This window comes from Salarias fasciatus, chromosome 12, assembly GCF_902148845.1.
Source record: "Salarias fasciatus chromosome 12, fSalaFa1.1, whole genome shotgun sequence".
In the NCBI taxonomy this organism is placed as follows: Eukaryota; Metazoa; Chordata; class Actinopteri; order Blenniiformes; family Blenniidae; genus Salarias; species Salarias fasciatus.
The window spans coordinates 5683086-5804981 of record NC_043756.1 but is presented as its reverse complement, the minus strand read 5'-3'; the positions used below and the strand labels follow the sequence as shown (position 1 = coordinate 5804981).

The 121896-nt window shown below is 42.3% G+C and overlaps 3 protein-coding genes across 5 annotated transcripts; 2 read left to right on the top strand and 1 right to left on the bottom strand.

The window, feature by feature from the left end:
* Positions 1-619: 619 nt before the first annotated feature.
* Positions 620-3165, bottom strand: LOC115398642 (leucine-rich repeat transmembrane neuronal protein 4-like). Its single transcript, XM_030105514.1, has 2 exons — positions 3051-3165; positions 620-2612 (listed from the first exon to the last, which is right to left on the bottom strand). The coding sequence occupies exons 1-2, from the start codon at positions 3052-3054 to the stop codon at positions 1000-1002; spliced, it is 1617 nt and encodes a 538-aa protein (XP_029961374.1). The 5' UTR covers positions 3055-3165; the 3' UTR covers positions 620-999.
* An 8926-nt stretch (positions 3166-12091) lies between these two features.
* On the top strand, positions 12092-66062 carry LOC115397970 (leucine-rich repeat transmembrane neuronal protein 4). Of its 2 annotated transcripts, none has more exons than XM_030104534.1 (4): positions 12092-12366; positions 12515-12702; positions 13224-14767; positions 65816-66062. In XM_030104534.1, exons 2-4 carry the CDS (start codon positions 12672-12674, stop codon positions 66038-66040), a joined length of 1800 nt encoding a protein of 599 aa, XP_029960394.1. In that variant the 5' UTR covers positions 12092-12366; positions 12515-12671; the 3' UTR covers positions 66041-66062. The 2 variants fall into 2 exon arrangements, with proteins under 2 accessions (XP_029960394.1, XP_029960395.1); XM_030104535.1 differs by having other exon boundaries at positions 13224-14816; positions 65816-65939.
* Positions 66063-106074: 40012 nt separating this feature from the next.
* Positions 106075-114219, top strand: anapc5 (anaphase promoting complex subunit 5). 2 transcript variants are annotated; one of them, XM_030105562.1, is made up of 18 exons: positions 106075-106197; positions 106328-106566; positions 106639-106718; positions 108453-108562; positions 108666-108909; positions 109000-109066; positions 109165-109266; positions 109365-109555; positions 109645-109726; positions 109827-109919; positions 110699-110880; positions 111070-111205; positions 111381-111455; positions 112168-112289; positions 112373-112480; positions 113327-113474; positions 113593-113755; positions 113845-114219. In XM_030105562.1, exons 2-18 carry the CDS (start codon positions 106369-106371, stop codon positions 114057-114059), a joined length of 2316 nt encoding a protein of 771 aa, XP_029961422.1. In that variant the 5' UTR covers positions 106075-106197; positions 106328-106368; the 3' UTR covers positions 114060-114219. The 2 variants fall into 2 exon arrangements, with proteins under 2 accessions (XP_029961422.1, XP_029961421.1); XM_030105561.1 differs by having other exon boundaries at positions 106088-106566.
* Positions 114220-121896: the final 7677 nt, after the last annotated feature.

Below are 121896 nucleotides of genomic sequence, written 5' to 3'. Positions count from 1 at the left end.
AATGCCAAGTACCCATATCATAATGCCTTTTACACAAACAATGCATAAATATATTGACAAGAATAATAAATACAAAATTTGTTATGAAACTCCACATTGTTACTTTTGACACGCACACGAGGCCTTCGCTGGACCCGGCAGATTTGTACACCTCGGAAGATATCAGTCCTGAGAATTGGCTCATGGGTCTTAATGATTCTTAGTCTGTCTTTCTTCTTCATTTACAAACCAAACGGCACGTTTCTTCTTTCTTTTGTGTGCTGGAACTGATCATTTTATGGGCGAGAGAAGCATCTCAAGTAAGGAGAACGTATTCATGCAAATGATCTCGGGACAAAAGATGCTCTCTCCGCAATTGTTCACCCACTTTTTGTGGTCGTGCTCCTGCCAGTAGCTGCACTTGAATGCCAAATGCGAAGTAATTGGAGTGGACAAGAATTATCTGTGAGAATAAGGTGCAACACTAACTCTTCCAACCAGATGTCAGTAAACCGGGGGATTATCAGCTCATCCCCATTACACACTCATTCACACGCACACACTCGGTCCAAGATGCACACGTACGCTTCACAAGCTACACTTAAGAAAAGAAAAGAAAAGGAAAAGGAAATACCATGTAAAAAGTGGCATTGTTGGCTCAAATGTTCAATGGCGAGATATTCTGACTAAGGAATAAGGTCAGGCTCTGAACGGAGCTGACTTCTATTGTAGCAGAGGTCCAGATGTTGCGTTTGATCATCCACAGCTAACCTGACTGACCCTGCGACTGTTCTCATGTCAGTCACGGTGATAATTACCTCTCTCCAAATATATCTTTCTATTCTAACCTCCTTTTCTCTCCACATAATTATATTGTACTATGCCCCCCAGTATTTTTTCCAGTGCTGCAGAATCTATCAACTCATATTAGAGATAAAAACCACTTAATCTCCAGGAAAAAAACCCCTTTACCTCTGCCTCGCAATTGCACTTGATGTCTCTTAAGGTGGAGTGGGCAGTTCAGACCTCACATTCTATGGATCCTGATATCGTGCATGTGCACGGCCGCGTCTCATTCACCAGGGAGTCCATCGCCTCAGAGTTTGAATGGTAGCTCAGATAGTACTCTTGCAACTGTGAGTTAAGATCCTGCTCCTGCTTGCGAGCCTTTTTCCGCCGCTTGTGGTTGACTGAGTGCTGCTGCAGTTGCCTCATGGTGTTGGGGTAGCGCCTCCACGAGACATAAATAACCAGCAGGATCAATGACACCGACAGGAACAGGGCCACGCTGCCTGCAATGATTTTATGGAAAGCCATATGTTCAAATTGTTGCTCTGGAATAAATGACGTGGGGGTTTCTGGGGGGATGTGGGACGCAGAGCTCACTGTTGGGGACTCTGTGTCTGTCTCACTGAGACCTACGGTGGAGGCGGTTATCGTCTGGTCGGGCCACTCAGTGGGAATCAGGTCTGTAAAATCAGTGGGGAACGGGTAAGATGCGGCGCTCACACTCTGCAGCGAAGTCATAATGATGAAAGCTGTCGTGGAGAAAGCGTTTGACACGTCGGCGCACGTGGAGTGGTTCCTGACTACGTCCACCACGCGCTCGCCCTGCACAGACTTGGGGCTGCTGCATATCATGCTGATGTCTTTGGGGTCCCTCATGGTTCGGAGCCACCCCATCAGAGGGCAGATGCTGGGGCTGCAGTCCCAGGCGTTCCCCGCCAGGCTGATGGTGGTCAGGGAGGTCCAGGCCGCCACAGCTTCCACAGGCACACTGCTCAGCTTGTTGGATTCCAGGTTCAGTATTTGTAAGTTTGGCATACACTGAAAAACAGCCGGGTCCAAGATTTGGATTTCATTCCCCGAAAGGTCCAACCTCTGAAGCTTCTGCCAGGTCCACGGCACGCCTTGATTGATGGACCGTATGCGGTTCCACTGCAAATAAAGAGCCTGAAGGTTCGTCAGGCGTGGGAAAATGAAAAAATTAATCCTGGAGAATTGATTGTGCTCTAAATGAAGCTCTTTCAGCTTGAACAGCCCTAAGAACGTTGTGCGGGTGAGGCTCCGCAGGCGATTATAACCCAAATCTAGAAACTCCAGACTGCGGCATTCCAGAAACGTGCGAATGAGGATCTGCTTCAGTCCATTAGAGCGCAGGTGGAGATTCTGCAACTTGCGCAGGCCGTAGAAATGACCCGGGTGCAGCGACTGCAGCTGATTGTAAGATAGGTCCAGGCTTCTCAGGTTTGGGATGGCGCTGAAAGTCTTATTGTGCAGAAAGGTTATTTTGTTGGAGCTGAGTATCAGCTCCTTCAGTCTGCGCACACCATGGAAAGCCAGAGCGTCTATTGAGTTGATGGCGTTGTGGTCCAAATAAAGCCAGATGAGCTGATTGAGATGAGCAAACTGGTACGGCAACAGAACCAGCAGGCTGTTGTAGCGCAGAGACAGACCCTGGCATCCCGTGGTGATATTTTCTGGAAGGTCTTGGAAGATACCGGATTCGCAATAAACAATCTTCCCTTCGCAGCGACAACTGGCAGGGCACATCCTCTCCCCCTTGCTGAGCAGCAGCAAAACAGCTGCCTGCAGAAGAAGACACGATAACCTCCAGTCGAACGCCACGGAACCTGTTGGGGGTAGAGTAGGGCACAAGTAATCAAAGGAATGACTGAGGCTGAGAAAATTTGTGCTCCAGCGCCGTTAATTAATGGTGAGAAAGTCATTCTTTAAGCTGAAGAGCATGCAGAGAGGAGCAGCTGGAGCTCTCCTGTCTGAGACTCCAGACCTGCCTCATGAAGAATAGATAACAGTCTGACATTACCTACTTTTAAGGTATGACTGAGGACACATTCAGAAAGAGTCAAAGGTAGGGTGTATATATATATTTAATGAGTACACACAGAAATAAAACGGTAAAAATGAACAGCTGTAGTTGGCTTTATCAGAAAAAAAAAAAGGAATTCTTTAGGAAATAAAAAAAACAGCTAATCTGGGATGATCTGATCTATCCTCTTGAGCACAAAGAGACTCAACTGTGTCACTAATGTGATAAGCATATTACTTACCCATCCTTACGAAGGGAGAGACTAATCCTCTGGAGGAGAGATGGATAAAGGACGCGGTGTAAACTGTTGTAGTTCACGGAGCTCCGGAGTCGGTCCGCATTTCTCTCTCTCTCTCTCTCCCCCCCTCTCTCTCTCTCTCTTTTTTTTTTTCTTTTTTTCTTTTTGAGCTTCACTTGTACATCAGGCGCAAGTTTTCCGCAGCGGTCCAAACCCCCTGATGTCTGACTGACGCTCGGAAATAGGACGCATCCACACTTGGGTCGTAGTTGGAGTCGCGGCTGTAGTTCAGCCTGCTGTGTGCGCAATTACCCATTTGAGCGCCAATAGACTGATGCTCAGTCCCTCTCTCTCTCTCTCTCTCTCTCTCTCTCTCTCTCTCTCTCTCTCTCTCTCTCTCTCTCTCTCTCTCTCTCTCTCTCATTCCCCAGAAGCGTAGGCGTCTGCATGCTCAGTAAATAAGCTTACATGTATGTAAACCATTCAGCCACTGGCTAATTAAATAATTCAATTTTCTGTTGCTGCTATTCTGATAAACTGTTGATGTCGATGCCTTGAATGGTCCTTTTAATGTCACAGATTTCAACTGGGTAGGACAGTTTAAATATAAATGCTGCTGCCTCTGATCATCATGGTGATGCTGATGGAGATGAGAGAGAGAGAGAGAGAGAGAGAGAGAGAGAGAGAGAGAGAGAGAGAGAGAGAGAGAGAGAGAGAGAGAGAGAGCATGACTCAATGACTCAAATCCCTTCATGAAATAACAGACGGTTGTTCCATCTGGGGGTGTAGTGGTTAGCACTATCACCTGAGAGCTGAGAGTTAATCCCCTGTTTGAGTCTGGATTATGGCCTGGCTGTGTGGAGTTTGCATGTTCTCCCTGTGCATTCACATGTTTTCTCTCCAACAAACCCCACAAAAAACAAAACAAAAAAAAAAAAAAAGCAAACAAACATGCAAGACTGGTGAGGGCACACTGATGTGAATGTGAGTGTGTGTGAGAGATTATCTCACTCCCTGTGTAAATGGACAGGCCACCTGGTCCAGTGTGTGTTTGCCCTGATAAAGTAGCATACAGATCAAAGTTGATCAGGTTTTGGCTTAATCACAGCAATCACACTATATAAAAAGCTCAAATGTGGCATTCACAAACAATTAAGACCCCCTGCTGATGTTGCTGAAGTAGCAGTGACAGCAGGATTATTGGTAATTGAAATATATGGCTTTTCTTAAAAGGGGCTCTCAACATCCGTCTGAGGAAAGGAAACAAAACAAATTCATAATTAGAGCTGCTTCTTTCATGGCCATTTTTCTTAGTTTCCTCATCCCGCTTTAAAACAGGTGTTCTCTGGGCAACCTCCTGGTGGAAATTTGGGCTGCACAGCACTGAAGTTTCACATGTGGTAACAGCAACCCCTTGTGCATGCAGAGAGGAATGGTTTGTTTGAAGAGGCTGGTGAGGCTGATCCACTAAATGCATGACTCCGGTGCAAAGACAGCAGAGGAACCAGCATCCACGCCGCTCAGGAAACAGGCTAATACATTCATGTCGATATTTGGCTGCGAGTGTGCTAATACTCTTGGTCAAACAAGATTTCCTCTGACACCCACGGATTGCATTAAAGTCGGGGGGAAAAAAATGTATTTATGAAGTCAGCTCTATGAGGAGCTCAGCAGGGAAGGATCTATCAGGTGTGAAAACGACCCTTTCTGTTAAGATAATTCATCTCAGACACATGACAGCACACTCTAAAATTGAATATCAAACAGAATCTGCTCTTCAAAGCAGACGCTGCCTCACACGTGTCTGAGGAGATCACATGCCACGTCATTCAAGTAATGTGCACCTGAAAATATGCTGCTTGACAATGACGCTCTATAAAAAGGATGCTTTGCTAAATATTTAGGCAGGAGAAGGCTGTTTGGGAAGGTTTCGCACAGAAAATAAAAGCTGTTTCCGAAGAAGGGGGGTGTGCAGCGCTATCTGCCATTGATCAGGTGTCATTTTCACATCGCAGCAGACGCATTTCACCTGTATATGAATTACTGAAGATGCCTGCTTGGGTAATAAGTTGAAATCAGTCAAGAAAGCCAAAAACCAGTGGTTTACATGTCCTAAAAAAGTATTTTGGGATAATTGAAAAGCCTCAGTTGAAAGGTAATCTCTTCATGATACTCAGTAGAGTTTACTTTTAGATAGATTGATAGCATTAATCCGGTAAAAATGATTTTTCATGTAATACCCTGTGGAACTTGCATCAGCTCAAATCTACACAACCTGTAATCTTAACGGGAAATAGACTGAGATGTCGATGCTGAAAACCAAAACTACAGAGGAGGGAAACAAATGCAAATCTGCAACTGATGCAATGAGACCCTGAGCCTCTGAGCTCTGCTCCGGCAGCTTGGCGTATTTGCATGTATTTTTTTTGGAATTTGACAACTTTTTACTTCCATAAGAGGAGACGAACTGAATTGATCCAGGGGCCTTAAGTATCCTCTCTGTGATTTGCAGGGTGAGGAGGGCTTTCAGTGCATCTCATTTCTCACGCAAACACATGACTCAGTCTGTTAAACTCTGGGGTTTCATTAAAATTTTATTTGCTCATAAAACACAAACAAGGTGGGAACAAAAGTACAGCACTTTGATTTCCATCAGCATTAAAATGAAAGGACATGCAGTAACTAACAGGAAAAACAAACACGACGTGCCTAATAGATCAAACCACAATTTGTTTTTTAGAATTATACATATTTCAATATGGCATTAGTGAGAATTGATTAAAACAATCACATTCAATTTACATACTGACCCTTTATCAGGTATATTTGATAACATATATAGAGCAGTGGTACTAAATACTAATTAATCAGTCATTTGTGAGGCAATTTCAGAAATACACAGGTGAAACATGCAAACTCCACATGGAAAGCTGACACCCCGGTCAATATAAAGGAATCTAGTGACCTTTTACGAAGCGTGATCCAGATTAGGGTTGGGGAAGCTGGAGATAATCCCAGTTAACTGTAAATAAAGCCAGGACACACTCCTCGATGCCATCAGACAGCAAACACAGCAAGACAGACATCACACACACTCACATTTACTCCTACAGGCGATACAGAGTCACCAGCTAACCTCAGTTAGATATTTTAACACTTCAGGTGTCAAGACTAAATTTAATGTTTCATTTAGCTCCTGATGGGACAGCTGGACTCGTTCAAAGTTGAAAAAAAGGTTTTCCTTCTCTTTGGAAAAACTTTGTTCTCATCAGGATTCATGACAAAACACTTAAACTGACCTCAGAACTTAAAGCCAGTCCAGTCGTGACCCCACGGATGACCTGAATGACAAGGAATGTACGCAGAGACATGCTACCACCTCCTCCACAACGTTTTTTTTCCTCTATTGTCATTTCTGTTTGTCATTTCTGCTCTCAGCCAGACTGATGTTTAGATGCCATGCAGGATTAATACTTCTCTGAGGCTGTAAATGCACTTAAGTACTAAAATCTGTGTGCATTATGGGACAGCGTCTGTCATCTCCCCCGATTACTAACCAGATGATTTACTGAACAGGGCGGCGCCTTGTGCCTCGGGTTTCCTCTCATTTACCGGCTTTGTTTTCATGAACACAAAGAATATGGGACCCAAATTACAACTGCTTTACATTTAATTTTTTATTTCTAATAGTTTTTTTGTTCGTTTGTTTTCAGTGCAACAAATGAAGGTCCCTTCTTGTCTCTTAATGATTCAGAGTGTCATTCTGCATTGTAAAACATTAAGTACTCTGTTGATGAAGAAATATTTTCACTCAGCCGTCTCGCATGTGTAGTGTATTACGGCTCGCAGATGCATTATGTATGAGAAAATATACAACTTAATATACGAAAAGTGTTCCAAAAGAAGCGCTTTATGTTTGCTCCTCATTCAGGGGGGAAAGCGTCAGATATTATTGTTGTTTGACTCAGGGTTTAAATGCAGAAGCCCATTATCGTCATCTCCATAATGCATTACCGACTGATCCTCAAAGGCTTCCCCGAAGAAACATGCTTTCTTATGCATGACAGCGGTACTTGAAAAGGTAGCAACACTACAAAGCCATGATACGGTCTTCTTGAGCCAAGTGTTTCGGAGATACAAGTTCGGAACAACTGGGGAAAAAAAAGAAAAAAAAGAAAAAGAAAAAACTGTAGCTTTCTGCACTTTCCTACAAGCTTTTAGTGGTTAGTGTCATCAGTGTTGAAGCACCTCGGCTGCTGCTGGCGCGTCAGTGTGCGGGCTGGGCTGAGGAGACGGGGCGTGTGTGTGTGTGTGTGTGTGTGTGTGTGTGTGTGCGTGTGTGTGTGTTGCACATCTTAAGAAAACAGGGAAATAAAAGGGAATATGAATCCAGGTCAATTCAACAACTTTTCACAGAGAAGCATCACTCATATAACTTCCACAGACACATCCCGACTCAGTCAATCAGCTCCCAGTTTTTAGAAATCCGCTTCATACAGTGATTAAAGCAGAGTCGATATGGAATTCTTCATTGAGTGAAAAAGTTGTTTAAGACAAAGCAACAGCAGGGGATGAAGTGCCAGATGTTAAGAGACCATCCCTCCCAGAAATGTTTACCTGCCGCCGGGATTCTGTTCACACGGTAATTAAAGCTACAGATTTAAAAGTGAAGGTCACTGTAAATTAAATCTTACTTAACACCAGAACGAATCTGCCTTTGTTGTAATTATTGCTGTATTTATATATTTCTGAACTCGCTTTCATTGGGATTCATTATCCCGCAGAAAAGCAGGTCCTTCCCTTGCTCCATTATTCAGGACTCAGTCAGTCACAGACAGTCATTAAAGTTTCATAGTGAGCAATTTGGTGGCTGGGTTATTTGCAAAGTGAGGTTAGTGCATATGGTGCGACTATACCTTTGTTGTTTATTTCCAAGCTTTTCACTTGAAGGGAAACCATTTCTGCTCTCCCTGGGGTTTGGTGCTGATGACACCGGAGGGGGGCATTAGGAAGCTGCACGGCCTCATGGAGCCACTGGGTCACAGAATCTGAAACACAAGTCATTTCATTTGTCTGGTTCTAACAGTAAGATGAACCGTCACTAAAATATTACGTGCTCAAACTGGCAGAGCTGAAAATTTCTCCCGAAGTTAAAAGTTGACGATGAATATTCTGCAATTTACTGTATTAAAACTATTCATTGCAAAAAACAAAAAACAAAAAAAACCCCGAATGAAATGTGTAATTAGGTCATGTCAGACTTTTTCAACAACATAAATAAGGCTTGATGCACAGACTGCAGGGAATTTAAAGGATGATTGCACTGTCGTGACATGCTGAGCTTTTTAAGTGTCGCAATACAGCAGATGATCAGCAGGTTTTTACCTCCGTGAGACATCCTGACAATTTGTTTTTCATGCATGCCTTTATTAAAATGAGCAGAATACACTGATCAAATTGGGTGGTAAATATGAAAAGAGAGTGGAATCATATTTACTCATTTCAAAAACATTAATCAATAACAACCTTATTACATTCCAACACGTTTATATTTTAAATTCAGTGGTAATGACTGTTGGGTATAATGCAGCAAAACATTGGTGAGACAAACTGTAGCATCCCCAGAGGACTGGCAGCAGCACCAGAGAAGGATCTGTAGGGATTACGTGACTCTGCTGGATTAAGAAAGAGTTACATGTGATGACATTATTCTTGCAATCGTATGTGAAATTGGTTTTTTAAAACTCTTTTGATTTCATTTTTGCAGTGGGTACTCAGTGGATGACAGGGATTCGTTGTGGTGATATAGTCTTTAATACTGTTTTTTTTTTCTTCATAGCAGAATTGATCTTCTTAGTTAATCTGAAAACACAGGTTTATTTTCACATCTGTGTTACACGCTGACCTCCAGGAAAAACGTCTGACTCGATCTCCGAAAATATTCTGACGCACCGACTGGATGCTTAAAACATGCAAGAGGAAGACTCTGCTCTCTATAAACAGGATGCATGTTCCCTTTACTGAGGTCAGGGGTCACAGGGGGCTGCTCTCAGCAGACTGGCGGCAAAAACGAAGCCACATCCTGGTCAGACGATCAGGTCGGCCATCACTCACAGCAGCAGACAATAAACCTGACAGGGTGTCTTCAGCTGGAGGAGGTGAGACGTGTGCACAGGGACACCGTGCAAACTTCACGCCAAGAAAAAAAGCTACAAGCACATAAAGCGCAATTGAACTGTGGTCTTCTGTCTGTGAGACGAGAGTGGCAACCCATACAAATGAATATGTTTACCATATTTATTGAAGAAGAAAAAAACCTCAACTTGCATTATTCAAAGGTTGCAGTAAAGCTGCTGATGCTTCAGGTTAGAAAGTTAGCAGACAGAAGTTTAATGAAACTGAACAAACAACAAAGAAAACTAAAAGCATTGTCAGAGGCTTCATGGAAATTCAAATTCAGTGACTGAAGTGCAATTTGTTTATTTATACCGCATGGAAATTACAGCAGAATTGGTTCATTAATAAAAGAAACACATTGACTTGCAGCATATTCTGCCACAAGTGACAAAAACCCAGTAAAATCATCTTTTGATGTATGGATATTAAGATTTTGGGGGTATTTTCTGTGTTTAGTTGTGTTTTTTTTGTCAATGTTTATCATTTTAGTTTAACATAATATGATATGCACAGCAGAATGTTTGAAAAGCAAGGTTCAACCTTTGGATGGCGTGCGTGTGTGTGTGTGTGTGTGTGTGTGTGTGTGTGTGTGTGTGTGTGTGTGTGTGTGTGTGTGTGTGTGTGAGGTTCACTGAAGGATAGGCTACATTCAGAGCTGTGGAATTGTCATTGCCTTTCTTGCAGTCACCTTGAAGTCTGTGTGTGTGTGTGTGTGTGTGTGTGTGTGTGTGTGTGCGTGTGCGTGTGTGTGTGTGTGTGTGCGTGTGTGTGCGTGTGTCCAGACTCTCATTCTGCCCTTCAGCTCCAGTTAGCTGATTGATCAAACAACGTAAATTAAATCAGCGAATGCTGCTGAAGTGCCGGATCCATCCGTTGTACCGTAATTCTGCTTCTTTGTCATAAACTACCTCTGATTTGAGCAGGAATGTTTATTAATGTGCATTAACCGTGATTATGCTCCTCATCAGCCACAGGGGCCGAGGGACCCTTTAGAAAGGGCAACATTGACCCTGAATCAAAGTTCCATGATGAAGCAGAGAGACTTCCTTCTGTTTTAGGTAACAATACACAACAAAGAGTGATGGGAAAAAAACACCAAATGAGCTTTTTTTTCATCCATTTTTGTATTATCTATAAGCAAACACGATACACACATTATGCACAATCACAGCTCATCCCAAGTCTCTTCAATACCATCAGATTACAGAGGGTGAATTTTATTCAATATCCTCATTTTACAAGGGATCAAGAAAAATAATTAAACCATATGTAGATGAAGAAATTTCTCTCTAATTGAAAAAGACTCAAACCCTTATCCTGTAGACATTCGTAGACGCCAGCACAGTGTTAGTTTTACTGCAACACAGCTGTTCGGTTTCCTTGGTCTTCAGATATCATTGCCGTGGTGTTCATGTTTATACTTCATAATCCCGCCTTACTGCACATTTCACTCTCAGCGTGAACAATTCACTGCTCTGTGATCTGCATTTCTGTTTAGTGTACTTTTATTTCTTCCTATATTTCGCATATTCCTCTATGTTTTTATGTTATTATATTTTAAGAAACTCGCATTGAGATCTGGATCCAGAGTATAAATTGTGACATAACTGCACCTAAACAACGAAGGAGATAATGAGTGTATTTATTTCAGCAATACAACCTCTTCTGTTCAATTGCATTTTGGATTAAAAAAAAAGTTCTTTCACTCATTAAAATGTAATGAAACAGATGTAGGCTCCATCAGATAAACATCTGGTGCACATCAACAAATTCAAATGTTGTAGTCTATGGATTGAGGAAGACAACGAAACATGTTCACGCCGCACCAGCCGCCTAAAAACAACATACATGCTGTGAGCGTCGTGTTTTCTGTCATTCCATCTTTGTTCTATACTACTTTAGTGGATTTAAAGTGGCAAAGTGTTAACTAAAGGTGGAGGCAGGACACATCCCGGACCGGTCAACCAAGCACAATCACTCACATTTACAGCTACAGGTCAGTTTAGAGCCGGGGTGTCAAACATGTGGCCCAGGGGCCAAAATCACACCGCCATTAAAGTGAAAATTTTTAAAAGAAATGCTATTTTTGGTACAGGGGAGTTGTGGCCACTGAGACCCGAGCTGAGAGATCTTTTGCAGCAGCTTTGAAATTCAGCTATATGACTGGTAGAAAGGTAGGACCAGCTTCAAAGACACACTGTGAGGCTGGAGGAATCACTGAAGATGGCATAATGCTGAAATTACACCTATTTCACTGAGTTAATCTCAATAAATCAAGATTTAGTAAAAATTATATGTTAAATGTAAACTTAAAAAAATAGATATAAATACGATCATATGGTTGTTGACCGATAATGTCTATTTAGAAATAAGCTGTTATTTCTGAGCACCATCAGTGATAAATTCGGGCTCCGAATGTTTTTTGAACCTGAGGACCTGAGCAGGGAGGAAGACCACCAAGCTGATTCTCCTCTCCATCATTCCACATGGATTCATGACACCCACCTCTTTGACACTTGTCATGTACCTCTGATCAAAATTTAGGGCAAACAAGTTACATAACACTCCTCAGCTCCCAGAAATGTCTAAATTTGTGGCGTTTGAATCTACAGAGAGCGAGCAGTTTAAGCTTCGCCGAAAGATGCTAAACTGGTGGCTGTGTAGAGGCGTTTGACTGGCAGAACATCTTCACAAATATGTAAATGCAGAGCAAACAGTGTTCCCATTCCTTGACTATAATTGATATGCAGGCTGTGTTCATGGGAACAATGAAGTCTACTTTGGTGTGGGCTGAGGAGTGTCACCGAGTGACCAGGAGAGGGCATCTCAAGTCCTGAAACCGAGCCCCAGTCAGCTCAGTGTAATCCTCCACCAACATCATTCCTGTTGCTATACAACTGATTTATTCTTGATGCCACGGTCAGCGGGTCTAATCCACGGCAGACTGCGCCTTTCCTCTCCGCGCTCCACGCCTGAGGCAGGATACAGCCAACTTGTCGGGGCTGGATGACAGTTTATTTCCTCTCCAATTTCTCCACTTGGTCGGCTCCCGGTGTCTTTTCAGCCACTTAACCCAGATTCAACAATTGGCGGATCTGTTGAGACGGTTTTTTTTCCCCCCCGTCTCCAAAAAGACGCGCCGGTCAGTGTCGTGCGTCCTCATGAGGCTGCGGGCTTGACCGTGTCCGTCCGGTGGCAGGAACAAACATGCATCACCGAGCTGCTGTGCGGTAAAAACTACAGACAGAGGTGGATGCACACCTTCTGAAGCCACTCTCATCCTCCGACAGGTGTGCGGCTGTGCGCACAGCGGATCGGGCTCCGGCGCAAAGCGCGTCCATTCCCCGCGCAGCCGGGCGTCCTGTCTGACTGTCCCAACTATTTGGGCAAAACGCCGAGTGCGTCTAACATGTGGACCTGGGACTCCTGCAGCCGAGAGACCTGAGCATGAGGAAGAGCCGACACCGCGCAAATATGGGTACGTACGGCTCTCTGCAAGGCACCGAGGGAGCATCAATTCCTGCGCAAAGTGTTGAGTCTTTTTGCTTAATTACAATTCCCTTAAAGCTGCTGCTGCTGCTGCTGCTGCTGCTGTATTTGCCCCCTGGGGTGTGTGAATGATGACTGCAGGCTGGGGGATCTGAAAGAGGCTTTTCTTTCAACAACTGTTTGACAAATGATGCCTGATGCATGAGGCTCTCAGTCGCCTTTCCTGTGTCTCAAGAGCACGACTTTGACTGTGTTAATGAGTAAGTGCGTGTGTGGATTTCCCATGAATGCAGGGGGGAGAATGAAGTAGACTGAAAATAACCTCCTCAGTCAACTAATGATTAAAACCACAGCACGTGTGATTTTTAAAAAAAATATTTTTATTAGATTTCTTTCAGTTGGAGAAAATTCATATTCTGATAATTTCATTTTAACAGGATCTGTGTATATTGGTTTTGTTTGGGGACATGTTTAGGCTTTTAAATCTGTCACTTTTCTGTGTGTCTACAGGACTTCCTGTGCTTTTCACATGGCTTGTATTCACAGTGGTGGTGCCTGCCTGGCTGCTTGCTGCTGCTCCCAGCAGCATCCGCGAGCGTCCCTGCCCCCAGAGCTGCAGATGTGATGGGAAAATAATATACTGCGAATCCAATGCCTTCCGTGACGTGCCAAACAATGTCTCTGTGGGCACACAAGGCCTGTCGCTGCGCTACAACAGCTTGGCGAACCTCCGAGCTCACCAGTTCGCAGGCCTGAGTCAACTGGTTTGGCTCTACCTTGACCACAACTACATCAGTGCTGTGGACGGACAGGCTTTCCACGGGATACGACGGCTGAAAGAACTGATTCTCAGCTCCAACAAGATCACACTGCTGAAAAACAACACTTTCCACGACGTCCCGAATTTACGCAATCTTGATCTTTCCTACAATAAGCTACAGGTTCTGCAGCCTAATCAGTTTGTGGGCCTGCGGAAACTGCTGAGTTTACACTTGAGGTCAAACTCCTTGAAAACAGTCCCAATGCGAGTTTTCCTGGACTGTCGCAACCTGGAGTTTCTTGACATTGGCTACAACAGGCTGAGGAGCCTCACACGTAACGCTTTCGCCGGACTCCTGAAGCTCATAGAGCTTCATCTGGAGCACAATCAGTTTTCAAAGATAAACTTTGCTCATTTCCCACGCTTGACGAACTTGAGGGCGCTCTATCTCCAGTGGAACCGTATCAAAGTGCTAACCCAGGGCCTGCCGTGGATGTGGACTTCTTTGCAAAAGCTGGACCTTTCGGGAAATGAGCTTCAGGTTTTGGATCCGGAAACATTTCAATGCCTGCCCAATCTGCAGACTCTCAACCTGGACTCCAACAAACTCAGCAACGTCTCGCAGCAGACGGTGGAGACCTGGATCTCACTCACCACCATCAGCCTGGCTGGGAACCTGTGGTACTGTAACCTCAATATATGTCCCCTGGTGGCCTGGCTCAAGGCCTTCAAGGGTAACAAGGAGTCTACGATGATTTGTGCCAGTCCGAAGGAGGCTCAAGGTGAGAAAGTAACTGATGTATTGGACACTTACAATATCTGTACAGCAACGCCGGCCCCCGTCCCCTCCACCACGTCACCACTCACATCCACCCTCCAGCCTGAGCGGGTCCCCCTGCCCACGCAGCCCACAGTGGATAAAACGCAGACCTGGAACAGGACAGCCTCCCCGACTCCGTCTGAGGCCTCCCCCACCATCCCCCTGCCCGACACTGAGTATGTGTCCTTCCACAAGATCATCGCTGGCAGTGTGGCCCTCTTCTTATCAGTGGCTATAATTCTGCTGGTTATCTATGTCTCATGGAAGCGCTATCCCAGCAGCATCAAGCAGCTCCAGCAGCGCTCAGCTGTTAAAAAGCGGCAGAAAAAAGCTCGGGAGACTGAGCGCTCCCTTAATTCACCACTGCAAGAGTACTATGTGGACTACAAGCCTTCACACTCAGAGACTATGGATGTGCTGGTTAATGGGACAGGACCTTACACATACACCATCTCAGGCTCCAGGGAATGCGAGGTATGACTGTTGCCCTCCAAAAATCCATTTCCACTGCGAGGCATGAGAGGTAAATTTTCTAACAATCTGCGGGGAAAATACTTGTTTTCTCCTCTGCTCTTGTCTGTGGTGGGATAAGGAAGCAAAGGTCAGTGCACGGTGACTTGTTTTGTAATTTTATTCGGTTCCATGCGATTACCCGGCTGCTGTTCCAAATCATGCAATTCTGCTGCTGACTGATGAATTCTGAGAGATGAAACCACAGCGGCGGCTCCTCTTCCTGACTCACTTGCATACAGTAAGATGCATTATACACAAAGTGAGGTTCATCCTCCATGCCTGACATCAAAGAGCTCATTGATGAATCAGTGTATTATCAAGCAGCCTGCTATTTATTCACAAATGGCTTCCCTTCCTGGTAAAGTAGTTTGAAATCAAGTCACTGTGCAGGTGGTCCTCTCCTATCCGGCGTGTTTGCTACAGCAGCTGTTGTAGCAAATAAGCAAGTGGTGTGAGTCTTGGTATTTGTTTTTAACTGTATTTAATATGTAGATGTTTACGATCATAGCAGCTGATCACGTATCTTATTCTCTTTTTCTGCCTACAGCTATTGTATACTTAAGATTTTCCTCATTAGTTTAATTTGCAGAGTTCAAACATTCACCGCAGGCTGGAGAACACCATAAAGGCCTGCAGCCAAATAAAAGATAAATTATGCATTTGGGCTTCATTTCTGTTCGGCATTTGTGTATATACGCCAGCGAGAAACTGCGTTATGCTACTTTTGTTTATTCTAAACAAATTCACTTTAAAAGTGCAAACTTTTTGCCTTAAAAGATCAAATTAAACCGATTCAAATCATAAATACGGCTGATTGAAGCGCTGTACAGCAGAAGGGATTGAGACCAGAAAGCAGCGACAGAAAGACTAATCCATTTGCTCATGCTTAATTAGGTACTTTTTTTTTGCCTGTGTACTTTTTTCCTCCTAATGCTCTGCATCTGTCTTCTTTGTCCAGCTGCTTTTTTTTTTTTTTTCATTTGGCGGTGTGGCTAAGTGTGATTAACAGGATGTGTTGTGCTGGGTGAGATGTAGTGTCACAGGAGTCTTCTCTGCACCTTTTGTCAGACTAACCAGACATGCTGTAGAGTGCAGGAGACATCTTCCTCCTCCACTGTATCTGTCAGCGCTGCTCAGAGACTAAAGTTTTATCTCACGCCGCCGCACAGCTCATTTCCTACATTCTACATGGGGCCTATAAATCATTTCGTGATATGTTTTAGGAGGGCGGGCAGCGCTGTAGGAACATGCACACCCTGGCGGTGTCCTTCACTCCAGTCACTGGAGAGGCCAGCAGGAACGCGTCTCGTTGTTTTTCGTGGTGTTCTCGACTACGAGGAGCGCAGGTAGCTAAATCAGCTCTTTTGTCAGATTATCTGTGGCTGAGCATTTCTCAAACACGAGGGAAGCTGGAGGTGAGGCGGTTGGCTTATCAATCTTGCGGCTTTCATGTGAGAATGTGGCGTGGGAGCATTAAATGGCAGACCTAATGGGGCTTCTGCTAGCCGGAATAACTAATAGCCCATCAGAGGTAAGGAGCCGAGACTTCCCTCAGCTTTGTTATTCCTTGCCCTCTACAGCTCAGGGGAGCAGCTTCAGTTGTTAAAAATATTATGGGCATTTTTTTTTTTCTCTGTGTGTTGAAATTCACGGCAAACATTGCAATGCGCTGTAAAAACACATATATACCACTGGAGACTTCAGAAAGCACCTCCAGGACTTTAGGTAAGTCTTAAGTTAGAATCGTAATATGGCCAAGTTTACTTCAATCTAAAGCAGCATTTTTCAGTGCGATGTAATTTCTGAAGTCACAACGTGTTTTTGAAATAGTTTGCAGGACGGTGGGATATTTTTGGCAGACTTTAGAGGACATGAAGCCCGCGACGAGCAAAGATAGCGTCTCGGCCCATTTGCATCACAATACGGGCGTTGCAGCACACTCTCCTCTGTCAGATGAGAACGCTTCTCAGTTCATACTGAATGGCACACAGTGCAGAGTGTCAAGAAAGATGAAAGTAGAGATGTTGTATCTGAAAAGGCTGCTTCAGGGCTCAAACCCACACTCAGAAGCATACTGTAAACGCCAGAACTCAATGCAAGCCCCTGAACATTATTTTAGCTTTCCCAAATAGCAAGCACTTAAGCTATTAGCTGCATTTTCAATTAGCAGAAAGAGCTTTGTAATTGAGGCCTGTTATCTTCTGGACATGCCCAGACCAACAGACGTGGAGTTAATTTGTTTCTATGGATTTCCTCCAGCACAGCTCAGCAGGTTACTTTCGACACTGCAAACCGAACTCGCCGAGTGTGAATTTTGATGAACACTTTGAACTGTTCGATTCCTGGGTCTTCTTGGGGCACATTAAAAAAAAAAAAAAAAAAAAAAAACTTCCCCCTCCCGTGCATGTCGTCTGCTGCTCGTCCACCCACAGATCATCCCCCAGTAAAGTTAGTTCAGAAAATGTTAAGGTGAAAATCCCTCCATCTCTGCCAAAGGCAATTCTTGTACTTGGGCAGAATCTGCGAGCATTAATGGGGTGAAGAGATCCTGCTCAGAGATAATTAAAGTGGGCTGTGTGAAAGCACATGAAGAGAGAGGAGAGGAAGGTGTGCCTCTGCACCGAGCTGACGAACACCAGTGTTGTCCGCAAGAAGAGGCTGAAATAATTATAGTGTAAAACTCCACAGATTCTCCAAACTGGCAGGGTGAAAGGCATCGTAATGTCAACACACTGATGAGTTTAGGCCAGCGCAAGCCTCATCCATGCATGAAGTCGTTTTCATTTTCCCTGCTCTCACGCTCAGAGAGCACCAGCTTGTGTCCCCCCCCCCCCCCCCCCCCCCCCCCCCTCCTGGTGGTTTTAAAACTAATGGCTCCTATGGATCTAATCAATGTCTGCCTGGGACAAACCCCGCGAGAATTCCATTCAACAGGCATTTGTCTAATTCTATAATGCCGCCGCTGCCTTCAGAATGTCAGGAACGAGAATCAAGGATGATCAAAAAACAGTCTATACTTGCCAGGGTGGCAGCTTGCTCTTCATCTGCGCGTAAATGCACAGAAGGCAGGCTTCTATCAAGCGAAGGGGAGGCTTGACAGTTCTGGATATTTGTTGCCAAATAAAGGCCGGCTACATAAGTAGAATAGCCTTCAAATTGCATGGCATTTTTAAACACTTCCCTTTGCACATATGCTGTGGGCCAGCAACATGCTCAAGTAACTTTCTGACACATTATTGACAATACAACACAACATGCTGTTATGATAAAACACCATGCACACAGTGCGGGAACTCCGTCCATCCATCTTCTGCCCTGCTTTATTCAACTCAGGGTATCGCAGGGCTGAATCAGGCTCTCTGCTCAGGTTACGGGTAAATCACAGTGTCAGTCCAGTGAAATGGGATGTCATTCACACTTATGGGCAATTCACAGTCTCATTTTTGCCTGAAATCCATATTTTGGAAGAAAACTGAAGGACCTTGTGTAAACACACATAAGCAGGGAGAACATGCAAACTCAGGACTCAAACCAGTATCTCTCTCACTGTGAGCCAGCTGTGCTAACCACTACACCGCTGTGCGAAACATTTGGAGATCTCCTGAAAAAGCTGTGCCTGTTGCTATTAATTCTCATTTTGCTCGGTTGTCTTGTTGTTTGGTGGAATTGAAAATTACTGTAAATGCAAGACTGGGTGGCAATGATCCATGGATCCACAGAAGTAGACTACTTAGCTTTTATCATACCTGATGATTTTGTGAATAATGGGCCCTGGTCAGCTCCATTCAAACACACTTCTGCGACAAAATGCAGGACAAAACAGCCTATTAAGCGAATGGGCTCTAATGGCTGTTACACAACATCATTTTTTAGTGCCACGTATCACATGCCGCTCTGTAAGTGGTGACATATAAAAAAGAATGAATAGATTGGAGTGATCAGATACATCCCGCGGGATCGAGGTGCTTTGTTCCACCAGGGACATATAATTATGAAAAAAAGATGTCTTTTTTTTCCTTTTCATATCATATTTTTATAGCAAAAAAGAGGGACCAAATTGCTCTTAAAAGCTGCAGCCTGGATGCTATGTAATTCATATTTCTGCTGTTTATTCTGACATTGAGGGGTCTGATATGCCAAATGAGGAGATTGATGCTGCGCTTCTGTCGTCTTTCTAAACTTTGTAGTGACTGCTCACACATTACAGCTGACATGAAAGAAGAAGAAATGTTGACACAAACACTCGCACTTGTTTTTTTTTTCCCACTGTACCATAAAATTAAATCGCAGATAAGGATTTTTTTTTTTTGGTGCGTCTTGCCTTTGAGGCCACAAACAAACAGCTCTAACGTATTGCTAAATGTTACTTAGAGAGTATACTCAGACTAAAATAACTATTGTGATTCATACTTTTAATAATATTCTCTTCTAAAGCCAAGTAGAAGCATATAGCTCTCTGCAGTGAGAGAACATGCAGTGCTGGTTCATTGCGGAGAATCGAATGATCAGAAGGAGATAGAGACAATATGCTGCTTCCCATATCGCTTCTCGACTTCTTTGGCTAGACCGCGGTTGCCTGGCAACCGTGCAGCCATAACAAATGTCCAGGAAGGATGCATTTCCTCCCGCCGACGGTGATTACAACAAGCTGACTCATCATATAGCTCCTGGTGAGAAAGCAAACCAGTGCATTTCCCCAGATACTGAAGTGTTTCTTAAACGAAGCAATTCACACGCCGCCATCAGCCCTGTCATTAAGCCATTTAACATTTTCTTAGACGTCCCATAATAGGCTATACTTGCCTCTGAATGAGCCGGTAAAGGTATAAAATAAAGCAGCCGAGCACGGATCTGGATTTGCGCAGCCGATCTGATGTTGTTCCAGTGGAGCTGGAGGTTTCAAGCCGAGCGAAAGCGTTGCAGTGGGATTCATTAACACAAACGCACATAATCAGATCTCAGACCTATCTTTGGTTAAGCACCTCTCCGGTTGGTGTGTGTGCGTGGGGAGAGATCGCCTCCAAATAAGCGTCCTGGATGATGTTGGTGATTCAGACTTTTTACAGATGTTCCTCTTGGAGGTGTGATGTGTGTGTGCTGGTTGAAAAGGTGCGATGCATTTTTAAAAACTTCGCAGCGGGGAACATGGGATTCCTGCAATAATTACTTGTATTCTAACACGGTCGGTTAATATGAATACAGCAAGGCTGTTCTGTCATAATAATTAATCTTAGCATCTCTCCTTTCATCCAACTGATGTTTTCATGATTTTATTATTCTCATTATGATGTGCTAATAGCACACGTCGCAGCCGCTTAATAGCCTAATCTGGCACAGGCAGAAAATATGACGTTCCTCCTCCACGCTCCAACACAGACAATATTGAACATCAGCTCGGGGTTGGATGTACTTATTTACAGAACGCACGTGATGAACTGCCGCTCGTGCCTCAGACTGATCATCACAGACTCCTGCAGGATCCAGAAGTGTGTTGAATCACTGATAAAGTGTTGTACTGTTGAGGAAGAAAGAAATGGAAAATCATGGATTTTCTGACCTCCAGACCTCTGTTTAAAATTGAGGTCAGTATTGATTGACAGCATCATTAACTCCAATACGCACCTAATATCGCACAATAACCTGGTGCTCCAGTGGACTTGTCTTTCCTAAGCAGATCAGGTGTGTCTGTTCATGCCAGGACGACAGTGTTAACAGAGCGAGAACCCGGAGATTTCAGAATTGAAATAGAAGTCCCATGTTTATCCAAACTAATTTGTGAGAAAATGAAACGACCACAGAGATCAGACAAATTTGTTCTTTTTCCCATCAGAAAGCCGGCAGTTGCCCCCCTGCCTCCTGCAGACGTGGCAGACGTGGCACAAACTGTCATGAATATTCAATGAGTTGTTAAACTTCTCTCTTAGTTCCTGTTTGATGTGAGTTTGTTCGTTCTGTGGTGAATCAGATCAAATTAATTTCCTGTCAAGATCACGCATCTTTTTTTTTTTTTGTTGTTGTTGTGGATGGGTTCTGATAGTGAGAAGTGTTCAGATTCAGTGGGAGGAAGGAGCTGATGTGAGCGGTTAGCTGCACGAATCACCGCTAAACCAGAGCCGAGCAACAGCGGCGAAAACAAACTGGAGCCGTGAGTTTGCTCCCTGGTGGACGGGAACGCGGACAGCTGTGGGCGCCCGGGATGCGTGGTGCTGGTGTTTACTTTCTGCAGTCTGCTTCGAGGACGTGCGCCGCACATGCGCTGCCGCGTCTGTCAGCAACACTTTCTTCTTCCCTCAGACTCGCAGCGATTCACCGCCGCATATTTTAATTGCCTTGTTTTTATTGTTTCCAGGACAAACTCCAGATATTCAGGTAGCTGCAGAAAGTCTTCGCACTCTCTTGGAATTAGTTCTTATTTTTGAAGTCCGTTGTGAAGTCAGATGAATGTTGTGCTCTGGGGTTTTAGTCGCGCCTCAGTCTGGTGACAGCAGCAGCCAGAGGCGTCACGTATTTGATTTTTGTGTGTCATTCTTGTTAACGAGACAATTCCTGAAAACCTCATGGGAATTTCTCGACAGTCTCTCTGAAGGACGAACAAGAAGAAGATTTTGGTGGCCATAGGTCAAGGTCACTCTAATAATAGCCTTGTGCTTGTCCTGATTTCTTAAAAGATGGTATTATTATTATTCTTTCTTGAATCTTAGATAATAAATCAAGATGAAAAAGAAGTAGATGGAGGGTGAAACTAAGGCCGTGTCTTTCGGTGTAAATCATGCTCCTTATGTATGGGACTGTCTGTGTTTGTCCTGTAATGAGCTGGTGACCTATCAAGGTTGTATCCTGCTGGTAGTTAGCCTGGATTGGCTTCATCTCTCTGTGACCCTCAGCTGGATAAATTAATCTGGAAGATGGATGGAGACACTTTTTTTTTGCTACCGAATTCAATTCATTCCTGCATTTCATCATAAAATATTATATGTAGCACAAAGATTACAACTGGTGCAACAGTTGCAGAGTGTGATTAGAGATTTACCATGAGCCTTATTTTCAATGCGTGAGCGTCTACATTTCACATGTGAGTAAATCCATCAGTGTCCCATTTACAATTACTAATAAAAACTCTGAGCATGCAAACAAAATAAAACAAAACTAAACAGGAAGTTCATCATTCAGCCAATTATGACTACTGCTTGATTGCTAAAATACATCTATTTGATAAGTTTAAGTGTCTTCTATCGTCGGTGCATGAAAGTAATTCAGCAGAAGAGTAAATAATTAGACCGGTGGGAGGGATGTCTCCCATAACAGCCGCTACTGCTGTCGAGCGGTTTTGTGAATGAATTTGGACATGAATGGGTGAAAGGGAAGCACACATTTCAGCTGCTCCAACAATAAAATGTGCTATATGTGTAAAGTGATATTCAATTTTCTCATCTACTTCTTGTTAAAGTGTTTCAAAAGCCACCAGTCTTCAGCTAACATCGGGCCTCATTTACTAAGATCCCGTATAAAGCGTGCAAGATTGCATGCACATGCAAATAGATTTGAATCTTGGTACTAACAGTAAAATGATGAGCGACATCGTGTACAAACATTAGCATTCCCATGAGGATTTGCTCGTACTAGACCTAGTTTACATCAGAGCATTGCGCTGGATACGATATTGTTTCGCTGTTCGGTAGCTTGGATTCGACATCGATTGACTGGGTGGAAGCTGAGCCCTCACAAGACTGATGTACAGTAGGATGTTTACCAGATCAGTTGTGGTATTTGGGAGACGTAGCTGATATTCCGTATTCATGAAGACAGTCTTGCTGAACCGACAATGTGTGTTATATCTGCTTTGTGTTTCCGGTCTGCCGTAGTTTAAGCCTGAGCGCGACCTTTACCCATCTTTGCTGCACTGAATGATCACAATTGGAGTCGCCGTCATCCTGAAAAACAAGTGAAGAAGCTGAATGATGCAGTCGCTTATTATAACATCGTAACACAGTGAACTGCAAGACGAATTCACAGTAATCAGAAGTGATTCAAAGTTATATCTTGGCCCTTCACAGTACTTCTTCATGTGGATTTAAAAAAAAAGAAAAGTCATCTCCTGCTCTCTGAACTTCACTATATAAATTTTCCGTGTCAGGTTGATATTTACTCACTGTCCCTGAATACAAAGCACAGCTGATGTGAGTTTCATGGTTACACAAAGTATTGATGTATTCCCGTGTTATAAGGATTCATGGTTTAGAGACCACGGGTGTCTATAACACTTTGATCCGGCAGCTGTTAACATATTTCAGTCTGAAAGCGAACGGCGGTCTCTCCAGCTCCCCAAGTTTTTATCGACCCGGGTAAGTCTCCGCCGCGTCCTTCCTAATGTCACACTGTTTACACACTTGCTCTCAATGTACAACAGTCATAATTCTCATGGCCATTAACGGTCTTCATCGTTAGGATGTTGTCGTTGGAGGGCATTCGGAGAAATAACTCATGCTGTTGCTTTTCATCAGGGGCTAATCATTGGTTTTCTTGTGAGGACAGCGTAAAAGACTGAAGTCTCAATCAATTTCCAGTGTTATCCGGCTGAAAAGGAATGACTTCCTCGAGCCCTTTTAATGCTCCGTTAGCGAAGGGTGTGTTTTGCTGCTTTGGACTGATTCTGTTGTTTGAAGATGTAATGTGTCATGTGCTGCAACGTTTCCACTTTGCCATAACTCCAGGGGTGAACATCTAGTTTCGTTGTCAGACGCCTTGAAAGATTGGCCCACAATTTTACAGCGGCATTCAACAATCCATCATACAAAGAGAAATGCATTTCAGAAGAGGCACAGAAACCAATTTCTTTGTTGGCGGCTGCCTCAATAGACCACAATGCAATGCAGCCTTGTGATATGTTGTGGTTTGAGTGAGGGGGTGTGACTTTTCTTTCGTTTTTTTTTTTCTTTTTTTTTTCCCCCCTGACTTTCACACTTTCCACATTACTGTTGCTAAACAGCTGCCGACGCAGCCGAACCCAACGAGATCGCTCCGGCGGCTTTCAGAAGGCTTTGAGGGAGTCGGAGCAGATGTAGCGAGCGGAGAAATCTTGGCTACCTGAGAAATAATTTATGTCAGATCATTGTTGAATCACTCCTGGCGTGCTCTGAACATCATTGATTGATGATACATAATGGTGTAAGTGTAAGGGTGGATTTTTCATTAAGTCTGCAGGCTGAGTAGGAGCCAGGGAACAAAAGAACAATTTCAATTATCAGCAGGTCCAGGCTAATGTCTCCCCCGAAAAAAAAAAAAATTAAAAAAAATGGCTGCACGTATCTGTAAATTTCTTCTAACTTCTCAGGAAATCTGAATCACTTATCGAGTGTCTTATTATGGCAGTGTATCTATCAATCAGTAATCACAGGCCCTGGATTCTCTCAGTTTAAGCTGCTGTTCACTCACTCAGCCACACTTCTGCTTTAATGGGATTTGACAGCTTATCTGGAACTTCATGAAAAGTCAGGCTCGGCAGACAGACTGAATCATATAACATGAAAATATTAGACATAGCATTTTGTGCGGTTTTATGGTCACGAGGTCCATGTTAATTTTTCATCTCGGCTTGAAGCAGTTACCGCCTATTTAGCCCTTCATTTTACTGTGATTAATTCAATTAGAGCTCTTAAGACAGTCTGACTGTGATACCGCGGTTCTACCTACTGCGCCACTTTGATTCACTGCATAAGAACTTGAAAGTGGCACTTTAAAGAGAATGAAATGTTGACTAGGCACGTAGTAAATTCGTGGACTGCAATTTGTTTCTCCATCCTCCTTTGGATAAAGACAGGACAGTTTCTTTAATCTTTTTTTTTTTTCCTTCTTTCTGCAGGCATGGGTTTTGATGTAATCTGCACATATACTTCAAGAATAGTACTTCCCCAGAAAGCTTAAAGCCTTCATCACACAGCCGCGACATCTCAGCCAGTCTGATGGGACAAAATGGCGAGTCAGGAAGCCGAAACTGAGCGCGACGCTGCGCCTCTCCCATCTTCTCCTCAGGTTACTGTGAAATATGAATATCAATGCTCTGGCAATGCTCAGACTTTGTCTGGGTTGATATTTCAGTCTGGGCACATGGTTTACATAAATAAACAATGTGTGTGAAGCTAAGCTGACTTGTTGGTGTGTGTGTGTTGTCCAATAGGATACAAGTTGTGAAAAAAATAAATATGAAAAAAAAAAAAAAAAAAAAAATTGACCACAAGTGCAAGCGGCAGAAATGTGGCGGGAGCTCAGCGCCAGCCTCACCTCTGTGTGACAGCGGCACGGCGCCGTGCGCCACTCATGCTAACACCTTTATCGTTTCACACTGAGTTCACATCTAATATCAAACATCAATACCGGCATGTTCAATTTATATTCATTACGGTGTTGGTGAGGAGGGCGGCAAATACGCTTCATTCTGAAAAAAGATGCGCAGACGGAGCGCAAATAATGCTCATTTTTATAGTTAATTGAACCATTAATTATAGACAGCAAAGGACACATAAATAAGGTTTTACTCAGCACTGAGAATCTTTGTTAGTTGTTGACAAACCCAGAAATCTCACGGTTCACACTTTCACTCACATTGTGAATGAATGAGGCTAACAGCTGTCAGCTGTTAAAGACACCGGCCTGGAGTGCGAACGAGAGACACTCCAGAGACCGGAGGAGACAAACAGACCGCCAGTCGGGGTAATTAGAGACAAAACTGATCACTTTATTAATCTGTCCCTGCAGGAAGTGAGATGGCGCCACTAAGACGCTAGCAGGTTTCCGTGCTCCCGGCTAACGCCAGCGCTCCTCTCGGTTCATGTGCTTCCTGCTCAGATTATACAAGCAGCCGACTGACGCTCCGAATCGTATGAAGAGGATGTGAAGCAACGTCTGAGTGATGATTGACTTCCATGTACTTCCAGGAAGAATCACCTCAAAGAAGGTGCGCTCCGCGGCGCTGATTGACGTTTTCAGTAGCCAAGCACGCTCCAATTTCTGTACACGCCCACGTCTGTTAGAGACGACATCCAAAGCCGCTGCCGCTGTTGGTGCAGAGGAGACACCGTGAAGCTGTAATTGCACACCCGCGAGTTCAAGATGAGTCATCAGACATTTCACAGCGTTTCAACGGTAGAAAAAGAAGGGAATTAAATGTAAAAAAAAAAAAAAAAAAAAAAAGAAATAATAAAATACTAAAATAACAACAAGCCCACAGACACAAGATGAAACCTGTGAAAATATATGTCTCATTTCATGGTGTCTTTAAAGAAGATAAAGTAACGCGGTGACAAATGTTACATTTTCTCCCGAACGAGGACATAAGTTGGATGTTTGGTGCGCTACCCTCCCGCAGAGCTTCTGCCTCGGCGTTGCCTCTGTTGAGCCGTTGAATCATCGCTGTTCGATTTGAGTCATTTTGTTTCAGCAAAGTTTTGGAGATAACACACCAACTTGTTTTACTTAACAGGAACTGTTTTAACTGTCAGGTCGGTCTGTTTTCTCTACCTTTTTCCATCTTTAACTCTTAAATTCAGGTGTGGGGATTCTGGGAATGTCTTGCTGTGGCAATAAGAACAACTGGATGGACATTATGTTTAAAACGGTTAAGTATCCTATTTATCAAAGGTTTGCACATATGAATGAGTGCAAATCTAATATTGCATGCACACATAATCTAAAAGCAGATCTGATCTGGATACAAAACAAAATGCACTATCGAACTGGTACGTTTGTCTTCATGAATATGGAAACTCAAGCAAAGTCTTGGCTGGAGTTCCTGTTGTTGTGTTGAGGGAGACATTTTCTGTTGAAGCTCCTACTTTGTGCTTGAACGTCTCCAGTATATTACTTTGTTCTGTTTTTCTTCTGCCAAATTCTGATTTATTTTCTTTCACTCTCAGTTACGTTTGATAACTTTCTCAACAAAGATATCCAAGTCCGTCTCATTACATCTTTAGCTTGGCGCTCCAGTCATGCAAAGGTGATTTTAAGCAAACAGACGTGTTTGTTATAAGATTTCCAGGAGAATCCTCATTGAAATACTGCTGTCTCTGTGTGCTGTTAGTTGATAATGCATGTCTATTTCTGTCAGCATGCAATTGAGCCTGTTTTTTTTTTTTTTTTAACAAGATTTGTGAAAATCAGGCCCTAAGTGTCTATTTTATCAACATGCTGCTGCATGACTATTGAGAGGTGTTGAGACGTATGGTGAATACGAACAGTAAATACTCATTAACCTTGATTTTTGCTCTTTAGCTCACAGAATCTAATCAGCTTGTCTTTGAGTGAGAGTGAACTTGTCTGCAGCATCTAATGAAATTCCCACAAAATTTATCTGAGATAATGCATTCAGGGGAACGTAATAGACAGGCAGGCCAAAAACACAATACGGCACCGGCAGCCTGCAGCTGAGGCTGACATGAAGGCATAGGAACGGTAAAATCTGTACGTGCAGATGAGGCTGATGTTCTTAGTCTGTCATCAGTTTTGCAGCTAATTGCTCATAAACTAAATAATTGGATAAATTCGGAGCAGATGATGGTGCTAAATTAAAAGCTAAGGGCTCATCGGTTGTTATGATCTGCCATGAGGGAGATCTCAGCAAAGTATTATAATAAATCTTTCATAAAATTAGAGATATTGCATTTAAAAAATTTAAACAAGTGCAGAAGAAAAGATGTGGTCTGAAGGATTCATTCTGAGGAGACTGATAATATCCAAATTCAGAGGGATGGCTCTCCCTTTCAGACAGACTGGCATCGCCGTCTCCTAAGCCACGCTGGTTTTAGTGCAGCTATACAGAGCAGAGGTGGAGGAAGCAGCCTTATTCCCTCAAATCTTTCAAACTTTTAATCAAAATCTTATTATCAAATTTTGGAGTAATCCCACAGCTGCCGCAGCACTCTGAGCAAATTGACTGAAGGGATGAAATGTTGCCAGTGTCACGCGTCACTTCTGCGCGATAAGGAAGATGAATGCTATAGAGATGTATAAATATTTGCCGGCGTATAATTCGTGGTGACATGCATTGTGCGCAGGTGGAGGGAGAGGAGGGATTCATCTCCTGCTCTCTCTCTCTCGGTGCCAAAGCATCTTTTCAAATCAAACAAATGGGTCAGCCCTTTGTTCCGGCAGAATATTTTTATTTGCCCTATCTAACAGGCATATAATACACTGTGATCAGCAGGGTGTTTCCACTCTCCAATTTGAAAATTGCTTTTTGGATTTGAGCAAGTAGATACGAAGCAAATATTAACCGTAAATTTCACTCCATGCTTCGCAAAAATTACAGTCGGTTTGGTCATTCAGACACAAGAGAAACAACATCTACACAGTACAGTATGTGGGGCAGTGCACCCTGTCAGGGATTGTATGTATTCTGACTGAAGGGAATTTTAACAGACCTCAGCTGATTCCAGGCTGTCTCTGCCTGTAATTTTCTATTCCCCAGGTACCAAACTCTATGTTTTGGTGTCATTTCTTTCAACAGCATCCTCTACAACTCATGCTTTCTCAACTCCGAAAAGAAATTGAAAAACCACAACACACCAGGTGACTTGCAGTAGGAAGGCAGGCAGACAGAGATCTGCTGTGTGCAGAATTTTGTATTTATAAAAGTACCTCATAGAAATTTTGGTCTTGTTTTGGTCAAAAACAGAAGCATTTCTGGAACTGTAAGATCAGGAAATGTTTCCAGTACATGACAGAAAATGAACAAACGGAATTCAGACATTTTTTCTTGAGATGAGCTCATTTTTAATGGCATATTTGCACAGAAATTAGATTTGGGTTGTAGAGTTGGTTTGTGGTAGAGCCTGAAGAGGGGAAGCCAGTGGATCTCGGTTCTGAGGGGAAGTCATCATTAATGCAAGTCCTCCAGCGAGCTGATGCAATGGACAGAACAAATTCTGTATTGTCAGAAGAGCCACACTTCAAACAAAAGAGGCGGATTGTTGTTAATGTGTCAGAATATTTTTTTAAAAAAAAGTCACATCTAATAAAATGAACCGTCAAACTTGACGCGGTACCACCAGCTAGGAGCCGAAAGGTGTGTTCACATGCAACTTGTTTGCTTCTTCTTCTCTTGAACGCTGGTGAATTTGCCTGTCATGTTAAGACAGTTGATTGGTGTGTGTCTGTGGGTGTGAGCGTGTGTGAGGATTGATCTCTGATGAAATAACTGGAAAAGAGAAAGGCTGCTGAAGGAGGCGGGTCTGTGTCAGCGCTCGGGACTCTGATGTGGTTTGTTTCGCGTCTGACATCGAGCAAACCAAACTCCAGATTCTCTGACGGGGAGCGTGAAACCTGACGGCGAATCTGAAAGCTAAAATTATCTCCTCATTATGAACTGTTCAGGAAACAATCCTAGCCACTCTGCGGAAGTGGCACATACTGTATGTTTATGCAAATCATCTGGTAGCCATGGTAACGCATGATGTGAGCTTGGGGGCTTTTCCCTCATCAATCAGACAGTCGAAAGCTGTTAAAATTGTTGAGCGTGTGTGTGTGTGTGTGTGTGTGTGTGTGTGTGTGTGTGTGTGGACTGGTGATCTATTCAGGGTATAACCTTTGCCCTTTAACAGTCATATTCAGGCTGTTTTATTTTTGCAAAAACAATCACAGTAACTCAGAACACTGCGTTTCTCAGACATCAGAGAAAAACATTACTAATGTTAAAAAATCATATTAATTTGGTTTTCTGATGTACTGCATCACTCGGGTATTAAGAAGAAAATGCAATTGATTTGCATTTGGTTGCTTATAGGATAACTGGCAGAAGCCACAAGAAAATGAGAAAGGACCAAGCTATCATATAAAAGGTTTGGAAAAAAATATTGGATCTGAATACCATTTGCGGAAGAGCAGCTTTCTGCTGTAATAGCCCTAAATTTTCCCGTACTCCTTTGCTATTTACTGGAATATTCCATATTCTGTAAATGCTTCAATCGAACTTTCTATCATACTTTGCTGTTTACAGAGACTTTGTGTCCACGTTTCAGTGGATGTCGCATTTTACAAAAGAGATCACGTTCAAATACATGCATTTATTTAGGATGCCCTCCAGTCGCCTCGAGAAGGAGGAAACCCCGTGGTGGGTTCAGGACCCACTGGAGAGATTATATCTTTCATTTGGTTGGGGAGCAGCTCGGGCTGCCCTCAGTAGAGCTGGAGGAAGCTACAGAGGAAAGTCAAGTCTGGACCTCTTTGCTCTCTATACTGCCACTTGGACCTCATGTGGAATGAGGCAGAAAGACGCTGAGTGGAAGGATGAATGGTCGCTGTCTGCACAACAGCACAGCAGTTGTATAGTGTTGCAGCCATATGTTACAGTATGTTCCTTTGCGAATTGCAGTTGAATCATATACAAATGATAGAAATGGCTTACATTTCCTTATGAGTTGCAAGCCCTTTGCACCAGCAAAGAAGATAAATATACACATTAAAAGCTTTAGAGTGCTGCATGACCGACCATCGTCATTGGGTATTCATCAGTTGTCAAGAACCTCCCAAAACCATTACAGGTCACAGTAACTCTTAAAATGTTATGATGCGTATAAACCAAATTTTAACTGTGGCTGCATCGAGCAAATTAAAATCTTTTAGTGCGCTCCGGGTCCTGCTGGCCTCAGCATTCACTGTTGTGCAGAGGTGGAAGCCTCGGCGACCAGCAGGTGGTTGAACTTGTACACAACACCGAATGTGTTTCAGGTAGCCCACTCTCTTCAGTCCTCACCCAGAAACAAGTGCTGGTAGCTCTGGCTCCTGTCCAGATTTGTAAACATCCTCCAGTCAGAGAAGGAGGAATAGTTATTGAGGTTACAGCTTGAAGGTTTTAAAAGCTTTACTGTCATGGGTCAAATAATACCAACTAAAAATAATAACTACTCAGACAAAATTAGAGATTTGATTGTAGGCATGATTAAAAAAAATTAAAAACAAAAGCAAAAAAACATGAACAGAGTGATTATTTTAACAAATAATTGACGCAGTTGTTATTGTAGGACTTGTTTTTCCCCCCAATTTGATCTTATTCTGACACATCAAATAGATTTTAAACATAAGCTTAAATGAAAGAGTGTCAGTACAAAGTGCACGGATCCTGCATGTTCTGCACAGCCTTCCTGCCACAGATAAATCAGAGGCTGAGATTACCCCTGGAGCCCGGCGCTGAGGCATTTCATCAATTGGAGATCAAGACTTTGTATTGATCTCATGGCCCATACATGTTTGACATTACTGAAACTTCACTGTTTTCGGTGAGTCTTGGATTTCAGTCAATCCCCATTTCCATAGAGCACAGAGGTGTGAGCTCGCTGCAGTGGCAGGACTGAGAGGTCTTCTTTTGCTCCAGAGGTTGTTTTTTTCCTTCTTTTTTTTCACCCCCCACCCACCAGCCAAATCATTTTTCCTTTGTGTTAGAGTCTAAATGTGATGCACAGACACTGTCCGTAAAAAACACTCTATTTTCAGCCTTTCCTTCTGCTTTTCTCTGTTTTCATACCAAGACCAGAATATATGGCCTACTGTCAAGTCTAATCCTCCTAAATTGACCATCTTTAAATGGCAAACGCAGTCTTCAACATAAGAGCGGCTAAATTCAAGCAATGTCTCACTTCTTGCAGTTATGGAAACATTTTTTTTTTTTCCCCTGGAACATTTTATTGCCCTCAGTGCTTTTTATGGCAATGTTTTTCCAACTAGGTGTAGTCCGCTGCAAAGATACAGCATTAAATTATTATTTATGGTCTGCCTCAACGTTTTAGTGTCACAACAAGTTCAAAATAGTGGAGGAAGCATCTTTATGCATTCCGATATGTCAAGTGAGCAGAAAACAAGGCTGCTGATATTAATGGCTGTGAGCAGCAGCAGTTAGTTCGGCCTGCATTACGTCAAACGCGAGAGTCAAACACTTGACAGTTCACACATGCTGCAGGAGTCATGCTTGGCCTCACTTCCCTTCGGCGCGCAGTCTTACGCACACCCACAGCCACCCCCACCACACACATCACACGCACATCGCACACGCATCACACACTCAGCAACACTGCAGCATTCATTACCAGAGAGTTGTGGACGACGAGGCAGTTACATTTGACTGCGGAATGAGGAAATCAAGCATTTTTATTCTCTTTCGTTGTGGAAATTATGAATAAACCCTCCATCATGTAGTGTTTGTCAGCACTTTCCCAATCAGGCAGCCGGCGGTGGTTCTCTCCTCACCCATTGCCTGACAATTACTGTAACAGATACCAAGAGGCCAATGACAAGGCTCCTGAAGCTTGTACCTCAGTGACAGAATGAGCCGAAACCTCATCATGTTTCTGGTAATGCTCTTGAAAGATGCTGAATGGAGAAAATTTAAATCTCATGACTTTCTCTCTTGATTAAAAGTGTGTTTGGTTACACTGGCACTGGTCCGTCCCTGGCCAGCTATGAGCGCTCCAGCAGGATTATCTGTGCAGCGAGGTCCAATCTACTCTATGAATATAAATACATCTTTTTCGTCCCCTGACCATTTATCTTTCGACTGTTTTTCTCTGTTAGGAAGAGATTTACACGTCTTTCATGTTAATATTTTGAGTATCTCTTAATTTGCAGTTGTTAATAGTAGATTTTTCAGAGAAACCAGAAAAACTCCAAGTGAAACCAGTATGACTAAAGAACTTGAGGAAAGAAAATCCTAAAGTTGAACTTCCTGACATCTCTAAATTACTTCCATTAATCATCAGCCAACAACCATGAGCTCTATTTACAAGAATCAATGGTGCAGTTTATCAGGTCCCTAAAATGTCTCGGCTGGCCCTCTCGACACAGCAGAGCAGCACCAGGACACCGAGCCATGCTCAGAGCATTGAACTTCTCACCCTATTATGCAAAGTGAGTCCAGCCGCCCTGCAAAGGGATGCCGTTTGACTGCTTGTGGCAGTGCTGATGAGGTCTCGGTCCTTCATAGCTGAGGGCTGAAATAAAGAGCAGCTCCGGTAGCTGAAGCTGTGTGGCTCAGCTATTTCCATTTACAAATGACTCGCTGCTGTGAGTCCAGTCATTAACTTTACCAGGTGCCTCTAACTCAAGTGATGCCACCTTACATCTTTGTTATTGTTAACTTATGATACCTAAAGGCTCCTGCATATTTCAGCAGTCTTTCAGCAGGAAATGAATAAATGAAGCAGACTATGAATAAAGCACTTGTTCTTGTAGCGTAAAAGCTCAATATGGAAGTAGATGCCGAATATAGGCCTGCATTTTACTCCTCGGGAATCTGAAATCTATTGTTTTGATGCAGCCCCGGCGTTACTCTGATCGCTATTTTCTGCTGCATTTCATTGGCTGTTAACAGCTGGAGCTCATAGCGACTGTCACGCTGTGTGGCGTCGTGAGACAGCGGAGATTATACCGGGCTGGCTGTGGTCACGTGACCATCCTTGAACCCCTCTCACTGTAAGACATAAGACCACAGACTTCAGGCCACAGTCAAAGATATCTGAGATAGTCCCAGACAGCCAGAATCACATCGTGTACACACGCTTTGCACCAAGTTCATATTCAATTTAAAGGTGCATACATGCCAAAGAAAACTTACCAACACACACAAACGTTTAATTTTGGAATCATCTGTTTGCTTTCTCACTCTCTTATTTAATAATGCACCAAACAAGGCACTATCAGTGGCACCGTGCAGCGTTATGTCCCATGGCTTCGGCCTGCTGCTCCTCTAGTTTTACATGTGTAATCTGATTAGAGCTGCACACAGACCCTCACCAGGGGGGATGGATCACTCTCGATAATAGGCATCGAGAGTGATCCGTCCCCCCGAGGTCCACTTCTTGAACCAGCCTCCACGCAGGAGGTCCGGACCGCCTCTCATTTGTTTCATGCATTATTTATTGTTTCATATCAATGTGAATTATGCTGCTATGATGTAAACTTGCTGCAGGAATCCCTTTTCTCACCACTTAGGATTACTGTCATTATCAATTAATAAACTCCTGCATGTTTTCAATTAATTGATTAGTCATTTAGAGTCTGACGTTGTTGGGTCAATCATGACAAGCTCCCTGAGACCCCAGAGACACCTCAAATTGCTTGCTTTATTCAACCGACACTCCAAGCTCAAATTACACAATTTGTTTTATTAAATGAAAAGATAAAGGGAAAGAAATCCTGTCATCCAGGAATCTGGAGGCAGACAGTATGTGGTAATTTCTCCTTATAATTAGCAATTACACCATGATGAACATAGTCACTGATTACTTTTCTCGCTGTTAATTTATGAATGAATCAGTGGATGCATTCAGGTCTGCAGCAGAAGTAATCCTGCCAGTCGCGCTCTCAGGCGTCAGCCCCAGTTCACGGGTGGAACGCAGGGTACACCATGAGCAGTCTGCCACAGGGTAAACCCAAAGAGACAGACAGCCGCACACACATGCACAATTTAGAGGAACCGATTAACCTCAAACTCATGTTTTTTGCGACAGTGGGATGAAATCTGAGTACTCAGAAAATCCTGCACAAAGAGAACATCCACACATCCACACACTTTGTGTGTATCCAACCAGGACTCCACCAAGGAGGCAACAGTGGTCTGCCATTATGCGCTCCTATATATCTGAAATGCATTATTATGTATTTCTCCACTGAATAGTTTTCAACACTCGGAGTTAGTTTAAAAGTTAACATTTGAGCAGAACATAAAGAGGAAGTAGAGCGGCTGTTTTCATCAGCTCAGGTTTTAACGGGGATTGTGTGGCTGTAATACAGCTGCACCTGTGTTTGAGGCAGCGTCTGATGTGTCCAGATAAGATTTGAATAAACAAGGGATCTGCTTCAACATTGCTGGTGCTTTGTTTTGTGTTCTCTTTAACCTTTAACACTCAGTGATTTGAAAGTGGTACAAATAATGCACCTCATTATGTAAAATAGCTGTCACCGTGACAAATTATGTCTCTTGTTTTTCTACAGTGAACATGCACCTACACACCAAACACCTCACCGCTCTGCTGATGATACGCACTACCTACACAGCACACATGGAGCTCATCAGAGATGCACATGCAGACAGCGAGACCACGCCAGATGCATTCGCCACTCATGGCGGTCACACTGTAGGTGCGAGCGTCAAGAGTGTGACTGTGCGTGGTGGTGGTGGTGGTGGTGTGTGTGTGTGGAGGCCTGTCCGTAGCGTTTTCTGCCTAAAGCACAGTGGGACTGGCTCCAAACTTCGGACATGGGTGAGACTTACACAGCAGTACAACAGGAACAGATGCTTACGCTCACTGTGGAAAGGTAGTACCGCCCGAGCCAAGTGAATCACAGACAGATGACAGTGATATGTTATAACGAATATTTAGATGATTAAAACAAATAAGAGTCGAGTGATTGCATCTGAACGTTGTCTTGATTGGTGCATCATGACTTGCATACAAGTGGTGACAAAAATGCAACAAATATTTTCCTTAAAATATGAAAGACTAACAAACATTTGAAGTGTGCACATAAAACTGGCTTCATAGCATTTCTGAGCGTGACAGTGGTGGTGAAGAGAAACAGAAATGAAAACAGAAAGCCAAATGTCTCCTCTGTCAAACAAAGCTGGGATGAAAACATTTGTGTACGGTGTCCATCATCTCCCGTTGTGCCCACACGATGTGACACAGCTCAGTCATAAAAGTCACCCACATTCAAAGGGCAGTATTTTTTTTCTATTATTAAAAAAAAAAGGAAAAGCAGAGAAAAAAAAAACCCTGCGCTTTTCCATTATCAGAGCTCTCTTTTAAACACGGCTGGCCAAGGTTTGTGCGTTTTAAGCAAGTGTGAGATCACGTCCTTGTCAATGTGGTGACTCCTACAGGTTGGCTTTGTGCAGAGTGGGGGGGGGGGGGGGGGGGGGAGGGGGGGAATCTGAGGATAGAGCTCCAGCTCCCATTTGCTAATTAGCACAAAGTACATCTTAAGCTGACGGCAGAGTCAGTCAGAAACTGGGTCCTACTTTCTGCACTGCTGTTGGAAAAAAATATGTTGGACACCGAAGCATTGATCATCAACCCATTTGATGGATAATTAACTGGGACTGACAAACGCGGAAACAAATAGACATTGCTTGATGTCTTCACTGCCATCGATGATGAAGCCGTACACCTAGAAGGTATACACTGTGACTGGAGAAAAACAAATGAATCCGTTCAAATCTTTTGTACTTTTTCGTCTGCCCTGATTATGCTGCAGCTCGACAAGAACCAAGACCACAGGGCTAATTAGTCGTTGTGAAATGATTGATATCAAGGATGTGGACACAATGCCAGACGAGCAAAGATTCTCCATGGCTCACGGGCCAGGTCTGTGCCTTGAAGTTCTCAGCATTGTTTGTGCAGCACAAAGACATCAGAAAAAATGTTTGATTTCATAGAATCCTTGATAACGCAAGAGTTTTTCTATTATGGTGGCACGTGATGAGAAGAAGGGCGGCATGTGGATATCAGGTAATGTTTTTTGTTGTTTTTTTGTTTTTTGTTTTTTTTTGACCAACAAGGAAATCTGAAGTTTTCCTTTATGATAAATACAAATTGAGCTATGAATTTATAACAAAGAGAAGACATACATGCAGACTGGCCTTTTGAAAGGTTTGCTAAAATTATTTTGACAGTTGCAGATTAAAAATTAGAGAAACAAGTCCATAACTTAAAACAGCCTTCTTCAGATCCCGCTGCTGTGGGTCCTTGAGCAAGGCCTGTAAACCCTCCAGGTTGCATCAGGAAGGACGTCCGTTTAAAAATGTTTGCCAGATCACGCATGTGGACACAATCTGGCGGCCCTGGAAGAGAACAGCTGAGTCACTCACTCCTAGGATGTAAAAAATATAACAAACCACCCGCACATAAAACTACTCTAGTCAATCCTGTCAACGCCAAGTTCTCATCGTTCAATAAAAAGGAACAACTGGTGGCAGGAATTATCATGATTAATACTTCATGACGTGTTATTAATAACTCTGGTGATTCCAAAACATGTTTTACTGTAACTCAGTACTTAATATTGAAATCATTTGCTAATATTTTTTATGAACGCTTGAAATTAGACCTTCCTGAAACTACCACATTTCAACCTTTGACTTAAAAAATAAGCAAAAGTGAAACTCTGGCACTTTAAAAGACTTATAGTATTTTCAGTAGACATAGTTAAAAGAAGAAATCAATATCTGACGCAGATATCTTAAAGGTGTCTTAAAGGTTGTGTGCATCTCAATACTGTTGATGCATCCTACTTCATTTTTTTTTTTTACTTCTCCAGCACGTGTCAGTAGTCCACTGATTCAGGCCCTGGAGAGGCCTGTCTCCATTGCATTCTGGCATTCATAATAGCTGCTGAAATGGGGATGTTAGAAAATTGTAACACTACAATTTGGAGGAAGAAACAGCACAGAAAGTGCACAGTAGCCCTGAGATATGTCATACAGTATATTGTTCTCCCTGTGAGAATACTGCAGCTTGCCACCTGGAGAGGTCTGGATGTGTTTTTTTACATGCTGTATTTCCCCGTTAGTGAGGCGGTTTGACACCTCAGCCAGCTCAAATTGAACAATTCATGTGTGAGTAAAGGCCAAGTTAGATGATGGTGTGTTTTTATTGTGCTGGAAATTCTCTGGAGGTAAATGTATCTCCTTCACTTGTCATTGTTTCATCGCTATATTTAGATTTTGCAGCACTGACGTTGAATGGAGCCCATTATAAGCTTTTCTACCTCTGTGTGATGAGTTTGATACGACAATTAGCTTTGTCCATTTTTTACTTTCAGCTATTCTGACAACGTGTGTACAGCACTACTCCCCTCATGTTGTTCCAAATATACTATATGCTTATGATTCTTGGCACAGATCAACACTTCTAAGTGTGTGCAGTTGACGCTTCTATATGTTCATTTGAAAGGAAAAATAGTCACAAAATTAAAATGATACAAAACTGGAACGGGGGATATAGTTTGAGAGTTTTATTATAATTTACTCTCTGTATTTCATACATTTGTGTCTTAAAAACAGTTTGTGTAACAAGTAGGTGATTAAAGACAACGGCCACATTAACATCGGGCTGTTGTGAAGTATTTCAGAATTCAGCTAGTTAATGTGCTTGTTTTTTGACTCCACAGAGTGGAGCAGTAGACAAAGCAGTTATTAGTAAATCTGTAACAAATACAAGTCAGTTTTTAAAACCATCAAATTCCCTGAATCATTCTCTTTTTTGTTCAATATTGGATAGTTTAGAGCAGAATAAAAACAATTTTAGCATCAATTAGGCAAAGTTCCATGATACGGCCACTCTGCTCCTTCTTGTGTGTATTTTCAATTTATGTCGACATTTGGTTACAAAACAAGTCGCTTTGGTGTAATTTTTCTCAATACATTGTTCGTTTGAGAAACGTGCTTTGAAAGTAGATATTTAATCCGGTGACATCCATTCATTAATGGCCCTGTTTTCACCTGGCTTTGTGAGGTGAGACACGCGCCCATTTTCATGTATGTATTAATGTGTGTAATGGGCAAGAGGCTTCAGATCAGTGTCAGTGATCTCTGCTCCCCCCGCAATTCAGAAATAGAAAAATAATACAAAATAAACTCTCACACTGAATTATATTGAACTAACAATGTATGTGGTAATTTTCTGTCAATAATTTACAATGAAAGAGCAGACAAACAGCTTGAAGCGACAGAAAACACACACCGTGGAGGCGGGCTTTAAGAGAGCTTCCACCAATCACTGATTCATAATATAAATGAATTACATTAAATTAAACCAACCGCCGCTGCTCCAAGCAAAGTTTATACCATCTGTTAGTGTCTAGTTTATAAACACACTGTAATTTAACACTCGGAATATTGGCTGAAATTGACTAATGATGAAACCCCACCCACGGAATTTACCACCAGCCACCACTGGTGATGTATTTTCACCGGTCTTTAGAGCTCGACACTGATACATGTCACTGATGTCAGGGTCACTCAAGGTGAGAAAGGGGAAAAGAAGCAGGCTCAGGGCCTCTCTTCTCTCTTCTTCTCTCTAATCTGCCATTTTTGTTTGTAGTCTTTGGCTGTTTGCCATTTTGTGATTTGTAGTTTACTGGTTTCCATCTCATCTCACCTCTCCATCTCTCTCTACATTTTCTCTCATACGAACATACAACAAAATGCATATAATAGAATTGGTGTCTTTGGCATTGCTTTATTTATATATATTTTTAAACTCCTTCAGAGTGGAAATGTACTCAATTTGGTGTTTCTTTTTGTCTGGCTTTTTCTTCTTGTACTTCTCTTTGTGGAGCCTTATGATCTTCTAATCCTGCCTCATCTGGATTTCTTGAGTTTGTTCTGTTCTTGTCTTACATCCCTCTCTCCTCCATAGCTAGGTTTAGAGTAAACCTAACACGGCCGTATATGTGTTTCCATACTATACAGGTAGCTCCAGACCCGTCGCCTGACATTCGTCTCAGGGGGGGCATATCAAGTGTATGGGGGGGGCACAAATGTGCGTTCATGTAGTGTTGGGGCGAGGATGATGCAGTGCGTGCTCGTGCTAATATATTTTGGGGGATTTAGTTTGAGGGGGCACAACATTTGAGGGGGCCAGGCCCCCTCTTTCCCCTGCGTAGACCCGGCCCTGGATCACTGTATCATGCTGTTGGAATAGCTAATCCACTGTTGTGTTGCAGAATATCAGTAGTTCACTCTTTCAAAATGTTTTCAAGGCACTGTCCATGGTGCTGAAATAGCCAAACCACAGATTTGGTAAAGATTGATTGTCAGTTTCGATTCACTGATGAATTTCAATTTGCTGTCCATGGTGCTGATTTAGCCAATTGAGTGTTGTGATAAAGATTAATATTAAGTCATTGTTTACAGATAAATCCAAGGTGCTGTCCATGGTGCTGAAATAGCCAATTGACTGTTGTGGTAAACATTAATATTAAGTCATTATTTACAGAAAAATCCAAGGCACTGTCCATGGTGCTGAAATAGCTAATCCAGTGTTGTGGTGCAGAATGTTAGTAGGTCACTCTTTCATGATGACTCCAAGGCACTGTCCGTGGTTCTGAAATAGCCAATCCACCGTTTTGGTGAGGATCAAAAGTGGGTCTCTATTCATTGAGGAATTCCAATTCGCTGTCCTTGGCCCTCATATAGCCAGTTGAGTGTTGTGGTAAAGATTAATATTAAGTCTCTGTTTACAGATAAATCCAACGCGCTGCCCATGGTGCTGAAACTGCCAATCCACCATTGTGATGCAAAATATCAGTAGTTCGCTCTTACATGATGATTCCACTGTCCATGGTGCGGAAATAGCCAATCCAATATTGTGGTGCAGAGTATCAGTTGGTCACTTTATTGGTAAAAATCCAAGACGCTGTCCATGGTGCTGAAATAGCTAATCCACCGTTGTGGTGCAGAAAATCAGTGGCCCGCTCTTTCATGATGATTCCAAGGCACTGTCCATGGTGTTAAAATACCCAAACCCACCATTTTGGTCATGATTAACAGTGGGTCTCTATTCATTGATGAATTCCAATTTGCTGTCCATGCTGCTGATATAGCCAATTGACTGTTGTGGTGAAGTTTATCAGTGCGTTGCTGTTTACCATTACCTCCAAGGCGCTGTCCATGGTGCTGAAATAGCCAGTCCACCATTGACAGTTGGTCAGTCAGTTGGTAGCAGTTGGTCACTGCAGACCCGTCACCAGACATTCGTCTCAGGGGGGGCATATCAAGTGTATGGGGGGCACAAATGTGCCTTTGTTGGGGGGGGGGCATGTAGCGTCGGAGCGAGGATGGTGCGGTGCGTACTCGTGCTAATATATTTTGGGGGATTTAGCTTGAGATGGCACAACATTTATTTGAGGAGGCCAGGCCCCCTCTTGCCCCCTGCGTAGACCCGGCCCTGGGTAGCTCACCATATTTTCACATCTTTGAATCAGATGCATCAAGTCATCTCCTCAGCTCATTGGCTTGGTGACCGTTCAGCTCCTTTTCCTTCTGTAGTTAAATGTGCTCTGCCTCTTTAAAGTCCATAGCACTTTTGAGGGAATCCACTTCTGACTCCAGATTGCAAGTCTTTGTCTTACATTCATCCAGGTGGTTTGAGTGTTTTTGTAAAATACCAGGACACTCATTCATCACCTCACCAGGTTGGTCAGTTTGTCTCTGCAGCATCTTCTGAGCTTCTTTACCTTGTGACTGGAGGCTGTTACCCAAAGCTCAAACCTCCTCATCCTCATGTCTCAATTCTTCTTGCTTCTCATGGAAGTCAGACTTTAACTGTTCGTGTATAGCCTGTATATTCTGTTCTCAGTAGTACCACTGGCATTCGGTTGGTACCTATAAAAGTACCGAATTCACTATCCCCAGTATGAACTAGACAACAAGAGACATATATTGCATAGTATAACTTTAAAATGTCTCTAAAAAAATCTTTTCCCTGAATATTTGTAAATGGTGCACAATCCTGTGTTCACATTGCACAACCTCCTGAGTGGCAGTTTTGTAATATATTGTGTCATTCATTCTGTGAATTTAGCTCACTGGACAGATGGAGAGTATATATGAAACTTAGTATACTCTCACTTGCACTACCTTTGGGTGGACGGAGCATTTCAACATAAATGGTGCCCAATATTAGGTCAGCATAGTCTTTCTCTTGGTTGGGTCATGTTTTCTCGGCAGTTTGTTGGCCTTTTTTTCTTTTTTCCTTGATTTACTTTGTCTTTGTGCTTCCGACTGCCCTGTGGCTCCCGGGGTATGAAATAATGAAGTGATATACAATCCCTTTTCAACACATGTTTTCTAATGAAGATTATTGGATTCACAATGCGTTTTCGCGTGGCAGCTTCCTGTCTGGCTCGGTTTTCTTTGTGTAATTTGCCATAGCTTCTGTGAATGATAAACATATTGTCCGTGAAGCAGTTTTTTTTGCCACGAGTTTTTCTTCTGCCAAATTTCTCTCTCTTGTTTTTGTCTCTTCCCCCAAACACAAAGCTCACTTAGCTCTGTCAATACATTTTGTGATCTCAGACACTCACATCCGATCAAACTCAAGAATACCTCACTTAAAAATCATATAATTTTCTGTGGCTCACCCAAATCCTGTTTGAAATATGAGATGAATTCCGTAGAAGTCCAAAAATGTCCCATTTCTACAATAATTTCTCAGCAACACACGTATGAAATGATGACTTCACCAAACTGAATCACAAAATTCAGTGCTGAACACTTTTTTGATGAATGCACAGTACACGGAAACAGTTGATGAGATTATTTATAGACGGTCATTTGATGTGTTATTGTCCATGTTGAAGTCACGATAAATTAGCAATATATTGTGCAGCTATAGTCACTATCATTGTATTGTTTGTAATTTGAAGTTAAAAGCATAAATCAGGTGCACTGACTGAGACAAATGGACACTTTTCCAAGGCAAAGGGACTCAAACACAATGTGAAGCGTTGTACTTTATGCAAATTGTATAAAAAGTAACACTTACCTCAGTGTTTAGCACAACTGTTTATTAAAGAGTGTTTAATCATGTAGTCGCAACAATAGATCAGACCTAGCAATAGTAATTAAAAGGTGTTCCCGGCACTGACAGATATTTATTTTAGATTTAAAAACCATTTGTCTTTTCATCGACTGTTTTAGTTTTACAGCTTCCAAATTTAATATTCTGGTTCACTCTCCCTCTTAACACCATTTCCTGTCACAGCACTCAACTGTTTAAGTGGAAAAACCAGCAATAAACCCACTGTGCACTTCTAGCATCAAATAAAGTCGCCGCAGCAGCTTCTTCTAAATGGAGGCTCCTCGCAAGGAAAATATGAAACACTGCTTTATGCACTAATACTTCAAGCTGTACCTTTTAAAAATGGAGCTTTGAGCCCGGGATGGGGGATAATAATATGCACAGGAGGTTGTTTTGACTGTCATGTCCAGCTTGTTCTTCAAAGCACTTCACGCACTAATCCGTTCCTAATGCCGCTTGAGTGTTTGTGTGATTTATTCAGTGTTGATCACCATCCAGATATGATTTGATTGCTGTGTTTAACGCGACAGTATAAACTGAGTTAATATTGAACTTGTTTGATAGCAGAACAAGTGTACCGTGAGGTCAATAAATCCTACTTTCACAGCAAAAAATGTGCAGAATCTGACTGAATCAACTGAGACAATTAAAGAATCCCTGATTAAATTGCTCCAAACACTGACATGTAGGTGTTACTTTTGTGAGATTTGTAGATCATACAGCGCTTGAGGTTCTGTTTTAGTCACTTTGCTTTGTTGAAGCATTCATTAATTCCAACCAACGCACGGAATACATGTTATCAATTTGATTACATGAACAAATGTAATGGTAATAATTAATTGATGATTACAAGCCATTTACTCCTGTGATGCTACATTTGTCAGGGGTCTGGAAATCAAGAGGTTTCTTTCTGGTGCCTTTGTGCAAATTCACAACAGGGACCATGGTGGTCATTTCTGCTGAGTGATTTGAAAATCTGTAGATCAAACAATTACAAACATTTTTTTTTCTTATCTGCTGCTTTTTTACTTTAATTTTCCTGTGATTAACGTTATGAACATGCAAAATAGTCCTAAAAATGGTAAATGGACTACACTTGTATAGCGCTTTTTCATTTCAGAGACCAAAGAGCTTTACACTGAAATATCACATTCACACCATACCGGGTGGTGGTAAGCTACTGCTGTAGCCACAGCTGCCCTGGGGCAGACTGACGGAAGCGAGGCTGCCAATCTGCACCATCGGCCCCTCACACTACTTTCATACTTAGGCAAGGTGGGTGAAGTGTCTTGCCCAAGGACACAACAACAGTTTTACGCCTGCGGGAGCGGGGATCGAACCGCCAACCTTCTGGTTATTAGACGACCTGCTCTACCATCTCAGCTACTGTCGCCCCTAGTTTGTAGCTCAGTAATTAGCCCACATTCCACCTGTTACACAAATTCCTGAAAATAACAATTTCAGCAAGACAAAACCCTAAACTCACAGTGTCAGTGCTCCATCATTTTCATAGCTTTTTTTATCATCACCAATTTCTTTTTTTTTTTTCCCCTGAAGTCTAGTTAGCTTTTCGGAGGCATGCAGCAAACATTTTAGAGCCCCTTGTGGCCTGAGTACATACTAACCATCTCATCACCCTATAAAATGAGATCTGTGCCCTTATTCTGCACCAAGGTCCTGTAGCTCCGTCTCTGCCACAATGAGAGAAAATGGCCACAAGGCTGGCAGATCGCATCCATGGGCAAGAGGTTCAATTACTTCAGTTGTCATGGAGCAATAAATGACAAATTAAGTGGCTGGCACCGAACACTGCTTGAAGGAGGCTGTATCAGAATACTAATGCCAGCTGTGTCTGACAGTGGGTAAAGAGATAGACAGCAAAAGCCTGAAGTTTGGCAGAGAAGAAGCAGACAACTTTCTCCAGCAGCATAAACTCCCTACTCCTTGACCTCGTTTCAGAATTATTAGGCATGCCGGCTCCTTTGCTGCCTGAAAAATAGCGAGCTGATGTTGTAATTGCCATTTAAAAGTACTCCCTCTTGTTATTTATAGAGATAATAAACAGCAGTTTGTATTGTTCCGCCGCATCCATTTAAACTAACACCTTTGTCTTGTTATATTCTTTCAGCCGTCCGCGATCTCTCCGACAACAGACTGAAGCAGAAATTGCAGTCCTGTAATTAATAGGGCACGCATACAGAATTTAAACACTGGCTAATGAAAGTGCTCAGTTGTGCCAGTTTTCATCACACTAAAGATCACTGTATGGAAGTCTACAGCCGGAATAGTGGCTCTGCGAGGCTTTAATGCACATTACGCTCTCAGGAGCAAATTCCGCCAATGTAAATGGAGACATTTTTTTTTTAGCTCTCAGCGTCTTACCACAAGCATATGAAGTGTTTCCTGACGGTGGCGCTACGTTAAACACTGTGTTCCCACCAAAGACGTCTCGGACTTCACACTGCGAGACGTGGAGCCTCTCTAATTCACAAGAGGGTGCAGTTAATGGATGAGTAGTTGTGTTGAGATATGAAGCTGTCGAGGATTGTTAGCCTCCGCCCACACATCCCTCACCTGCTTTATTAGCTGAGGAGGAGGGAAATGACAACAAAATGAATAAATTAAGCCTCGACCGTGGCACTGAGGAATAAAACTTTTGCCAAGTGAGATACAAATACAGACCTGCAGCCATGCCAATTTCTTTCCAAGGACATTTCAACAGTCCGGGATAATTATGTGGGCATTTTCCCAAATTACCTTCAAATGATTAGTTATATATGTATTAAACTCCCCAGAGCATCAGATCAGTCATGCTCCTGAAAACCTTGATGACTTCATTCTTTAGTTTGGTGGGATTTATAGATTTTCAGGATATTTTGCATCTAAAATTTATGGTATCCACACTGTAAAAACAATAATGTGTTGTTACAGTTGTGTATTTATTAAGTTTGAATTACTTTGAATATATTTAACACTGTAAAAACACATGATAATAAGCATTTTGCTATAAAATCTACTGTGATGCATATACAACTGTGAAAAATGACAGAAATGTTTATGAACAGTAAACGTCCCAATACTGTAAAAGAAATCACAGTGAGGTGAAAAAGCAGGTTTAATGGGTTTTTTTTCTTTAATTTGTAAAGTTGTGCACCGTTCAGTGTTATTGGATCATGTCAAAATGACTGTTGTGTTGATGTAGCTGAGGTTTTCCTGTTAATGTTTTCTTTTTTTCTTTTTTTTTTTGTGGCAGATCTCCTTCTCCCCGCTGTAAAATAACAACAAACCTTATTGAATTTTGAAAGCTAATGAAATCAGGGTTTCAAACTGAGGTCAGAGGCTGATAACAGTGAACCAAAACAACAAGCAGACAGAAGCTGAGAAGAACCAAGATGATATTCTCTGTTCACTTCATCAGCATCAGTGTGTTTTTATCATTTACACTCTGTTGATTCACTGGGAGTAAAAAGAGTATTGCTCCCTGCTGGGAGTTTTGAGACTGAAAGCTGACCCAGTCGGCAGCCATCTGTACAGTCACGCCACCGACATGACTAAAAATAAGGATTTCAAACCACAGCACTGGAAGTTTCTGAGGTAATGTGATTGCCGAGTATAGTAGATTAATAGCCAACCCTTAATCTGCTTGTTGTTTATTCCCATTGTGAGCACTGCTAAATAATCAACCTCAGACCAAACTGAGCCACTAGATCTTGTACTCAATTATGCTTACTGTTTACGATCCGGCAGAGCTTGAAGAACAAATGCTGGGTCGTCCAAAAAAACAGAAAATCCTTAAAATCCTTCCATATAACTGAAGGATACACGCAGACCTCGCTGACATCCTCCCCACCTCCCCTGCTCCACTTGAACAGTGCATTCAAATGTAAGCTGTTGAGAAAACATTGCGGTTGCTGACCTCTGCCTCCCTGTTCCCTTCATTCTCTCCTCTTGCTCTTCTGAACGTGATTTATTACTGTACGATCTGCCGGGTGCAGTGCCGCCCCCCCCCCCCCCCCGTTCAGCAGACAGACAGCGTAACTGAGTCATGCTGCAGCAGCTTTGTCAGGGTAACAAAACGTTTGCACTGGGACTGTGAACTTCCATCCCCAAGGTGACCTCCAGGGAGATCCTGTCAGGCGACCCAAGGTGACAGCCGAGCACCTGAAGTGTGCCGCACGCACCCGCAGCGCCCTGCAGGAAAATGAAGGAGGGCATCACACGGATGGGATTCATTCATCTTAATAAAGTGGACCATCAGAGTGATGTGGCTGCGGAGCTGCTAGTTAGACAGAGGAATAAATGCGGGGAGACAGAGAGGGGAAAGGAAGGGAAGCAGACGGGCCTATACGGGAAAGACTTCTCAGCTGTAAACACGGTGTTCTCTCCTCAGCATCAGTCTGTCCCCTGAATAGAACAGGAACTGTCTACCTGTTGGCAACACAGAGGAGAAAAAAAAAAAAAAAAAAAAGGCTCATATTTTGGAAGTGCTGCAAACCACATTTTAATTTGACACCCCAAATGCTTGGCAGCACAATTATTCTTTTAAGAGAAAATCTGTCACACTTTCATATAAATAAATGTGGTTTGCTACTCCACATCACTGGCTGACATACTGTAGCACAGCAGCGTTTCAAAGAATAGTCACATCATGGAGGCTGTTCCATTCCTGTTTTAAACACCCACGTCTGTGAGGTCTTTCCCATAAGATATCTTCTGGCATACAGGGAACTGTGGGCTTTATGTTGCCAGCAGTCGGTCTGTAATAAATACTTGGTAGTTAGCTCAAGCTGGGAACAAACATGGAAAAAAAAACAATCCACAGATGTTACTATTTATTAAACCTTATCAGAAAACACAGGGCAGAGATGTCAGTTTTGTCATCTCTAAAAAACAAACTACATCTGTATCCGTTTCTGTGGTTTTGCTCACATGACAGATAGCATGAATCCGTCCTGAACCAGATTCTGGAAACCCCTTGACACTAAAGATCGTGCTGGGCTGGAGTCTTTTGGGGCTGGCAGACTTTCCTTAGAGGCATTCAGGGGTCTCTAGGAAAAAGAAAAAAACATTCAAAACCTCAGAACTAAACAGGAACCACTGATAGATCTAGAACACAGTGATCTCAGTGGAAAGTCTGCAACCGTTTGATAAAAAACCCTCTTTGGATCTGCCATTTGTGCCGATCAGCAGGGTGAAGGTTCTTCTTTGAACTACTTCAGGATATATTTAACAAGAACAAATGCTTTCTGGCCCACTTGATGCAACTTTATAAAGTCAAATTACAACGGAAATTTAAAGGCATTTCATTGCTGACTAGACCGTTGCATAAAGAAGAGGGAAGTTGATGCCGTTGAGATAAACCGAAAAGTTATTCAAATCGTTGCATTTAATGGGAAATTCTAAAGCAACCACAGACCTGCGACATCTGCAACTGTAATTTGTTTCTCTATTCCCGTGGAGAATTGTGGATAATGTTCCGGCCGGCCTCGTGTGTCTCTGTGACCAATTTGGAGTCAAATTAATTTGGGTTGGTAAGCATCCATCCATCCATCTACCTTCCACACCGCGTAATCCTGTTGAGGGTCACGAGGGGCCAGGAGTCAATCCCAGCTTAAAATGGGTGAGGGCAGGATACAGTCTGGACAGGTCGCCAGTTCAGCGCATGACAAACACACACAGAGACAGACACACACACACACACACACACACACACACACACACACACACACACACACATACACAGATACACAACCATGCACATTCACATTCACACCACAGGGCAATTCAGGGTCACCAGTTAACCCTCATGTGCATGTTTTTTGGAGTGTGGGAGGAAACTAGAGTACCCCGAGGACACACACACACACACACACACACACACACACACACACGCACAGTCTTGTATTTCTATCCTTGTGGGGACCGTCCATTGACTCCCATTCATGTCTAGCCCCTAACCCTGACCCTTACCCTAACCCTAACCCACACCACAACAAAGCCTAACCCTAAAGAAATGTTTTTGCACTTTTACTTTTTTCAGTAACAACAACATGGTCAAGAAAACACTGTTTCTCCTACTTAGGACCGGAAAAAGGTCCCCACAAGGCACGTCGTTCCACGTTTTGCTATCCTTGTGGGGACATTTGGCCCCAACAAGGATAGAAATACAAGAACACACACACACACACACACACACACACACACACACAAAGAACATGCAAACTCCACACAGGCTGGTTTTGAACCCAGACCGCAGCGCCACTGGGCGCTCCGTGGGTTAGGAACCAACTTTGTCATTTCTTGTCACACTTGAGAACCCTACCTTCCTCCGAGACCTTTGATCTTAAGCTTACCCATGAAGAAAAACTGTTTTTTAGTGTGAAACATGCTCATTTTTCAGCACAATGATCGTTTTTTTAGTTTGTTTCCTAAGATGTCCTTGTGCCTCGGTAATGCCATTGTAAAGGACGATTCTATAAAATATAAATCCGCTCTAATATTGTGTGTGTGTGTGTGTGTGTGTGTGTGTGTGTGTGTGTGTGTGTGTGTGTGTGTGTCTCACTGTGCGTCTGTCAAGGTGAGAAGTGCCTGTAAAAAAAAAAAACTCTTTCACTGGGGCCTGTCATTGCCATCTGACGCAACAGATTTTATTACATTTTCTATGGCGCAGATAAAGGTGAACAATGAGGCCGTGAGCTTTACAAGACTGCTTCATCCATTTAGAGTTGCACAACTCTGTCAGAATCACCTACACAGTGAAGGAATAAAGGAAGATATCTGCGTTTCTGCGCAGCCTTCCCCTGTAAAACCTCCTCGCCTATATTACTCTTTGCAGCAGGACTGCTGACAGTTTGTTAAGAGATTCGGGCGTCTTCAGCTGGAAGCAGTTAATGTGGCCTCAAGCCTTCTGCTGCAAGCATTCAAGGCAGAGATCAGGACCACAGAGGTCTCGCAGATACTCTCTTATATTATTTCCCGTCATCTTCAGTCCCACCTGACACTGACGTGATATATACTGTGATGTTTTCTTTTCACTCCAGCGCGCAATCACGCATGTTGAGCTGGTGAAGACAGTTTAATGACACCGCACTTATCTACCGCTACGGGGCTCGCGCAGGGACGGTTAAACTCTTCCCCGGTACAAGTTGCCCACAGGAACGCGGCGTGTGCAGCAGCGGTGACACCGAATTAAAAGAGAAACCATTCATCTTGCAGCTCACTTTCATGGAAATGACAGTTTGAGACTACTTAAAGTGGGGCAATGCAGTGTCTTTGTCTGACAGGAAAAAGAATGACACAATAATATGATTACATGCAGCGACTATAGAATCACAGGACTGGCCTCGCGCCATGTCGTTGGAGTTTTATAATATCGTTATGCAATTTTCACATCTCATCGCTGCAGATGGATCTTTGCCGGCCTTGGCTCTTAATATCAAGCCGATCTTCCTTGTGCAGATTGTTCCTCTGTGGAAATACCACGGGAGGCCAACAGCTGGCCGCAGTTCATCTCTTGTCGCCTCACATTCGCAGCCACATCAGTATTGGACGAGTCTGTTCAAGTTCAGAGGCGATTTCAAGCTGCAGCACTTAAACAGATGGCCGTCCTCGAGGCCTCTTCTGAAGAAAGCAGCCCAACAATCGGATGTCTCCTTTCTTCATGAATCACTGTTTTGAATATTTTTTTTGCGCCATCAGTTTTTCCCAAATAGATGTGTTTGTTATTTTTTTTTTTATTTTTCTTGTAGTGAACTTGCGAGTGTGTCTTTGTGTGTGTGTGTGTGTGTGCGTTTGTCCTTAAAGATTCATTGTGAGAGCGAAAACTCAAGAAGATGTTCACATAATGACACAGCACGCAGCCTATTATGTGGCATACACAAACTCACATACAAGTGCAGTAGCACTCTCGCGCAATCTTCCAGAGCATTAAGAGTTCGACGTACAGCCTATTCTGTGGAGTGATCACCATGGAAACTGGACAGGAGTGAGAAGCACCACGGTGGATGGAGCTATGGCACGACAGCATCCCCGGCCCTACGCACTGACATTTATATGAGACGTTTTAGCGACTGCATAAACTTTATCTGACTATAAAGATAAAGTTTCTCTGAAATGCTAAACAGGGAGGTTTTTTTTTTTTTTTTTTTTGACCACAGTTGAATTTTTTTTTTTTTCCTCTGAATTAATGCAGTTTAATCCGATTTGTAAGGAGGTCATCCACAGATCAGAAACAAATATGACAGTGGTGAGAGTAAATTAAATAAATGTCTTCAGTGAAACGATTCAGTTAGATATCAGAAGCCTAATTGGCTCTCATGTTGCTCTGGATTCATTTGGCTTCATGCTTCAGAAATTCAGCATTTTCGGTGTATCTTTAAATTACTGGCTCCACTTTTCTTGGTGAATCATGAGGGTTTGCTTATGTCCTGCTTCCCTGCAAAGGATGAAGTTCGGCTTCGTGAACCGTTATGACTCGTGTTTCATACATTCGGATTCGGATGACCTTGCAAAGTGTAGCCTATTCAAACTTCCATGAAAAACATTATTTTAGAGGAATAGTAAGAGGTGTGTTTTTCAGTGATTAACAGACACCTCCACACTTCTGTCAAAGCCTTTAATCTTATTGTTTTCAGTTCCCTCAACTTTGCTTGTTTTTCACGGTTTTTGCATTGAAGCTGAGTTTTGGGACAAATATGTTTACCACTTTTCTAACAGGAAGGAAATAAAGGTTATAGAAGCAAACGGAGTAGTGCATTTAAAAAGAGGAGGATATTTCCCTCAGGATTTAGATTTAAGAAACGAACCAACATGATATATCAAAGATAAACACGAAAGAAAACTTCATAAGGTGGTAATGTTTTATTTACAAATTGTTTTTTCCACTCCCAAATGGCCCAAAAAAGTCTGTTAATTATGTCTGAGGGCTGTTTTTTTTGACTGACAGGAGTCTAAGCTTCACTCTAATGGCTGCTGGTTTGTTGTCTCTCCTCAGTCCAACTCATATTTTCATAATTTAGCTAATCCCAGCGACACGCTCGAAAAAGATCCTTCCATTATACGCGGGCGTGCACCATGTATAAAGTGTGTTTTAAATGATATGGAAGTCTCCGAACAATCAATGCAGAACCTTTTTTTTTATTTTTTGCACAGTGCTCGTTCTGTAAAAATAGCACAGGAGGAGAAATGTAACAGGAGCAGTTTGCACAAGACTAATTACCTGCCTTATGCACAATTTGTCAGTGTTTTCCATAATTAGCAGATAGCTTGTTAGCTCCACTGCTTCATGTTGTTGTGTCTCACTGACGATTCCAGCAGGGACTGCATAGAAGAGTGGAGGCAAAGAGAGTGTTGTGGAGAAAGAAAAACCCACCGGGAGGATTAAAGCACTGGTGTCTTTTCAGTCAGGATGCTGTAGCCCCCAAAGCAGAGTTTAGGTTTATCCCAACCCCAATTTTTAATCCCAAACCCCAGCCTCTCCCTATTTATAAATGTAACTTTAATCCCCAAATTAACCCTTACCCCCAAACCTTCACTTATCCTCTTCACATAATGTTTAGTTATCGCTGAACTCTGCAGACTTGTTACTAACGACTACAGCCATCTAATTGGGCTTTCCATGTAAGCTCCGAGCAAATTAGCATATCTCTGATGTCCTGGAGTACCTGCACATCAGCAGATTCCCACACAGTTAAAAAGTTTTAAATAAGAGTGGAGTGTCTGACTCTAGACACCGTATCAGTGAAATCTTCCCATCAGACCCAAACTTTGCTCGGCTTGTTTGAAGCAGTCATCCATACAATCAGCCAGCATTCAGACCGAGCCGGGCTAATGGCGTTTTCACCGGATCCATTAAATACACGCCTGTCAGTCTCTTCGCTCACATCTTTTCTGAACTTACTAAATTATCGGTGATTTGCAACATTAGTCCGGTATCTCATCTCCACAGCGGAGGGCTGATAAACTCCGAGGAGCCATTAGACAATGAAATACTGTAGCTCAGCCAAGCTGCCCTCAATTCCTTTTCTGGTCGTCCTCCTGAACCTATACATCTTGACAAGCCTCATCTCACAGAGTTTTCTTGTGTGGGAATATACAGCAGCAATAAACGAGGGATTCCATTCATAGTTTTGGAACTTGTTTTGCTTTAAAATTGCCAAAAGAAAGAAATATTCTGATTTGGATAAACAGCTTACCTGTCATTCGCTAAATATTAGGATGAAAATCCCTCCAAGCAATTAATGACAGAGTAAACCTGTGATAGCTGATTTCTGAGTGGGCTGTGAACACAGAACTTCTCTTGGCATCAGATTCTGCACTTGAAGTGGAGTCTGGATCATATCGTCGTTTATTTGGTAAATCTGAGCCCAACATTTGTTCTCCTTTCACCTCTGTTATCTATCAGGATTATCTCTGACCCAACCTCCACACCTGTGCAGATTTACACAGATGAGACAGCTGCGCCTTGTTACACTTACACACACACACACACACACACACACACACACACACACACACACACACACACTTTGAATCGGCTTGAACTTGGCCAGTAGTGCCCATATGCTTTGTTATGTTATTCAGCTGAGCACTTATTTTTTGCGCCGGCACTTTGATGCTGGGAAAATCGAGAAATGACTTGTTTAGGGGGGTGAAAAAGATTGATATTGAAGGAGATAGTGAGCCACGCAGCGGTGCCGTGGCTAGCACACTCACACACAACAACAGCATCTCCAGTTTGACTCTCCGACTCCAGGCCTACATGTGGAGGGTTTGCATGTTCTCCCTGTATGTGTGCAGGGCTTCTCTGGGTACACTGGTTTCCGTTGATATAAGACTGTGTGCGTGTGTGCGTGCGTGCGTCCGTGCGCGCGGGCGTGCATGAGTGCGATTCTGCCTGCCTCTCTGGAGTCGGCTCCTGCTCCCACGACCCTAAGTTTGACAAAGCGGAAAAGAAGATGGATGGATGAAAGCAGTGGGAGTGAATCAAACACAAGAAAAGGTTACGATCAGGAAACACTTGAAACTAGAAACACTGACAAGGAACTTAAAGCTCAACGAACAAAGGACCTTTTAACATACAAGCCGTTACTATATGTTTGAAATAGTGTTGATAGAGGTTTCTAAAGCTGTGGTGCAGTGGTTCATGGTCTTACATTACAGAGAAAATGTTTGTGGTTTGCATGTTTTTCTTATCCGATGAATGAGTTTTCTCTCACGACATGGTATGACATAACCAAGCTGTGTAGAAAACGGATGCATGGAAGACAGAAAGCAGAGAAATAAAGCAAAAAAGAAAAATATTATGAGGCAGAAAACCTAGAAAAGACAAAAAAGCCTGAAAGCTCAATGACGCTGAAACAAACAATGGAGATGTTTGGTAATGATCAAAACGTTCATTGACCTTTTTCATAAACAAATGAATACTGCTAATAGAAGCTATTAGTTTATCTTAACAGCCTGTGGATTAAGTTGATTGCTTTGCATTAGGTAACAGTGAGCTGCATAAGAAATAGAAGACTGTTTAGTCCTGTGGATCTTCGTTTTAGAGGAAAAATATTCAATTTCTTGGATAGTCAAACACCATAAAGGACATAACATATATATATATATATATATACATATCCCCAGCAAATCAAAGCTGGTCTATTTGTGTTGCCACATTTCAAATGAAATATAATACCGGCATTTGCTTGCATTTATAGATTCTAAAAACAAACCTGCTTAAATTTCATGTTATATATCACAACCACTGTGAATCACGTCAGTACAGCATCTGGCACACTAACAAATTGGATTACTGTAGGCCTTCGTCCGAATGATAGAGAGGGGAAAAAAAGCCCGTGCTGTAGAATTCTTTTTCTTCTCGTCGTTGCATCAAGGACAGCAATATTTAGTTCTCTGCACAATGCACGTTGCAAAATGAAAAGCAGCGCTTAGCCGAGCCTTACATGTGACATGTCTGTTACGTAAATTAACCATGAATCTTTAAATAAATATGAAAGAATACTGCTCTGTGATGCCAGCTCGGCTCCAAGCAAACAGCTATGACCCACAGAGCGACAGATTTTTTTTTTTCCTTTTTTATCAGAACTAAGGTATTTAAGGGCTATTTTGACAAGCAGCTTCAGCACACTGCGTGAACATGTGTGTGCGTGTGTGTGTTTGTGTGTGTGTGTGTGTGTGGGAGTGTAAAGAGAGAGAAAAACGAAAAACAGTCAACAGGGGAGAATGAAGCAAACAGTGTTGCACACATCTCAGAGTGTCTCTCGTTGAATATGGATTAATCTTTGCATCTATATTTTGGCTTTCAAATCCAGGTTGCTCATATCTACATATATCAGAAAAAGATTGTAGTGGCTCATAAATTGTCCATCCAGTAAATAACAGTAAATCTGAGTATGCATTGCCAACATTGATGAGCAGAAAATGGGATGAGCAGCATTAGGAGGAGATAAATCCCCACATCTGAAGGATTATGGTTATTTTGACAAATGCGAAACGCTTTTCAAATAGAAATGTAATTACATGGTGAATATTAAAGTCAGCAAAAGATGATCTTTCTGCAATTCAAGCACATGCAGTATTAAATTGTACAACTTTTGGTTTGCCTTTCAGATCGATGTCAGTTTTGCTCTCCACATTGCTGCTAAAACCTAACTTGAAGCGATGCTAATAAGTCTGCTGTCTGGTGTAATGCATGGTGTCGGATTTATTAAATATCGTGCTGTACAATAGCAAATGTACTGTAACTTCTTTGTGTAAGTTTGTAATATCCACAACAGCGTGCGTTTCCTCCAGCGCGCAGCGCCACCCTGCTTAATTAAGCTTGATGACCACTCCTTATCGGCCTCACTTCCACGTCACCCGCCACGAAATCATTTTTCAATTTATCCATGCTAAGCAACAATCAGCGAAGGGGGTCTTGCAGCCATTAGTATGCAATTCAGCAACCATGGGTGTGTAGCCTAATAGACAGCGATGATAATAGAGGCTTGTCTGTGCTCTCTCGCCGCGGCGTTGACCACTGAGTGAATTATCCAGCTGACAGAGAGCAGCAGCGCAGCTCGGGCGGAGGATGTTGTTAATATGCCAATGAGAGCTCGTGCCTCCCATGCCAGTCTGAGGCATGCTGGCATGGTGCAGCTGCCTATCACCTAATTGGGAATCATTTAGCTGCAACTTGACCTACATTCGGAGCGGTGCAAAGGGGGACCACCTATGTGAATGTTTTCATTAGCATTCCGGAGCTAATAGCTCGGGTATTAGGATTAATTGCTGTTTGTTGTGTCAGGAGAGTTTACTTCATTGTCCTCTTCCACATGTGAAGCTAAGTGCCTCTGGAGGGGGTTCGTGGAGTGCAGAACCATGGCCTCGACCCTGAGCTACTGGAGATGTGTGCATGTAAAATGTGGTGCCAGCTTTACAGTGCATTTTACAGTTATTACATGGATGTTGTCTGGCAGAACGGAGCACATTTGCCTCTGTGAATATGGAAGATCAGACAAACGTACCTGACAATGCACAATACTGGGAGGAGCTTACCCTAATAGACATTTGAAATCGTTTGCATTTTTTATGGTTCCGCTATTAACTAATTTTTAAAGGAGATATAAATCAGCTTAAGTTTTAGTATTGTGGTGGGATGCATTTTCTCAAGTGGCCTCCCACAACTTTTATTTCCAGAATCTTTTCACCCTTTCTTTGATGATGTTGATTTTGATTAGTTTTTTTTTCCCTCCTTTTTTTTTTCTTGAAGCTTTGACTGAGTGATGGATCTCTCATCTTGTGTTTTTTTTTCCTTCCAAATTCAGTTTGATTTGTTGTAACACTCTGATATGTTTGATAACTTCCTCCACCAACAAGCTTAACTCCATGGCAGCATATTTAATGCTGTGTTTGTGTGGGCTCAGCGCTTCATCCAATCCCTCCATGGTGAAGCACGATCGCATGCCAAACCCTCATTTGAATGTGTTTGCTTGAAATGCCGTTCGAGGTATTATTCTCAGTTGATCACTTGAGAAATACACGTAAGCTGAAATCACAGTCCATCCTTTTAGACATTATCACTGTAAATCAGGTCTTTCGAGTTCTATTTAAGTGCAGTTTGTTTCTGATATTTGGTCTCAGGCTGGAGTAAAGCTAGTTTTTCCCAGGACTAGATGGACATCTTGGGGAATATGATTCATTTTTGCGGTGACAGTGAGAAGGAATTGTCCGTCTGCAAATATGAATCTCCAGCCTGTGAGCTTAACTCAGTGTGAAGACTGAAATTAAGATGGAGAGGCAGGTAAACCTCTAAAGCTGACTAATTATCCTCTTACTTTTTCTGTAATTATTTAATTTAGCAGAAGCCAGACTGTAGAGGTTTTTCTCATTTTAAATGTCAGAGCCCCGTTCCCAGGCTCTGTGCTGTGAACCCGTGTATCCAAACATCCAATTCAAACGGTGTTTTTGAGCAGTTCATCTTCAATATTTGTTTTCTAACAGCTTTCTTATTTCACCTTGTATATTTTAAGTCAAATGCCTTCGCTTTTTCACTCCTTTGTTACTTAAGTTTGCATCATTGCATGCTTTCTCTCAACACTGAGACACAATTCAATCTGAATGGATGGAAAAATACCATAAAGAAGACAATCCCTTCATAAATCTATCAGTGCTTTTCACTCATGAATGACCTAAATCCATAAGTTTGAGCAAGTTTTTCATGAACACAAAGCTCTGTTTCTCATCTTATAAGTGCACGTTCCTCAGTTTTGTGGCCTCATTAGAAAGCAAAATAATCAGACTGTGCAACAGCATGAGATGTAGTGTTAAGAAGGATTATTGCCACAAAGAAACGTTTTCCCAAATACATGTAAGACTGAAGACTGGGGAAAGTTGAGTTTCGATTGTGGTATCTGTGCCAGGGAGACGGTGGCAGTGGAAGAAATTCACAGCAGATAGTTTGACAAATTGTGGACTTTCGTGAGATAAACCGTCAATGAGAAATAGTTTTACCTGAACACAGTTGGATGCTGCAGTGTTTTAACTCACGATATGTACTTTCACTGCTTCTTTGATATCAAATATCTGTTCAATTAAGACTTGTGAGGCAACCATCAGATGGATGTCAGAAATGCACTGTTTGTATTGACCTGCATGTTGTTATCTGACAGCTACAAAGAAACTGAGAAATATTTTATTCTTTAACATCAGTTTGATCTTCAGAGGTTTTTTACAATATATCTTAAAAGAAGTCCATGTATCCATCGGCCCATTTTGTGCCATAGTTTATGCAATAATAAAATAAATCACTTTAAAAGTCCATTTATTCCCTTTTATCATAATTACTTCTCTTCAAAATGATAAATGAAATGCATGCAGGGAAATCGTCTAATCGACTCCTAAACCATACAAAATGACTTTTTGGGACACAGACGAGAAGAAGCAGTGGTGTCTCGGGCAGAAACAACCACTAACCTGGTTGCACATTATTGGTCATGCAGCCTGAGGCGAGGGTTTTAGTGCTTATGCTTTGCTGGGGGATGAGTTGAAAGTATGAAATCCAAAAGCTCACGCCTCCTCCCTGTTCTGACTTCCCATTAGACCTTTTTCTGTTTTTTTTTTTCAATATTTTTTCTCAACTTTTCCTTTATGCAATGTTCAGCCATTGTATTATGCTTTAATAATTTATATTTCGTCACTTTTGCTTCATTTTCTCTGCTCTGTTCAACACGCAACACGCAACACCACACAACTGAGCTGAAATAAAATAACTTAAGAGGAAAGTGTTATTGTTTATACTAACAGCTGTCACCACTTCAAGCCCACAACAATTCCCAGACCGGCTGAGAAGATAATTTCTTAACACTTTAAACTCCGGAGATTCCATGAGATAAACAGTGAATCGTTCTGTCTGAGAGGAAGAAGCACGTACAGTAAGTAAGTAAGTGAGAAACAGCGATGCAATAACCTGAGGTATAAAAATGTGCTGCCATACAGCACAAACAAGGATGGAGCGTCTGAACCCAAGGTGTGTTTTTCGTGGGCCTGCATCTTTACTCAGGGCGCCCAGTGTGTTTTCTTCCATTAAACTGACTTGAGGGTAAACAGGATGTACTGTACTTTAAACAGTTAACATAAAGTGAAGACAAGATGAGGCTGATGCCAGATGCCCGCTCTATTACTTTGGCCCATAGCCACTGAGTCACTGAATAATAACTTACACTTGTCGAAGGGATGCAGGGCTATTCTTAGACAACCGCTGTAATCAAGAGATTTCATTTCATTTTATATTTATTCACTTGTGTAGTGGAGAACTAGACTGGTAGAGGACCTCCTCGGCTATAGAAGCCGTGAAAGGTGGCGTTCGTGCTCCGGGCTAAATCTGACTGTGTGCTGCGTTCAGCCCTTTAAGCAGCTCCGCTGGCTCGTTTCCAAGTTATGCTAGCCAGTGAGTCACCTCTCTAAGAGCTCCAACCATAACAGCCAGCAGTTCCCCAATATTCCTGATTAAACCTGAATGCTCACTCAGCTCGGTTCGCCAAAAAGGCTTTTATTCCTCCACGCAGAGACGTGAAACTGATCCGTTTTTCATTCGGTTTACTGCCTCCGTAATGCAGATATTTGAATATGAACTTCCTCATGAAGGAGTCGGCCTCATCTTCACTGCTTAGTCTTGAGCTTTTGCCTCGTTTCATTGTGTTTCACTTGCTTTTCGTGATATTTTTCACAGCATGATTCCCACATTGCCCCCATTGTTCAGTTTTTGTGTTTTGGCGCTGTCGCCTTGCCTCGTCATGTTTGCTTTCCTTAGTCGTAGTAATTTTCCCATCAGTCTCTGTCCATGTCCTCAACTCCTTCCTTCCTGAGTAGTCCCACACACCCCATGTCACACGTGTGTCTGGCTCCTTTGTCTTTTTATGTAGATGCAGTGCTCCATCCAAGACAAGAGGAATTTGCCTTGTCCTGAATTGACAAAGTTACCATTAAGTAAATTCCCACTTCCTCGTTAGGAATGTTCGCTGATCGATGGCGAATTTAACATTAAACAGTAGTTTTAATAAAATTACAAAGCAAAATCTCAGCCACAGTTAAATATTTAAACACTTCATAACTCCACACGTCTGGAAAAACACGAAAGCTGAAAAAAAAGATGGATTCCGCCTCACGTTTCCTCTCAGTTTGAACATCTGCTGTAGAGATCAGTGACCGCTGACCATGTTTGAAGGGGGTCAACCGTTACCATGGAAACCTGTAGATCCCAAAGACCGACTTGTGTTGCACCTTCTCCACACTCCTCACTGTTTCAAAGCGATGTCTCGTCGTCCACCTCACAGCGACTTCTGCAATAAAACAAACACCTTAAAGGATTTAGATTGAAGGAGGAGTGGTCTCAGACCGGATTTTATCTGAATTGCTATCATTCGGTTAAGCTGAGTGTTTGTTCAGCCCACGGTTGTGTTTGGATCCTTCTGGGGATCCTGACAGGGACATATTTTCATTAGTGTTGTGTTGACTTAGAGGTGAAACCACAAAACAGCATTTAGCCCAGTTTAATGACTGTCAGCTGCTGCCAGAGACTTCATCTCACTTGCGAGGAGAAATGACATTAAGTTAAATGACTTTATTCTGACATTTCATATTTCAGTCATTAGTGGATGCTCTTATCCGGGGAGACTGTGAATGACTGAGAAACGCCGTTGATGTCTTTGACAGAAACAGTGGAGGGAAAAAAAACATAATTATCAGCCTGGTAATTGAAATACATTAGGACACGGAAGGGAGTGGAAAGGTGACCTATGAGCCAGAATAAAGATGTTCTTCCAGTAAGGAGACGAGCTACTATGAGTCTTACATTAGTCATTGTATTGGTCAGTCCTACACTGACCTTTTCCTTTCCTTCATTGCACCCTGCTGTGGGCTTCAGGGGTCTGTTCACTGCTTTGATTCAGACTGAAACACTTGATCACATCTCTGGTTTTGAGTAAACTGCTCCAACAGCCGTTGGACAGAGGATAAATGTCACTTTGGTAACACCTCTGTTGTTAATCAGTGCAGATATCGGTTCTTTCTTCTTCTCAGTTTCCGTCTAATCTCGAGCTGGTAACATTATCGATCTTTTTGCATTATTCTTTTCAGTTTAATGCATTTTTACTAATGAATGCTGATCCGATGAGATTTCTTCTTCCAGTGGTGAATACTGCTGCTTCTACTGTTGCACGTCGGAACTGGCCATAGGAAAGGGAAAGAAAAATAATCCTGAATTTAATTATCACCAAAGTAATTCATCAGTAATACAACACCTAAGTGCCAAGCACCCGATTCTACTGAACAACTCTTAAACTAACACAACCCATGGAAACCGGGTTGCAGTTAGCTGCAAGTTTTTCTTTTTTGTTCTGTTTCACAAATACGCAAACACAAGCTTTTCTTTTGAGACTCCAACGTCTTCAGAGGAGATTATGTGAATCACCCGTTAAAGAGTTGTCATAATTCATTCTGCTTTTCCTGAAAATATTACTGAAAAAAAAAAGAAATCGGTTTTTTGAACTAAAAGCATTCTTGAACTTTGCTCTTTAAGTAGTTTTCGGAGTTTTTTTCTTAAATGTATAGAAAAAAAAAACAATCCCATACATCCAGACAAAAAACTAAATTGAAATTGATCGCACACAGACGTAGTCTGAATAAAAACTGCAGAGATTGCTGCTTTGAGTCCTTGACCCGGTGCGGCAGGAGGGACTGGATCCTGACGTCCCGTCACAGAATAACGGCTCGCTGGTCCGGGTTCACCAGTTCAGTCCTTTCATCAACCCAGTGGGTAGAATGCGATTGGGGATCTTCATTAATTTTATTTTATATTGATTTATACACACACACATATAAAGACCCACAATATACAAAGGGGCAAATTTCAGAAGATTCTTCCCGCTGTGAAACAAGATGCTCTTGGATCAATATCAGAATAATATATCATATATCTTACCACGATCATTGCTCCCAGTGATTATTTATTTCCTTCAAAAGATAGCTTTTGAAGTCTTTGAAAGGAAAGAATCCTAAAGTGTGAGCTCCTTTCAAAGGGTCACATATCTCATGGATGTGACAGATACCGGTATCGGTAGGTAAGGCAGGCTGCTGTTGGAATAAACACACTTTCTGTGCATTGAACTGGTGATTTGTGTGTTCATTACAAGTTCATAAATTGTGCAATTAATTAATTACAGTCACAGTCGCAATTAATCACTTTCCCCTTAATCAATTCACACCCCTGGTCTAAACATGTGCAGCCGTAATGACTTCCACCTCAGCAAACATTTATTTCCACGCACGAGGCTTAGTCAGCATACGAAATTAAAACCAGACACAATAAAACCATTAGCATGTTATTACAGCGTTGTTAGTGTGAGCAGACAGCCGTATATTTGTTTACCTTAACTGCCTGACAGTCTTCAGCCGACTGAGGCCAGCTTTAAGTGCGCACCGGGGAAAAAGAGTCCTTTCATTCATTCGAGTGAAGACAAACAGGCGACATAATGGGGAACTACTGCAAAGGACTCTGGCAGCAAAAACACATGAATACCCAGCTCAGTTTTTGCTGTAATTACAGTGAAACTTCATCCAGCATTGTGCAAAAATTCTGTTATGTGCAATCAAATACAGATTAGTTTATAGCATAAACACTGTATTTTCGCTCTTTACATAATGAGCTTGGAAGAAAATAAATACAATTGTGACCATGATCATTAACAACTCTGCTGTATTTTGCCATCTCAGTTTTACAGCTTGAAAAAAACTTTCTTATTTATTGTCTTGCAGGTACTGAATTGAACTTATGCGCAGAAGTCTGGCGTTACGTTATTTTACCTCGAGCTTGATTTGAGTCTAGGTTCAATAGTTTCACATGAGAAGTTGCCAAAATGCAGAGCGAAAGATAATCAGCAAAGGTCATTCAAACAAATCGTAATGTAAGCGTGAAATCATTGTCCTCACCAGTCTGATGTGTCATATCACTATTTCACTCAGTGCTGCTGAGTGTTGGAAAGTTACAAAAGGTTCTGCTGCCCTTTAACTCTGCAGCGTCCGCACAACACCCACGATAATGAGCTATTACAAGAAATGGTATAGTATTTGCTTAGCGTATCCCTCCAGAGGGCAGATTTGTATTAAGCAAACGTTTCTGTTTCATTCCTGTTTCACAACATTTGAGAGAGAGAAGCTGCAGATTCGCCCCCCTGCTGTCAACACTGCAGAGGATCTTACTAAAAATTAAGGACCCCATGAAGGGGGACCACGGAGTAGGAATTATAGTTTATTTCATGGTTGGTGTGAATAGGAAATGTGAGTGTAAGTTGGTGAACTGCCGGCTGAGAGTTCACTTTATGTAAGCTACAGAAGGTGACAGTTCAAGCGGAGTGCCGGAAAAGGCGGTAACTGACTAAAGTGTTTGAGGAGGAGGCAACAACAAAAAAAAAAAAAAACACAGGGGAAAAAAAGAGGTTGTGATACGGTCTGGTTGTTTTTCAGTAAAAAGATTTCCCTACCAAAAAGTGCCAGAGGGTTCTTGTGTTTTTTATACATTCATGTCAGAGAATGTGCGTATGATTGGTTGCATATGCAATTCATCTATGCTATACTTCTATATATGCTGCTTTAGAGTCACTGCAGTGCCCAGACACGGGGCTGAAAGCTGATACATCCTGGACTCTACACTCATCGATTCAAGGGCAAAACCTTCAAGATGCACAATTTCAGTTATTAAATAGCATCAAATTCAGTTATTATACCTGAAAAAAAACTCCCTGAAGCACATGGATAACATGCAAACTCCACACAGAAAGCTCCCCAGCATGGTTTAGACTTGAGGAGTCTTAATTATCATGAACCATTATGGTTTGTTTAGTTTAGCTGCACATACAGTCAGGTCCATTAACAGGTAGACATTGACACAATTTAAGCCTTTTGCCTCCGTACACACCACAATAGATGTGGAATCAAGCAACCAGGTTGTGTTATTGATGTTTATATTAATGCATTTTTAAAAACGCAGAGTTCATAAAGTGGCTTGTAACGCCTGCACCCGATTCAGATGTAAATATCCTCCAATAAAGACTCGGAGTCTGCACTCCGGGCGCGTCTTGAATGCATTAAATCAAATCCTTTGTGGTGGTATACAGAGAGGAAACGCTGGAAATTGTGTCAATGTCCAAACATTTATGGGCCTGACTGTAATTTTGCGCCGGACACACCAAATAGGCTTTCAGTGTGTGCACTTCTTGCTGAGAGGTGTCACAGTGTTACAGCACCAAATCCAAGCTGCGGCATTACCTCACAGGTTGCATCACACTTCACCTCCTCTGCAGGCACAAAAAAAAAAAAAAAAATCATTTGGACTCCAGCCACATGTGAAACATCAGCCTGGTCATTGCAAACATTTTTCTGGTTTAATGGGTGTCATAAAGGGGCGCAAACCTGTTTTTTTTTTTTTTTTTTTTTTTGCTACTTTCCTGAGTCTCGAAAAAGTCAATTTCAAAAGACTAGATTGCAAACAGACAAAAACGCCTTGATGCACTCACCCAAGACTGAACATAATGATAAAAAATGAGAAGCTACTTGTGTCGGGTTTCTTGAAACAGCTTTAAATCAATCTGCAGCGATGGTAAGCGAGATACACCGTGAAATAAACTGACACAACAAACAAGCTGTCACTCTCAAAGCTCCGTGTTACAGTCTTTAAAAAAAAACCCAACAACTTTCCATTCGGTTTTGAGTGACACAAATCCCTCACAAACCCCGAAGACGTTTAACAGGTCATGAGGGCTTTTCTTTTCACGCTGTCTGGACTATTCATAGTGTTTATACTGAGAAGGCCTATATAATAATAGCTCTGCGCCTTTCAAGAGGGTGTATTTATTTTTGTATTTACAGATGTGTAGGGGTCCCTGGAGCTTAGTGGTGATGAGCAAGAAAAAAGCTTTTTATTGTCTCAGTAACTGCAGCTCAGTTCATTTTATGGCACCTTTGGATTTCATGGGATTAACTGGCAATGTTAAACGGAGGAGACAAGACAGTCTGGGGGAGACAAAGGTTGCGGGCGCCGTGCCCGAACGGCGCCGCTCAGAGACGGCGACGGGTTGTACGAGTTCAACCAGCTAACCGGCCCAATTACCGTTAACTCGCATGCTTACAGGATCGACTTGTTCATCTGGCGGTAATTGGTGAAACAAGCCCACGGTGTAGCCTTTCCCCTCGTCAGAGGACTCCTGGATACCCCCCCCCCCCGCCACCCCCACCACCACCACCACCTCCACCACCCCCCGCCACCATCCACCTCATTTCGCATTCGGAGCATTGTTGTTCATGAATTTTTTATTAAGTGCTCTGAAGCGCTGCGCAAAGTTCAGATGTTGAATTAGACAATAGCGTGTTTTCAGCTAATCTCCCTATTAAAGTGGGGAACAAACGGAGTCCGGTGCTTCTCAGAAGGAAAACATAACCTTTCAAAAGCCCCGATTTGAAATTTATGGGTCCGAACAGTGACAGTGCCGTGAATCTTGACCTAACCAGATAAAGAAGGAAAAAAAAACCCATCTAAAAGCCATTTCTGCATCAAATCTGCTTTGTGCAAATCCTTTTGTGATCCAATAAAATAATCCAAGACAACATATTTCACAATAGATGTTCTGGCTGCAACTCATATTCCAGAGATCTGAGAATTTTCTCACAGGCCCGTTGAATATTTTGTCTTTATCCTACACGCAACGAGAGATTAACATGTAATGGCTGATAACTGGAATTCATTCCTTAGAGGATTTGAATGAATGAAAAACGCAGTTTTTCATGTTGACACGAAGGCCAATATTAAAGCTGTGGTGCATCCAGCATGTGTTCTGTGTTGTGACGTGTGCATCATGTTGCTTTGAACATTTCAGAGCTCAGGGGCGCATGCATCTTTTGTGTGTAGTAATCGACATTAGTATATTAATATCAATATTATACCAGCTGGGATGCAGCTTTATCCTGTTTAATTGACATAATTCAGACCGCAGTAGAACGTAAAACTAAGAGGGGTCTTTGAATCAGCAAAGTGCTTGTAATGTAATAAGCACTCTCTTCTAAATGGAGCCTTGACTCCATTTAAAAGAGGGCAGAAAATATGTGTGCACTCTTGCTTAAGGCTTTCATCTTGCATATAAATCACTCCAGCTGAAAGTGGGTGTTTGAGCGCCTCAGATTTCAGGTCTTGGGGCGCGCGCTGTATCACCGGCCAAGGCTGCTTTAATGACGGAGCTGCGCCGTGACAGCATGAAGTATATTAAGCCAATTCCAAAATATTCAGAGAGCAGATAAAATGTGGAAACTGCGGCTTTTTTTTTTTTTTTTTTTTTTAGGGGGGGAAAATGTTTTATAAAACCTTCTTCTCTGCTTCTGTCTCCTCTCCGTTTTCCCGCTCTCTGTTTCCGTCCAGATTCCGCGGCAGCTGAGCGCTCTGGCACTGTACAGGTGTGAGCAGTCGGTTCTGGACTACTGCCATGCCCACCTGTCGCTGCACCTCAATGTGGGCGTGGAGCCCTCCACTCAGGCGCTGGGAGGTCCGGGCCGAGGCCGAGCCTCGTACCACCCGGGCCCGGTGGCTGCCCTCCCCTCCGAGCCTGCGCTGCCTTGCCCCCGGACCCTCTCCCACCGCCCGTGAGCCGAGACGCTCCATCTCCAGACTGCTGAAAGGAGGGAAAACGGCTGTGTGGGAGGGAGCTGGGACTGGTGAAGAAGCAAAGGAGACAATTAATCTACTGCAGAGCATCCTGGACCCAGGGTAATGAAAATGAAAATATTTCTCAGTGGAAATAAAGGGGTGCAGCGGTATTGATTAGTGAGCTTCTGACCTGCCTGACCCTCGATGTCCTCAATTAGCAAAGGAGGCTGAACAGCAGCATGACTTTCCACGTTCTGCTTTGCCTCTTGAGGAGTATTAAGGATAATAATTTAATGATTTGTTAATCTTATTAAACATATTTCCTTGACTTTTCATAATCCGGGCACCTCTCTGCTGCGCAGGTAAAGTAATCAAACGAAAAATGCTCCAAACAGAGCCGGGAAACAGCATGATAAGCAATTTAGTGGCAGAACAAATGAAAGATCAGCCGAGCTAAAAGGTTTCTCTGCTGCTTTTTCTGATCACGCTGTCAGTCAGAGGCCTCTCTCTCTCTCTCTCTCTCTCTCTCTCTCTCTCTCTCTCTCTCTCTCTCTCTCTCTCTCTCACCCAACTCCCCGTAGCGTTATTCATTTCAAGAAATGAGCCACTCAGATGAAATTACCCCGGACAACAGAAACAAGTCAGAAAAATATAAAGACAGCCATTGTCTTATAAAATGTACAGCCTCCACATTTTGCCGGCAGTAAGTATAATTTACATGGTGACTTTTGAGTTCCTTAATGGTTTGCGATGTTGATCACATTCTAATTAATTTAATCGAGCTGAGAAATAAACAGATGAAAAATAACTGCCGAGTAGAGACGACGGTGCACTGGGACGTTCAAATATTTGCTTTTCATCGTTCATTTAAATCACGTTGGTGATCAATGGTTTTTGTTTCCATGATGTGTTATTCAACCAATTATCTGATTGTGCACTCATATATCTACATGTGTGTACTTTTTACAAGATGTAACATTATAATATATGGTAAATAAACTGTTGTAAATGACCGGTGGCGGTGTCGTTCATGGAGATCAGCGGTTTCAACCCAAACCGGCGCCTGCTGGATGCAGACAGCTGCGTAGGTGGCGGAGAACAGCGCTGAAGGCGGGACTGTTTAATAATGATGTGTGTCTGGGTTTGTTTTTGCTTTGGAAATCATGACCCTGACGGTGATCTCCACTGGCGTTTTTTTTTTTTTTTTCTCCTTCCCCTCCTGTGACTGTTATCTGATATAATACACTAAACCCTGAACTCGGTGGTTTTTATCTCACTTCCAAGAGAAGAATTGCTCCTGTTGAAAACAAAAACAAATCAAAGTAGTGAATCTCAATTCACACTGGCCTCATTTCCCTCAAAATAATGAAAATGGTAAAAACTAAATGCGACATAATGGGGGAACTTATCAGCTGGGAATTGTCTGCCGAACCAGCCCAGGAAACCGTTATTATTTTTAGCTGTTGTGAATATCTCGTTTTTACAACAATGAATAAAAACCCCAGTCCTGTCAAGCATTGGATTTCTGCATATGTTGAAACATTGCTATTTAAGAGGCTCATGTCTTTTTATTGGGTCATTTCAAAGCCTTGCACAGCATGAAAGTTTGAAAACAGATAAAACAATGTTGTAAAATGTAAACATCGAGCTGTGTGCTTTATTGCAGTGGGGTTTACTGTGACAGAATTGTGGTTCTATTGTTAAAGTTCAACCCCAAGTGACATTGGCGTTGCGAGGCCAGTAAGCATGTCGGTTTACAGTTTATAACATACAAAAACTCTCCTTCAGATTCATTATCAGCGTCTCTACTGCATGGAGGCTGATCCTGCAACGATACGACAGCAAGCAAGTCCTTGAATTTACACTAAACACAAGCAAGATCTTTTCACTGGAGTCATTTCCCTCCTTTCCTTCAATCCATCATCCAATCCCCGCAAAGCGCAGCTGGCAGCATTTCAGGTGTAGTTAAGATGGAAAAGACAGCGAATGTATTTAATGTCCATTTGGGAGATAAGCCTGAGCCTCAGAAGATTCAGCAGGTTTACACCAGACTTTATACTCTCATCAAGTAGTAATCTTTATGCCAAATTTTTTAATATCTCAATGACTTACGAACAGAAAATAATATTGCGATAAAAAAAAAAAAAAAAAAAAAGATTTGAAAAACAGCTTTGTTGGCCTGGAGTTGTTGCTGGTGGATAGTGACATGCTGAACTGAAGGTTTTGAGAAACTGGGTTAAACTTGCGCCTCAGCAGCTGCCGTCAAACTCCAAGGTCAGAAATGGTAAATGGATTTTACTTATACTGTACAATTTATTGCCTGGGCAGCCTCAGCGTGCTTTACATGCTCTGCATGACCTGTCTCACACACACACACACACACACACACACACACACACACAAGGACACTTGTGCACATGAGCAGGGCAGGATGCTAATCAAAAACCTTGGGATCGGAAAAGGACCCTCCCACCAACAGTCAGCTTAGAATTTAAAACCGACAGTATGTTTAGCGGAAAGTTATCACCCCTTGTTTCAAATTAAAATAAAAACTAATAAAACCGTATTTATTCATATAAAAAGTTGATGTATTGTTTGAAAATGGGAAAGTTTGAATCCATAACAATTCATCAAACTTCAATCATTTTGTTTCATGAAATTGGGATTTTTTTTTTTTCATCATTTTATTTTCAACCAACTGAACCAAATAATGGATTGGACGTGACTATTTTGTTCTTCTTGCAGGTAATTGATTTAGAACTGATTAAATTTACCAGGTGCAGCTGTCATGTTGTTGAAGTAAATCCTCACTACAGCGAATACACTTCTGCTGTGTGTCGCCGTTAAATCAAGAATACATGTATTCAGAGTTCACTGTTGGTTTTGGAGTAAATGATCAGGATAAATGGTGAAGCAGAGGGACAGGACAATGCAATGTTTAGTGATCAAAGAAGAAATGCACGAACGAGACAAGATTCCCAAGATTCTCTCTTCCGCTCACAGATCATTGCCGATGCCGTGTCCGCCCGCAGTCATGTGCTCGCTGTCATCTGAACATCATAATGACACCCTCATTGCGAAGCACACCTGCATGTCAGGATTTCAATGGTTCCTTAACAGTAGACGTTCTGGGATTTCTCTGCCCGCTGATCCACGCAGAAAGAGAAGAAGAGGAGCGATGACAGCGCGTTCTGACGTATGACAGATTGACGCCGCGGCAGGATTTACAGCTCTGCAGCCACACACGCCAAACAGTTTAACGACACTGATAGATTGCATATCCTGCACTCACTTCAAGTGTTCAGGGGAGCGTTCAGAGAATCAGGACGGGAAGGAGATTCGAGAGAATTCGAGCCTGTTTCGCGTGGATTTACACTAAGTGATGAGTCATGATACTTCCAGTGATAACCGCTTCAGGAGCTCTTCTGTCTCCACAACTTTGCCCACAAAGTGGGATGATAATTATCACCCACATCACGTCTCAAATCAACTCAGTGACTCAGGGAACCACAGGAGGAGAACATGATCTTTTGAGTCTAAAGTTTTGAGTAAACGGGAAAGGTTGATGGACGATTTCACAGGTCACAGGGAGATTTGGGGGAGGCAGAAAAACTTTTTTAATCCGAAGATGCTGTCATCTGAAGCTTTGAAATGATTCCACCTATAATAAAGTATTGACTGGAATAGGCTGGAAAAACAAAAACATTGAACTATTCATAATTTTCTGCATGCGCGCCGAGGCCAGACGGCCACAAGAGGAAATCAGTCTTTTTTAAAGGATGTCCCTGTGCAGAGCTGCAACAACAAGCTGTGCTCTCCTCTCGGATCCTGACTGACTGTTATTTATATCCAATTCTATTACGGGCTTAATTTTCAAAAATGAAAAGTGTCAAGGTAATGGCAACAAATGTTTTTTGGTTTGTTATTCACTTGACATTTTATCTGTTCGGACAACATATTGGTCCTTCTGACAATCTGCTGGCACTTTCTTGGAAAGCAGACACAAGCTATTTTCCCTCTCCCTGCGGAGCTGTCAGGCTAAGCTAGACAATGTAACCACTTTATAGTATGTGGGCTTGAAATCCTCTCATCCCTCATCCTGTTCCATTGATTTCAGCCAGTGATCTTATTTCAGTGGGATTCGGGACGTCACTGAGAGAGCTCTCTACATTTACAAGACTCATAAAAGCACAATAAAGTAAAGGGTAGAGGAAGTGTAAAAAGTTACAGCAGCTTCTTCGTTCTATCTGCTTTTTTTTATGCTTCTTTCCAAACGCCTACAAATAAACTCCGCACACTTGTTTACTCAAATTATCTAAAACCCAATAAAATTGTGCCAGATGTTTCTGCTCTTGGCATTGTCTAACCTATATTCCTCTCTGGGCGACCGGCATCGCCCAGGACGAGCGGGAGTGTTTACCTTTTAAAAGACTAACAGATGTAGGGTTCATCTGAAGCTCGCAGGGTGAGAGGCATGCACGCTTTCATGTCTGGCTGCACTCCAGGCGGCGGCGGCGGCGCGTTTATCGGGAAACACGCGGCTTTGTCTCACCCGCTCGTTTTCGGTGCGTTTGAAGTATTTGGATTTAAGGTCAAGCTAAAGTTTCTGCCTGTCTTGCGCCACTTGCACGTTGCCCTGTCATTTTAGAGTTGTGTGGAGAGTGCTGGAGGGCAGGGCAGCCGCGGAAGCCCATGATTTCCCCAGAGAGCGCCGCCGCCGCTGTGCCCACACTCTGAGATTACCTTTACCTTCTCCCAGGTACAATATGACACTGGTGCAGCTGGTTTATGTTCAAACTGCCCCTCAAATCACAAGGCAATCTGCCACTTTCCTGAAACATCCCAGGGTCAAAGGTGGGGTCAATTCTACAGATAACTTTTGTCTTCTTGTAATTATGGATCATACATAACCATATAATCTGCCTTAAAAACATTATACTACCAAATAAGGAACATAAATGTTTATGTTCCATAAATCAAAAAAAGATTTACAGTATTAGGATCATTTCAACTTAAAAAACTGGATGAAATGTATTCGACATTTCTACAGTTTGTTCATGTGTTTCAAGTTCACGTGTTAAATTATTCAATATGCACTGAAATGTTTAGAATATTTCCTTGTAAAATAGCCTTTTATTTCTCACCCTAACGATCTCTGCACCCAAGGTTGTTTACTGACTCTGCTTCCTAAAGAAATAGGTTTGCAGCTTCACATATAATTCAATATGAAGATGGTGTGAAACGCACTTTCAGAGCAATTGGCTATTGAAAATCTCAATTCATTGTGGAACATGCCCCGTCTACCTGACACTTTTTTGTTTACTGGAAATACATAAACATGCAGAAATCAAATATCACTTCAGCATCGTCTCACTGGGTTTTTAACTGTGTTAGATGCAGTAGATGGTTGTTTGCTATAGAGTAAGAGTGTGAAACTGTACATAAATACAACAACTGAGCATGTCAAGAGTTTAGTGAATCATATTTATGGGGTAAAAAAACAAAACAAAACAAAAAAAAAACTGGATAAACTGTTTTTCAGGGAAAACCACACATAAGTCCATTTAAATGTGTGCCATATTTCGGTGAGGCTTGAAGTCTGAATCAAGTATCAGTCTGAAAATAGGAGTAGGACTTAAACCAAGATGCAAAGCAGCATTAGCCATGGTGAAGCCTGAAAGCGGCCAGACTCTCAGGCGATGCTGAAGGAGGTAAAAAGAGAGGAGATGGAAAGGAAATGCAACATGAGCAGCATCCGAAGAGCAGAATGTGACCCGTGAGACAGATAAAGGCTGAAGATCCAGCCTGTGACTACAACTTTTTTACAAAGAGGGTGCCATATAACAACGTTTTATTAATATTGTCTTCAGAGAACATTCATTTTTCTGTTGGTTTTTTTTTGTTTGTTTTTTTTAAGGCTTACACAAACCACCTAATCGTCCCTGTCCAGCCTTTATAACTTCAGGGGTGTAAAATGGATGTGACTTACGCAAACAAAGTAAATTCAGAACAAAACTGTGTTTGATGTGTGCATCTCATGAAATTCCAAAATCTAGCATCTGAAATTATTGCAACCAGGCAAAAAGAAGAATATTATTAACCCAGAAAAGTCAATCTTCTCGGATGTGTGTTGAAATGCTCCCTTGATATTTGCCAAAGCCTGATTTGACAGTGTGCGTGGCGTGGAGGTGGCGTGGAGGTGGCGAGCCTGTGGCGCTGCCGTCCAGATGGCTTCCATCGCGGCCTTCAGCTCATCTGTATTGTCGCTCGAGTGTCTCTTACCTTCCTCTTGACAACAGAGCATAGATTCTCCGCAGAGTTCAGGTCAGGGGAGTTAGCGAGTCAATCAAGCTCAGTAACGCCGTCGTCAGCAGAGCACTTCTTAGGAGTTCTGGCACTGCGAGCAGGTGGAGAGTCTTGATGGAGAAAAAGGAAATCAGCATCTCCTGGACAGATGGGGGGGGGGAAGGAAACGGGCTGAAATCTCCCGGTTCATGCTCTATTGATAAAACAGAGTAAACCAACAGCAGCAGATGACGTGACGCCCCAAATCACTTCACTCTGGACTTCAGGCGGCTCGGATTCGCTCTTCGACCCCTCACACTCCGGGACGCTAATTTCCAAATGAAATGCAACGCTGACTTCCATCTTCAAAAAGGGGGATTTGGGAACTCTGAGCAACGGAGCAGCGCCTCCTCTACTAAGCACAGGTAAGACTCTGTGGTTCAGGAGTGTTTTCTTACTGCGAATGTGACACTTGAAGGCCATTTCTCAGGCACGGCCATGTGTGGAGGCTCTCGACGCTCCAAATCCAGCCTGAGTGCTTTCTTTGTGCTGCTCCACCAAATCCCTGAATTAGCTTTGCTTGACAGTCTCCACGTCTTGTGAACGTCCCCCCCCCCACCAAGGTGAAGTCTTCCAGGACGCACGGCGGTGGAGTGGGTGGAGTGTACATGCATTTGAGGCTAATTGGTGATTGTGTGTTGGTGTGAGCGTGTGTGACTACCTCTGTACAGGTGGAGGCGGACGGAGCTGGAGTCGGCACACACTCGGCGCTTTGTGGACGTCCGTCCTGTCAGCGGTCTTCCTCCTGATTGCAGAAGTGTGTGCTGAACCCCGCAGGGCTGAAGCATGGCGACCGTGTGTTTGCTGTGTGGGTGTTGCTGTGGCGATCAGAAGCCGATCCGTCTATTTGATCTGCCTGTTTGACAGGCCGTCTGGATGTTTGATTGATTGCGGTTGTTCCCTTCTTGTTGTTACATGATTGGCACACTGAAAACAATTGTCCTTTGGAGATAGATTAAATAGTTGAAATATTAATTAAAAGACTTGCGTAATTTTTTTTTTTTTTAGAGACAATCATAAAGAGAGAAAAATAATAATTTTTATTATTATTATATTTTCCTGAGGATTACGGCTGTCTGTATTGGGTTTATCACTTGCGAGCCGTTGTGTTGGGCAAGCAGAATATTGTTTGTTACTGGAACTTAAAGCACTTGGCATCAAGAGGATGTTTGATTCTTACTGTTGAATAAAAGCCAGAAACTGGTCTTTTATATAAATGGGATAAGAGCTTCCCGATTTGTGTGATTATTTGCGGAAAAAACAGGCTACAAACTCCAAAATACGAAGAAAACAACTGATCAAATAACAACACTTTCAATAAATTCGTAATGGACCTCTAATTTGCATGACAGTCGTAAACATTTAAACCCCGGTACAGAGACAGAGCTGCTGTTGTCTGCATGCCACGAATTCACTTTTATTAATCACGGCGCAAGCGACAGTTATTGATTCAAAATAATTATTTAGCTTTCATCTAAATTGCAGAAGGAGGAATGAGAGTCTCTCCACTCACACCCAAAAAGCTTTAAAGCAGCCTTCTTTTTCATCCATCTTCTCTCCACAACCCAAAACATCCACCCACCGAAATCTTTTTATTGCCTTTCTTTACCCATTCTGACCTTGTTCTGGGGAATAACGAGAAAGAGAAATGCTTTTCTTTTTCTTCTTTTTTTTTTTTTCAACCACTTGAAATCAAACTAGACAATCCACATGGGGATGTCGGCATTACCGGATGAAGGCTTTAATATCTAAATCCAATAAACAACATAGGCTTTTCCTTGATTCCACAGATTTCCTGTACAGAAGAGAGCTTGAGCAAAGCCCAATCGAGAAAAGACTTGTCAGCGCTCTAAACGCAGGGTTAATGCTGGATGAAGCTCCGGTGGAAGCACATTTGGTGGCAGTGGTGATTGAAACACAAGGCTTCCTTTGGAGAAAAAGATAAATAAATAAAAAAATGTCAGTAAACAAAGAAATTAAGCTGAGGAATCTCAAGCTGGAGCCGCAGCTGTCTCAGTCAGGATAATACATCGTCAACCGCTGCTATTTGAATAGGTTCAGAATCAGTCTCCACATTCAACGCGTCGGTTATGGTAAAGAGAGCCGTAGTTAAGCTGGTATTGTGCTGCGCTTTGTGTTCAGGTCAGATTACTATTCAATTTACCAGACATATGTTCGCTTCACGATTGTCGTTCAATAGCTGCGGCACACGACGCAGGAATCCTGCGTTCCCATTTAACCGCCTCTGAGATGAAGGATCAAGGATTTCTACTGAAAACCTCTCGGAGCTGTGACGTCAATGCCGTCTCACAATGTAGTTAAAAATAGGTCTCGAGCTGTTGAGTGACATTTTAAAGTGGTAAATTCAACGCATTCATCCATTGAAAATGACAGGAGAGATCTATTTACTCAATGGCGGAACAAAACAACACACAGGTATTTTCAAAGCTCATATTGGACAAATTTGTTGTCATGTTTAATGAGCGTCAACACAAATACCAGCCTTTATAAAGACTCGTGACAATATTTGATGATTGATGTCGCGATTGTTGATTAAACACTATTATCATTCATACAAGCAACGCTGCACAGTTCATTTGCAAAATACTCCACTGGCATTAATATTATCGATAAAAAAAATTATAAAAGGGTGTTTTTTAGATCCTACGCCACATTTTAAACCGGTAACGAGGTTAAAGTTACAACCGGGGGAGTTTGGTTTCGGCATCAGAACTAATTTGTTGATTTAAAAACAGGCCCTCTGGTTGGTCTGTTGGTTTTGATCATTATGTTAGATGACTGCGCTCTTTCAGTTATTATGTAAAGCTTTAAAAGGAGCCAGGAAAGCACTGACCTCTTGAGTGAGGGTGGAAATTCCATGCAGATGCTGTTGAGAATAATAAACAGGTACACATGGAATCCATGTTAGCATTAAACAATATGTATGCGCAGACACGTACTGTATGTGTAAATATGCATACTAAATAACAGGGAGATGAATACATTTTCGACACCACCCATCTACACCATTTTATCCAACTTCGGAGTGTTGGAGTCCATCAAATCCCAAAAGGTTTGAAGTCATTGAAAGTGTGCCTCTATTTTTTTTTTTTTTTTTTAATGAGTAACTGACATTGTTCCACACCTTGTCTTTCTTCAGCGAGGAAAATATTGTCACACTGCTCCTAATTACCTGTTGGGGAAGTGGCCTTGGATATTGAAGCCTTGATATGCATCATTATCATTCCCGCACGAACAAACTGAGTAATTTGTCGTTACACTGTTCGCAGTTTTAAATAGCCGTAAGATCATTTGTTGCTGTGTGAAGAAAATAAAGACATTTTGGGGTGACACACCAGTAGCACGAGCCAACAAGGTTGAGGAAGTTTTGAGACGTCAGTAATAAATAAATAATTTGCCTTTAATTTTTTTTTTCTTTTTACCAAGTTATAGTATAAACTCATTAATGACTGATTTTGTAAACTTAACCTAGAAATGGTTACAAGATGATAGGTTGCGTGAAAAAAAAACATCTAAATCTGACAGATACACATGTTCAGTGTGAAAAAATGTCTCCAAGTTGCTCATGCATTGTGTCGACATCCACGTCTCCGAACAGGAAATGGACCTGTGCCAAGCGTCTCTGCTCTAAATGGAGCATTACACGTCCAATCTGATGCCAGCATTGTTTGGTAATGTTTCACATTAGTGGCGAGCCTTTCTTGCATAATAACTATACTGGTCACCATGCTCTGCTCAGTGCACAGATTGGTATTTGTACAGAGGAGAAAGGTTGCTAGGCAATCCACTGAGATCTAAGAAAAGGTCTGTATGAGATGTGGTGAAGACAGAGAGCTGGCAGTTGCTGGGTAAATTGCGAGTAGACAATCAAAGTCATATCACACTGAGCAGGGGAGTAGCAGGAGAGGGGCGAGCTGCTGAATGAAACTGTTTACCTCCTGTCCTCACACACAGCAGCAAGTGTCTGATATCATCAAGCAACATGAACAATTAAGGACGCTCTGTGAATTAATCAATGATTGATTTTTTTTTTTTTTTTTCCCTGAAAAACTCAGCATTCATTACACCCCATTCAGGATATTACACGCTTGCTGACGGAGTGGAGGAAAAACGGTTTGGGAAGCGGCCCTGAGCGAGCCGTGAATCCGGAGTGGGACGAGTGGAGTGGGTGTCATGAGTGATAATCCGGATGGAACAATGCAAAAGTCTCGCACTCGACCGAGTCCCCCCCCCCCCCCCCCCCATGACACGACGCGGCGGGACAGATTGAATTTAGCCGTCTTTCAACTTAATACACAGGTGTGGGCTGCGTGCCCCGCGGAGTGTGGGGGGATTTATGGCCGGGAAGGCTGTAGCTGTCATGTCCCTGCAGCAGCACCAGCACCACCACTGTTCAGCATCTCTGCCAAGGCGCAGTTTACTCTGCCAGCACCGGCCTTGCATCCCAATGAGCCGCGTGCAGGAAACGGCTAATGTTACAGCCTCTCATCATGTATCCTGGGATATGAGCTCAATTAACTCAACATAAGCGCTGTCAATGGGGATCAAAACAGATACGGGCCTCATATTCAGCTGTGTCCATAATTACAGTTCACATGACAAACTCAGAGCGAAAGAAGAAGAAAAAAAAAAAAAAAACTCCATACAGGATCAATGTGATTGATAGCTTTGATCGCAAATTTCTTGTTTACAGACCTCTGCTTTTTTTTTGTTTGTAATCCATCTTTTATTGTCTAAATGCACCAGCTGGGGCATTTAGGGTGATCTCAGAAGCCAGGAATAAAACTGGAGGATGCTTTGTCAATTTTAGCGGCTGTGATTTACAGTGCCCGGGCAGAAGGCGATTCACCACTTGTGGAAATCCAGCATTTTCTCCCCGAGTCACTGCATGACTGCTGACCTGTCCAAGTAAATCCATGTTTAATCAGCCAGACTGTACATTTAATTATGAATTAATACCTACCTGATCTTTGCTTAGTAAAGAGAGAGAGAGAAAAAAAAGTGTGGCTGCTTGGATTTGTATGGATGATTTGAGGTCAGATGGGCTTCGGCTCCAAAAGCCCTTTGTAACTGGCAGGATTTCACTCACGAGTTATCTCTCTGGGCTCCACACAAACACCTGGCAGGAGGAAAATCCATTAGAGACTCTCTGATCAGCATCATTTTAAGCCGGTCTGTGTCTCGCTTTAGTCCCTTTTCAAAGCGGGTTCATTTTTAACTTCTTTGTGTATTCATAACAGGTCGATGACACCTTTGGTAACGGCAGAATACATCGCCATATAGTGGAAATTTGTCCGATATTTGCTTACGGTCGCGGACGTATCCTTTCACCGTTAGCATTATCCGGCTGGTTCCCTGACACGCTTCAGGATAAAAGCATCTGGAACAAAGCAATTAGAAACGTACAGCGCAGATAAAATGCATTACATTTACAACACCACGCATGTAATGTTGAAACGGCGCTGTAGCTGAACACGATCGTGATTTCATAAATGCACCATTAGCCTGAGATGAATCTGAGCGTGTAGCTGGAATACAGACTCAACTCTTCAGAATATTTATATTTCAATGAGCCTCTTTCTCCCCGTTATCTCGTCCTGACTAAATTTACTCATTAAATTAATCTATAACTCATCTCTTGTTTCTCCATTATGTTGACAAGAGCTGCACAATTAATTTAAAATCAATTGGATATTTTTTAAAAAAGCATTTTTAACTCACAAATGCAGAAGAAAATTATGATCCTAATTGCTGTAAAGTTCGTTCGTGTTTCCACAACACCATCCCAGGAATGCCGATCTGACCGTCGAGCAGAAATTAGCTTCCCTTAAAGAGACTGTTTCCAGTACTTGTTGTCTCATCTGTCTTTCTTGAGACGCTGAAGCATGTTGCTTGCTTGTAAAGCCCGCGGGCATCGTGTGCTCCGCGATGAACTGATTTATTAAATTGTTTTCCTCACAGCAGTCACAAATATCCCCCCGTATTACAGGGGAGCAGGAGACTGTTGACTGGTGCATCGGTGCCACCAAATGATAAATTGCATCAAGGGCGGCCAAGTAAGATCCTTCACACACACACACACACACACACACACACACACACACACACACTGCTTCGACGCGGGAGCCCAGACACTTCCAGCCCTACATAGGGGATTTAAAGAGTCTCTCGTCAACCGAAAGGAAATTAAATGATAAAAGGACAAAAGTTTTGTGTGAGTAATTCATGTCATTGAACGTCTTTGGCGTCAGATGTGCTTATTGTGAAATGTAACTCTCACGTTCCTGCGCTGCAGTCAGACACGCTGTGAAGGCTGCGTTTTCACACACGAGCACTGACGGCGATCGTGATCAGCATGATGACAACAGATGGATTTACCGGCGCACATACGTTAAATTGATTGAATTACAACCTCTCATCTTGTGCTTTTGTCAGATTTCTTTCTCCTTCTTGACATGAAATATAAGACTGAATTAAAGAGGATGGATGAGTGGATTGATGGATGGAACTGAAGTGTTTCATGGTATATTCGCTCCACTATGTAGAAGTACAGGAGAGGGTAAAGTTTCAAATATTAATGCTAAATATAATAAATGTGTTAAGTTCCACATCAGGTTTGTAGCAATGCGATATTTTTAATAACAGTATGAAAACTGTACAATGTTGTAGCCAACATATGGGAACAATAAAATGACTTCTTCTGTTTTATTTCAACACTTTTCACTGACAATGTTTTCACAGTCAAGCAACATTTCACTTGTAATTAAGTGTGTTTATGTCCGTTCATTAAACAATGAGATTGAATATGAAAAGAAAAAAGCACTATATGTGAGCAAAAACATCTCCAAATGGCTTTTAATTCCAAGATGTTGATTTAATCAATATGAAGCAAAAATAATTGGTCCTCCACATTAAACTGAGCATCACGGTGACTTAATTAACACACAGCTTTACTTAAAGGTGGGCAGAAAGTCGTGCCAGAACCATATGCTGTTTCTCTAAAGAACATCACATCTGTATAAACTGAACTCTGAATATGAAATGAAGATAATATGAGCAGTTTTATGCACAAACACGGCACTTTTGCAGTGCATTTAGCAGACTCATCCTCTTAGCATATTGTTTTCCTACTTAGCAGAAGAAAGCAACATGTTTATTGCGAACATGAAAGTCAAAAAAGAAAAGGCTCTTGTAATCGGCTCTCGGAAAACCACCACAAATTTCATGACAAGCGCAAAGCCAAATGTTTTCTAAAGATTAAATAGTTATTCTTTGCTTTGTAGGACGTCAGTGAAGCTGTTTCATCAGCTCACATAATTAGTTTTAAATTTTCCCCAGATGTGTGTCGGAGCTCATTCATTGCTTTTCCTCATCAGTATTTGAGGGACATTAGTTTCCATCAGTTCACTGAGAAATCAAGACTATTAATCTGTTTTTAATCCAGCCTGACTGCGCAGAGTAAACTTTAATTCTCACTTTTCTTAAACACACTTCTCAGAACATGATAAGACTTCGTAGGGGGGCTGGATTTGGGAACAGCGTGTTACTGGGACGCAAATATAGATGCAACACTTTTGTTTTTGCTCCCATTTTTCATTAGCTGAACTCGGAGATCTAAGACTTTTTCAATTTACACAAAAGGCCTTTTTCTCTCAAGTATTGTTCACAAAGTTTTCTTAACCTGTGCTCGTGAGCGCTTCTCCTGTGCCGAGACAATAAGTCCACCTCACAGGTGTGGCAGATAACGATGATGATTAGACAGCAGGATTGTTGCTCAGGTGTGACCAAGGCTGGTCAAAATGTGCAGTTTTATCTCATAGCACAATGCCACAAATGCCAGAAGTTTTGTGGAAGCATGCAGTTGTCATGCTGAATGCAGGAATGTCCACCAGAGCTGTTGCCTGTGAATTGACAGTTCATTTGTCTTCAATAAGCCGTCTCCAGAGGATTTCACAGAATTTCACAGTACATCCAACCGGCCTCGATCTAACCACGCCAGGCCAGGATCTCCACATCCAGCGTCTTCACCTCCAAGATGGTCTGAGGCCAGTTATCCAGACAGCTGCTGCTGCAGGAGTCGGTTTGCAGAACCAAGGGATTTCTGCACAAACTGTCAGAAAGCGTCTCAGGGAAGTTCAGCTGCGTGCTCAACATCCTCATCGGGGTCTCGACCTGGACACGGCTCGATGTTTTAAATGACTTCTTCATGGATGAATCCTGGTTGTCACTCTTCAGGGCAGATGAGTAGCCCCCGGTCGTGGTGGAGTTATGGTATGGTCAGGTGTATGTTATGGACAACAAACGCAGGAGCATTTTATTGATGGCATGTTGAATGCACAGTGATACAGTAACAAGATCCTGAGGCCTGTTGTTGTGCCGTTCATCCACAGCCATCACCTCATGCTGCACGATAATGCTGAAGGATCTCTGTACAATCCCTGGAAGCTCAGGACATTTCAGTTCTTGCACGACCAGCAGTGGACATATCACCCATTGAGCATGCTTAGATGCTCTGGACTGGCCTGTACAACTGTGTGTTCCAGCTCCTGCCAACATCCGGCAGCTTTGCACAGCCTTTAAATGACAGTGGACCAACATTCCAACTCTCAGCCACGGAGACACGCTGCACTGCAGGAAGCTAATGGTGGTCACACCAGATCGTCCACCTGCAGGATCAAATCTGAAATGTTTTTGACACGTTAACCACTAAGATCACATGAAAGTGAAATTTTGCGTAGTTGGATCCAAAAATAACTCCGTTGAAATTTCATTTCATGTACAAAGTGCTGTTTAACGGTCTTGAGGCCGTCGGCCACTGATCCAGCTGCAGGGTCCTCAGACAGCCGTCCATCTTCCTGCTGCACTGCTCCGGTAAATTACAGTTTCAGGAGGTTGGAGAGATTTTCATTGATTTCAAAGTGAATTGAATGACCCTTGTTAGGTGTGACATCCAATCAGCCAACCAGCCAAGAGGCTGCAAGAGGCTTCTAATCTGTCCACAAGATACCAAAACACAAGTGCTGAAGAAAAACAATATCGACAGTGTTCACAGTAGTAAATAAATAAGTGTGTGATGTTGGTGGAAAATGTGTGTGTGAGGTGGGTACAGCCCTTCAAGATGCTGAGTGCCTTCCTCCTGCTTCTGCTGGTGTAAATGTCTGTGGTGGAGGGTAGACTGCCGGCTCCAGCAGCCTCCGCAGAGCCTTCCTCTCCCCAGCAGGGCAGCCGCCGTGCCTCACCGTGACGCCTCTGCTTCCTGAGGAAGTGATGGGCCTTCCTGACCTGGGAGCAGGTGAGGAGGTGGACCAGGTGAGATGTACACCCAGATAAATAAAGGATAATGTAAATACAGCAGAGGGTGTGTTTCGTGTCATACTGTGAGACACAGCTGCAGGTATCTGGATGAAAATGCCTCTCGACTATTATTTCATTCCAGAGTTTTCTTTTCGTTCCTGCAGCATCTGTTGTCAAAGAGAGGTCGTTTTTGGTGTAATAAAGCATGGTAAGTAACCTCTGAGATATTTTTCAAAATGTATATCTTTGGCTCGAGAGATAATATGTCGTTAGGAAACTGAATCTTCTATCCTTTCAGGAGGTAAACTTTAAATGTGTTATGATATAAGGTATCTCTGAGTAAACTTTGAGTGTCTTTGAATTACCTTGAGACATTTATAATTTTTTGGCAATCACTCTCTGTAATCACATCTCTGCAGCAAAGTACAACCACATGACAGCTAATCTGCATGGAACAATGGCTCATATTTATGCTCTATCTGATAGTTTTGCTAAATTCTGACTGCTTTCTGAGCACTGTCCAGTTTTAGATTAGATTGCTTTGTTGAAATGTCAGCCAGTGGCCACCAGAAGCAACCCACTCAGCATTGTGTCTCCATGCCCTCCTGGAAAATACCTCATGTTAATAGAAAAACTTCATTTTTGTTGTATGAATTTGTGTTGTGCACATTGTTGACATGAGCAGCAGCAGTAGCCGCACAGACAGGAAGTCAGTGAATGTGCAGTTCGTAAACACCACAGGAATCAGCATCAAAGATGTCGCTAAATCTCAGGGATTACCACTGTGTGTCTATACCGAACCCAATAACTGTGAAATGCTTTGATGTTTGCTCAGGTGGCTATTAAAACCATGTGCTTCGCTCACGCTGGTTGTTTTTTTTTTTTTTTTCTTGCTAGTAAGTAGCTAAGAAGTTGTCTGTTTACTTTTTTCACTGAACTTCAGAAAGATTTTTTTGGAATATGAAATCAAATAGCTTTTAAAGTACATCCCCTATTGAAATATCAAGTGAAAAGAAGTTCTTTTTAAAAACAGAATTTAATAATGCAAGGCCTCGAACAGAAAAAACGAAGCCACACATCCTCTTAAGACACAACATTTCATCAGTGGATTACAAGAGTGGCGTCCTGCACCAAAACGTAATACATTTTTACAGCTGCTGAGTGCATGTCTGCACAGGTCAGAAAAAAAAAAAAACCCGCATTCTCTCCTGTTAGAGGAAAATCAAAATTGTCAGTCCTTCCTGAGTGCGGTTACATTGTATAATCTATTAAAAATGTTCCTCCACAGGAAGCACAGTAGCTCTCACACCTGTCAGCTCCACAGATCACCCACACAATCTCTGCATTTGTCTGTCTGCCCTGAGTAACAGCTCATCAGCTCCCGGGCTCCCTGGACGGCTACTACACCTCAAACACGCAGGGATTCACCGCCTCCACTGCCACCCGGACCTGTGCACATCCATCATAATTATGCACAGCAGGAATTCAAATAGCTCTTTTTACTTCAGAGCAGAGGCACATAGCACCAATTTTCCTCCACATTATACAGCACAAACAAAACAAGGATCATAAAAAAAAAAAAAAATCTATTTTGGTTATTTCTGCTTAGTGACTATGACATTGAAAATGCTTCAGTTAATTTAACACAAATCTGGAAGAAAGAAAAATGCTGTTTGTGCCTCCCGTGGTTCTTTCATCCACCTCACGAGCATCAAATGAAAAAGTTGCTCCGCGTAAAACTCAGAATACCCGCAGGCTATATTGAGTTACTATGCAAACCCATCTCCGCCATGTTTCTGTCGTAGCCCGTGTGGGGTAAGTCACCTTTTTGGTGACATTTTTCAGTCATCTAAAGAACGGCGTGACGCTGCGCCGTCCCGCCAATGCTGCATCCACTCTCTCAATTGCATCTGAGACGGAGTTGACCTATGGGCCGCATAAATACATCTCGACTGGCGCCACACGGGATTGCGTGGCCTCACGCTGTGGGTGCACGTTATAGGGGTTAAAGTTAAATACAAAGCAAAAACGGATCAAGGAAAAGAGAAACCGAGCACCCGAGGAAAATGTGGATCGGCATTGCTGTGCAGAAAATAGGCTGTGCTCTGGGAGCTATAGGCAGCAGGTCTGTTTTTGTTGAACAATTTCATTTCTTTTAGAATCCATTTACTTAATTATATCCCCTTGAAATATCATTTGGATTGAAAATGAACAGATGATTTGATTTACAGGCTTCACAGACCACAATCTCCAGTTGGTTAAGGTCCCCTAATGTTTGTGGGCTGAGTCATGTGTGCGTGAGTGCACGTCTACATGTGTTCTTACTCTCTGCCTGTTGTACACGGCCTTGAATTTACAGCACTGTTTAGTGGAAGGGATAACAGGATCAATCTGCTGCGGACTAAACGCAGTTCAGTTAAATCAAATCAGCCTGGATCGTCCTGTTTATGTGCAGAGTTTGAATGCTGTGACTACAGTTCTGTCTTCAAGTCTTTGGCTGACATATTTGGTCTCAGGAAATCACACAAAGCACCCAGTGATGAAAAAAAAAAAAAAACTGGATTTTTTTTTTTTCCTTGGAAAATGGAATTATATTCAATCTAATTTACTGGTAATTCATTTTCATATTTCTCTCAGGGACAACACAACTGTTGCACAAGATGCACAAAACCATAATCGTAGACGTATTTGTTTCCATCAAGATTAGGTCAATTACACAATTTCATGCTGCAGAAATCCAATATATTATGAATGAGAACAGACCTGATGTGGCTTCGGGGACACTTGAGGATTGACGGAGGAAGCAAAGATGAGAATCGTGAACGCAAATCACAAATCATAAAGTTTTAACTCCTTGAAAGTGGAAGGTTGGATGGAACTCGGGGGAGATTAAGTGAGATTAAAAATGCTTAATACCTGGCAGCTCATCATTGGGCAGCTTTCCATGAAGCTGTGACATGAAAGGTGACTTTGACACAACGAGTGGAGCCGTGGATGACACTCTGTCATGTGGGAGCAGCCGTTTTCTACTCCGTATTTTCAGTGCAGTCGTAATAAGCTACCATTGGGTTTTTGTTTGGACGTAAACATAGACCCTAAAATCTTCATTGATGCTATATTTGATAAATGTAAACTCCTACGTCCAGAGCCAGCAGTGTATTTTTTCATCTGGAGGATACTATAGAGCCGGTTCATCATTCTCTCCTTTCCACTGTGAACACATTCACAGTTTCCACACTTGGAATTCTGTTTATTAAAGCGGCAATCATCCTTTATTTTGAGTTTTTTCAAATGATAAATGTCCACTGAAGCTGCTTTAAAGAAACCTCTGATCTCAGCGGGTTGCACAGTAGCTTCTCACACGCTGTAAATGCCGGCTCTATATCTTAAGGTTTCATTGACTCAGCCAGTCCATGTTCAATTTCCCCCACAGTAATGTTCCCTTGCATTAAATGGGTTTGCGGAATTGCGAATATAGGAAACCATTTTGGCGAGATAAAATTATTTTGGTACAGTGAGAGCAAAGTGTATATCCTCTTCTAAGTGATTTCAGGGGTACAAAAATCAATAGCTCTCTAGTTGCATTTCTGCCAAGTTGATGGAGGTGGGTGAGTACAGGTGCGAAGATAGATCAAGTTGGAAATCAATCAAATCCGAAACATTCCATTTGAAAGGCGAGAAATGTAGGGCACTGAAGTGAGCAGGAGTCAATTTTGGGGCTCTGAAGGCTCAGTCATGTTGGAAAAGCACACGGCGCCTTGTCTGGCAGGGGGTTGAGGTTACTTGAAAAGTCTTACAGGTTAAATTGCTTATCAGTCGTGTTACACCCTTGATTTCCCGAAGAAAACAGCCTGTTTTCTAATTTACACCTCCTGAGCATGTGACTTCAGTCACACCTGATGTGGACACAGACCCATCGGCATCCAAACTGTCTCGTTTCTTACCGAACTGCTTTATTTTTTTTTTTACTTTTGTAAGCCTTAACTGACAAAACAGATGGCTTTACCTCCGTTTTTTTTCTCCCTCACTTTGTTTTGATGCAGTTCAGACAAGAATAATGCCTTACACTCTGCTGATTTCTTTTATCACTCAACGTGACCTTTTGGTAGGTTGAGAAAAACACCAATACTTACCTGAGAAATGTCACAGTACTATCCTGAAAGTCTCTGTAATTGTATTCTGGGATAGTTAAAAATAATGGTGGGGAAAGTATTGCAGGTAAGACTGCAGGCGGAGTGGAGTTTTTATTTTGAATGTGTTCAAATGAGAATGCAGAACAAAACATTAACCCTGACAGAGTTTGGATTTTACCCACAAATTAAAATTTACTGGTAATTTTTATTAAAACAAAGAGACAAAATTGAGGGTTCATAATGATTCATTTTTTTGTGGGGGGCCGATTTGTACTGATGGGTTTTAGTTATTTCATATTCATGTCCTCCAGGTTCCTATTTAACATGTCGCTTTGTGACGAAGGCCTCGGGTCGGACGTGAAGCGCCGCCACTCGGCTCCAGAGGTCACAGGAATCGAGCAGGTTTTGTACATGACAAGTACGAATAGCTGTTTGTGAGAGCAGCCATAATTGCGCCGATAGGAACCATTACCTGTCCTTCCCAGGTGAGATTATCAAGTCAATGGTCTTGAACTAATGACCAGAACATAGAGCCCAGACCTCGGCGAGCTGCTGAGTGGCGGAGAGGAAATATCTGTGTGAGACGGAGCACCAATGAGCCTTTTCTGCAGCTTCTGGCCGGAAACGTATGGACAAATTAACGGCATTCATAACAGCAAAAAGTTCTCAGTCGGTCCCAAGCGAGAGGAAGAACGACTCACGGTTCCACTTTGAATGATTTGATTAAATACTGCTGGCAGAAGCGTCTCTCTTAAAATTATCTGATGTGCTGGGCGATAGCGACCGAAATGTCTCTGCTTAGTAAGAGTTTATGCATATTTAAGAAATATAATGACAGTTTGACAGAAAGAAAAGGAATTATCTCTAGCTCTGCGCAGTCCGCCTCGGATCTACAGAAACATTGTGAGCTGATTGTGATTTACTGGACCTTTACGGTTTGTCGTGGACGGCTGCTGCACGCTGCCTGTTCCAGTACAAGCTATGAAAAAGACAAAGGCAGGCAGGAGCTCGTAAACATAATGAATTCTTTGTTCAACATAAAGGAAATACCTTCTGAAACTGTGACACAACAGTTTCCTCATGCCAATGGACCGCCTTATCCAGGCTGTGGTTCATTTCTGAACTTTTAACGATGTAGGAATTATCTTTTTGTGGTCTTTTTTTTTTTTTTATGTGACTTCATATGAAGAACATTAAAGCAGGTAAACCTTGCCTTCCAGTCTTCTTGTTGTGAATCAGTGCTAACCACTGTACCACCAAACCGCCAACAACTGGTCACAAGTAATTTAATGCTTTTTAGGGCGTTAAATGCAAATCTTGAATAACGTGGAGAGCACCGGTTACCTGTGTTTAAATGATCCACAGAGGTTCCAGTACAGCAGTTTATACTCGAACCCTAAAACTCTTGTTACTCAAACTTCTCTTTAGTAATTCTGTGTTAATAAAAGGAGTAAAACCTTTGGAAGTGTGAAGCGAATTACAAGGTAAATCAATATTTAATAGGCTTAACTTCGCAGTCTCACCTGATGTGGAATATTTGGACTTCAATATGTTTGGATTTGAAGTTCCTGAGACGCTGTGGAAAGGCCACACTGCTCTGACATTCAGAGAGGCTGAGAGGAGTCATAAACTCTGATCTGAAAAACAACAGATGGTCTTCTGGTGGCTGCTGCTGATATAAACCGGGTTGACTGAAGCCATGGTGGAGACGGTTGGAGCTCTGTGTGAGCGTTAGCCTTGGTTAATTTCTCTGTATTATTTACAGTCCTGAAATAAAACCTTCTTAATAGTTAATCTTAAATATCTCATATGATGATTCTTGCCCTTTAACATGAACTTTTTGAATGCAGGCCTTCCTCATGTCGCGTGTTTTCCTGCTCAAGCGGTCTGATCATGCTTTATATGATCCATCACCTTCACCCTTCCACACACACACTCACACACCAATGGTGACAGCTGCCATGCAAGGTGTTCACACCCTATTTGGAGTTCAGCGCTTTGCTCAAGGACAGGGCGAGATGGGGGGGGGTCAAACCTGCAGCATATTGATTGGAAACCAACCCACTCTCCCAGGTGAGTCACTGCCACCCCCTTCATATCACTGCTTTTACAGTTCAGAAAATATGGCGTGGATAGGATATGCAATCCGAACATTATGTCACTAAAATAAATGTTAGAGTCATAAATCAGTTTTTTTGGGCTTTTTGCCAGAAAGAGGAGTGTGTATGTAGTTTGATCTGTCTTGTATCTATCCACACACTCAGAAAACAGTGACAGCAGCCATCAGCAGAGGGCCGGGGCTCGGTGTGGACACGTGATCAGAGCGAGATGGGGGATCAAACCAGCAACTTTGGTTCTGTAAGACAACCCACTGCTCCACCAAATCCACAGCCAGCCCATCTAAAGCACAAATTGGAATAATCACCTGCTGCTTGCAGCGTGCGTGGCAACTGACGGGCAACAGATGGGTTCACAGATATAACGTTTTTCACCTTAGTGGAAAAAATTAATAATGCAGCTTCTAAGGGTTTGATAAAATAGTCTTTTTTTTTTTTTGAAGATATGCTTTCATTACTGTGTCGTATGAAAAGTTATCACAAAACGTTCACAGTGAAGGTCTGCTGAAAAGAAATTAAATAGAACAAAACAGGATGAAAACTTTCTCTACCAAAACTTCTACATTTGTCTGTACGGTTATTTTTGTGCATTAACTAAAAACTGATTTTTTTTTTTTTTTTTTAGTTTTTAACATTCACATGTTGTCCAGCAGGAGCTTTACACTCTTAAAAGACATCTGCGGCTTTTCACAGACACACAGATGACTACTTAGCGTCAAGACTGCTAATGGACCGTTAGTCAAACGGGAGACGGAGTTTCCCCGCAGCGATGCCTTCAACACCCTTTGAAAGAATTTCCTTAAATATCTTATTACTTGTAAGGAGTTACTTTTTAAGATCCATCTCCGCAAAAGCCGCCATCCCATCTGCCCGGCTGGATGATGGAGTCTTCTACGTGATCAGACGGATGATCAGAGCGATACAAAGGAGCAGCTTTTGTGTTTGGTAAGGCTTTAATAGCACCACATCTGCTCACCTCAAAAATAAGAGCAAACCATAATCTCGCACCTGCTGCTGGCTTTCAGTCAACTGCAGCGGCCAATAAATCCCGCAGACTGGCGCTCGGATCTACACATACATGATCCACAAACACACACACACACACACACACACACACACACACGAACTGTCAGTGTGAATCCAGACATCTGAGGCCAAACATCTGGAACTAATGCTCAAGGATGGTTGCTCTGACTTCATTGAATTATTCTCCTTCCGAGAAGAACTCTATTTGGTGGACGCTTTGGAAAGGCTCGCCGGCATCTGCAGTACGTCTCCCCGGAGCAGCGGCACACCAAGTGTAGCTGTTCTGTTTTTCAAGGGCTAAAATTAATGCGATGTTTCCAACGCAATCCTGTTAGCACTGTTTAATCCGAGTCAGATTGGCAGACTTGAAGACTGGTCTCAGAAGCAGTTTGAGGATTACCCACTTCGAGCTTTATAGACGCCATACTCGCTGGTTTACTTGGCCGGCGTTCAGGATTTCATATTCCGTGAGGGTGGGAGGAAAAAAAAAACATGGCCGTCTGCGCATGAAAAAAGGAAAAGAACTGTGGTCAGTGACATCCTCGCACTGAAGTCCCTACACACACACACATTAGGAGATGATATGATGAAAGCATATAAAATAACAGCGAGAGGAAACAACACAACAAAAACACTACGCGTTGTCCAATCACAGGCGGCACTCTGGGGGCCCACAGTCTCCCATGGCTTCTAAAGGCTGTCAGTGTTTGATATTTTCCAGTATGTTTACATCTGTTTCTCTTGTCTTCGCTGATATCACAAGGTTTTTCCTTTTCTTTTCTTTTTTTCCTACAGCAGCTTAAGTTTGACTCTCCCTTTAACCGCCGTTGCCAGCTTGTCTCTCCGTCGAGCGTTGTGCTTGTCCAGTCCACTGCCCAGAAGGAAAACTATAAGTCTTTCAGACAACAGTCTATTTCAAGTCCAAGACTGAGGCTGACATAACAGAATAAAAAAAAAAAAAATCCTTGGTCTTTGAGTGCTGCTGATCACTGCAACTTTAAGTTAAGTCATTATAGGTAAAACACAGCTGATAAATTATTTGCCCCCTCATCCACTTAGACTGAATTCATCAGAAAGCAGAATACATTAAAGCTAATTGAGCATTTTTGCCATTTGGGCAATATTAATTGAAAAGCCATCACTGCCAGCCATGCACCAAATGACCACATTAACTGTCAACATTATGTCTGACATCCTCTGAGATGAAGTAGTGCTTGGGGAGCCCTCACCGAGCTCTTAGAAACACCAGGCGAGAGAGAGAGAGAGAGAGAGAGACGGAAATCATACCGAGCCTGTGTGTAGGTGGTCGGGTCTGAAGTCAAAGAACAAATTGCCGCCTCATTGCGTCACCGCTGCTAATCACAGATGGATGGATTTGCCGTGTCATCCAGGATTTGTGTACGGCGACACAAAACGGCACAAACTTCCCCGACGTGTTGTTTGCTCAAATGGCAGCTAAACAGAAAATAGAAAACGAGACCCTTGGTCTATTTCGAGATGAGCAGTCACAAGCTGTTTTCCTCTATTTGTACCTCATTTTAGTTCTGAGTGCCTCTATCATGTCATATCCGCCGCCTGCGAGATGTTTTTCACCCTCGTTGCTCCTCGGGTCTCACCCAGTTCGAGCATTTGAGCTTGTGTTTCAGTACAGGTAGCCTGGGGAATAAAATGCAGATCCCTGTCTCTTCTGGTACCCTGTGCACTCACTCATGCGCAAGTCTGTGCAGCACAATGCTTGTAAAATGACAGGGGTGCTTAATTTTAACATTAAGGTATACGTCCTTCCAGATACTGTTTGACTGGTGTATTTCTGCGAGGATTCTTCGGTACAATGTGCTGTGCGTCGAAAGCAAAAATAGCTGAAACGTTATGTTTAAAATTGCTTACTTATATTAAAAAAAAAAAATGCTGAAGCAAATGAAGAAAAATGAGGATTCCAAAAGAAAGTGGTTAAGGCTTGGAGGATTAAATCCAATAACAATTTGAACAAGTTATGCAAGAATTCAGAAAATAATAGGTGTCCTGCAAACATTGAAAGAAATTTACTTTCTTCGCTATGCAAAAAAGTAAAGCTTATTCAAGTCGCAAATCTAGTATTTGAAAGTGTTGAGCACATCAGCGCATAATCAATTCATGAGCGTGAGTGGGTCTTCTGTTCGTCCTGCAGCATGTGGTCCGCCTCAGTGGATGTGTCCCGAGTGGGGAAAGAAAAAAAATAAATCAATGTGACCCCGAGGACATTCCCAAAGCCACTGAACATCTCCGGGGAACTGTGCATCAGAATATGCCTCGGAGACCCGAGTTAATGCCGCTGATTAGACTTTCTCTGCTGAGCCTAATTTCCACACTGGCCTCCGTGGTGCTGGTGAACGGGAGCAGGTACCGAGCCGTGCAGCGCTGCATGTTGAATCAAGGTACACTGCTCCGAGGGCTCAGCGCTTGTTGAGCCTTTTTTTCTCTCTCATTTTTTAATTTTTTACTCTAAGATAGAACCATTGTGGGAGCAGGTTAAGATTTGAAAGACTTCATTAGAATAAATTATCAAAAAAAAAAAAAAAAAAAAAATGTCAGTCAGTCCTCTGATCTCTTTTTGAAGTTTGGCTTTCCACACTATGAGCAGCTGAGGGTTGAAATCTGTGGTTGATGTGATGAAGTTTCTGTTTAAACCGGGCAAATAATAAAAACACAAAATGTTTTCGGATGGAGTCACTAATTATATTCGAGGTGCAATCAAAATGCACCCGTGAATGAATGAAACATTGTGCGGGCCGACTCCTCTTGGCTCACGCTTTAATATTCAACATTTTGCTATTAACAATGAATCAGATGAACACGTGTACTGTGAAGGAGGTGGCATACGTTAGCAAACCTGTAATCTTTCAGCTCAGCGTTTCGGTTCTTCTGGTCTGAATTTTCACTGTTTTGTTTTCGTCGGCTTCATTAGTTTCATTTCCAGACACAGCAAGCACCTGTTTTTTGACAAAAAAAAAAAAAAAAAAAGCCTCTTTCCAAATGGTCAAAACCAAACAGCAGACGAATTTAACAACTACTTGGCAAACACGGCGTGCAGCATTTAGCTGATAAAAATGTGCCAGCGTTTGGCTCCTAAATGCCTCAACATCCATTTTTTTGTCGTGTGGGTTTGGAAGGCAACAGCCACAAATGCCTAATTAATACTAATACATAAATAACTAACTAATTGATTGGGTCCATGTGTGACTCATCCAGCATTCAATGCGCGTCAGTGGTTGCCTCGCATGTCATGGCGTGCGCTTTAACACCAGGTGAAGCTGAAGAATTAAAAACATGAAAATGCCACCATGGGCTAATGAACCTGCTCGAGCCTTCAGGAACACAGAGGTCCACAGACAATTTTCCAACAGCCAGATTGTAATCCTATTATATCAGCTGCTTTGCTCAGACAAATGAAATCATCTGCTGCTACTGGATGGAATCCAAGTTTACATAAATAAATTAAGAAACAGATTCACTTCCACCCCCTTCAGTGATTGCACCTGGATTCCCTAAACTGAGAAATAGCATAATTCAAATGATAAGAGCCTCTAAATAAATGGGACTCAAACTCTGTTTGATTTTGAACAGGCCTTCAATGTTTTCCCCTTTGAATTGGATATTCTACAGGTACATTTTTACTTATTATTCAGATGTAATCACGCTGAGAACACGTTGACTAATTCGGGCTAAATCTCTAAATCATGAGCTGCAATTACTCCCACGAGGCTCCGTTTCACATCTAAGCCTTGTGCTGCAACATTACTTTCACACAATAGATAAACAGGTCTGAGAGCAATCCCACCGGAGCCGCTTGTATCAACCGTTCTTTGACTGAGAAACTGCACGTTGTGATAAAGCATTAAAAACTAATTGCTATTAGAACTCCTTGTAGGACTGAGTGGACAAAACAAATGGAAAATTAGTGTCTTGTGATTGCGTCCCACTGACAAAGCTTCAACTAACATTACTGTCAATCTACAGGCTCATTTTGGGGTGTGAAGACTTTGAGGAATGTAAAAATTAATGTTTTAGATGAACTGCTTCATCCTGAGGACGTTCGCTTCAAGTTTTATTGAGATTCTGCATTCAAAGAGAAGAAACATAAGTAGGCTACAATGACCTTGGTATTTAACCTTTACTTGACAAAATCCAATCAAAAATACCTTCAAATGGGAGCCTGATGGAATTCTTGTAAAGAATGTCAGAAATAATGTCGACAAGAATGAGATGTGAGACCTTAAAATCTGAAAGTCTGTAGTGATTGCTTGGCTGAGATGTGGGAATAATGAGTGAATAGTTCAAATGTTTCAGCAAAGAGGACAATTAAAAAAGTTGTGTAGTGGTTAGCACTCTCACCTAAAGGTCACAACACTAGCAGATTGACGGACTTTTCTCTGTGGAGTTTGCATGTTTCCCCCTCAAGTGGAGAGATATTCCAGTTTCCTCCAAAAAACCCCAAAGAACTTGAAGTTCGTATCTGTGTGTACATGGCCCATAGGTGTGAATGTGAGTGGGGCGTGTGTGTGTGTGCTTGTCTGTTTGCTATGTAATGGACTGGCGACTTGTCCAGAGCCTGCCTTCACTCACAGCCAGCCGGGATGGGCTCCAGCACCCCCACAAACAAATAAATTGGATAAAGCGGTCGCAAAAGGACGGCTGGATAGATGTCCAGAAAAAATGGAAAACATCAAATATGTAACCACTCTGCTGTTTCTGGCTGCCAGCTGGGATTGAAAACACTAAATTGAATATGTTACTGACAGGTAAACTAAATGAAAAAATGAGAAGATTTCCTGTTTTATATAATTAGTAGTGTTAATTTGACATGATTTATCAATTGAACGGTTGACTCCATCTGACAAGCTGGAAAAAGCTGGAGAAGCTCGTGAAGGATTGAACTGTATGTTAATGCCGTGCAGTGACGTGATTAAATGCGCACACAGTCACAAATTGTCAAAGACGGAATGCATAACAACGTCAGAAAGAGTTATTGAGCGGGAGCTACAAGGTTGATGCCTCTTTCAACGAGGGATGCTGCCATTAGAATGATTGAGCTGAGATGGATGATGGATGGATGGATGGATGGATGGATGGATGGATTTGAGCTGTTTGATCACTTGCTATTTAGATGAGCTGCTTCAAATCCCACACTCGTGTTGATGCATCCCATTTAATGATGTGAAGGAAAAAGGAAACTCTTCTCACATCTGAATTCATTAGACTTCACAAGGAGCCTTGCACACTGCATAATGCCGTCCACGCCACGCGAACACGACTCCGCCGCTGTTTCACAGCTGTCCCCGTGGTAAATTGAACTTTTTCAAAGGCCTTGGAAGCCAATGAATGTCCATTAATAGGAAAGGACCTGGGAAGGTTTGGGGCCCAGAATCAACCTGATTGACCGAGGTTTTTTGTTTCTCTCTTCTGTCTTTCTTTTGCACGTGCAGCTGCCACGCAGCCGCAGTATATTTATTTGTTTCTTTGGAGGAAGGCTGAGTAAGTAGGTGTGTAATAATAGCCTTTGTTTCCTGAAATAGCCCTTTTCATTTCCTGAATAATCTAAGATAGATGAATGAGTTTTTTAATTTAAGAGTCCCCAAAAAAGGAAAAAATATGGTCCCAAACATTTCATTATGCTGGCCCTGGAGAAATTATATGATGAATTAAAAACAGGGATTAAAATGATAGCTTCACTGACACAGTGAGAATTCCCATTAGTGAAAATGAAAGATCTTTCATCAAAGCCTGAGATGACAGCACTGTATCACTCACTTCTACCAGCTGAATGTCTTTTTTTTTTCCCTGCACATACCTCAGATTAATGCTTATCTGTAGTTCTACAATGAAATACTTGAGTTTCCTTCTTCTGTCTAATCTGATTATTCCGTCTGCTGGTGGAGAACGATTTCCAGAAATGAAAAAAGAACGACACACCTCCCTTCACACTGACTCAGTGCACACAGACTGTTTCCCCCGATCTGAAAAGCGTATTACATCATGAGCGAAAACGCCGCTGTAATTCAGCTGCTCGTTTCCTCTCCGTGTCCGGCAACACGTAGCCATATCAAATGAGAAGTAATGATCCCGAGTGTATTACTTTTTAATGGTGTTATTACAGCATACGAGTACAATTAGTTCATCAGCAGAAAGAGCAGATCATTTCCAGTGGCTCAGCTCCATTTAATGGCCGTCCCAGGGATGCTGGCACAGCAGAAAAACACCACTGCAACCGTAGATGACATTTAGAACCATAAACAGCTACGTACAGTGTAGGTTTTGAGCGTGTGGGCCTAAATTAAAGCTGCTGGCGGCAAACACTTCGCTTAAGAAGCATTAGAAATTAGCCACATCTGTATACAGACGGCAATTGTGTAAATGTTCATTGAATCTAAATTCATTACAAAATGTCATGCAAAATCAATTTAGACCTGAGTTTAAATGTAATTTATAATTACAGCTTTTCAGGGGACGTTGTCACTTTGGACGCTGCGGCTGTTTGAGATCCTGTAATGTACCATCATAAAAAGGTAAGTTGGTGATGATCAGATGATGTATAGCTCCAGCAACGCCCATCCCATGACATCAATTACGCGCTGACACTTTCACGGTTGTCGGGCCACCCGTAATGATATCCGATGGGTCAACTTGAAATTGGACAGGTGAGACGGTATGTCATCTTGACATAAGGACAATGGAAACAGCACGAGCGTTGATAGCTAAGAAAATTGATTTAGGGGCATTTTTCACCAACATTTTCAGCATCCTCACACGCTTCCTCTGCTTTCTCCTCGGATATTAGTTAACATTTGAAAATGACACTGTCAAAGTCATTTTCCTCTGTGCTGCTTCGCTGGAGACTTGCTCGCTTACATGTTTGCCTGGTTACATCTCAGGATGAGTTTTACTTTTTATTAAAATGTGAAACTACCCTCCCTGTCAGTTCAGTTCAGCATGGAGGCCGAGCTGAACTCGAGCTCGGCGGAGGCTTGGCCACTTTCAAAACAGTGCTGCACATTCCAGAAAGAGATTATCATCCAGGCCTGAGCAGTCATACCCACAAAACAAAACCCCTCATGTTTATTTCTCCCCGCTGACTTTAAAACTACAAGACAAGCGATCCTAATCAGACTCAAAGTTCCTTTATTATCGTGAAGGATCTTGTAGCCTTTGCTGCGCGCCGCCTTGTTCTTGTCACTCCATAAAAATGATAAATGATTTTTGCAATGTATTAAATAAATTACCTGGAGTATTGTGAGACAAGCGTCACACAGATCTGTGTGTGGGAGCTGGATAAAGGTGTCCTTGAAGTATTTCATGCGAGAGAAATTCACAGAGGATTAAAACAAAGGAGCTGATTTCAAATAGCTGCTTCACTTCTGATGATGTGCCGACAGTGTTTCTTCTTCTAACTCCTACAGCCGCCGTGAGACTTCAGCTGCAGACATGTGCTCGTAATTCATCAGAATGTTTTGTGTTGTCGGCGCTGTGAGTAACCATTTACATCTCAGTGCAAGCAGCTCACTGTAAAACGCTAAAATGTCTCATTCACTGATTTATTAGAAAAGGGTTTGTTTCAGCCTCAAAATGGAGGCAAGCGACAAATGTTGACTTTGTAGTTTCTCTCATTGGATTTTCATCACTTGTTTATGGGCTGAGTGCCTTTTTTGATTGCTTGCTGTTGCATTGATGTAACAATCTTTAAAATTTAGTTACCCTGTGGCTGCACAACACAAAGAAGATCGATTTAAGAGGCATTATATATTTCTTTTACCTTTCATATCGGTGTTCATTAGTTCAAAAAGCACCTGTTGTGTGGGATTGGGCGATTTCTCATCTTGAGACTGTTGCAACCAGCTAACCTCTGCTTTAAAGCATATTGGATTACCTACAGAGGGCATGAATTCAGCATTATCCTCCTGGAAAATGTTTTCTCATTTTTGCTGACAGCCAAAATGACCAAAAAAAAGCTTGATTGATTGATCAACATTGTGCACTGACTGTGTGTTTTTAGTCCTTTTTTTTAATTAACATAGCTTCAACTGTCAATATCTGGCAATATGTTTCAAAAATACTCTTGAAGAAGTCCTTGGGGACACTAATGACTATTCTGTTATTTAACTGTGAAGCTGTCAGTACTTTTTTCCTCTCAAGGTATTGTAAATGGTGGAGGAGCTGTCGTAATGAGAGTACACATGTCAGGTCCTGACAGTGTTGACAGGATACCGGGAACATATAGAATTTTTTCTGTCGGTAGTTCCATATAAATATATCTCATTAGTGCTCCAAAAGCTAAATGTTATAACTTGATAAGTTCAGTAATCCCCTGAAATAATTCCACAGCGCGTTTTGAGGAAATAATTGGATTTTAATATCATGGAAAAATTGAAAAGCACATTATCTGGTTGTGACAAATAGGAACGCTTGCTTTCTTTGTCCACAGGAAAAGAACAATGAAATGATTATAGAAAAAAGTATTGAACTAAACACAGCTTGAAAAGGGAACCTACATAAGCTCATTAAGAGAAATCTCTTTTATTTTACTGCTCTTTTCTTGTAGATATGAAGCTGAACTAAACCTGATCCAATCACACCCACCGACACGGTCTTGTGAGATCGTTCTTCTATACTCTTGAGAGGAAAAACTGCTCCTATAACAGTAATGTCAGGATTCCTTGATAAGCATGAAGCAATAAGATCATATATATCAACATTACATGATGATATGTTACTTATTTTATTATTTAATTAGTTCTGTCACAAAAGTTGTGTGGTTGTTCATCAGAATAAAGTTTGGATGGTGTTCTCAGCCACCTCCTCTCCTGCCTCTTCACCTATGACTGTTAACCGTCCACCCCAGCAACACTACAGTCAAGTTAGCCGGTGACACCACTGTGATTGGACGGATTTCAAGCAACAAACAAAACGGCCCACGGAGGAGAATCTCAGCCGGTGGTAAGATGGTGTTTTAGCAATTACCTGGACGTGAGCAACACGGACCAAAGAACTGAAACTGGACTTCAGGCGACTGCAGCACACCTGTTAAAGGTCGACGGGGTGCAGAGCTTTACATTCCACATCTCTGCTGAACTCACCTGGAGGATGAACATCTCCCATCAGGTGATGGGGCGCTCAGGGATGGGCTGTGTGAGGAAGATGAAGCCAGCCTGCCTTGCTCACCCCCTGCTGGTATCAGTCAGTTATGGAGGGTCTGCCGAGGTGCTGCTGCGGCGCCGAGCGCTTCTACACAGGAGAACAGGAAGGACCTGCAGGGGGTGGCGAGGGTTTGCTGTGCACATCACACACACACAGACACACACACACTGCCATGTGCAATGAACCCCAACTCATTTGAAAAATGTATTCACACAGATACGTTCAAACTTAAATAAACAAGAAAAAGAAATTATTGATTTATCAATTAAAGTCTGAAGCTGCTTCTGTTTTCATTTGTTCATAATTGTATTTTTGTGTCGTGTGCTGCAAATAAAAAAAGTCCAGTGTGTTTACAAATATTGTGATTTGTAAACGTTTTTATTTTTTGTTGCTTGAAGATTTTTCAATTACTTGGCGACCTGACAGAAACTGAGCTATTCAGATCTATTTTCTCCCGCAAATATGATGATTGGTAAGTTAAAATATCACGTATTTTAACTCCTTCTGAGTTGATGATTGAATTATCTTTGCAACAATGAATTATCTTTCTTACTTATCTTCAAGAAAAATAAAAGCTACTGAAAAGCAGAAAGGGCCAGTGTGTTTTCTCAGTGTAATTAGCATGAAATCCACAGATATTCATCCAAATAGTAAAGTTTTTAATGGTGGAAGATTGAAACAACATTACAAAGTCAAAGAGGTTTGTGGTTCAAACATGTGAAGTTGTGATGCCAACATGCAAACAGAGCATTGAAAAAAAAAGGCTAAAAGCGATTATCTAACAAGCCACAGTGATGATATAAATGCAAACCATTTCCTGAGTTTGAAATCAAAAACCTATCTATCAGGGACTTTGTTTTTTTTTTTTTTTCCTTAAATTGAAGGAAAAGTGCTTTCGTGCCTTTTGATTTATGGCTCTGTCACGAACAGTGGCGACTGTATCAAGATATTTTTATGGCTTAAAAGAAAACACCCACTCACATGCATACACACACCCACAGAAACACACACACACACACACACAGAGATACAAAGACAAGCACAAACAGAGCTGGCTCAAGAAACCAAACACATTTGCCTTGAGAAGGAAATCCACAAGCACACAAAAACAACTGACATGTTTCTCAGTGTGGATACCTAATGTGATGAAACAGGGCCGAATGCTCTGCCACAGACTCCACGCTTCTCTTCGAGCCTGTTCCAGTGAATTTCAGTGCATTGGACAGTGCCTCAGCACCACGGACAAAGAAAGCCGGGGAAGTGCTCAAGGTCCGCTCAAATAGACTAAATCCCTCCGAAGAAGCCGAAAAGAGTGGCCACTGCATTCACAGGAAGGCGGCTCCATCCACGTCCAGTCTGATAAGCCACACGTCACCCGTGTCTGTGAGGTCAATATGCTTCTGGTCAGTTTTGTGTCTTTTAGCAAATCCACTAAGCCCTTGAGATTTTCCCATGTACCGGGTTTTATTTTTCTTCATTCATTTATGTCTTGGATTTGGTTGAGTCATTTGACTGAAACAGATGGAAATCTGCCAAATCAAAAAAAAAAAAAAAAAAGGGAGTAAATAAAAATGTGACAATTGTTTTAATTTGTGAGTTCCACAGTGTTGGTGCTGTAAGTTGAAGCTATAAAATGTGATATGAACTTTGGGAGTCCGTGAAATATCTTTTTGCTCAGCCTCTTCAGTGTGTTATTAATGCACAAGTCAAACACCCTCAAGGAATCACAGAGGGCATGACCATATCTTAGATGAGAAAAGGGAGAGAGAGCGAAAGTTGCAATAAAACCGAAGTAAATCCCTCTGATACCATTTGGCAGACGGTTGCTTGATATACCTCAGGCTGGATATTAAAAATCTCAGATGGGCTGTCCGACTGACAACTTAATCCATTTAGAGACACTGAGTAAGCAGCAGGAAGCTGAGTCAGGGTCAGCGTGCACAGAGGTCTGTCATTTCTCACATGAGGCACAACAAGTTTATATCTGGTAATCTATTCCACACTCTTAAGAGGAAGACAAAAACCGTCGAAAGGCAAGAGAAAACTGCAATCATTTTGTTTCGATATCGTAACGACGAAAAGGTGCGAGAGCACGAAAGCCTCCTCAGTCGGCCTTTTAGAAGAGCACTTGAAAAGAAGAAAAAACCCCACTGTCTGCGCATTAAAAGAAACACTATGGGGACATAAGCTGCTTGATGTGAGAATATGTTATGCAAAATCCTTGAATGGTGAAGGGCAGACAAAATGACCTTTTGAAAACGGTGCAGTTCAACATGTTAATTAAGGCCATGTTCCAAGGTAGCGCGAGATTAGCTGGAGGCGCCGCAGCCTCTGTGACTTTCTTCTTAGCATCCGGACTAAAATGTAGGAAGGTGCAAATGAAAAACAGTGGCTGTGATATCTAATTGTTTTTTTTTTTTCCTTTTTCCCAAGTCTGTGCTGAACTTATGACAAACACAACCCACATTAAAGCAGAAAGTGGCTGTTATGCAAGTAAGATACCATGTAGTTAGGATAACATGTTTTTGGAGAAAGTATAACTGCTGTTGTTTTCAGCTTTTCAACCCTGGCAGCTTCTGAATGCTAATTAGGACTTCCTCTTTGAAACAACAGGATAAAGAAAGAGCTTAGCGTGTGTTCTACAAGTGCAGCAGCACGCGTTCGAGCCTGCACAATGTCCAGTGGTAGAAACGGCCACTCCAGTTTCCTTAACCAAGCCGTGGACTTTAACGACGGCTGAGTTGGCTGAGCGCCGTTCAGCACGTTTTCATGCATCCTGAACACTCTGAGAGGCGACACCACTTTGGGTGAAGAGTTGTGCCCGGGGCCAATGCGAGGCGGATGTCAGCAACAGCATGGCTCAAATCTGCAACCTCCTGCCCCCAGTCCGCTGCTCTGACCAGCTGACCACTGTCCTCACACATTCAACGGACAGAAAAAAATATTTCAAAGCAATTCTTGAAAGTGTTTGGCCAAAAAAAAAAAAAAAAAAACCATCACAGAAAGAAGACAAACGTTGCATGCTCTCCTTGCCTAGTTTTCTCCAGGTACCCAGAATTCCTCCCACCCTCCAAAGACACGCTTGACAGGCTAATGAATTACTCTAAATTGGCTGTAGGCGGAAATGTGAGCTGCTTTTATGTCTGTGATAGAGAGATACCTGAACAGCAGACGGATGGATGGAATAACTACTGTACATCCAAGACTATTGACAAACGAATGAAACCATTTTTTTTTAATATTGCATTAAAGTAAATGACAATTACACAGAAAGCACTGGTAAGAAGCTCAACCCCTTGAAAATTGCTTGCAATGTCGACAACTTATAATAACTGTGACAGTGGATGTACTTGCTCTCTAGGAGGGTGTTACAGCCTTTTCATGCATTAAATCTTAATGTTTTATTTGTGCTTTACATTAATGGTACAGTATGAATAATATATAAAATTTACTGCTTTAATTACATTTTTCTACCAGAATATAAGCTCACAGCTACAATAACCGTCCATCTATCTCCTGCTGTAAAGGTGACGCAGGGTGCGCCCTGCTAGGATATGCAGAAAGGATAAAAGACCAAAATGTAACAATGTCTGTCTTTCAGATGCACGTAAATAAAACTAGTTGTAGCCTAAGTATTTATGATTAGGTTTTAGATGTGTCAAACCAATGACGCCTGGTGGATTAACGTCTCAGTGCCTTTAGCTGAACTAACTGATAGCTTCATGTTTCCGATGCAAAAGCCTCAAAGATTTTGAGAACTGATACCGAAGGTGGTCCTAATCTCGTCATCAAATTCTCAGCGAGAAATAAATGTATTTTTTTGAAAGGGAAACAATTCCTGCAAAGAAATCCAAACTTCGTGCCAGCTGGTAATCAAAACATTTCTGGACAATTTTATGAATAATTTGTTTGGATTTCTTGTGACTCAACCCATTTCACTGTGGGGTAACTTAGATCTGTGTGGTTTCTTTTATTGGAGTATTAAAAAAAGACTTTTTTTCTTCACAGTTTATTGTTGTTCAGGGGAAATTAAAGCGTTATGATAAGTCTAGGTTAAATAAAGATGTGTATTGCTGTGAATAAGGGCTTTTTTGTTGTTCCATTGTTGCATAGATAGATAGATAGATAGATAGATAGATAGATAGATAGATAGATAGATAGATAGATAGATAGATAGATAGATGGATAGATAGATAGATAGATATGGATATCCATTGCTATTGTAACCTTGACAATAGAGACAGCTTTTGAGGCCGAATGCAGTCGAGACACAACAGAAGTTTGTGCATTTCCTGAAAAATTAAATCCTTCAAACTGTGCAGTCATACAGTTGGTGATGTTAGCTGACAGTGACTCATGTGTTGACGGAGGCATTTGGAGTCCATTTATTTAAGATTTTCCAAAATATCAGCTCTGACAGGTGCTATAGTAAATCTGCTGACTTTCACCCCCTTAAAAAAAAAAAAAAAACCAAAAACGTGACAGAGGCACAGTGAGGGGAAGAAATGGGGCTGACTCTTTGTCCTGTCCATCTGGTCGCTCTCAGGCCAGTTCCCAATGGGAGGAATAATTGAAGCAGTCTCAATGAGATGGAAGCTCAATACTGCCCTCTTCCGGATCAAGATCAGCCACTCGGCCTAATTTTTCTCAGGGTTTTAATGTTGTGTGGAATCATACATCCTCTCTCTGTCTGTTCACAGCACCAGCTTGTTGTGCCTCTTTTCCCTCAACCCTTGGAATGATATCAATCATGAATAAACGGATGTGTTATTAAACAGGCAGTCATCAATACATGAGGACTTAGACGCCATCGACGAAAAAAGACTCACAATAACAGCAAGGATACAGCTGTAATTTCTATTTTTAACTTGACAATCATTATATTTCGCATGTATTTAGTGTTTGATCTTTACATGTTGCATTTTTGAGTTTTTTTAATGTTTTTTTTTATTATTATTATTTTGGAGTTCATATTGGCCATGTATGTATCTTTTGTGAGCGTCTAGATTTCATTTTGTTTATTTTGCCTATTTGTGTAGTAATTTTGTGTCTTTTTGAGGGCATTTTGTGTCTCTCTGGGGTGTCCATTTTTATTTTAGGAGCATCCTGCTTCCTCTGGCCCCTGGACCTGTAACCGGCATGCACACCTAATAATTTGTCTCTAATATCAGAGACAAGATTATTTTTAATTGCAGACAAAAGGGGACCTCTTTCTGCTGTGGTTGATGGATACAAATTTGCCCTGCTGCCTCAGATACTGATCTCTCATTAGCCAGGCAATTAGCAAAATTATAGTATTTTCAAGGTGGATTATGCAAAAGAAAATGAGGTTAGAATGTGAATCAACAGAAGTTAAAATTGTTGGGTTAACGTCATACCAACAAAACAAAATAAATCCTATTAAAATTTCATTTTTTGCTTTGTAAACCTAAAAGTGTCCAGTATTCCCAGAATTGCACACATGATGTCCGAATGAGTCTTGTGGTGTCAGGGAAACGACAGAATCATACAACAATCTGTGATCTGATCCCTCTTCATGATAAGAAATCTGGTTCCTGTTTAGCATCTACTTTATAATCATATACCTAACAAAAGTCAGATATTAACTATTATTAGTACTGTTCTGTTTATTCAAAATTAATGTAACATTTAATCATTAGTTTCATTTAAGGTTTTCTGATTGCAAGTATACAGCAAACTCTGATTCTGTGAGTCGTGACGACTTCTTTTAGATATACACTGTCCTCTAGTGGTCATGATGTGTCTGCCTGTTCAGAAAAGCTGGACAGTTTGACCACAGGGAGAAGCATCAATAAACAGTATGGCACCAAAAGATTATCTTTTCATGAAATATTCACAGCCATATGCTTTCAAGTCAAATTACTTTCTTATCATTCTTTAATGTACATATGTGACAAAGAAGTGTCTTTTTAAGGTGTATGAAACTGTTTAAAAAAACCAATAAGAACATTTTTACATTTTAGTCTTATTTTAGCTTGATTCTTAAAATTGTTATGTTTGGAGCAAGACTTAAATAGGTTCAAATAAATATAGAGAGTGCAATCCATTCTTCTGAAGGGAATTTGTGATCATCATAGTTTTTTTAAGTTTAACACACTGAGGAATTCAGTTTAGTAACATACAGTAAAAGATGGCTTATTATGATCTATCTATTGATGAAATAAATAGTGGTATTACAGTATGTTTATACTGTGGGAACACTTTTACCAGAACTTGACAAATCAAAAACTGAGATGTGTGGTGAAAGCCATATACAAGACACAAGATACCTTTTTAAAAGGTGGGGGGGAAAACATTCAAAAATATTGCATTTATCACTCAAAAAGGACCGGTGACTACATTTTTTGAACATTCAAATTCCACATACAAACGTTCAGATCTATGGACAGGTTTATAATGACAGGTAAAAGAAAAACATATCACTTTGGATAGTGAGAGGAAGTTGCAGTGCCTGAACACAATCTGGGCATGCACAGGGAGAGAATGCAAACTTCGGATAGGATGTTCTCTGTGTGACTTGAATATAGGACATTGTCACTATAAGGAATAACCTCCCATAAGGCCCATTTATTCTTCCTCTCTCACGCAAGGGTGCCAAACATAAGGCCTGTGGGCACCCAACAGACTCAAATCTGGCTGACACTTTAGCAAATTTTAAAAAATTTAAAGAAAAGATTGCTTTTTTTATCACTGTCATGAAAGATAACAAACTAGCATTAGTCTCAAAGTCATGTTGTCGGGGTGATTTTTAAAAACATGCATGATTGAATGATTATTGGAGCCGTTTTATTTTGTTTGTTTGTTAAAACATTTCACTTTATTTTGTACCACAATTTTTTTTTTTTGTGTGTGTGAAAATATGGATATTCTATGTACAGTCTCATCACAACAAAGAAAAGCCACAACAAAGAAAATCAAAAAGTTAAAATTCAAAGGTTATTATGGCACCATTTCAATCGGGATGAAATTGGATCGTTTGTGGCCCCTGAACTAAAACGTGTTTGACAGGTTTAAGTTCTACACCACTCCATGTTGTTCATGACTGCAGGGCAGTGAAGAAGGGTGGAAGCAGTCCATCACAGACCAATAGTTTTAATGCAATATATTTTCCAGTTTTACGCATGTTACTTTTAAAAAGTAATTACCTCTATTTATGAGTTACTTCTTCAAGAAAATAACTGAGCTGTCAACTGAGTTACAGTATTTTAAAGTAACTAATTACTAGTCAAGAACTTTAAAAAGTCCAGCAGAACCTAAAAAAAAAATGTGTTTTAATATGTCAAAGAATTTGGATTCTCTCTGAATGGAACATGCATGGAAGATGCATGTTCAGTTATTTATTAGAAAATTGAATATATGATTAATGAAATAAATGTAACACTTGATAGAATAAATTCCAAACGAGAAACGTATGATGACGTCATTTAGAACGTCCCTGACTGAGGAGTTTGCAACAATGTATCATTTATATGACGTCATCATCTAATTTGACCCAGATGTGCAAACTGGATGATGGCGGAATTTATAGAAAAAAACTTGACAAATTGTTGATGAAGACGACAGATTGTTTAAAGGGAACGTTGACCGGTGAAAAATAGAAATGATTTTTATTTTTTACAGTAAATTTCTTATTGTAGCTTTATGCGTGTAATGTAAAAGTTCTCATTACTTCACATTTTCCACTTTCATTCAAATTATTATGACATTGTAATATGTATAACACAACACACCCCTGTTAATGAACTCAATAAAACTACCTTCTTTTTAGCGCTACTGATTGTAGCTCTCAGTTTTGTCATGAAAGTAACATTTTCATAATCTGTTATTTCTGTCCAGTTTAAAATTAAAATAAAGTTTTATAGTTGAGAAAAAATGCACTGTTCCCGGGTGACGTCATTAACAGGCGACAAGAGGAGGGCGCTTTGAATCCAGAGAAACATTTTGTTGGTATGCTTGAAAGGAGCGAGATCACCAGTTGAACTAGATCATTTGTCCGCTGTCGGCGAGACTGTTTGTCCTCACCTTCACGGAGGTAAACAGCATGTGATTTTGATCTTTGAAGTTATTTTACTGGCGCTAATTGGACTTGCTACACTCTTTAGCCTTTTAGCTGCAGCCGATCTCCAGCTGTCCATCTCACTGCGGACTGTTTTTAACTTCAGTTTCCCCGGTTTACTCCAAGATCGGTGTAAACTTTTGGAAGATGGCGAGTGTGCACGAAAGCTTGTATTTCAACCCAATGATGACTAACGGAGTAGTCCATGCTAACGTGTTTGGGATCAAAGACTGGGTGACTCCCTATAAGATCTCCGTGCTGGCGCTTCTGTACGAAATGACAGCGTCCAAGATCACCCTGCCGGAGAGGAGGAAGCTCAACAAGCTCATTCTGCCCCTGCAGCAGGTCAGTTCCGCCACTGTGCGCATCTCTGGTTGAGCTGCATGTTGTACACTTTGTTGCTTTGTGGGTTATCAGGGTCCAGACCTGACTCTCGGCCAGTTCCTGGAGACCGTGGAGGAGTGCTCCCCCCAAACCGCTTATGCTGTCAAAATCAGGTCAGCAACTTCCCTCTCGATAAAGCTCACTGTCGTAGATTGTAATTGCAAGTGGATGTATTTTTCCATTTAGTTCCGTTTGTTTTGTGTAGCATGAATTGCAACTTATCCATCTAACCTTACTTCACTTTAAACTATAGAGGAAGATCCAACAATTTGACATGACTGTGGAAAAGAAAAACACTGCAACGAAATGTCCAGAAAATCCTGAGTGTGAGGTGGAAGCTTTATGCATGAACCTGCAAACAGTTATTGGACAGTAAAGAACGGGTTAGGACAGAGAAAAACAAACGTCTACCTCTCATACCACTGTGAGGCCAGTGTGCTAACCACTGTGCAACTGAGGAGCAAACAAGTGGATCTTCAACAACAAGCTCATCCACGTACTGCTAAATGGGGGAGCAGCCAGAGATCTGTGCATGAATATAGAGAGATGGCAGAGTGCATCTTCTATGTATGGTTTGATCCCGTTGAGGTTCAAAGAGCACCTGAGCTGATCCCAGCTGTGAGTGAAGGCAGGGTACAACCATGTGCATCAGTCCATCACAGAGCAAACTCTGGAAGACAAGTAACTACACACACTCCCAAGGGTGATCGAGAGTCAGCAGTTAACTCTGCTTGTGTGTTTTTGGATTATGAGAGTCTTGGAGGAAACACATCCATGTACAGGCAGGACATGCAAACTCCACTCAAAAGTGAGCCGTGCCTGGACTGAAATTACCCCTCCTCATACAGCATTGTTTTAAGTGCAGAGTGCTTACCACTTCACCACCCTAGAGCTGTCCAGACTTTATGTTAAATATATTATATCATGAAGGTCAATGATCAGTCCCATTCAAAGAAATGGGTGATTTCTAGATATTTTGTGAGGCTTAATCAACTACATGTCATCCTAGTTCTTGATCCGGGGTCACATCCAGGGAGAGGACCTCTCGAAGTGATGCTTACGTGTCTTCACTGAGGAAACAGTACATCATCGGCACATTTGCATGACGTGACAGTCTCCAGCCCCTGCAAGCTTATTCTCTACAAAGAGTAGGAAACATGACTTGGCTGGCTCAGTTAGTCCTTTTTAAAATAATGTGGGTTTTTTTAAATAATTAAATAGATTGATTCTTATTGATATATTTTTTGTTCTTTTTTGTCAGATGTACTTGAAGTCATTGCAAATATATTCTTTGACCTTTCCAGATCATAACCATTATGTCTGGATGAAACCTTAAAGTAATGATTGATGGTTCAGGAAAAGTAGTTGTCCTCAGTCTGAGCCTGCAACACAACTCCTGACATAAGCTTTCAGGATATTCAGTTCAATTCAATTGCTTTTATATTACTGTGCAGACTTTTTTTTTTTTTTTTTTGTTTAAGCAAATGATGGATGCATACCTACTTTTTGAAAGTGACATAATCAATCATCAGAAAAACTGAGCCAATTCAGCAGAGGAACACGCTGCCATATTATTCACTTAAAAAGAAATGTAATCCCAGTAATGTCAGAAGAGCTAACATGCAGACCTTCCCTGCTCAAGTTTCTACATTTCTTCCCAGATTTGATGGAGAACATCAGCGACAGTAATGTTAAATAGCACAGTGACAAATGTTGATATCTCACAGTCTTGGCTGAGGTTACTCAGACTACATGTTTAAAAATTGTTATAGTTAACTGCATTATAACGTACTGGGAAAATGTCGCTGTGTGAGACTGATGTGCTTTGTTCTTCGTGACTTTTAAAGGCTGCATGAAATGGCAGATGGAGAGCTGAAGGACATGGAGTTCTTCTTTTCTACCATTCCCACTCAGTTCACTGCTTTTGATTCCGAGGCGTATAAAACCAGCGTTGTAGGTGAGTTGGAGCACATGAGATGTCAGTCCGGTTGCTAGTCATGAAATATGTGGGCTCATTTCAATAGAGTCTTACATGGGGGCGCGCTTTTGATGTTTTTCAGGACTTTTTATTCGACACATGCTGCTGGCCTACAACAAGCTGTCCTTCAGTCAGGTGTACAAGCTGTACAAATCCCTGCAGCACTACTACCACAGCCACTACGCCAAACCTGCGGATGAGCAGTCCAGTTTGCCGGTGCTGTCCGCCGACGACTCGGACATGGACCTCACCAGCACCGAGGACACTGAGGGAGACAGGATGGACAAAGAGGAGCTGGACACCACGCTGCATGAGTCAGACCTTCGGTTAGCGGTTCTGTCCTCAGACGGCCGTTAAAATGATCGACCTCTTTGTAAAAAGCATCTAATTGGATTCTCTGTGCTGTTTTTGTCTAGAGGTGACAGCGCTCCAAGCAGAGGTCCCCTTTCTCAAAAACAAGCAGAATACTTTCTCGCCAGACAGGTGGGTGTTGAGATGAAAAGTAATGTTGTTTAGTTCAAACCTGCTGTAGATGATGAAATTACAGTGTCAAACAAACACTTTGCCGTCTCTTTGTCCAGGCATATCTTCTGAAGAATGATGAAAACAAAGCCCTGAAGCCCGCCGCCCTGCAAGAGGAGCTCAACAACATGCTGAAGTTTAACCCAGACTTTGCTGAAGCGGTGAGGTCCTTCTCCCAGACAATTGTTAGCAAGTTACAAAGTAAACTGGAGTGGGTGTATCTTCTTCATCCTCTCTGTGGTCTCATCTTCTTCCTCAGCATTATCTGAACTACTTAAACAGCATGAGGGTCCAGGACATCTTCCTCTCCACCCACAGTCTTCTGCATTACTTTGACCGCCTCATCTTGTCCGGTAATGAGGGGAAAAGCAACGGGGACGAAGGATACGGCCGCAGCCTCCGCTACGCCGCTTTGAACTTGGCAAGCCTTCACTGTCGCTTCGGCCATTAGTGAGTACAAGAGTTGGTGACGTCTGGGAAGATGGGGGCAATCATTAAGACGGGAGTAAATGCATCTTCCCCCTCTGCTGTCATTTAAGTCACCAGGCGGAGCTGGCTCTGCATGAGGCCGTCCGGATCGCCCAGGAGTCTAACGACCACGTTTGCTTGCAGCACTGTTTGGTAAAACTAAACATTTCCAGCACTTTTTACTGACACATAACTTAAGCGGTGGTGCCAGGTTGCATTAATGATTATGTCTAACACAAGTTTGCTCTGTCAGAGTTGGCTGTACACACTGGAACAGATGAAGGGGTCTGACAGCACGGTGCTGACCGAGGATTCAGTGAAAATGGCCGCTCACTTCTGCCTGCCAGTGAGTGCATCAACAGCCCGTATATAAGAGCGTCCACGCCACAGTGGCTTTGGCTGTTCGTTACTGTTTTAATTGCTTTTGCTCAGGTTTCAAAGCTGAGAGTGTGATGTACAAAATGAAAACATCTCTTATTCAGGAGAATCACAACATTAATGCTGAAGATTGTTTTTGAGTATTTTCTTTAAACGGTAACAAGTGATCTCTAATCACTGCAGTGTAAATGAGGATCAGAACAGACCTACTTGACATTAAACGTATTGATTTTTCTGATCAATCTGCACATCGCTACTCTGATGAAACGTCTTCTGTTTGACTCTTTTTGAAATCTGAGTCGAGGGTTTTGTTTCATTTAGACTCAAAAGTGTTCCTGAAGTACTTGTGCAACATGTACAGCTGTTTTTATCATGTCTATTCCCACACCGGTGTGAGGCGGGCTTCCCCTGGGGGGCACCAGAGAGCTTCAGCAGGAGAAGTCCTCCCATACTTTAAAAACCTCCTGAAATATTTATCATTCACTTTTCAGCCTGTTTTGTTTGCAAATTAAGTTGTGGTCCATCCTGAGTTGTTCTTCTCTAAATCATCTTTAATCATCAAAAACACACAGAAGATCAAATCTTTCTTTCACATTCTGAACAGTAAATACCTGATGTTTAGCATTGTGTCAACACATGAAGAGTCCAGTGTAATGTTTACTGCTTTCCTGCTCGGCCCAATCTGACCTTTTGATGTGTGATCTGTGGCGAGTGTTTGACCACCGTGCTGATCAATTGTCTCTGTAGTACCTGGCATCTCTGGGCATTCAGTCGTTGGTCCAGCAGGGGGCAACACAGGGCAAAACTGCACACAAGCTGATGGACGCCCTGAAGGACACAGACATCCTGCACTGGAAGCACAGCCTGTCGGAGCTGATCGAGATCAGCCTGGCTCAGACCACGTCCATATGGAGGATGTATGGGAAGAGGTCGGCCTCTCAGCTTCACACTGTAACACAACACTGTCAACACTGTTTGTCCACTGGATACCTGCAGCTCGTCGCATTTCATCAAGTCCATGAAACAACACCTTCGATATGAGAGAAACTCCTCAACGAACAGCAAACACTGTTTTGCTTTCTCCAAGTCATTAATGTGGCCTCCTGTGTGTCGTGCAGCACCATGGCTCTGCAGCAGGCCCAGCTGCTTCTCAACATGAGTAGTCTGGAGCCGGTCAACTTCGGCGTCCAGCAGAACAACACGGAGGCCTTCGCCGTGGTGCTCTGCCACCTGGCCGAGCTGCACGCTGAGCAGGTAGCGCTTTTCATTTCATCTCATCTCCCCGCCGCTGCATATCTATTTAGTCGGTCTCGGCGACGGTTTATTACCTTCCCGAAACTGCCGGATGGTAATAAACATCGATCGGGCCTGTTTTTCAGCTCGCCGTCGGCGTGACTCACCATCTCGCGTGCTTCTGCTTGTGTTGCAGGGTCTGTACAGCACCGCTTCACAAATCATTCAGCATCTGAAGGAACGGTTCCCACAGCACACCCAGCATGCCAAGGTGCCCTCTCTCCCCGCCTCACTGTGTTTGGACTGGTAAAGTTACAGCATATAGACAGAAACAAGTCCAAGATTTGATCAGTGTTGCTTAAAAAGTGTTGTTTTCATTGGAGAATCAAGTAGCAACAGTTTTATATTTTACTGAAAATTGCACTTGAATTCCAGAGGCCAATATTCTCCCTGTGGTACCGAGTTCAGGCTGACGAATCTGATAAACGTGATTGAAATGTGGTGGGTTTTTTTTTGACTTAGAACTTATTGTTACAGATGCTGCGTGAGTGAAACCAGCTGAGGCTGTTAAAATATTATTTCCACTCAGAGCGCAGGCAAAGAGGAACGAAAGGAGAGAGGTTATGATAAGGTTTTCAAATTTCCTGTCTGGCTGGAAGAGTTTTCAGCCTGTAGGGATTGGATATTTTTGCACTTGTGTTTGGTTTTCTACCAGCTGGTATTAATTTTCTGCTTTCGGCACATTTCAGCGGGCAGTTTAAAGGTTGAAAAACACACTAAATCGCACAAATTTGAATCTGTTGGGCAGAAGTTGAAATGGCTGATATTTGGCTACTTGTTTAAAAGAAACGAATGCAGCATATTCTGAAACTTTCAAAACTGTTTTGGATTTTAAATTATGCAGTGAAAGTTATCATCTTATTATACTGAAAATAAAGGTCCAACCTGTTTTTATCTTTTCACTTCCTGAATCTCCGATCCAGTTGTGGATGCTGTGTGATCTGAAAATCCAGTTTGAGAAACACATGAACGAGGGGAAGTACAATCTGGCAGAGCCGCTCGTCACGGCCATCTGTGCTCTGAACAAAACCGAAGGGCTGTACAGGTAACGCCGCGGCGCAAACCTCTGCTCCTGGATCTTCATCTGTGTGTGTGCTTTTGTGCGACTAACTGTACGTCCACTTCCAGGAAAGCTCAAGTTCTGAAGGCTCTGAACTGCAGCACAGAAGCTTACTCCATCTTACAGGAGCTGCAGGCTCACTGCGAGAAGACGAAATGTACAGAGATGGTCATCAGGTGGGACGCTTTGCTCATGCTTTCTGATTGCATTTTTATCCTATATATACACATAGCTATGGCACTGTAGATTAGATGGAGTGAGTGGAAATCGGTAATGTTGAGCTGTGAATTGTTCCACTCAGGAGTACTGAAAGTATTAAACGGTCGTGTCGCGGTTAAAAACAGGGTTTCTGTTTGTTTTTGATTCGATGCACCCGTAGAGTCAACTGTAGAGTCTGCCAGAGGTTCAGATGATTGTGAAGCAGCGTGTGAGCTGTCCTTGATGATGCTCTGTGCTTTGCTGAGGCAGCAAGAGGTGTAGATATCCATCAGGAGGCCGGCGGGGGGGGGGGGGGGGGGGGGGGCAGCCGGCAATGTGATATGATAGTTTGCCATTCACACTCATATTGTCATCACATACAGTCAACAACGGAATTCAAATGACCAAACTTTATCCCACCGAGCTCCTCCTTTATGCACGTTGTCTCCTCACTTTTTGCACTGACCTCTTTGTTTTCATGTTTGGGGGGTTGGAAGGCGTTATTAACTTTCACTTTTATCCAGTTTCTTTATCTTCCCCCACCCTTTGCCTTTGGTGAAGCATGACTTCCTAACAGTCAGTGGATACGATGCATTTGATTTGATAATATGAAATTTCAAAATGCTCTCAAGCACATGAAAGTAGTGTCCCTTTTCTGTTTCATACTAACCAGAGAGTCTCTGTAGATGCAGGCGGGCTGTAAAAGATGATCTAAAACATTGATTTCTTTAGATTTGTGTGTGTTCGTGTGTGTTTGCTGTGGGATCAGACTGTGCTGCGTTTGAACTCTTGTCTGCATGGCTGCCCTTTGACGTCTCACGCAGGGTGATGCTGTCCACCGCTGAGCTCCACTGGGAGTCGTCTGGCTTCTCCACGGCTCTCCCTCTGCTCCTGCAGGCCTTGGCTCTCGCCAGGCAGCACCACCTGCAGTCCCTGGCCTCAGAAACCATCCTCCACCTGTCCTTCACTCAGGTCAGCCCCGGCAGAGAAACAGACCTCCGTGCAGATCGCGGCTCGTTTTGAATGCAGAACCAAAACGTGCACATGCAGTTCATCTGCCGCCCCCCCCTGTCTCCCCCTCCTCCTGCAGCTGATGCTGGGGGTTCCCGAACAGGCCCTCAACGTCCTGCATGAGGCCATGGAGCCCATCCTGGCCCACGGGTCGGTCATGGACAAGGGCCGAGCCATGCTGCTGGCTGCTCGCTGTCAGATGGCAGTGGCTGGGTTCAAGCCAAACCAGCAAGGGCAAGCAGGTAACAGCTCCACCCCCACCCCCGCCTCCCCGCCACGCCGACGTGGGCGTTCAAACATTCACGCACTGCTGCTCGCTGTGTCCTGGCAGATTCGCGTCTGGTGGTTCTGGCGGTCGACTCGCTGAACGAGGCCGCGGCCTATTTCTCCAAGCTGGACTGTAAGGAGCGTCTGCGCGACGTGCACTACCTGCACGCCCAGCTGCACCACTCGCTCGGACAGACGGCGCAGCGCAACAAGAGCGCCATGCTCTTCCGCGCGCTGGACCAGGAGCTGCAGTCCCCGCCGGACGCCGTGCGGCTCTAAATGCTCCCGCCTCACCAGTGACCCGGACTCTGGAAGAAGCACCAGACGGTCTCCTGTTCACTGCTGAGAGGAGGCACTGAAACTCGCCACTAGATGGCGTCCTGCTTCTCTCACCAGTGAAACATTTTACATGTATTTATAAGGATCAAATAAATATGACTTTCCATAAACTGTGATTGTATCCATTTCTTCCTCACTGTTTGTTATTTTCAGATGTTGATAACTTATAAAAATAGTTTCCACCAGAGAAACCTGCTGTTGCCTGAGCAACATGCCTTCCTGGACTCATGGACCAGCGTGGCTAAAACAGTTGATGAGGAACCATCACCATGGTGCTGATCTACCTGCCGCTGTGTGATGAATGAGGGTAATATCAGAGTTAGCTGCAAGATGAATGTGTTTCAGCGGCCTGCGTGATTCATATTTTGCTGGAGGAATACTGATGAAGCTGGATTCCGGAGGAGCAAAATTGTGATCACGTTTAAAATGTAATAACCCGGTGATGGCAGAACGCAGACACTGGATCTGCATTCTGCTTCTGTCTGCCACAGTTTACAAGAATCATTTTGCCTGATAACTTAACAGTGTGTCTCCCCTAAACAGTTTTCAAGAAGATGAGAGGCTTGTTTCATATCGTTTGCAGGTAATGGGACACAAGTAAGGGAAATAATCACGGTGAGAGCCAGTCTCCGAGGTGAAGTTAGGTTGCAGACATCTCGGCGTTTGGAGTTCTTTGGAGTTCTTTCCCTCTGGGACCCTTGGGGTGGGGGTAACGGGAAACTTCCCATCTGCCCCGGCCACTGAAAATTCCTGTTAAATTAGCTCGAGTGTCGTGTTTAACTTCACGTTCCTCCAAGGATAAACAGATTGCATCGGTGCGTCATGAACGCAGCCTTGTTGTTTTAAGTAAACATGGCATACAGTGTGCCTCTGCAAGTGTGTGCATTTAAATGTTTCAGTAGGTTTTCAGAGTGTGCGGGAAGGTTTACATGAGTAAAGCAAGTGTTTTCATGTAGGGCAGACAAAACTTTGGCTCTAGTTGTTTAATTTTTGTAATCATGAGTTTTGCATGACAGAACACTCACATCTCTGAGAGCAAAACATTTAGTTAACCTTCAAGAAGATGTCCTTTTTTTAAAATAAAATTGGATCTAAATTCTATCAAAGTAAAAATACGATCAGACTTCTGAAAGGAGTTGAGAAACCTCTTGCTGTTTACTTTCCCACCTGAACACAACCCTACGTCCCAAACTGCTCAAACAATGAGTTGGTTTAAAGGATTAGTTTTAGTCTCTAAACAAAATGGATCAAGAACAAATGTTGTGCTTGGTGAATCATTAAAGTCTTTCATCAAACAAGATAGCAGCGGTTATTCAGCGGTTTCAGAGGAGAGGCGGTAAAGGTGGCCCCTTCACTCAGCACAGAAACAAAGTAAATCTAGGAAAAATGGAAAAAAGGCAACAATCTCAACAGAGCTAAATGGAGAAAAGGAGCTGAACGGTCACCAAGCCAGTGAGCTGAGGGACGACTTGATGCATCTGATTCAGAGACGTTAAAACACGGTGAACTACCTGCTACAGTATGGAAACACATATACGGCCGAGTTAGGTTAACTCTAACTCTAGCTAAGGAGGAGAGAGGGATGGAAGAGAAGAACAGAGCAACTCAAGAAATCCAGATGAGGCAGGATTAAAAGATCATAAGGTAGCCTCCACAAAGAGAAGGACAAGAAAAAAAAGCCAGATGAAAAGAAACACCAAAATGAGTACATTTCCACCCCTGAAGGAGTATAAATAAATATAATCAATGAAGCAATGCCAAAGACACCAATTCTATTATATGCATTTTGTTGTATGTGTGTTTGAGAGAAAAATTAAGAGAGAGATGGAGAGGTGAGATGAGATGGAAACCAGTAAACTACAAATCACAAAATGGCAAAAAGCCAAAGACTACGAACAAAAATGGCAGATTAGATGAATGTGCTCCCTCCATGTGGTCGATGAGACAAAGGAAGATCACCTCAGTGATCCTGACATCAGTGTATCAGTGTCGAGCTCTAAAGACCGATGCTAAAGATCTGGCACGCAATTGCTCACATGTATTTCTTCTTTGCTGGCTCTCGGAGGAGGCGGACGCTTTTTCTATCGCTCCCTACTTTGCTTCTCCCTCCCTATCATCTCTGCTTGCTGCTCTCTGTCTCGTCTGTTTTACTGGAGGAATCACTTGACTTGGTTTTTCGAACAAACCAAATATCAACCATGGAACTGATCAGCTGGTGTCTCTACGCAATTGATATGAGTTTTTCAACAAAGAGCACAGGAGCGGGGGATCCTGCCTGTCCGGACGGGACTCAGCATGCTGGATATGTGATGGACGCCCGGGAGAAGTGGAGGGGTGTCACATGCCTGGCACCCCTGTCCGTCGAGGTCATTGTGGATGATTACATTTTCGGATTTTTGATGATCGGTCTGCTGCTGATTGGCCGGTGCTGCGACCTGATCCTCTGGAGGATTAAGAAGACCGCCACCACAAAAGACGTCCAAGGGAGGACGGTCTTTTCAAATCAACGGGCAAAAGCTGAGACTGACCGTTTGTGCGAACTCTTTCGAAAGGTGGACATTTTTGGGTTATGGACGATTGAGACGCAAGTTGGATGTCACCCTCGCCGAGAGGGTTAAGCCAGCTTCTGTCTGAAATGTGGAGAAACCGAGCAAAGGAAGGTCAAACGGCTCCTTCCACACCAAAACAAGATAACTTCTGATTGTGTTTGGCGCCCCTGAAAGACTAAACAAATCTCCCTGAAGATTCAAGACAAGACTGATTGCTTTGTCTATTTTCCCTCTCTCACTCTCAGCTGCAACCCAAGTTCACTTTGGACTGCTTCATTCAAGGCCATCCCGGCAACTACCATCTGAGTTGGAGCGCACAGGGGAGGCGGGCCAAACCACACACACGCGTACACGGACTGATGAACTGAAATGCCACATACATGTCACACACACTCCCTCCCCCATTTTCAACGTCTCCACCACACCTTTCTGCTGACGACTAGTGGTGATGACGTGTTGCGCTGATATAGCTGCGACTGCTGATCCGTTAGTCTGATAGCAACTTGTCTCGTGTTTTTTTGCTATGTATGTGCGCAGGTTGGCTTTTTTTGGTCTCTCACTTCTAATCACGACTCCCTTCGGAACCGTGATCTGAATTGATGTATCTTTTTTTCCAAACCCCCCCCCCCCCCCCCCCCCCCCCCCCCCCTCCCCTAATTTCTGTCTGAGTTTCTTTAACTTTGTTTCCTTTTCAAGACTGAGCGCCGTAATTGGCTGCCTGGGCGTCTTAAAAACCCATGCAATTTCGTTGCACTTGTAACTTCGGTAACTTGTTGCGATGACAATAAAGACAATTCTGATTGTATTTGAAAATACATCATACCCAGTGGCAGCTGGTGATAAATTCCGTGGGTGGGGCTTCATCATTAGTCAATTTCAGCCAGTATTCCATCCATCCATCCATTTTCTACCGCTTATCCGGGGCCGGGTCGCGGGGGCAGCAGTCTCAGCAGAGATGCCCAAACTTCTCTGTCCCTAGATATTTCCTCCAGCTCTTCCTGGAGGATCCCAAGGCGTTCCCAGGCCAGCCGAGAGACATGGTCTCTCCAGCGTGTCCTGGGTCTTCCCCGAGGTCTCCTCCCAGTGGAACATGCCCGGAACACCTCCCCAGGGAGGCGTCCAGGAGGCATCCTAACCAGATGCCCGAGCCACCTCAGCTGGCCCCTCTCAATGTGGAGGAGTAGCGGCTCTACTCTGAGCTCCTCCCTGGTGACTGAGCTCCTCACCCTATCTCTAGGGAGCACCCAGCCACCCTACGGAGGAAGCTCATTCCAGCCGCTTGTATCCAGGATCTTGTCCTTTCGGTCATGACCCAAAGTTCATGACCATAGGTGAGGGTGGGAACGTAGATTGACTGGGAAATCGAGAGCTTCGCCTTTCAGCTCAGGTCCCTCTTCACCACAACGGACCGATACAACGACAGCATCACTGCAGCTGCTGCACCGCTCTGCCTGTCAATCTCACGATCCATCCGTCCCTCACTCGTGAACAAGACCCCAAGATGCTTAAACTCCTCCACTTGGGCAAGAGTCTCTCCACCAACCTGGCGAGGGCAAGCCACCTTCTTCCGGTAAATGGCCGGAGGACCATGGCCTCGGATTTGGAGGTGCTGATCCTCATCCCTGTCGCTTCACACTCGGCTGCGAACCGCGAGGTGGTCTGGCACACAATTGCTCACATGTATTTGAAAATACATCACCAGTGTTGTCTGGTGGTAAATTCCGTGGGTGGGGCTTCATCATTAGTCAATTTCAGCCAACATTCCGAGTATTAAATTACAGTGTGTTTATAAACTAGACACTAACTGGTATAAACTTGGCTTGGAGCAGCGGCGGTTGGTTTAATTTCATGTAATTCATTTATATTATGAATCAGTGATTGGTGGAAGCGCTCCTAAAGCCCGCCTCCACGGTGTGTGCTTTCTGTCACTTCAAGCTGTTTAACTGCTCTTTTATTAAAAATTATTTACAGAAAATGAACACATACATTGTTAGTTCAATATAATTCAGTGTGAGAGTTTATTTTGTATTATTTTTCTGTTTCTGAGTTGCGGGGGGAGCAGAGATCACTGACACTGATCTGAAGCATTTTGCCCATTACACACATTAATACATGCTGAAAATGGGCGTGTGTCTCACCTCACAAAGCCAGGTGAAAACAGGGCCATTAATGAATGGATGTTGTATTGCATAGTCAATATCAGTCATTTGATTCAATTCACCTGATTAAATATCTACTCTCAAAGCACCTTTCTCAAACGAACAATGTATTGAAAAAAATTACAGCAAGGCGACTTGTTTTGTAACCAAATGTCGACATAAATTGAAAATACACACAAGAGGGAGCAGAGTGGCCGGATCATGGAACTTTGCCTAATTGATGCTAAAATTGTTTTTCTTCTGCTCTAAGCTATCCAATATTGAATAAAAAAGAGAATGATTCAGGGAATTGGGTAGTTCAAAAAAACTTACTTGTTTCTGTTACACATTTACTAATAACTGCTTTGTCTACTGCTCCAGTCTGTGGAGTCAAAAAAAAATCACATTAACTAGCTGAATGCTGAAATACTTCACAACAGCCCGATGTTAATGTGGCCGTTGTCTTTAATCACCTACTTGTTACACAAACTGTTTTTAAGACACAAATGTATGAAATACAGAGAGTAAATTATAATAAAACTCTCAAACTTTATCCCCCTTTCCAGTTTTGTATCATTTTAATTTTGTGACAATTTTTCCTTTCAAATGAACATATAGAAGCGTCAACTGCACACACTTAGAAGTGTTGATCTGTGCCAAGAATCATAAGCATATAGTATATTTGGAACAACATGAGGGGAGTAGTGCTGTCCACACGTTATCAGAATAGCTGAAAGTAAAAAATGGACGAAGCTAATTGTCGTATCAAACTCATCACACAGAGGTAGAAAAGCTTATAATGGGCTCCATTCAACATCAGTGCTGCAAAATCTAAATATAGCGATGAAACATTGACAAGTGAAGGAGATACATTTACCTCCAGAGAATTCCCAGCACAATAAAAACACACCATCATCTAACTTGGCCTTTACTCACACATGAATTGTTCAATTTGAGCTGGCTGAGGTGTCAAACCGCCTCACTAACGGGGAAATACAGCATGTAAAAAAACACGTCCAGACCTCTCCAGGTGGCAAGCTGCAGTATTCTCACAGGGAGAACAATATACTGTATGACATATCTCAGGGCGACTGTGCACTTTCTGAGCTGTTTCTTCTTCCAAATTGTAGTGTTACAATTTTCTAACAACCCCATTTCAGCAGCTATTATGAATGCCAGAATGCAATGGAGACAAGCCTCTCCAGGGCCTGAATCAGTTGCCTCAATATGGACAGATGAGAACTGACCCTGCATCCTTCCAATCGAGAGACAACCAACTCTACCAACTGAGTCCTTTTTGTGTTTTTCTTGGTATTCTTTGTCCTTCCACTCTGATTTCACCTGCCACCAAGCCTGCTGATGGATCACAGTTGTTGTCCTGTTGAATTTTGATTTAAATTCTGATTGCCTCCACAGAGCTCTGTGATTCGCTGCTGCTGCTTTTGTCATGTTATCATGAAGTAAACTCTTGATTCAGGCGTAGCAATCAGTCTCAGCTGATGATTCAGCCCACAATACAGGTGATCCTTAGAAAATGAAAAAAAAAACTGCAGACAATACGAGCTATTTTGATGAAAATAAAGTATTTCTAATCTGTTTCAAGGGGATTGCACTCTTCTGATAACCTGATTAAAATGAGTTTTACACCCCTACTTTAACATATTCAGTGTTCAAATGAGCAATTCTTGTGTTTAAAGACTGATATTAACTGTGTGCCGTTTTATTCACAGAAGATTGCAGTCAGTCGTTTTCCAGGACCTTTGTATTGCAGGCTGGCATGAGTTGCTTCTTCCTCCATCTGTCATTATAATAAATGTCCCACATCGGACTCGCTGAGATAGTCGTCCAGGATGGCAGATTGCAAACTCAGTCCTGTGTTGAGCTTTTTAAGCTCTGAAAGCAGGAACATTTTTTGAAATATTCCATGGATCATTCAGAATAACCTGTGTTTCGGCTTTACGTTGAGATTATGATTTAAAAAAAAAAAACATTCAATCAATTTTTGCTGTTGTGCAAAACACAATGAAGAGGTAACCTTACATTATCTTAAAAATTCAGTTCATTGAGTTTTCTCATTTTTTTCACCAGAACATTTCAAGCATTTCTAAAATAATTATCCACGTTATTTAGAATTCAGCAGAATGTATGCCTTCGTATTGACCACCACTGAGGCTCTGAATCCTTCTTGCAGTGTATGTTCACCGGGTTAATTTTATTTATCATGACATTCACGATAGAACAAAATCAGACGAACCACAAAACTTAAACAGAGGAGTGATTTTTGTGCCTTATATCTCAGTTCAGAAACATCAGAAACAGTCACTATGATAAAATATAGCATCTTTGTTCAAAATGTTTAATAACAAGCATGGCAACAAACATGGCATAAGAACAATGCATGTTTAGAAAAATATATCTGCAAATGTATTTTTCTGAATACACTATACATTCATTTAACCTCTACTCGATATTAAACATTTACAATTCAGAAGTAGTAGAAAATAACACGATAGGTTTCCTCTAAATAATCAGGGTCTACTTACATCAGGAGACATTGTTTTTTGGTGAAACAGGCAACAACCTGAGATGTCCTCCTTTTTATTTGGTTTGACTTTCTTCATTTCAAAGTTTTTCACCAGTCCGACATCCAAACGAACTCTCCTCGTCCCAGACAAACTGTCCTGCTATTCACAAACGTTTCCCTTACAAAAGAAATGAAAAATGGGACAACCTTCCACTCTGATTCTCACTTTAGCAATAAAACTTAAAAACGATCCGCCCGACTATTGATATATAAACTTGGCTTTAGCAACCAAAAATACAGAAAGTTTGAGTTTGGCAAATAAGTCTTTTGTTGTAATGATCCTTCTTATCTTAAAAAAAAAAAAAAAAAAAAAAAAAAGCATTTGTGGGATGAGCAGCAGAGCCGAGTGAATGATTCACAACAGAAAATGAGCCAAATCTTCTCTGCAAAGCCAAACAGCTTTTCATTGCTGTTCGCATTTTCTGGTGCCCGGTTTTTTGGTAATCAGGAGTCTCATCGATGCAATCTAAACAAAACTCCACTAAATCCACCAAATGGATTGAGTT

Coding starts and splice junctions, on each gene's coding strand:
- LOC115397970 (XM_030104534.1), top strand. CDS start 12,672: ATGAGGAAGAGCCGACACCGCGCAAATATGG. Junction 12,703..13,223: donor CCGACACCGCGCAAATATGG/GTACGTACGGCT, acceptor GTGTGTCTACAG/GACTTCCTGTGCTTTTCACA. Junction 14,768..65,815: donor CAGGCTCCAGGGAATGCGAG/GTATGACTGTTG, acceptor GTTTCCGTCCAG/ATTCCGCGGCAGCTGAGCGC.
- anapc5 (XM_030105562.1), top strand. CDS start 106,369: ATGGCGAGTGTGCACGAAAGCTTGTATTTCAACCCAATGATGACTAAC. Junction 109,556..109,644: donor CACTGTCGCTTCGGCCATTA/GTGAGTACAAGA, acceptor CTGTCATTTAAG/TCACCAGGCGGAGCTGGCTC. Junction 113,756..113,844: donor AAACCAGCAAGGGCAAGCAG/GTAACAGCTCCA, acceptor GTGTCCTGGCAG/ATTCGCGTCTGGTGGTTCTG.